Here is a 114,709-nt window from a genome sequence, read left to right on the forward strand (position 1 = left end):
CCCCGCCGCCTCGGGCATCTAGGCGGGAACCCAGCAGAGTCACCCCAAAAGGCGTCTTGCTTTTTACTCTCATAGGACAGCCTCCTTTTTGGTTCCTAAATTACCTCCCACCCAATCAGGAATACGGGCTCCGGGAGGGCGGGGGCGCTGTCCACTGGGTGTGGAGGGGTCCAGAGGCCAGATGCTGGAGAACCGCCTGCCTCCCCTCCCCGCAGGGGGTCCTGCAGGTCTGCCGCCTTCCCGGCCGCGGCCGCTGGAGGGCGCCCGCGTACCGCTCCTGCCGTCCGGCTGCCTCTCCCCGGGGAGGGCCCTCGGCGGCGCCGGAGGTTGATCTCCTGGTTCTCGCCAGGGCGGTAGGCGGAGGGCGGGAGCGGGAGGCCGCGCGATGTCTTTAGACCCGGTCCCCAGATCCGCCAGGCCACTTCCCGCCTGGAGGCTGCACCGCAGCTCGCCGGCTAGCGGCGAAAATGCAGCAAAGACTTAGCGGGCGAAGTCACCGCCATTCGTTCCTTCCAGGGCCGTGTGCCTAACTGCTTGGTACTCAGCTCCTCAGCTCCTCGCACGCAAACCTGGACGATCCCGGCCTTAGGAGGGGGCGGCTGTGTCACTTCCTCAAGACGTGATACTAGACGGCCAAAACCCGTCATCCCTCTCACCTGTCATGCCTCTTGGGTCCCTGCGGCCCATCCCCAACACCTCGGTGCCTCAAAGCTCTACCCTAGGGGCAGGTGGGGTCCTCAGCAGGTGACATGCGAGCAAGAGCCAAGAGAGTGACCCTCTCCCCGCCCCTCCCTGGCTCCCCTCCACCTGGCAGGAGCTCTGTCTGCAGAGCTGGGCCTGGAATCCAGGCTGCCTCCTCACAGTGGCCTGGCTGGGAAGGGGGCAGCATCCACACTGCTGCCCCCTGCCACGGGCCTCTTCATCGTCCAGTGAATGAGCCCAGGCTCATTCCTGGACACGGGATCCTCACCCGGCCCCTAGCCTTGCTGGTCGTTAACCCCAGCGCCCTTTCTCAGCTCCTGCTCTGTGGCTCCTGCATGCGGTCAGATGAAGGTCTCCCGCGGACCACTCTGTCCTCCGTGGCAGTTTACTGCTAAGACCCTGTCTGCTTTGGGGGGGGGGGGGTCCAGTCACAGTCACATGACATCAAGGGACAGCTGTGGTCTGACTGCTCAGGGTGACAGTGAGAGCACCACTGCAATAGCACGTGATGAGCAAGAGTCCTCCGGCAGCTGGGTGGGAGCCCCGCGCCCCCACCCCCAACAGCGCCAGGGTAAGGAGGGTGTTGAGGAGGTGGCTCCGCTGCCCTTACTGGAGTCAGGGGACTGGGTGCGGCTCGGGTAGGGGCATGCCCCAGCAGCTGTTCGGGCTACCAAGCGGTGGCCAGCTCTGGGTCAGCTAGGTCACAGAGCAGCCAGCCCCTAGATCATTCCGGGCCTGCCCGAGGGGGAGGCTTCCGCTCCAGGTGGGTGACTGGGGGCCCTAGCTATCACCTCCACAGTCTGTTTCCTCTTTCCTCTGCTGGCTCGCGGGGCCTCCTGGGGCAGTCTCCTCTCTAGGTGGGGCCTCCCAGCTTCCGGAGGCCTCCGTGGGAGAACAACAAAATGCCTCTGAAAGGAGCCCGTGGTGTTGTGAAGCTCTGGTGCCCCAAAAGTTTGTAGGGCAGGCAGCTGAGAAGCCCAGAGTGGCTGAGTCTTAGCGGGACCAACGGGTGTCCCTCAGCGCGGCGCTGCTCACCACCCGCTGAGCCTCCTCAGCAGCCCTGGCCTCTCTCCCCTCACTGTGGTCAGTGCAGCAGGCCCTTGCCCCCTAAACAGCAGGAAAGCGGTGTGTCCCACTCCCATCTGCCCCCCAAACTCTCACCAGGGAGACACCCCAAGGGACACGCGTGCTGTCCCCTTCTTCCTGTGCGCCATCCCAGCCACCCGGATGGGGCCTGTTTAATTGATTCAATTTGTCCGACAGTAAAAACACTCTGCAGATGTCAGTCTCCCAGCACCCCACCCCCAGGGAGGCAGCAGACACCTGCCAAGGCCCTGGGGCTGGGAGTCCTTCCAGGGGCCACTACAGCCAGGCTGCGGGGGAGGCCCCTGGCTCCCATGCTGCTTGGAGGGAGCTGCAGCCAAAGAGACATCTATGGCTGAGGGGCTGCTCCAACCGTGGCACAGAGGCATTCTGGATGCCGATCAGATCAGAGTCTGTCTTTCTCAAGGAATTATGGTTTGTACGGACTCCCAGTCCCAGGCAGATGACTCCAGCTTTGGTTGAGATGCTATTCCTGGGCCAGTGTTAGGGTTCCATCTTCTCCATCAGCTAGGCTTGGGGGCTTTTCCAGGTCAATGGGGGATGGGAGGCGGGGCTGAGGATTCCCTGGGGCCTGGCTGCCCCCTTCCTAGGCACCCCCCACCCCCATTGCTTGGTGGTCTCCTTGGTTGCCACCTGGTGGAAGAAAAGGAGTTGAGCCTCTGAGTTCACAGCTGGTTGGGGACCTCAGGTTCCTCCCCCCCCCATAGGAGCCCTGGGTCCACAGCCTGGGCAGTCCTGCAGCCTGTCTGCCTGTGGGGATGTGGGGGGGGGGGGGCACTGCCCCACTGGGAAATGCTTTCTGGCAGTTTCTAGGGGGTAAGGTGGGAGCCAGGAGGGAGACTCAGACCTGAACCCCTGAACCCCTAGCCCATCCCAGAGCCCATCTTTTCCTGTGTGGGCCTCTGGCTCCTAGAGACACCACTTCCCACCCCAGAGGGGGACCACTGGAAGAGTGAGAGAGCAGGGATGATTTAGGGAGAGTTTGCACAGCAGGCCAGGCCGAGGCAGGGGCTTCTCTCTGCCCCATCCCCCACCCAGCCCCAGCTGGAACAGGATTCCTCAACCGAGATTAGGAAAGGACTGTCATCCTGAATATGGTCTCGTGAATATGTTAGCCAAGTGCAGACACCCAGCCCCCTCCTCGGCGCTCCCCTACGTGCACCCTCTCAGGAAAAATCGGGACTTTCTAGCGTTCACTTGTTAGATTTTACAAGGATCCCAAGCTCATTTTTTACGGGCTCTTCTCCACAATTCCTAGGAGACAGAGAGAAAGCAAGGGTAAGGGAACCGAGCGACAGAGAACTGAAAGGGCTTGTCCAAGGTCAGACCCTGCACAGGCCGCGTGTCAGGCGGTAGATTCCTTCTCCCGCGTGTGAACAAGTTGGGGTCTGGGGGAAGTACGGGTCCCCCGAGCGGCCATTTTGGAGGGACGTCGGGTGGCGACCTGCGGCTCCCCACCAGCTCCCCGGCGGCCTGGGGCCCGGCTCCGGGTGGGGGTGCCAGGAGGCGGGGAGCGGGAGGTGGGGCGCGGAAGGTGGGGCGCGCAGCGCCGCGGAGGAAAGAACAAAAGGGAGCCCCGCCCCCTCCCCGGGCCTGCCCGCGGCTGCCAATCGTCGCGGCCCCTGCTGACGGCGCTCTCTGATTGGCTAAACGGCGACCAATCCGGAGCCAGAGCCGCGAGCCCGTGCGGCCCCACGTGGGGCGGTGCGCGCGGTGCTCGCGGGCCCCGGGGTGTGGGCGGGGCGTGTGGATCGGGGCCGCGCCTCCGGGATCAGACGGCGACAGCGACCAAGCCCGCGCTTCGCCCCTGGGGACCCCGCCCCAAGGCTCCCCGCGCCTCTCCTGCCTTCGCCGAGGCCCCCGAGCGCCTTGTGCACGCAAAGCGCCGTACCATCTTCTGGCTACTTTGCTGTGCGGGGCCGGGGTGGTGGCTGCCCTTGCTGCACACACGGGGGTGAAGTGACAGCCTCAAAGCCACCCAGCCTGTTAGGGATGAGGCCGCTGCTTGGCCGCGGGGTCTCCCTTTCCCTGGGAGCCTGGGCGGAGGGCTTCTTCCCCCGCCCAGCCCCCCACCTCTGTACCCCCAGGGGACCCGGGAAGGAAGGAGCCTGTCTCCGGGCCTAGCCCGGGAGGCTGAAGCAGGTGGGGTGGAGGGAAGGAAGACGTGGTATGCTGTGGGTGGTGGAGGGGCCGGGTGGGGTCGGTTCCTTCACTGATCGAGTCAGCTATTGATGCGTCCTACTATGTCCTGGGGGTACAAACGGCAGTGGCCCCAGCAGAGGCGAGGGGGCTAGCCTCCCCCTGGCTTCCGTTAATTACTCCAAGCTACTCCAAAAGGAACATACAAGAATGTTCTTTGATATGAGTCATTGACATGGTCTTACATTTTTATAGCACCCTCAGACAGGGTATTTGAGTGGAGAGTTGAATAAATGGAAATCCAATGAATTAAAGGACAGACCGTGCAGTACCCAGGGCCAGCAACAAAGGGAGCTGTTACCACTCCAGACCCAGAGGGCAACGGTAGTCACAGGAGAGGCTCAGCCAGCAGGAGCTGTGACCTTGGGGAGAGGGACACATCGACCTGGCAGGAAGGAGAATGGATATACTGACCTCGCTTTCCTCCTGGCTGCTTTTCTTGTCTGCAGGCTCCTCATTGGCTAAATCCGGCCCAAGCGGGGGCAAGGGAGTCCCCACTGATACTGTGCCTACCGGACAGCCTCTGGCTACCATGCAGGGCCGCTGGGGCAGTAAGGTGTCCAGTGCCTGTTCTGAGGCGCAAGTACACTCATCCCAGAAACGTTGCTGTTTTGTTTCATGGGCAGTGGCATACAATTAAGTGAAAGCCATGTGCGTCCCATGCAGAGGTGGCCTCCAAATGGGTGGGGCAGGGCTTAGCGGAGCCCTTCTCTCCTGCAGAACCATTTGGAGCCTCTCCTGCCAAGACAGCCTGCAAATGATGAGTGCAAGGCAAGGCTAGGCGGTGGGTGAACAGTGCTCCTGTCAGTGCCAGTGAGCAATGAAGTTCAGGCGTCTCCTCCTCCAGGAGCCTTCTGGATACTCCATGCTCGTTAAACAGTTGCCGTGGGGGACTATAAATCCAGTAGGGACTGGCCTTGTTCACTGTGCCCTCTTCATGGTGCCTGTGTCTCCTGGGTGCTCAGTACACTGGAGGATGAATGGACCATGCTCTTTGCCTGGGTGAGGCCAAAGACAGGTCTTCCCTCTGAAGTAGGGGCTTTTATTCACCCAGAGAAAGGGGGCCTTTCTCTGCCCAGCCAGGGCTCAGCCCCAGGGGACCCCAAGGAGTAGGGCAGTTCATGGTCCATTAGCACAGCCACACATAAGCTCGGGCTAAGGCAGCCTGAGCCAAGGACCTGGAGCGGTTCAGGCGGGAGAGGACCCCTGGCAGAACGGGGACAAGGGAAGGAGGTGGCACTTGAGATGGCTTTGAAGGGGAGGCAGGGGCAAGGAGGGAAATCGTGTGGCATCTGGGGAGCCTGATCTTTAATTCATACTGACGGAACCACCCACCTGCCCTCCGAGGCTGGGGCCTCGCTCAGCATAAGCCACGTGCTCCGTCCCACCACAGTGTCGTATTTTGTAGTCTGGGGGCACCACGGCTTATTCTCTTGGTCTGCTCTTAATGGACCTGTGGGCTCTCCCCAGAGTTGAGGAATAGTGCTGCTATGAACATTCTAGTGCGTGTCACCTGGGTTTGTGCCTGGCAGTGGGGTTGCTGGGGGGCAAATGTTCGGCTTGGGTACAGATGGACCCGTCCTCCAAGTGGCAGTGCTGACTTCCATTCCCACTGGCAGCGTGGGTGGGTCTGGTGGCCCTGTCCCTGCGCCAGCCCTTGGGATTATGTGTCTCTTACTCTGCCATTTGGGGGTGGGGGCAACACACACCACCTCTCGATCTTCCTGATGCCTCCACGGATAGGAGGCGAGGGGTATGATCCCCATTTACAGGACAGAAACTCTGGCCGACCTGCCAATGAGCCCTGGAGCTGCTTCTGGAATTCCAGCCTCAATTCTTCCAGAAAATGAAATGTGTCTGGTATGGATAGCTGGCCGGCCCTGGGGCACAGAGCTCCAGCGGGAGGTCAGGACTGGTGCAGAGCAAAGTGAGCTGGGAAGGAGATTCTGGGCTTTGGGGGAGGACGGGGGCGGGGGGAGGCTGTGGGAGCTGAGGAGGGGCGGTGGGGAGCGCAGTGGTGTCAGCAGGGTCGGTGCCCACCTGGTGGGGCTTTGCTGGGTGCACGTTTGTGCCCAGACCCCGAGCCGGGTGCAGGAACATAATGGTGAAGACACACAGGCAGGGGCCCTGCCCGCACGTTAATGGCAGTCCAGGGCAGCGGGCAATCAAGGAAATCCACAATAAATACATAATTACAGGCTGCGATGAGCGCTCTGTGCTGCGAGAGGCCTGACCCGGCCTGACATTAGGACCGAGAATGAAGTGGCCTCAGAGATCACGATGTCCCGGGGACTCTTAAAGGAGGTGTCCCAGCAGAATGGGGATGAGAGTCTGGGAGGAAGTGCAGAGGTGGACAGGGGCCCTCAGAGCCTGGGGGGGCACTAAACCACACCCAGGCTCAGGATTCGTCTCCACAGGAACTCCAAGATACAGTGACTTCAACAAGGGAGAAGTTTCTTTCTCTTTCATGTAAAGCCTCCGGGAAAGCTTCGGAGGCTCCAGGGTCATCAGGAACCTGGGCTCCTTCTGGCCCGTTGCTCTGTTATCCTCAAGCGCGGCTTCCTCCTCGTGGTGCAGTAGGGCTGCTGCAGCCCTCCCGTGTGCGGTGAGCAGCAGGGGGGAGGAGGGACGAAGGAGAGGCACAGCCCTGACCCTGAAGGACACGTCCCACTGCATGTGCTGCTGCTGTTCACCCTCACTGGCTAGAGTGTGGTCCCGGCGAGGCATCTAGCTGCAAGGGAAGCTAGGGAATGTGACCTTGACCCTGGACAGGCAGGGGCCCAGCTACACGTTGGGATTCTGTGACAAAGGGAAAGGGGAAAGCAGATATCAGGACCGCGCAGTCTCTGCTCCTCCCAGTAACTGGAAACCAGGAGACGCTGCTGAAGGCCAGAAGTGACCAGTGGATGGGAGCCCCATCCCTCTCTGCACAAAATGTGTCCCTCAGCGCCCAGCAGCGGGGGCTGCGGGGTCACAGTGCACCCTGGAGCCCCCACCCATGCCCTGTCCTGTGGGCACATCCTTTCATCTCATTTTCAGAGATGAGGAAGCTAGGTCTCAGGGGAGCAAAGGCCCCCAGCTGAGAAGCCAAGACAGGCAGGCCTGCTGAGAACTTTCCAGAACTTCTACCCATCTGGGGGGAGATTCAAGATCATGAGGTCCCCGTCACTCCCTTACCAAGATGCTCCCTCTCTCCCAATCCCTTGTGGACTGAGGCTGTCACTGCCTCCTCTTTAAGCAGGACACAGGAGTGGCCATAACCCCCCACCCCATGACCCGCCGTCTTCCCCGAGCACGGGGGGCAAGGCAGGGACAGTGATGGATGGCCAACCCTGGATGACCAGGGTGCCCTCAGCAGTGGACAGAAGCACAGGCAGAGAGGAGAAGGCCTGGGAGCTGCCCCTCTCAGTCCTGGCATGCTCCCCCGACCACCCTGCTCAGCTCTCTATTTGGGCCCCAGGGCAGCATCCTCCCGGGCCAGAACCCACTCTCAGATCTGAGTCATCGATGTAACTCCCTGCTGTATTCTGTCTTTACACTCACCTGAAAGTTTACAGAGGGGCACATGCTTGTAAAATAAAAGCAGACATTTCCAGGGTGCGTAAGGTCCGAAGTCAGGTCCTGTTCCCCAGGTGCGCTGACGTCTCCCCCACGGGGCCCAGAGTTGATCTGGGGTGGCAGTTGCCAGACCGTGTCTACACCCGTGTTTAAGTGCCGCATGCACACACACAGATGCAGAATGGGCCATGGACACGGTCAGGCGTACACTGCCCCCTGCTCCCCTCCCCCGCTGGATGCACAGCGCCGAGCGGGGTCTGCCAGTCCGGTCGGATAGCTGCTGATGGGCAGGGGGGCTTCCGGCTTTCTGTTGGCAGTCTTGGCCTTGCAGTACTTGTGCAGTGGCTCTGGGGGGTGGGTTCCCAGAAATTCACCGCCCTTTCTCCCTCATCAGGCCTCCACGGGCCCCTCCTGCCACGAGCGCGTGCTTGCAGGACCAGAGCCCAGGGGGAGGGTGTGCACTGGCAGGAGGAGCGACTGCGGGCGTCTGGCTGCTCTGGGAGAAAGGGGCGGCAGGCCAGACACCCGACCCTCAGGGCTGGCGCACCCAAGTCCCTCCAGTTACGACCGAGGGAATCCCAACGCCAAGGTGCTCAGCTGAAGGTGCCACCAGAACAGCCAGGGGCAGCCCTGGCCTCTGGGTCTCCGAACCCATCGCGGAGTTTCTCTTGTCGCCTGCCTTTGCTTCTCTCTGCATGTGGGCCAGGCCACCTGCCCCCCGTGGTTACCCAGTAGGAACACAGGGTTCTCACTGCTCGTCCAGAAAAGGGCCCCATCCCTGGGCCAGGGGTCAGGGCGCTGTGACCACCCAGGCCTGGGTTCTGAGCTCACCCCTGTGCCGGGGGCGGTTGGCAGGTCTACAGAACTGCGTGCATCTGGTGAGGGCAATTCCTGCAGGAAGCAGGGGCATCTGCTGCAGGAAGAAGTGACCAGTAAGCACACTCCGGCCCCCGGGGAAGTAACACGTTCTCCCTCCACTCACACTCACGACCCCAGGGGCCCTGCTTGGCAGAGTGCAGCTGTCTGAGGGTCGACCAAAACATTTCCTTCCCAAGAGAGGTTGACCTACGGCACGTGACCGTGGCAGTGGCAGGCGACTGGGACCACAGTCCCCCGGGGCGTGTCCACTCCCTGAGTTCTGGTGAGATTCTGCCCAGTGTCTGCAGCCTCGACTACATGCCAGAACTGCCCACCGCTAGCATGTCCAAGACCCCACAGCGGGAGGAAGGAAGAGGAAAGGAGGAGAGAATACAATGCGTCCAACCCCAGACAAGTCAAGGTGACCTCCTTTCTTCTCCCCATGGGTCACAAGCCACTATTGGTTTTCATGATCCCTCTGGGCTGACCTTCCATATTGCCCCTGCCTTTAGCCGGGGCCTCGGATGTGTGGGTTCTCCCTTCGTGGGCTCACCCAACCTTTATTGCTGAAGGGGTCGGAGCCCTTGTGCCTTTGCCCTCCTGGGATTGCAAAGGTCCCTCCCTTAACACATTAGCATGCCATGGAAGAACGTTCCTGAGGTCCCTAGTCCCACCCATGTCTTCCTGCCAACTGCAGGCCAGCCTGGTCACCCCACACCCTGTTTCCCCATTCACTCGGTGTGACCCCGGCTCCCATTTCCTGGGCTGGCCCTGTCCTCCCCTGGGTAACACACTGCAGACCAGCCCAGCTCTGAGTCAGGACAGAAAGCAGAGCCCAGGTTCGGTGGTACAACATAAGACACTGTGCCTGCTCCCCCAGCTCCTGGACATGTGTGGGGTGAACAAGAGATAGTCCTCATGTGGGTCTGTGGGCTGCACCCCCCAGCCCGAGCCCGGATGCCAGGGCAGGCATGGCATGGCGATGGTCATAGCCCTTTGCTCAGAAATGGGTTCCTTGTTTGCAGGGGCTGGGTGGGGTCTCCTGGGCAGGTCTAGGGGTTCAGAAGGCCCACGAGGACGTGCCGCGACAGAAGGGCCCAGAGTAATCAACCTGCTGCTGCACAGCTGCCGGGTCCCCTGAGACGCGGTATCACAGTTGGGGTTTGAGGTCCGTTGTTGTCCCTGACACTTGGGTATTTGTCGGTTGGCATCCAGGTCCGCCACCAGGAGGAAAGGTTCATGGTGGGGTCCTTGTGTGCACCCTTCCTGCCCATTATGTGCTCAGCATGAACGCATGAAGCAAGCCTGAGGCTGACTGGGGGAAGGGGAGCTGACGGGCAGCCCTGGGGTGGGTCACGCGCCTGCCGGACCAGGCAGGGCTCTTCGGCAGTGGACCTCTGATGACGTTCACATGGCAGGCAGATGTTCAGCCTCTGGGCACAGGCCATGATGTCTGTCCACTCTCTCCAAACTTCCTGAGTCATTTGCTCCTTCCAAGTCACTCATGCCTGGCCAGATGGCTGGACCCTACCCAGGACTCTGTGTAGACCCTGGCCTTGGACATCCAGGCCTCTGCTCAACATTCTGCCCCCACCCCCGGCAGGATTGTCCTGCGAGGCAGGGCTGTGATGGCACTGGGGTCCACTTGGGGCTGGGGCCGGCACCTCTCTACACCCCCACTGCTTCTCCCTTGGTCAGCAGATTCTGGGGCCTCGTGAGGCCATGAGTTTGCCGCAGGAGTGGCCTCCCGTGCCTTGGGGCCTGCTTGGCCTCCTCTGTGTGCACTCTTTCTGCTCCATGCTGGACACCTGCTGGTCAGGTGGGCCAGGGAGCACCCGGTTTGACAAACAGTTGGGTTTCAAGGCCAACCCAGTGTCCCACAGTAGCAAATAAACACAGGACATCGTGTAACCAAAACACAGGACATCGTGTAACCAAAAACTTTAGAGAAGGGGCGCCTGGCGGGCTCGGTCGCTAGAACCTCCGACTCTTGATCTCGAGTTCTGAGTTTGAGCTCCTCGCTGGGGGTAGAGTTTACTTAAAAAAGATTTAGATGAACCGAGTAACTTTTCGTGTAAGTACATCCCTGATACTGCACGGACCGTACTTACACCAAAAGTTATTTGCTGAGGGCAGCACCAAGCCAGGAGACCCAGGTTTCACTGGGGGTCCCCTGGGGGCGGCCTCCAGCGCAGGCACCCGGGTCCCGGCGGGTCACCTACGCGGGCGGTCGCTCGCCCCTCTCAGGCTTGCCTGAGAGCCCAGGGGCAGACCCTGATTGGCTCAGCTAGGGTCACGTGTCCACCCCCAAAGCCAATCACCTAGCCAGAGGGGATAAGACTCCCTGATTGGACCAGCCGGTGGCTGATGGCAGCCCGCGTGGCCCAGTGCGTGCAGGGCTAGTAGCAGGGCGCCTAGTGCCGGCTCCCGGGGTGCAGGGGAGGTTCTTCCCGCGGCCCGAGGGCCTTTCGGGCCTGCGGAATGGTGGCCTCGGGCAGCGTCGGAGGGCTTCGGGTGTGCGCAGGCCCGCGGGGCTGGGGCGGCGTCGTTTCCCTCCGCCTCCAGGGGCTTGTGCGGAGGCCTCGGGCAGAGGTGGTCCCTGTGCGCGCCGCTGCCTGGCGCGGGGCTCGTGTCTCGTTCCTGGGGCGCCCGCCACACCTGCTTCCAGCCCTTGTCCGGCGGGTGCCCGAAGAGGGGAGCCCCAGTGCCCCGGGTCCTCGCCCAGGAGCAGAGGGGGTGGCCGAAGGGCTCGGTGGTGAAAAATACAATTACCATGTCTGCAGTCTCCCGACACTCGGCCTGCTCGCTGCCGGCCCCCAAGTCTGTTTCTTATAAGTGAAAACAGATTTCCTGACAAGGGGCAAGATCTTAAACTTGTTCAAAGGCTCCCAAATAAAAAGGGTGGTTTTAACTTTCCCCTCTCAGCAAACCAAATTGTGAGGAGGCCCCTAAACCATTCCACCGCTGCGGGAAGGGTTCGGGTTTAGCCCACCCCCACCGCCATCTGGAGCGCTTCTTCTCACTGGAGCCCCAGCCCCCACCCCCAGGCTGGGCCAGAGCGGCTCTCCTCCAGGCCTCGGGGCCGGCCTGCCCCAGGGTCAAGGACCCAGGCCTAGGGGTGGTTTTCTGCGGCACCGTTTTCTAAGGTGACGCGGAGGACGGTGGTGCCCACCCGGCAACTCCTGTTTTCCTCTGAAAGCTGCTTCAGCTTGAATTTTGTTCTTTGGATTAAACCAGTTAAAGGAAGCAGCTGAGATGCCCCTAGAAGTGCTTTCTGCCAGGGGTAGGGTTTCCTGGGAGAGGAGCAAGACTGCTCCCTTCCTTCGGCTCCTTGACCCGGACTTGCTGGCCTGCAGCTGCTCTGTACTAATGCTCTGTACTAACTCAGCTTCTGTGCTGGCCTGCCTTCCTGCTGGGCTCTGAGCTCCTGGAAGGTGGGGACTTCCTGAATCCCCCTCAGCTCTGCATCCCAGTGCCTGGCAGAGGGTCCAGCACACAGTAGGTCTTCAGCACATACTTGTGGAAATGACAGACGGACTGTGGATGGCTGAGATGCAAACAAGTTGTGTTCCTGTTGGGAGCAGATTGCATCTGCAAGGACTAAGAAACCCCTTTTCTGATGTGTGGGTCGGCTGCTTCCACGATGTTTGCAGTATATGGGAGGCTTTGGCAGCTTCCCCCCCAGCCCTGGCTATCTGCAGCGGCTGCTTTCCTTCTCCATCGAGGGAGACAGGACTGGTGAAGGTTTTCTCTGAACCCCTGGGACGCCTAGGGTGCTGGGTCAGCCCTGGGCCTTTTCTCTCTGTGGACAGGTGCAGTCTGCCTTGGGAGCCCTGCAGAATCAGACAGGAAATGCCCACGGGAGGGAGCCGGGGACCCCCCCACCCCGACTGAAGTTGGGGCAGCATGTGATGGAGAGCACCTGAAAACTCAGTCTAGGCCACAAAGGCGGACGATGTCAGGGGAATGCAGAACCTAAGAAAACACAAATTTCCAGGTTTGCGGTGGCATCTGGTGGCTTTGTGGCGTGCGCGTTACTAGCCCTTCCCTGGGCCCCAGGCAGGGCGCTCGGTCAGCTCACCTCCAAGGCAGTAACGGGGCAAGTCTTTGCGCGCTATTCAGAGATGGCTGCGGCTTCCCACTTTGGTTGGGAGGGCTTCTCCCCTGCCGCCAGGACTTGATTGGGCTCAATGGAGTCGGATGTTGTCTGAGCTTCCCAACTGCTCCAAGTGCTGGAGAGCTTGGGCCGAAGACTCCATCCCTCAGGACCGCACCAAACACAGAGGGGGGCGTTTGCAGGCCAGCCTGTCCCCTTCTGGCCTGAACCATGCCCTCTCAGGACTCCCAAGCCTGTGGGCTGGGGATGGGAGGCTCTGCAGAGACGGGTGTCAAGACTGCAGAACAGTGGGTCAGAGATTGAACCAGCGCAGAGGGCCTGCCCCTCCCCCACAACCCAGTTACAGCCTAGATATCGCCCATGTCCTGCAGCGACCTCTGGCTGTCTTGGCCAGACTGGAGGTAAGGAGGGAGGTCCCAGGACGTCCATAGGGCCCACAATCACCCCATTCATCCGAATCCTGGGGGTCTGGTCCCTAGTAGATCTGAGGGAGACTCTTTCCCAGGGGCCCAGTCTACTCTTGGGGGTCCCATGTCCAGCTGGACACAGGAGCAGTGTGTCAGTGCTCCTGACAGGGCAAATCCCAGGAGCTGCGTAGTAGGGACGGGGCAGCCAGTATGGGGAGGAGAGGCGTTGACACCTCCCACCCCAGCTTCTGCCCAGAACCCTCCCCACTGGAGGCGTCTCTGCTCACCTGGCCTGGAAGTCTGTCTTGCTCTCGACTCTCTTCCTCGGGTCCTGTTGGTCTCAGAGCATTTGCCCCAGCAGCCCCCATGCTCCTGTCATCTTCAGGGCTAGTCAGGGAGCTGCACAGGGCATCCCAGGCTGGTGTGGAGAAGGGAGGCATGTCCCGTGGCTTTGGGACCCCTCTGGCCTCCTCCTTCACACAGGGGCGTCAGGTGGGTGCACACCTGACACGTAAGAGGTTCTGTGATCCTTTGTCAGAGAAGGGGGTGTAGCCCCTATGTGCCGCCCCCTCTCCCCGAAGCCCCTGTCAGTCTCTGGACCAAGCCCCTGGGGCGGCTGTGAGGACCCTTGGTGGAGTTGCTGGGGCACCTCCCTGGGCCTCGAGGGATCGCCAGGTCGGGGAGAGCAGGGCCCCTGAACTGGGCAAGGGGTAATCCAGCTCCACTGCGTCCAGCCTGGGGCCAGGCGTGTGTCCCCACACTCTTACCTGGGGCAGTGGTATGGGGCCCAGAGAAGGCCCCGCAAGTGTGCATGTGCGCGTGCGTGCGGCTCCAGAAATCCCATCTGCCACCTTTGGTGAACTTGACCTTAATCTCATCACATTCTTGGCGGCAAGAGTCAGGGACCCTGCTTTACAGTGGTGGACTCTGAGGCCTGGGGTGCAGCAAGGAAGAGCCAGGCTGCGCCCCACCTGCCGCCTTGCCCTGCCTGCCTCCCCCAGTCCTCTGGAGGCCTGTGTCACTCGGGCCTCTCGGTGCCCCCACCAGTGGTACTCAGGCCCCGAGGGGACACTGAGAGGATTCCTTCAGTGACCTCCGGGCCCGTCAGCCAGGAGCAGCCCTGTTTCTGTCGCTGTCCTGGGCTTAGCAGGTAGCCTGACTTTTAGAGGAGAAACAGCTTTGGAGGGGTGCTGGCAGTCACTGGGACCCCTGGGGAATGGGACGGGGTGGCGGCAAGGGGGTCTGGGGATGTGGAGTATGGAGGTCGGGACCCCTGGGGTCCTGGCAGGAGGCAAGGGAGCCTTTCAGGTCGCTCTCCTTGGTGACCTCTGTCCACTTGCTTAGCTGGCACCCAGGGCCCGAGGCAGGTCTCCTCGCAGCTGCAGACCCAGGAGGCCGTTAGGGGCCCTTCTGGTGGCCTCTGGCTGGCTGAGTGCCCAGGTGCCCCTTCGCTGGCCGGGCTGCGGAGCTGACCTCTCACCCGTCCCCGGCCTGGGTCTGAGACGGGCTCCCACCCAGCCCCAGGCCGGGGCATAAACAGTTAAAGCGCCCTGTCCCCTGATTGGTTTGTGGTATTAAAAACGAATGGCGATCAGCCGGGTTGTCATTTCTACCTGATAAAACTTCACTTGTACCGATCTCGCTCACCCAGCCCATCATTTATCTTGCTTCGTGTTTCCCATAATGGCTCGTTTGTCTTGATCAAAGTGTAATCCTGCACGTTTAACCCTTGGGGCTCCGCTCGTGTCCACGCCCTTCCCTTGCCTGGGCCCTGCTCGGGGGTGGAGGTTCTGGAAGGCGGGGCCACCCTGTCTGAGTGAAGGTGGGGAGAGGGAGGGGGCAGGGGGGCACCTGGGGGGAAGGGGATGGGAGCAGGTGCAGCTGCTGGGTCCTGCTTTGGCCCCCCCTTGCTGTGTCCCTGCAGTCACTCGCCTCCCGGCTCACCCCACCTGCCCACATTCCTGGGCCCATCCGCCCCCCCCCGCCCCCCCCCCCCGCGTCCTCCTCTCCGGCTTTCCCACCCTCAGCCGCCCTGGCTGCCTGGCCTGGCCCTGTGCTCCTGACCCCACCCTGCACCCTTAGAACCGCTCTCTGGGTGCCGCCCCTTCCCCAGGTGCCGGCTGAGCCCCTCTCACGTGGTCCAGGGGCTGCTGTGGGAGTGGTCTCAGTGGGCGTGTGGACCCTCTGGCTGGAGTCTTGGATGTGTCCTGTTGTCCTGCACACGGTGCAGACGCCACCCCAGTGGGGCCTCTGCCACGCTCTAGCTCCAGGCCCCTGTGCCTCCTGGCCACCAGCAGTGTTCCTCACCTCCTTTCTGCCTGCCGCGCCCTCTCCTTCCTGCAGGACAGCCCAGCTGTCGCCTCCTCTGGGAAGCCCTCGTGGGCTGTTCCTCGCGGTGTCCTTGATGTCCCTGTCAGTCTGGCTGCAGCGGGGAGCCCAGGGCTAGAGCTAGCATCCAGCGGAGTTCCACGGGGGACACTGTCTTGGCGGCAAGGCTGTTCTGACATCCTTTCCTGTCTGCCTCTCTCAGGGTGCCCAGCGTCTAGAAGGCCGTGGCTGCTGCCTGGTGTCCCCGCCGTGGCTGGCACCAGTGTCAGTGCAATGGAGGCTTCGCACCCATGACCTGACAGCAGGAGCTTTCCCACCTGGCGGCTGGGCTGTCGTTGCTGCCCTTTCTGTGCCTCGTCGCCCATCCCACCTGGCCCCACCCCACTCTCGCCCCAGAACTTCTGCTGTGACCGCTGGTGCCCACTGTGCCCTGCCCTGCCAGGCGGGTCTTGGCGTGGGCAGAAGGTGGCGTGGTTGCAAATCCCGGCTCAAGAACCCCAGAAGTCCGAGGCAGTGGCCCCAGGCCTTCGTCCCCGACCTGGTCCCCTTCTGAACGTGCAGAAGCTACTGAGGCTGGGGTCTCCGGAGCCTCTGGCCTTGCCCTGGTCCCTCCTCCCCTGCCCGTAAGGGTCCTTAAGCCAGAAACCTAGGAGAGCAGGCTCTCCTTCTCTCAGAGCTGGTGCTCAGCCTGGCTCCCAAGGCCTCCTCTGGGCCACTCTGTGCCTCTCCCTGCCACAGCCCTTGGATACGTGGGACCGTGGGCTGCCAAGGCTGGCACCCCACCAGTTCACCTGTATAACGTGGGGGCTGCTGATTCACAGACTGAGTCCAAGGGCAAAGCTTGTCTGCCTTCAGGCACAGCTGAATCCAGGTGCTCAGACTATTTAGTCCAGGCGCCCTGACTCTACACAGCCCCAGGCCTCCTGCTCAGGGCCCCCATTCTAATCATCCTCGCTTGTGGACTCAACATCGCTGAGGGAAGACGTTTTGCCTCTCCATCCTGTCTCCACACTCAGGGCCCTGTCCCCTCTGCTCTCTCCAGCCAAGCTGGTCCAGTGGAGGAGATGAGAAAGGGGAGTGAGGTGTCAGCAGGGCTGGCTGAGGGCTGCCCCAGGGTGGGTTGGTGTGTGTGTGGATGCATACTGTGCAAACGGCCCACAGCTCCCTACACACCCGCGGAGGTGGGGGTACGTGTCTATGTCACAGCCCCACTCTCCACGCTTACCTTGTCCCCGCACACCTGCCCTAATCTGAGTCCCCTTACTGGGGTCTGTAATCCCAGCTGGGACCTCCCTCCCCAGGGATCCTGGAGGTGGAGGAAAACAGAGTGCCTCCTCCCTGGCAAGGTGCAAGGGTTCCGGAAAAACCTCAGGTCTGCAGCTTCCCTGGGCACAGCTCTCTCCAGCTAGCTGCTTGTCGGGGTGGCTTCCCAGTCCCCGATGTACCCTGCTTCCTGATCCCCTCCAACCTTGGGGGTTCAGCTCTCCATTAACAGTCTGGAGCATTGTTTATTTATTGTCCCGACACACAGCTGTCAGCTGAGAAAATGTGTGTCGAATGAATAAGATTGCTGCTCTCCTTTGAGGAGGGTGTCTGCGGTCTGGTCTGCCCAGACCCCTCCCCTAGCTGGTCACGCACTTTGGGGACCACTCTCCCCCATTGTGCCTGTGCCTTGTAGGGGCTGACCCTCCCCTCCTCTCCTCCAGGAGCACCTGCCTGGCCACATGAACGTCTGGCTCACCTCCGGTGAGATGTGTACGGAAAGGGACCCTCACCTTGCGAGGTCTTGAAGGCCAAAGCCACCCCAAACCCATTCTGGTCCCACAGTCCTCTCACCCGTGTGAGGCCGTGCCCTGAGGGGCTCCCCTCGGGCTGACTTGGGGGGCAGACCTGGCCCAGACGTGGGCACGTCGGCTGAGACCCCCCCCCAAGACGGCATGGCCTCCGGGGAGTCACCGCTGACGTGCCCACGGACACCGAGGCGCAGTCAGGATTCCGGACCACCAAACACCTGTACAGCAGTTCATATATTTATTCTTAAGCAAGTTATCAATAAAAAATTTAATACTAAAATGCCTTTACATAGAGTTTGCTGTTCATAAAACCTTTGTGTTTTTTTTGTTTGTTTGTTTTTAGTGTTTACATTGAAAAAAAAATCCAACCATCCTCTTAGTTTACACATTTACAAGAGCCGAGCTCCGCCAGGTCTAACCACGGTTAGAGGGCGGGCCGCAACGCCCACACGCACAGGTAGAGGGACGGAGGGGAGAGTCAGCACAAGGGCCAAGAAAGGGGGCTTGTCCTTCGCTCAGTGCCTGGAATTGAAAAGAGCCTTAGGCTCTAACTTTTGCGGCTGGGCTGTCCCCGCTCAGCACCTTGGCACCGGGCACGTCTTCTCCACTCTGCTTGTCCAGCCACGAGCAGGCCCTCGGGTGCCGCCTCCCAGGTGACCGCCAGGAGTGAAATATTGCACTCGTGCCGAGACAAAGGGGAGAACGGGGCGGGAGAGGTAAGCTGGGGTGCAGCGGACCCCCTCCCTGCCCCTGTACTTCCCATGGAGCCAGGAGTGGGAGGTGGGGCCGGGGTGGTTTCCCAGCCGGAAAGGAAGGGGGCGAGGAGGGGCTGGGTTCGGGTGCCGGACACCCGCCGACATCCCACGTTTCCCGGGGACCTGGGCTGCAGGTCTGTGGTCACACAAAAACTCGTCCTAAGGAACAGTGACTAACTTGGGGGCTTTCCTGGGGCTCCCAGGGGGTGTGGTGGCACACGGGGACACATGGCCCTCCCTATGTTTCCGGGACAAGGGCCGCTGGGCCACGGGTCTGGCTTGCCCTGTTTCTCTTGCCACAGGAGAAGTGAGGGGGTGACAAGTACTCTGAGACTCCTGGGGGGGTGCCGAGGGTCTGGGCCACCCACCTGAGCTGGGTGCAGGGATGAACAGCCCCCCGAGGGTGTGGGTTCGGGCAGGCAGGAGGGACCCGTGCTGGCCCACACCCCAGGCACTAGCCTGCCAACCAGGCCGTCTGCCCTGCCAAGTGGCCACAGAAAAGGTCCCGAAACCCCCCTGTGAGTTGGTGGGGGCTGGTCCCTTCCCTGCTCTGAGTGGAGGCTGGGCAAACTGGCCATCACAACGGAAATCAAAAATAACTTGGGATATTCAGGAAATAAAATCAAAACATCATTTTTTCGTATTGATACTTTAAAATATTTGTTCATATTTGTTTTGTTTTAAACAGAGGTAAGATACATATATGGCTGCTGTCACAATCCCGGGCTGGGGGGACCAGCTGATCCTGGTTTTTATTTTAGCCTCTGGAACCGCTTCTCTCCCCACGGACCCTCATGTCCACACCGTCGACCCCCCCCCACTCCCCCACACCCCGCCACGCTTCTCCTAGTAGGTGGATCAAGAGGGAATAAACACCAGTGTGACTCCATCTCACACGGTCCCACGATCAGCACCGTGACCGAGGGTCCCGTCCACCCTCCTGTGACCGCCCCCACCCCAGCCGCTTCTGTTGCCACAGACGCCCCTGTCAGAACTCAGCTAGGCTGAGCAAAACAGTGCATTTTCAACGAAAACCCCCAGAACAAAGCCTACACGCACACGCACACACACGCACACACACGCACACACACGCATGCACATACACCCTCGTCACGCGTGTGGGGAAAAAATCCTTTTCCACTATTTTTTCCATAAAACTTCCCGCAGAAATACAATATTTACATAGAGGAATAAATAGACGACACACCTGATTTCTGCTTTCCCTGGTGGGAGACAGTCGGAGGTATAGGGAAAATATGGCTTGGATTCTAATCTCTCGGGAACTGCCGACGGGACGCGCAGCGCGGGTCGCCGGCAGAGCAGGACGACTTCCCGGGGAAAGGAATGCGAAGCCTGGGCCTTGCCTGGGTGGGTTTTGCATATTTGCTGACTCGCCGCTCGCTCCCCGCGGCAGGGGGGCGGCCTCGAACCCCGCCCCGCTCGGCCAGGCTCAGCACAGGATGGGCGCTCCGTCGGCCGCCACCAGGCGCCCCGTGGTGGGGTCATACGTGCCCGCCAGGTAGTAGAGGTCCCGCCGGTCCTGGCACTTCCGGCTCCGCGTCATCTGCTCGTACTGCTCCCGTCCCACGACCTGGCACTTGTGGGAGATGGTCTGCACATCGTTCTCGTCCTCATGGCACGACTGGTACAGCGCGTTCTGTCGGGGGAGGGGCAGGAGCTGGGCGGGGCCTTGGCAGGGAAGCCCCAGCCGTCTGGGACCCGCCTCTCGTTCTGGGAGGTTGGCATCAGCCTTGGAGCCCTGGCCCCGACCCTCTGGGTCCTGACAGAGCCAGAGAAATGCTCCTTTCTGCGCCCTCTGCAAACTGGGGTTCTTCCCGGGGAAGAGCAGACAGGGTGCTGGAGGCCTTCTCTGTGTGGGGTCTGCACGGGGGGGGGGGGGGGGGGGGGGGGGGGCAGGGAGGGGCGGCTGCGGATGGGGCCTGCTCGGCGCTGCGTTGCTACGTGCCCCCCCCAAGGTGAAACCACCCCCTCTTTCACAGGGAGCCATGGAGGCACAGCCAGGGAGGGACCCCAGTGACCTGTCTCCAGCGCCTCAGCCCTCAGGGCGGAGACCTCAAGGTGTGGGGGACGGGGAGGGGTGTTCACGGGTGGGACTACTCCTCTTGTTCTGGCTGCTGCCCCGGCCACCTCCGGTGTCCCACCCCCACCTGCCCCAGGCCCCCGACCTGTCACAGGCTCCCCCCCCCCCCCCCCCCCGCCCCAGGCCCCTCACGTGTTGCGGGTTCCCACCGCCCATGCTACCTCAGGTCTCACCTTCCCGTCGCTCTGCCGCTTCCCCAGCTTGGTCTCCTCCGGGTGGTAGAACCACTTGACCTTCACCACCATGTTGCTGCCCCAGGACTCCCACATGCTCTCAATGCGGCCGATGTAGGGCAGGTTGGGCCGCCCAGCCGACAGGAAGACGGCACAGTCCCCGATGCGCAGCGTCTCCTTGCCCCGGACGATGGCCTTGTAGAACAGCTTCCTGGCTTTCCCCTTCATGCCCCGCCTCTGCAGGGGAGACAGCCAGAGGCAGAGGGCAATGAGGGGGCCCGGGGCTCTTGGGCAGGCGGCAGCCGGGAGGTGCAGGAGAGGGAATGATAGAGAGGGACCGACGGCAGGACGCAGGAGGGACGGACGGCACTTCTCGTGCACAAGTGCGCGTGCACGGACGCCTTCGAGGGCTGCTCAGGGCGCTACAGTAGGGGAGGGGGGCCACACCTGCCCCCGCCCTGCACCCTGGGTCATGACCTCAACGTCAGGACTGACTGAGAAGGAACGCTGGACCTGAAGGTTTGGAAGGGAAGAAGCCACGAGGTGTCCACTGCCGTGTGGTTCCCGGGGGCAGAAAGCCACGAACAACTGCGCGTCCGCCCACAGAGCGCGGGCACAGACGGCCGTGTGCGCGCAGCGGGGCAGGCCCCTCGCAGCCCTCCCAAGGCCGGGGCGTTGCGCACGGACCTCCGCACGGGAAACCGGACCCCGGGTACACGCCCTGCGGCTCGCACGGCGGAGGCGGGGACTCGGAGGGGACAAGGCGGCTGTCTGCCCGGTCCCGTCTGGCGGGACCAGGCGGGAGCATTCCTTCTCCCCCAAGTCTACTTTTGTTTTTTTTAGTTGAAACGAACAGAAAAACCCCAAGCAGAGAGAGAGGGTGCACGCTGGCGTCCTGGGCGGCAGGGCTCCTCCCCGGACGCGGACGCAGACGCGGGCCCACCTACCTGCGTGGGGTTCCCCGACCACTTCCAGAGCTGCCGGGCGGGCAGGAAGGCCGAGATCTTTGGCCGGTTTTCCACGGAGGGCAGCCGCTGCCTCCGCGAAAGCTCTTTGGCTTTGGAGAAGCTCAGAGCCTCCTTGCGCTTGAGTTTGGACTTGGCGCCGCCGGGACCCGCGCCCGCGCCCCCGCCGGCCCCCGCAGCCCTGGCCAGGAAGCAGCGCTGCGCGTGCGAGTGCGGCCCACCCCCCTTGGAGCGCAGGGCCTCGGGCTGGGCCAGGAGGGCGGGCACGGGGTGCGTGAGGCAGGTCTGCAGCAGCAAGGCCGGGTCCTCCTCGTCGGAGCTGTAGGACGAGCCCTCGTCGTCCGAGGAGCAGAGGCTGGAGGTGGACAGGGAGCCCGAGGACGAGGAGGTGGACGAGCCCGAGGACGAGGAGGACACGGACAGGCGGGCGAGGAAGCGGGACGCCACGCCGGGGGCCAGCCCGGGCCCGTCCTCCTCATCGTCCGAGTAGGAGCTGTGACAGTCGCTGTCGCAAGGCAGCGGGAACTCGGCCTGGCCCGCGAACTTGCGCAGCGCCAGCCCCATGGGCAGAGCGTGCACGGGTGCCCGGCCCTTCCTGTCCTTGGCCACCAGGGCCGGGTGCGCGTAGCTGGGGCTGGGCAGGGGCCGCCCCAGCTTGGGCCCAGGGTCCTTGTCGCCCACGAGCAGCGCCTTGCAGTTCTTGTTCTTGGGGGAGGTCACGCCCTCGTGGTCCAGCTTGACCAGGAACTCGCCGCCCGCCCGCCGCCGCGCGCCCTTCTCGGCCTCCGCGCGCTCGGCCTTCTTGGCCCGCAGCAGCTTGTGGGCGCCCCCGGGCAGCCCCGGCCCGGCCCCGCCGACAAAGGGCGCATAGGCGCTGGCCAGGCTGCTGAAGGAGTCGGCGCGGAAGCCGTTGCCAAACACGGGCGCCGCCACGCTGTGCACGGGGAACAGCGCCTCGCGGGCCCGCAGCTTCTTGGTGCTGCCGTTGAGCTGGAAGAGGTTGTGCAGCGCGGCCGGCCCCTTGCCGCCCGCCGCCGCCTTCCGCTTCGTCTGGGCCATGGCCGACCAGCTCAGCAGCGGGCTGCCCCGGCGGCCCAGGAAGTGGTCTGAGGCCCCTGCAGGCGGCTTGGCACCTGACGCGAGGAGCTCGGCTTTGCCTGCGGGGAGGCCAGCTAGAGTCAGAGGTGCCGCCCCCCTCGGGGCCCCCCACCCCCCGAGGTGCTTCTCCGCAGGCCCGTGGGTACCAGCTTTGTCTTTGCTGGCAGGCTTCTTCCCGGGGGTCTTCGAGGCTTCAGGGCCCTCGTGCGCCTTGGGGGATAGGCTGGGGGCGGTGGCCTCGCTGGGTGGGGGGGCCTCGAAGGAAGCTTTCTTGGTCCTCCGGCAGCTGCTGGACACCAGCAGGGCGGGCGAGGGCTCCGTGCCTGCAGAGTGGACGCTTGGCCTTAGCACTGCAGCCCGGGGTGGCCCAGCCTGCCTCCAGCCCTCGGGGCAGCAAGGGGCCCCACCCTCCCCACCCGGCCCCGGGGCTCACACTGGATTTTGAAGTCCGGAGGCAGCAGCCTGATGTTGGAGACGGCGATGTGGCCAGTGTCCCCGTCATCAAACTCCACGACCACGGAGTCCAGATCCTCCTCTTCGTCACTGCAGGTGCCTGGGGATGAGGCCCACCTGAGCCCATGGCCCCCTCTCAGGGTCCATGCGGCCCTCCCCGGCGGCCAGGTGGCCGGGACAGGAGGATGACAGGATGGGCTCCTGGCACCTCACAAATGACACTGGGAGAATTCTGTCCCCTGATCACGCTCGACCTTGGAGCTGCCACAGCCGCCAGGAAACAGACGGCCTCCCCCTCGGCCTCCTGCAGCTCGGCTGGAACAACACCGCCCTCCGTCTCCCCCTCCCTGGGGCGCACACTCAGGGACTCAGGGCCCTGACCTCCCCCCAGCCTCACACCAACTCACCCACCTGACAGACCGGGGGGCTCCACAGCCCTGCTGGGGGGTGGTCAGGAGGATTCACCCCGGGGAGCTGGTGCCCACATTACCAGTTCACGATAGGGGCTCTGGGTCTCTTCCCTGGCGGGCCACGTGGACAGCCAGAGCCGCCCACGCTGTCCCCACCCCCTGCAACCCCTCGTCTTCTCCTGGTGCCCAGGGAGCTGGTCCCATTGCCGGCTCTATCTGCTCCCCTCTGGCCTGGGAACAGGGCTAGCAGAGGCCCTCCCATCCGCTGGCGGCCTCGACGGGGGTCTTCGGCGTGGCTCACCTCGGACCACGTTGCCCGGATACAGACAACGGGACTTCTGGCTCCAGTAGGCGCAGACCCTCGTGCCTGGCGGGAGGTAGCGGCTGGACTGCGGCCGGACGTCCAGAACCTGGGGGCCGGCGGGGGCGGGGGGCAGGCTGTGAGCGGGCGGCCGGGCCCCCCTCCCGGGGTGAGCGGGCCGCGCGGGGCCGTCCCCTCACCGCCTCCTGCAGCAGCTGCTCCAGCGAGTAGATCCTCTGCCGGTTGCCTCTCTCACCCTCGATGACGATGCTGTAGCTGCGGGCAAGGCGGAGCGTGAGGGGCCCGCCGCCCGCCGTCGTCCCTACCCCCCGCCGCCCGCCGTCCCCCCCCCCCCCCCCGCCGCCCACGCCCGGCCTCACATGTCGGGGGGCTGCAGGGTCCTGACGCTGCCCGCGTACAGCAGACTGTCCTCCTTGGGGATGAGCACGGGCAGCCCGTCCTGCAGGTCCTCCTTGTGGATGGTGCACGAGCGCGCTGAGGGCACAGGGTGTCAGCGCTTGCCCCGCCCCTGCCTGCCGCCGCCGCTACCTCCCGGGCGCCCAGGGCCACTCACCCAGCGCGGTGCTCTGCTCGGCGCTCAGAGGACCGCTGGCCGTGGCTGGCTCCTCCTCCGCTTCCTCCTCCTCTTCCTCCTCAAAGCTGCCGTTGTCGTCAAATGCAAAATCGTCCTCCACAGCAAAGCTCTCCAGCAGCCGACTCACGGCCCGGCCCTTGCCCTGGGGGGCCAGAGGGGTCAACTCCCTCCGGAGGTGGGGGTGGGAGAGGTCTGCACCCTGGCAGGGCCCCCGGGGGGTGGGGACGCTACCTGCTTCCCGACGGCCTTGCTTTTCACCTTGCCCACCTTCCTGCCCTTCCCCAGGATGGCCTTGGCGTTGCGTGGCGACAGGGCGATGGACAGCGCCCCGTTCTTCCGCTGTTGGGTGGGGGGACCGAGGTGAGGGTGGCACCAGCCTCCTGGCTCACAGCCAGCCCAGCGTGTGGTGCCGGCTGACCCCGAGTGTGAGTCCGAGTGTGAGCCCAGCGTGTAGTGCCGGCTGACCCCGAGTGTGACCCTGAGTGTGACCCCGAGTGTGAGCCCAGCGTGTAGTGCCGGCTGACCCCGAGTGTGACCCTGAGTGTGACCCCGAGTGTGAGCGCAGCGTGTGGTGCTCGCCGACCCCGAGTGTGAGTGCAGGGGTGTGGTGTGCACTGCCCCGCGGCAGGCCGTAGTGAGCAGGGAGGGAGAGTGGGGTGAGGGCTCCCTGGGCATCTGTGCCCACCCGCCGAGCCCAGCCCCGCTGGGTGCCCAGGAGCCTGCGGCGCCCGCTGGGCCTCACCCGCAGTCCCGGCTGGAGGACGGTGCTCTTGCGTGTGGCTCTTTTGAGACGCTCGCTGGCCAGCTTGCTGCCCTCCTCACGGCAGGTGAAGGCCCGGGCGGGGCTGAAGAGGGTGTCCCTGCTGGGGGTGGCCCCTGGGTCTGCTCGCAGGCTGCCTTTGGCCTTGCCCTTGGCTTTCTTTTTGCCTGGTGCGCCCGGGGGCCTGCGCCCTGGGGCCCGCTCCAGCTTGGTGCCCACCTTGGCCTTCACTGTGCGCCTCTTGACCTTGACCTCGCTCTCTGGGCTGGACAGGCGGCAGGCCCCTGTGGGGGGAAGGTGGCTGTCACAGGGGTCCCCAATGCTGGGACCCTCACCACCAGGCTGACCTCTGGCCCACCCTTGCCTCTGGTTACCTAGCAAGCCCTGCCTCTCCTTCTTCTTCTTGGCCTTCTGGTTGGCCTCCATCTTGACCACGGAAGAGGGTGAGGGCCCCAGCACGGCCACGCTGGCCCCAGTGTGCAGCGCCAGCCCGGGCTCCTTGGGGGGTGCCTCTGTCCCCAAGAACCTCTCGCAGTTCTCACTGTCATAGCCACTGCCTGGGGGACGCAGAGGGTCCAGATGACTGGGGGTTGGAGCAGCACCACGTTGGGGAGGGGCCGGGGTGCCGATCGTCAGTGCGCATGTAGCGATGTTGGGGGGCTATGAGGGGGGCCCTGTCACGGTCGCCCTTGGGGCTACTTTAGGGGGCAGGGACCCGGGCCAGGCATCCAGGTGACGAGGTTTGCTACAGGATGGGGAGGGGAAGGAGCCCTCTCTGACCTTCCTCTCCCTGCCTCTGTTTTCTTTTCTTACACCCCGGGCAGCAGGGTGCCCACCTTGCAGGCCTGGGGATCCCCCTCCCCAGGGCAGCCCCTTCCCCTTACTGCCCTCCTGCTTCCTGCTTCCTCTTCCCCTCCCTTTGTTCTTTCTCAGGCGAAAACTTGGTGGGGATGGGCAAGGCCTGGTGGGGAGGAAGCATCTATTTTCCCAGGCGCCTGTTTCTGGACGTGCGGGTTTGCTGGGGGCCAGATAACCTTTCAGGTCAGGCCGCCAGACGCTGCAGGAAAGCAGCCCCCAACGGGCAGAAGGGCTATTTTTAGCCCCCTTTCCAGGATGTGTCCAGGGGCCTCCTCCTTCCGCGTGGCCCCACAGAGAGCCACTGGGCTCAGCCTCGGGACAGGGGCTCCTTCCCCAGCAGCCACAGTGGGGCCAGCACCCTCCAGGAGCCCTGACCTGGCTCAGCCCATCGCCTTCTCCCCAGACCCCGAGGAACCACGGCTGAGGTCCAGGCTGTGGCGGTCACACCAACGACTTGCCTGCCTTCTGTGCCGTGGCCACCGCTGCCTGGGCCGGGAACTTGGGGGTCTCCCTGCCGCCGCCGCTGTCCTCGTGCCGGGCTGCCCCAGGCACCTTGGTGCTCTTGGCTCGGGACAGCTTCTTCCGGATGCGCCCCCCTGGGGCGGCCTCCTTGCGCCTGAAGGGGCCGAGGCCAGCAGGCAGCCCCTTGTTCTTGACCTTTGGCTTCAGCTGGGCCACCTGGTGGGCCATGGCGGATGCCAGCTCGCCCTGTCCACTGCTCTTCTTGCACCGAACCTTGTCCTGTGAACGGGCAGGAAGGAGCTGCCCTCGTCAGGGCCCCCACCCCCAGCCACGGCCCTGCCGCCGTCAGCCTGCCCTCTGCCAATGTCGGCTCACAGTGGCACTTCCTCGGGTCCTGTCCTCTGAAGGGGCCAAGGGGGCTCCTGGCCCTGCGACACGGGCTTGCCCATTGGCACCTACCCTTGTGCCTGTCCCCTCCCCCACTCCACAGCACCCCCAGACTGCCCACCCGACTCAGGCTCGGGGGAGGGAGAGCACGGGCCCAGGGGTCTGTTCTGGGAGGGACCGGCGAAGTGACAACACGCCCAGCCCCGCCTCTCACCTGTCCCTCCCAGGACCCTGCAGTGGGAGGCTGGGGCAGGATGTGCCCCGCGCTCGGAGGCAGGGTCCACTGGCGGTGAGAAAGCTTGCCCCGAGGGAGGCCACCACTATGCAAGGGGGTGCAGCCGGCACTGCCCACAGCACGGGCCCCCACTACTGAAGAGCCTTTCTGGAACCCAGAATACCACGCGTTCTTTTTCTCCCTGCTGGAGCATGCTGGGGTGGGGGTGCGTCCCAGCCCCAGCCACACCTGCGGGCTTGGGGGCCTCCCTCTGCCGCGAGCTACCCGGAGCTCACCGGGCCTTGGTTTCCTCATCTGGGCAGGGGGATCCCAGCTGGGGGCTGGCCCGGGGCAGGTGTGTGGCCTGCTGCTGCCTGCCCGACACCCTGAGCCCCCGAGCCCAGGGCGAGGCTGCTGTAGTGCTCACCGCAGAGGCTGGCTGCAGGCCCACATAGACGCCGGTCTCCAGTCGGTTCCGCTTCTTCGCGGGCTCGTCGCCACCCCGCAGCTCAGCACACAGCAGGGTCAGGCTGGACCGCACCGTCCTGGGGGCATAGGGGCGCAGGTGGGCACGGGCCAGATGCAAACAGACCTCAGCACCTGGGCCCCGTCCCCCCGAGGGCCTCTGTGGTGGCAGCCAAGGGACCCTGCCCCCTCGTGTGGGCTCTGCTGCTTTCCTGGACAAGGCTGTGTTCCTGTGCCAGGCTCCTCAGAGAACACACATGGCTGCTGGATGGCCCAGGGGGCCGAGCCTGTGCTGAGCACCCCTACCCTGCGCTCGGCACCTGCTTCCCAGCCAGGGCCTCTGCTCGCTGACCAGGGAGGGGCAGCCCAAAGCTCAGGAGCCAGGGCTATGTGGCCAGCTGGACCACTACGTGACTGAGCTGTGGCCTCAGTCTTCACACCTGGAGAACGGGGACGGTAACTACTGTGGCTCTCCGCAAGGCTGGGGTGGGGCCACGCGGGTCCCAGGCTGGCCCTCAGTGAGTGCAAGGCCAGCTGCCCCAGAGTTAGGAACAGAGAGGGTGCTAGAGAGGCTCCTGAGAGTGGGGTCCCCTCCCTCCAGCTCTGCTGCTGCCAGGAAGAGGACGGGGCACAGTGGCCAGAGAAACTCAGGTCCAGGCTCTGCCTCCCGGCCTCCAGGGACCCCCAACTGCTGGGCTCACACCCCTGTCCTTAATTCCAGGTCTGGAGGGAGGGGAACCCGCACTCCAAGGACCATGTCCCAGATGAGGTCTGGGATGCTGCTGACACCAAGTCTCAGTGTCCCCGTGCCCCACAGTTATGGGGCCGAGAGCTTGGCTGCTTGTGGGGCTGGGGGCTGGGCCTGTCACCTGCCCTGTCCCCCACTCACACAGGGTTAATGGAAATGAGTCACAGTTAGAGGCTGAGGGTCCTGGCTTTGGGGGGCCAAGAGAGGGGGCCAGGCAGGAAGCTGGCTATGCAGTGATGCCGCCCCCATCCCCCAAACTTCCACTTCCTGCCGGGTTCCCACTGCTGGCAAACACTGCAGGGCAAGGCCTCGCAAGGGGATGGAGCGAGGGTAGAAGTCCAAGATTCAGGCGGGAGCCCCGATCCTTGGGAAGGGAGGTCCTGGACTCCGTGCCCTTCCTTGTCCTGAGGCGGCTACCCACTAGCCAGGGTCCGGCTTCGTGGGTCAGCAGAGAAAGTGGCCGCAGTGGAAGGACCAGGACGAGGCTTCCAGGGCTGGGGGCTCTGTGCCACATGGGCCCGGGGAAGCGTGGGGCGGCCTCGCCAGGACTCCCTGACAGGCCACCGGCCAGACCCTGGCCTCAGTGGGCTCCGCCTTGGCCAGCAGCCCCGATGGCCTTGGCTGGTTTACAAAGGGGAACCCTGGGGGTCCCCTGCTGGGTGGCACCTGGGCGGGGGGAGGGGCGGCTGGGGGGGGCCTCTCCCAGTCACCACCCACAGGAGGGGCTAACTCCCCCTCCCTGTAACCTTTTCTGCATTTGCTAATGTTTTGTGACATAAAGCCCTGAGATTAATTTTTTGCCTCTGTCTTAATTGAAGAAACCATTTAGTGCCGATTTAACTATTATTACCAAATCATCAGGATTGATGCAGTGAGCACACGCGCTCGCCAATAGCGTTTGCAGGAGCTCGTTGGATTTATGCAAATGGCTCTGCCGGGAGAGGCAATTTGTAGCCGAGAAGGACAATTACGCCAGCCGGGAGCGCGCCAGTGAGGGCGCCGGGCGGTAATGGATAATCACACGACGCCGGGAGCGTGGGCCACGCCACAGCGTGACCGACGGTGTCAGACGGTGCGGATAAAGTGGCTGTTGGGAGGGCCGATTCCACGGCCAGGTGTGCGGACCTGGTGTAGCCATGCCCCCGGCCCGCAGTGGCTTCTGAGGAAACAGCGAGCCTCAAGCATCTGGGCAGGACGCCTGCAGTGGGCTCTGTCCCCTGGACGCTCGCCGTGACTAGAGCTCTGGGAGGGACGTGCAGGGTCTTCGAGAGAGCGGTGAGGGGGGCGCCGGGGGGCGGGGGCGCAGAGAGGGGCCTTGAGGGCATCCTGGGCCCACGCCAGCCCCAGGCCCGTCGTGGCGGCCACGCACCCAGGACTTACTTGACTTTCTTGCCGTCGCTCCTGGGAAGCTGGCCCCCAGGACGCAGAGGGGGCAGCAGGCTGGAGTACTTGCGCTTCCTCGGCCGGCCGGGCCCTCGCCGTGCGGGGCTGCGCGAGCTCTCCTCTCTCCTGGAGGCCGCAGAGGTGCGGTCAGAGGCCGGCGCCCACCCTGACCCCCCGGCGGGGTCCAGCAGAGGGCACTGGGCTCTCGGAGGGCTGCGCCTGGGGAGCTCGGCCCTCATGCGCGGGCTGGTTTCTCTGCTTGGGCGAACACCTCATCCTTCCTCCCCCTGCGTCCGGGGCCACCCCAGACCCTGGACCCCGGACCCCAACCTCCAGCCCAGCTTGGCACCCACGGGGGGCTCCCTGACCTGGAGGCAGAGGCCGTACCGCCTGCCCCGGCGCCTGAACCACGGGCGCCTTCCCCGGCCCTGGCGGGAGCACCGCCCACCCTGCCGCCGGCCCGGCCGTACTCGTGGTCATGCCTGCGCTGCAGGCGCGCCAGCTCCCGCTGCTTCTCCTTGTAGCGTCGCTGCAGCTCCGCCAGCCGCACGCGCATCTCCACCTCCTGCGTGTCCAGCCGGTCGATGGCGGCCTTCAGTGGGCAAACCTGGTGGGCGGGGGCACAGGAGCCCGTGAGCCCGGCCGGGGCCCCACGACAGGGGCGGCCAGCATGCGGGCTTCGAGGTCCCTAGGGGTTAGAGTGCCGGGGCGACCAGGGTCCCCCACTCACAGGCTTGGTCTTGGGGATCCAGGTGTCCTTGCGTTGTAGAATCTGCATGCGGGGGGTGAGCGTGGGAGCCCTGCAGGGGTCGGCAGCTGGGGGCTGGGCGCAGGAGGAGGGGCTGTCCGGGCCAGCAGCCTCCACCAGGGACCAGGCTGAGGCCAGCGTGGCCAGGCGCCGCAGGTTGAACGCCAGCACGTCCTCTTCCTCTGCAGGGGACACGAGGGTCGGTGTGTTGTGGGTGTCGGGCACATGCTGCCCCTCAGAGAGGCTCTTGATGTCGGCCCGCATCTCAGTGTGGCCCAGACCCTCCAGGCTGCCCAGCTCCCCAAAACATGAGGACCAAGGACCAAGGACCAGGATGAGGTGGCTGGGAACCGCCAGATGGGCACAGGGGCAGGCACCTAGCTCCCTGCCTCAGCTCTGGGGAGATGGGGGGACATCTCTCTTGGCTACGGGGGGCCAGGCCAGTTGGGACGGCACAGACCTCTGGGAAGCCCCCAAACCACTTAGGTGCTAAGGGATGTGGCTTGTTATGCTGCAGGCCAAATGCCCACGTAGGGTCAGAGCTGAGCTGGTGGTGGCAGAGACGGGGGTCAGACACACAGGGACACACTGGGCCCACAAGGAGCCATGGCCAGGGAAGGGCAGCCAGCCAGGGCCAGCCTGGACGGAAGCTGTCAGGTGGCAGCTGTGACTTTCAGATCATACAGCGCTGGCCTCTGAGAGGCCCGGGAGCAGCAGCACCCCAGTGGCAACGAGCACCCCAACACCCTGACTTGGCTCCTAATACCACCCTCCCAGGAAAGGAACCGGGCTCCTCGGGGAGATGGCTGGTTCGAGGGGGGGGAGGTGAGCCAGGAACACAGGACGTGTCAGACAGTGACGGGGACATGTCGGTGCCCACATGGGCCAGCTGAGGGCCACCATCAAATTAAACAGTGACGAGTGGCAGATTACAGCCAATCAGAGACAGTAAGACGCCACGAGTCACACCCATGTAAACAGAGGAGTGCACGTGAGGACGCATGAAGGGCGGGGAGAACACCCCGCTTTAAGCATGGCCTGTGAGAGATTCGCTGTGTGCCAGGGGGAAATGCCTGGCCACGGCCACAGCCACAGCCACGGCCGTGGCCACGGAGCCGCAGGGAGGGTGAGCCTCAGCAACGGAACAGAGAAGCAAGGTAGGTGCCGTGAGCGCAAACCTCTGGACGCCAGGTCTGAGCTGCAGCGGGAGGCCCTCAGCGCAGCGGGCTGCCATGTCAGAGACGCCCCGGGCGTGGGAGCTGGAGGGGGCCTGAGGGCGCTCCCCTCCCCCCAGCAGCCAGGGCAGGGTTATTCCGAAGCCCTATTCCAGCTAGAAGTTCCACACGGTGTCCTATCTAGTGGGATCACTGTGGCGGCCAAGAAGCGTCTCTGCCCCGCCAACCCCGACCCCCCTCCTCAGACTAGGCCTGCGGAGACCACAGTCCCACGGGTGAGCCTGGGAGGGGGGGGCGGTGGGCGTGGGGAGACGGGCTAGGGGGCTCTTTGCGGCTTCAAACGACACACTGTGTGGTTCTCTAGTCCGGGGGCTGTGGAGAGATGGTGACAGCCCCACCTGGTGCCTGGAGGGTGTCTCCAGCTCCTGTCCCTGGGAAGGTCTGGGCCGGGCTACCCAGACCAGCTGTGGCTCTGCAGACACACGCGAGGTTGGGGGCTCAGGCTTCCCGCCACAGTCCCATCAGACAGGCGGGGCCGGCAGGGCAGGGGTGAGGGTCAGCCAGTGGGGGAGGGGCATGGAGGTCAGCAGACTAGCTAAAGTGGGAACTAGGGGCAGGGTGGGATCTCGGCTCAGCCCATCAGCTGGTTTCAGGCTCACTCGGGAAGAAAGGGGCATCCACACTCCGGGAGGGATGGGGCCTGGACTTCCCAAACTCCAGGGTGCCTGGGAGGCTTGGGTGGCTCCTCCAGGAGCGGGATGTTCTGGGTGCCTCAGGGCCGGGCCCTGTGTGCAGGCCTCACCATCCACCGCCAGACAGACACAGGATCTGACTAGCAACCCCCTTTTCTGCCCCTGGGCTCGGCCTGGGGCTCAAGTCCCTGCATCTGTTATGAAGGTCTGGGGGCCAGGCCAAGGGTCCTGCTGCTGAGGCCTGCTGGGTGGGGCTGGAGGGGTTCTGAACACCCCACTAGTGAGGTGCCCATGAGCCAATGGCTTGGGGTTTGAGCCCCTGCCCCACCACAGCCCAGCTGCCAACCTGGTCCTCACCCCCACTGCCCAGGGGCCCCCTGGGGTCTTTCACCGAACGCCATGCCTGGCCTAGCGGGAGTTCATGGGGTCCCTTCTGGGGAGGAGGGGGCGGGAGGCTCTGCTGTCCCTTGGGCCCTGCTTCCTGGGACAGACTTGCCCACTTTCGCCCTCTGTGAATCTTCCTGCTCATCTGAGAACACGGCTGATCTCCTAATTCATTTCAAGCAAGGTGGTCCTGAGCTTATAGGGAACATTTCTGGATCCAAGAGAGTGTGCAGACCAGCCAATTAACTGGGACAGAGGGGTGGCTGGGGCCTGGGAGCAGCAGAAGGGGAGGGTGGGGACCTGGGGGTTCCAGGAAATGAGGGTGGGGGTCTGGGGGCTCCAGGAGGGGAGGGTGGGGGTTGGGGGCTCCAGGAGGGGAGGACAGAGTGGAGACCTGGCCATGGCATCTTGCTTGGTCCACACACCCTGGTGACTGGGGCGCCTGGCCTGGGCCGCAGCTGCAGCGCCCACACTGGGACACACGTGGTCTACACGTGAGCGTTCATTCAATGAATGGGCACCGGTCCAACAGGCATTCACATGCACAGACTGGGCGGCCACACGCAGCGCCCGGCATCCGCTCGGCATGCTCTGAACCAGCCACACTCACAGGGTGGCTCCGGGCAGCACCGGCCCTACCCGGGGGCCCCTGCCTCACCCTACAGCCCCCAGCCCTAAGCGAGGCCCTCCTCGGGGTCCAGCTGGGCGCCCATGTGCAGGGGCTCCCCAGCACACTGCCCTCGGCACAGTGCCGGGCCCGTCTAGGCGGATAGGAGAGTGACACGGAGGCCTCCGGGGAATAACTCCACGAGGACATTACCTCGGAACAGCGTAAAAGGCGCCGGTGATGGGCGGCAGCGAGCTTTACGCATCAGGGAACCAAGCGAGTGAGCCGAGAGACTTTGTTGGGCGCTTTCTATAAATATCACGAGCATAGCGCCTGGCTGGGGTGCTCCCCCTGGGGTTACTGTTTGGGCTTGGAGGGGGGTTTCCAGCCTGCCTGGGGTCCCCATGGGTTCCGGGCCAGCGCTCACTGTGGGGTGGCTCTAGGTCCATGCCTGCGCCCGGGGCTTTTCCGGGTGCGGGGAGCCCAGGAGCATCTCAACCGGCAGGTCAGCCCTGGGGCAGGAAGCACCAGCCCCCCAGCCCCCAGCCTGGTGAAACTGCGGGGGACATGTGGGTCCGAGGCCTGGGGACTGTCTCAGCCTCAAGCTACCTCCCCTGGGCCTGGGTGGGAGGAGGTCAGGGCTGCATGCCGACAGAGGGGAGCACAACCCTTCCTGCTTTCCCAGGTAGCCGCCTCACCCCCCGTCGGCCTGCGCACCCTTGTAGGACACCTGCTTGTAGGACGCCTGCTTGTAGGACACCTGCGAGGCCCCTGCAGGGCGCTGTGAGCATCACGACAACGGGAGGTGCTGCCCTAGAGGCCACTCCTCTGAAGCCAAGCGCCCTGCCCCCAGCCACCAGGGCCGGGGGTGGAAGGGCAGCTGTGGGGGCCGCACTGTGGGACTACGGCACCGAAGCCCACGGTCTGGCCAGCTGACCCTGGGCCCCAGAGGGCTCCCGGAGGGTGGGGCGGTACTCACCTGGCAAAGCTGGCCCCCTCCTCTGCTGCTGGATCTCCAGGTCGGCCAGCTCACTGAGCAGGGCAATGCCGTGAGTCCCTGAGCTACAGGGCGAAGGGCCTGTGCGTGGGGGTCCCGGGGCAGCGGCCAGCTGCGGGTCCGGCGGGCCGATGCCTGGCAGGTCCCCCAGGTCGATGGTGGCTGCCACCAGGGCGTCCAGGCCCAGGAGTGCTCCGGGCAGGCGGCTGTTCTTGAAAGTTGGCCCCTGGCCCTCTTCCTCCTCCGGCTTGTCCTCCTGAGCCTCAGCCCCCTCCTCCGACTCTGCTTCCTCCGGGGCCTGCTGCTTGCCTGGCCCGGCCTCATTGAGGACGCCCAGACTCCTCTGCTGCTGCGGGGCCTGGGGGCCGGCCCCTGATGAGGGCCCTGGCCCCACCTCCCCACCCCCGTCCACTGCGGCCCCCTCCTCTGCAGCCCCTCCCTGAGTAGAATGAGCCTGGCCAATGGCCTTGGGGCCCCCTCCCTCGAGGAGGGCCCCACATCGCAGTTCTCGAAGCCCCTCCAGTGGGCTGGGGTCTGTTGCCTTCCCCAGGGGTCCCCGCTCGGCAGGGTATGGGGTGGCGGCAAGGTCCTGGGTGGCCTCCCTGGCCCCTGAGGGCAACCCCGGCTCCTGTGGGCTCTGGGGGCTTCGGGGGGGCAGCTCCCCGGGCGGGAACGTCCTCGCTGGCTCAGGCTGGACCCTGGGGGCTGCAGTTTGCATAGTTTTGGGGTCCGAGAGGTCAGGAGAGTGCACGCTGCGGGACAGGGAGAAGCCCGAGCTGGCCATAGGACAGGCGTATCCAGGAGGCAGGTCTGCGAAAGAGCAGGTTTTGTCAGGAGGGGGCAGCTGTGGGTACGGGTGAACCTCTTCTAGATGGGGGAGGGTGGCCTCAGATCCCAGACTCACACCTGGGAGGGAGGGTCCCCGGCCCTCTGCCTTTGCCTTCGGAGCAGGTGAGACAGGAACGGGGAGCACGTTACACGACGGGGGGCCGAGACCCAAACTCCGGGCTGGGCCCAGCTCCTGCCACCGTCCCCGGCAGGCCAGGCACTTTGTCATTGGTGGCCGCCACTGCTGGGCAGTGAGCCCAACCCTCGTCCTGTCCTGTCTGCCAGGAAGTGGGGAGGAGATGGCGGGGGCCCTGAGTGCTTCCCCCATGGAAGGATTGTGGACGGGAAAGGAGAGAAAGAACAGAGGACATGCAACAGTGCCCTGGGCCCTGCCTGGGTAGGTGAGGGCACCCCTGCAGGTGCCCAACGAGGCGGCCCGCTCACTTCAGCTCTGCACACCCAGAAGTGGGAAAAGGCCTCAGAGTGGAAGGGGGCGGGCCAAGGTCAGCCCAGTGAGGCCCACTCTCACCTGGTTCCAACGTGCTAAGGTCGGCGCCAGACCGCCGGGCCTCCCCACTCTTGTCCTCGGAGCTGGGCAGCTTGGAGCCTGGCCCGGGGCTGCCCGAGGGGCAGACGGATAAAGTGCACGGGGCGCTGGGGCGTGGTGGCGTTGTGGGGCAGCCGGTGGGGGGCTTCGGGGTAGGCGAGTGGCAGCAAGGTGACAGCTTGGCAGGGCCTACGGTGGCCAGTGAAGGGGTGCCCTTGGCTGTGGGGGTTAAGGCAACTGGCTTGTGGGTGGACTTCAGGGTCTTCTCCTGGGCGGGCTCCTCCAGCTCCGGGTGATGGTCTTCGGGCTTCCGCTGTCAGGGTGAGGGAGAGGCTCAGGGCATCGTCCCGCGGGCGGGGATTCCAGGGCCAGGCCCGGCTGGAGCATGAGGGTCGGGAGGAGCAGTGCGCTGGGTGCCACGGGGGTGGGGGTGGGGTGGGGGTGGGGCAGGTACCTGGACGGGGGCTGCCCGCTGCTGCTGCTGCTTCTGCTGCAGGGCGTAGAGCTCTTGCTGCCGCAGGAGCTGCGACCGGGGGTACACGGGGAGCTGGCCTGGGTGCTGCACGTGGGAGGCGGGGCCCCGGCCCCCATACATGGGGGGCCACAGGGAGGCCTGGTCCATGACGTCAGCTGCGGGGAGGGCCAGAGGAGCCATCAGACCCAGCGAAACGGGACGCGGGCTGCGCCCCAGACACTTGAGTGACCCGTCTACCTCTCCCCTGCTTCCTGGGCAGCGGCCGGGGGCCTGCCTCGCTGCCCCACCCACCGCGGGCTGCTCCCTTCCTCAGACCCACTTCCCACACCCCACGTACCACAGCCTCTTACCAAGCGCATGGGGGGCGGTGTGGGGTGTGGGCTCTGAGGGCAGAATGACTAGCTGTGCGGGGCTGTCCTGGGAGAGGGGGAAGACGGAGGGCATGGAGCCGGGCACGGAGGTGGTGAAGCCTGGGGGCAAGTTCTGGTGCAGGGCGGGGTGCCCAAGGCCTGGGGACACAAGCACAGCAGTAAGGCAGCGTGGAGCGGGGAGCCCAGGCCGGCCAGGCCCCGTGCTCTTGGGCTGGTCAGCTCCAGGCCAGCCCTGCCCATCAAGCCCGGCCAGGACACGTGCCCTGCCCCATGCCCGCCGGCTGCCCCCCGACTGCCCTCGGAGCACTGACCGTAGGAATGTCCCCCCATCCACAGGGAGGGGCTGCGGGTGCGGGGCAGCCAGGGGGGGTGGGCAGGGTGCGGGTGGGAGGCCGGGTCCCCGCCCAGCTGGCCGCTCTGCAGGGAGGAGCCGCTGGCGATCATGAGATGAGGGGCCAGGTCTCCAGGGCAGCCACCTGCCGGGTGGACCCGGGAGAACTCTAGGCGGTCCTTGTTGTCCCTGTGGGTGACAGGGGTGAGGGTGGCTAAGGACAACCGCCAGCCACCCACCCAGCTCTTCCACCCCATCCTGTCGACGTCAGCCTTGGAGGGTCACGGGGACACCCCAGGATCAGGTGGGCCTCGGTACCGGGGGCCCCCGTCCCAGCTGTGGCCCTGACAGCGGAGGGAAGTCCCCAGAGCTCCCCCTGACACGACACGGGCAGAAGCCCCAGCAAAGCCCGGGGGCGGGGGGAGTGCACTACCCAGCCGGCGTCAGGCCACTATACCCAGGGCTGTGGCCTGGCTCCCGCCCCGGTGGCCAAAGCCCCCGCTCTTACTGCAGCCGCAGCTCCCGGCCGGCCAGCCCCAGGCGGTCCTCAGACAGGCGCACCCTTTCCTCCTCGGCCTCCAGGTCCAGTGTGTGCACAGAGCGGGGCGCACCGCCTGCTGCACGGGGAGGAGATGGTAGAAGGGTGGAGGGTCGGGGTGGCAGGGGAGCCAGCGGCTGAAGCAAGCAGGGACCCCGCTTCGAGCCATGGGGGCCAACGAACCGAGGGAGGGTCTCCTGCCTTGGCCTCAGGGGTTCTGCTGAAGGCAGGTGTGGGGAACTGGCGGCTTCGAGGGATGGGGCGGGCTGGTCAGCCCTTGGAGGGACGGGACTGCTGACGTGGGGAGGGGACGGCAGGAGCGCCCAGGGCCCATCCCTGGGAAGCTTCAGACGGGCCCATGAGGGCAGGTCAGCCACACTCCCCGCCTCCCTCCCTGCCAAGGGGCCTACCTTTGAAGGCTGGGGCTGCCCGTCCCTGCCGCCCGGCATTGGCGCTGTAGGCCGTCTCCGGCCGGCTCACCGAGTCCTTCTGCCGGGACAGGGCCACGGCGATGCCCACGGGCGGCTGCCTCACTTCCGCGTCACTATGCGGGGTGTCGTGCTCCCGGCTTCGGGCACAGTCGGGCCTCTCTGCCTCGCTGGGGGCCTGGGCTGGGCCCTTGGAGGCTGGGAACTTCATATCCTGCTGGGCACAGCTGGCCTTGAGGCCGCCCAGACCCACGAAGGGCGCCTTCTGGCCGACGACCAGGGCTTGGTTGCTGTACTTGAGTAAGTTCTTCATGGCCGAGACCTCGTCGGGCGGTGCGGGCAGGTCCTGGGGCAGGAGGGCGGCCTGCTGCAGGCTGCCGCTAAAGGGGTCCAGGTAGGTGCCAGGCTTGCGCTCCTCGCCAATGGCCATGGCAGTGCCCTGGCCGGACTGGACGCTCCACGGGGGCAGGTGGGGCCCGCCGTAGCCCAGAGAGGCCAGCTCCAGGGACTTGCGCTTGGCTTCAGCCCCGCCACCCCCTGGCTCTGCCTCGGGGGTCACCAAGTGCTGCTGATGCCGGATCCGGGCCACCTTCTGGGCCCCAGGGGGACCTGCGGGGGTCTCCTTGCTGGCGGTCTTATCTAAAGTGCAGCAGGCCTGGGTGACCTTCCCACCCAGCGGGTCCTGGTGGCCTGGCCGGGCACAGTCCTGTGAGTGGGCGGGCAGCTCGAAGTAGCCACTTTTGTCCAGACCGCCTTTGGGGAGCCCGGAGAAGGGGGTCTCGGGGCCTGTGCTGTTGAGATACTCCAGGCCCTTGAGCCGTGGGTTGAGTGCAGCCTCAAAGCCCCCAGGCCGCCGCTCGCCCTTGCCCTCGGCCTTCAGGTGGGCATAGGAGACCCCATAGGGCACGGCATGCTCGGGGGCCAAGGTGCCGTCGAGGTGTCGGTCTTTGCCCTCACCTGCCACGGCACAGGCCTCGGTGGCCTGGAAGGGGCGGCTCTTCTCAGCCAGGTGTCCCACGGAAGGCACGAAGGTGGGCCCGCTGGCCTTCAGGTCTCGGGGGACTTTGTCCTGCAGCGGGCAGAGCCCGTCCGGGCCCGCGTGCAGCTGCAGGCAGGGGAAGGAGCCGGCGGCCGTGCTGAGGGGCGGGGGTGGCCCGGTGGGCAGGCCGGACGGCACGGTATAGGCCACAGCATGATGCAGCATCTGCCGCCGCTCCAGGCACTCGCTGAAGGCCGGCCCGGGCTCCGCGGGGCCTGCCGCCTCCTTGGGGCAGCGTCCGGAGGCCGCGACGCCCACGCCCGGCCTCACCAGCATGCCACCCGCACAGCTGGCCAGTGCGGCCTTGCCCATCTCACCGTTCAGCACCTTGGTGTTAAGGAGGCAGGAGGCGAGGTGCTTGGGGCGGCCCTCGCAGGCCCCACGGGGCGTGACACCACTCTCCTTGCAGTGGCCGTCCGCCGGCATGGGCAGCACCAGCTTGTGGCGCTCCTTGCTGCCCTCCTCCTCGGCCGCCGGCCGCTCCTTGCCCTCCGCCGCCTTGCTGGCCTTCTCTCTGCCCAGGAGGAAGCGGTCGAAGTCCTTGGTGCCCTTCTGCAGGGGGCCGGCCTCGCCTCGGTCACGGCTGCAGGAGCCGATGGGGTGGCCGGGGGCGGCCCGGGCCACGCCGGGGAAGTTGTGGTTGGCAGGCAGGAGGGTGGGCTGGGGGGGCAGGTAGAAGTTATCTGCATGCCAAGAGAACCGAGGTCACTGGGTGAGCTGGGGCAGGGGCTGGAGAGGTCCGACTTCCCCAGGACACAGGCCTTAGGAGCCTCTCCACTGCCACCAGCTGGCAGTGACCCGCGGCTACCGTCTGGGAAGGTTTACAGTTGAAAAAGACATCGTGTCCAGTTCCCCATGCTCACCACGTGGAATCGTACACCCCGGAGCACGGGCACATTCACACTGTGCGACTGTCCGTCTAGGACTCTCGGGTCATTCTAAACCACAGTGCTGTGCCCCGTCAACGGAACTCCCGCCCCTGCGAAGGGCCCAGACCCTTGCCCCGCCCGGTGCCCAGGGATGAGTGGGGGGAGCGCAGGAACAGGTGGTAGTGAGCGCTGACCAGGCATCCCCCCCCCCCCATGCATCGCTGGGGGAGCGGGACCTGGGCCGGTCTTCACAAACAGCCGCAGAACCTTCAACGCCAGGGAGCTGCGGGCTGGCTAGGTGGACGGTGGCGCACATGGCCTGGGGCATGGCACGGCCACCACGCAGCAGGCGGTGCCCAGACACCCAGCCACACGGAGTGCTGCAGGAGCGCGCCTGCGGGCGGTGGGACCATGCACGGAGGACCGCTGAGGGCCAGCTCTGACCAGGCCCCGGTGAGAGCTCAGACCCCCAGGACAGCATGAGGCCCCATCTGAGGCTGGGCTGGTTGTGAAGGACCCGGGGAGGCCCCTGGCAACTCTGCATGGCCACTGTGGATGCCTCTGGCTGGGGCTCTGGCTCAGAGAAGGACGACGAGAAAGTGGCCCCAGCCGACAGTCCCTACTCCTAGCCTGCTACCGGCTTTCGACACCCTGCAGCTCGGGCCCATGTAGGCGGGTGGGGGGCGGGTGGAGCCCCGGCTCCCTGTGCTGGGCTACTGCTTGCTGTCCAGCCTGGGCCCTTGGCCCGGGGCAAGCCCTTCCCGCCCGGGGCCATGCTCTCTCTGGGGGTCCCCGGCCGGCTGTGGTGACGCCCACTGCTCCCAGAGCGAGGGCTGGGGTCCTGTCTCTGGGGACCGGGGGGCTACCCCCTACACCCAGCTGGGGTGGCAGACAGGCTGCGCGGAGGGCCTGGAGCCCAGAGGGGGCAGACGAGGGGGAACAAAGAACATTTGGAACTTGTAAAACTGTCCTCAGTCCAGAAGTTCCTTGTCAATTTCCTGCTAATTAAAACAAGGGGGAAGAGGGTAGCCTGGGTGAACCCTAATTAGCTTGATTTCCGAAACCCAAATGTTCCTGGATGCGACTCCACCACAGTGCTGAAAGCCGAGAGGCCACCAGCGCTCCGGGATGCCAGCGACCCGCTGCTGGAGGGGTTCTGGCTCTGGTTCAGCCCTGACGAACGCTGTCCAAACAGTTGCACTTGTGGGAGTTTGGGGGACCCAGCCCGTGGCCTGTGGGGGGCTGTCCTCGGGGGAGCAGGGCACCTGGCCCAAGCTGAAGGAAACGTGGGTTCCCTGGGAGCGTCCAGCATCTATCCATCCCCTGGGGATGGGGGTGGGGGGCTCTCTTGCCCCCCCCCCCCCACCGCAGGCCAGGTCTCATCTGCATTAATCCCAGCCGGCCAGTCCCGGGCTGGGTCAAGGCTGAGGCTTTTCCGACCTCAGCTGCCCTGCCAGGCCCAAAGTCACAAGACACACCAATGTCCTGGAGTGGGAGGCTAGTTGGGAGAAAGGGCTGGCGGGGGGGTAGGAGGACAGGAGGGTTAGCCATAGGCTCACCTCCCAGACTGCCTCGCTGCCGTCCCCTTCCTCCCCCGAGACCCCCTCTGATCTAACCACTACCTCTTGGAGCCCTGCCTGGTGTCCTGTCCATCTTCCAGACCCTGCTGGGTGTTTGGTGGGCCCCTCCTCTGCCTCCACGGAGACCCCCAGCCTCAGGGCTCCTTGGGCCCCCCCGAGCTGTGTCTGTCCTCACCCGGGGGCTCCCGTGGCACGGACCCCCACCACGTGTGTCCAGCCTCCTCCCGGATACCACTGGGAAAGCCCCTCTGTGTGGACGATGGCCCCCCTCCGAGCTGCACCCCTCCCGCAGCCTGGCCACAGACGGAGGTCATCTAGGGCCTCCTGGTCCTCGTGTCCCAATCCGTCTATACCACCTGTCATCTGAAACATGTAACCAACACAACAGTCTCCCTGCCCATCTCCTGGGCACCACCCAGACAGCCCTTTCTAAGGCCCAGATGAGATGGCACTCCACCCAAGAAAAACCTGCGAGACAGGGCCCGAAGGCCCCCCGGCCACTCCCCACAACCTGTCCTTTCTCCAGGCAGCCCCACCTCCCTCGGGCTCCTCGATGGGATCCATGCCCTGGAGGTCGGGCCTTTGCACGACAGTGTGTGCGTGCACACGGGAGAGCGTGCTCGCGCGGCCCCACCAGTCCTGTCTTCTCTTCAGCAAAGCCCCGACCTCAGTGTCCCCTCTCCAGGGACGCCTCTGGAGGCCCCCTTCTGCCAGTGGAGGGAGAGCCCCTCCTCTGTGTGCTGGGACACACTGCTGCCCCGACATGGCCTGCAGCCTCTGTGTGACCCGAGGGCCTGGTACACAGTGGGGGCCTGGGACTCGTGCTGCTCAGTGAGGCCACTGGTGCCGGCTCCTGGGGGCCTCCACACCCTGCCAGATGGCATCTTCTCCCTGGGCTGCCCAGGCAGGGGGAGGGGACAGGAAATAGGTGTGCGGGGCAAGGCTGGGTGCTGAGGGAGCTGAGCGCCACCCCTCGGGACCGCAGTTACTGGAGACGCTTCCACGGGAGCCAGAGAGGTCCCGGCAGCACGGCTGTGGCTTCAGAGTGCTCACCTGGCCCCAGCGCGTAACCTGCCTCTGGCCCTGCTCCTGGGACGTTCAGCCCTCCAGGAGCCTGAGAAGCAGGCTCACTCTCCTTCAGCCCCTGCACTGCTGTGGCTGAGACCCGGGGGAAGGTCTGCCCAGGCGTGCCGCCTTTACCCAGGGCCCCAGAAGCCCCCGGCCCCGCCCTGCCCCACCCTCCGGGATGCCCTGCGCCCCAGACCCCAGCACGGCCCCAAGCCAGCACTTGCCTTTTTGGGTTCCATAGAAACGATGTTGCCCGTAGAGAACATTGCTGTTTCCATGGTGATCCAAGTGGCTCATGGGTAGGAAGGTGGATGCCAGACTCCCCGAAAATCTGGGGTACCCTGGAGCTAGAGAAGCAAGGAGACTGGCTACAGAGTCACCTCCCAGGCCGAGGCCGCGGCCGCCCCGACCCTAGGGAGGTGAGAAGCGGTGGGCAGCCCGGGGGCGACGCCCCGCAGAGCCGGGTGCATAGTCCGCCGGTGGGAAATCAACCCATCAATACATCATATTAACTCTGACTTGACTAACACCATCCCTCTGGTGCGGCACAAATTGAATTGCTGATGGGCTGGGAGAGGAGGATGGGGGACGGAGGAGGGTGCCTGTGCTTCCTCCCCCAGCAGCCCTCGGCAGCACGGGAGCTCCGGGCAGGGCAGCAAAACGGCTCTGGAGAGGCAACCTGGGAGGACACACACGCTGGACACGGGCTCGACTCCCAGCCAGCACGGCCAGGGCCAGACACCCCCTTGGCCTGCTACGTCCAAGCTACTGGGCGGCTCCGGGGTCGGGCAGCCCATGCCCTGGGGCTGGCGCAGTTGGGGTGTGGCAGAGCCCTGTCTTGCTGGAGGCGGCCGGCCCCGCGGGCTGTCCACGGGCTGGGCTTCCTCTGTGCTCTGCGATCTACAGAGGGAGCTGGCCCCCAGCCCGGAGACCCTCCCTGGCACTTCTGAGTCATGCTAGCCAGGCCCTTCTCTGTCCCCCTGGGGCCTAAACTGTCCTCCAGGCCTGGCCCTGCCCAGCACAGGAAAACCAACCGCACCCTGCCCCCCCCCCACCCCCCCATCCCCACCAGCCGTGGACCTTGGGGGCTCCAGCCATCTGGGACACACACACTGGCCCAGAAGGGATGAAGACGGACAGAAGTTAGCATGGCCTGGGAGGCCCGTCCAGGCCCTGGGGCCCTGGCCAGGCACAGGTGTGTCTGCTGGACGCCCAGAGCCACCAGTCACCTTGAATGTGGTTCTTCACCACCAGTAATTCCTGACCTGGCCGAGCAGGGAGCGGTGGCAGTGTGGGCCCATCGCCGGGGCCGCCGAGTGGCCAGCTGGGCTGTGGCGGGCAGGACAGTCTTACTCTAAGACTTGTGCTTTGAGCCAATGCTCTGAACTTCTTCTCCATGGAAAATGTGCTCTGTAGGAGTTTCTCTTGGGGACCCCATGATTGTCCCAAGAGCGGCCGGCTCCTGGGAGTAGCTTCCCACCCTTCCGGGCAGCCTTGGCTGCCAAGAAGGAGCAGCCATCCAGGGGTTTCCCCAGGGAGCAGGGCCACAGGGACAGGGAGAGGGAGGAGCTGCCACGGGGCCCTGTAGACAGCCGTCCCGGAAGGGCAGGACAGGCCAGGTCCCCAGGCGAGTGCCTGTCGTAGGCATGCCGGGAGCCACACGCCTGGGGACCAGGGGCACCGGCACCCCCTCTGAGTGTGTCACAGTGGGGTCCATTCCATCTTGCTCATCAACTGTTTTCCAAACTCCATTTATGACCGAACCCTCTGCTGCCCCATTGGAACATTCCTTGTAACAGCTGGTGGCTGAGCACTCCAGAGTAACTTGTGGGAAACACCTTTCCAGAAGGGGCAGGGTCAGAACCACAGGACAGACCTCCAGGCCCCCATGTCCTCAGAGGGCCTGGGGCATTCACTCACTGCCTGAGGTGGGCCTGCCGGGATGCCGAGGCTGCCTGGGGGTCGGGGGGAGGGTGGAGGCCGGTGGGGCCTGGCTGTATCTCAGTGTGGGGGGGCAGCTGTGGGTGCACGGGGGGGGGCAGCCCGGAGCCCACTGTCATTATCAGGGGCCCTGGAGCCCCTCGCCAGGCCTGAGGCTAGGGGGGAGCTGTGCCAGCATGGGGCAGGCTGTCTCTCAGCTCAGAGGTTACGAATGGGGCTGCAGGAGCAGAGCTTGGAGTGGAACACGGCCAGCAGGGAATGGGGGTGCTCCCGGATCCCCAAAGAGCAGGCTCCCATTCCACACGGGGTGGCCTGCCACCCGATCCCAGCGGGCCCTGCGGCAGAGGCAGGCCACCCTCCAGACCCTAATGATGCCGTCTTATGTCCTCTGGCCCAGTGGGTCCGAGGTGAAGCTGTGGAGTCCCCTCCCCAAGGACCGTTCTATGCAGAATGTGTCCCAGGTCCCAGAGGCTCACAGCACCCCACTACACCGGCCCCATCTGCAGCCTCCAGGAGGCCCTAGAGGTCTCCCTGCTTCGGGCTCACACCCCTGGGCTCATCTGATGGCTCGGGAAAGGTGCCAACGGCCGCCCTGGCCTGTCCCCTTGAGCCCCTCCTGCTGAAGGCAGGGCTGGGTCCGGAGAGCCTGGCCAGCTGGCCTGGTCCGTGTGCCGAGATGCATCTGGAACTGCTGCTCCTGAGATTAAACTCAGCTCCTGGAGGCCTTGACAAACGCTGCGAGCGGGCCGGGGACAGGAGCAGCAGGGCAGGGGGCCAGGCCTGTGTGCGCTGTATGGGGGAGCGGTGAAACCACCACAGCTGTCCCCTTTTAACTGGCTGCTGTTAAATGTTTTACGGGCCTCGTTTTGGTAAACAGAAGTCTGTAAATTCCTCCTTCCCAGAACCCGTTTCCCGGGCGTGGACCCCCCCCCACCCCCCACCCCGTGACCCCCTCGGGAGGTCCAGGCCTGCAGCCCACCCGGCCTCTTGGGGAGCAGGCGCTCAGCTGGCAGGGTGGGGGCAGTGAGGGTACGGCCTGAGCTGGTGGCCGTCCAGGCCGGGGCGCAGGGGCCCCACTCCCACCTCCAGCCTCCCCCCGAGACCCCAGAGGGGATTTGGGCTGGGGGGAGGAAGTCGGGGGCCCACGGGGGGAAGAAGCAGCAGAAGGGGCATGGGCTGGGGCCTGGGGGGGCTGGAAGGGGATCTGGGGGGCCCCTAGCCCAGCCCTTTCCCCCAACATGATCATGCTCTCTGAACTGAGGAAAATAAACAAGGATTTTACAAACCGGAGCAGCTGTTCTGAGAGGGCATCAGCCAGGGCCGATGTGGCTGGGACCCCCGGCTGCTAGCCTTGAAGGGGCTGTGGCGGGGGGTGAAGGTGGGGCTGCGGTCATCAGGAGGGCTCGAGGCACAGGGATCGGAGTGGGGGGCTGGATATCCAGGAACCCAGGACCAGAGGTCCTCAACCCCACATTCCTGCAGGGGACAGTGTGGTCTGGGACCTCCTTCCCAGACCCTTGTATCCCTTGCAGTTGGGGCTACCGTGACCACCTTAAGGGACAGGTGGTGATTGCGTGTAAATCAACGGTCCATGGTGGGGGGCCAGGTCCCGGGCCCATCCCTGGGTTCCCACCGCCCTCGAGGCCCTGGAGGGCCTTGATGAGCTCTGAGGCAGGGCCCCGGGCCTCAGTGGGCGTCTCATGATGGACACTCTCCATCTGCCGTCGCTGCTGTGAGCTGCCAGGAGACTCAACCTAATCCCGTGACACAAGGGACAACAGGGGACAAAGGGTCAAGGCCATCACCCGGTGGCTGTAATGAAGCACAAACAGTCAGGTGCTGGGCAGGAGCAGCGCAAAACAGGTCCCTGGGCTGCTGGGGGCAATGACCCCACACCGCGACGCCTTCGCTGGCTCTCCGGGAAGGTCGCGGGAAGTTGGGGGGTGGGCAGAGGACAGCGGGCAGCTCGCCCCAGGTAGGGGCTGCTCTGAAGGCAGGTCTGAAGCACAGCAGAGATAGGAACAAAGGCAGGGACACTTCAGAGGGGACAAGGACAAGAAGACAGGGGTGCCATGGAGGGCGGGGGCTTCTCCCAACCCCAGTGAAGAGGTGGGTGCCTGGGAGGACCCAAGGCCCTCTGCAAGCCCCTGAGCCACGAGGAAGGAGGGGCGGCCCCGGCACCCCCGTGTCTGCCCTCCTCTCCCAGTGGAGCCGCTCGGCCCACCCCGCAGGACCTCCTCACGCCTGGGTCCCACTGCAGTCCTTCCCCACCCACCCCGGGCCAGACCCCAAACCTCTGCTCCACTAAGGCTGGGGGGCAGCAACCCCCCGACCCTGCCCTCCCAGGGGCCGCCTTCCTAGGGGGGCGCTGGGCACTGCTCTCGCCGTCTCTCAGGAGGCCAGGTCTGGGGGCAGGGGGTGTGGCCAGCCAAGCAGAGGACCGGGACTCTCTGGGGGAGGCTGGGGGTCCCCAGCGCAGGCCCACAGAGCTCAGTAGACTCCCGCCACCTTCCCTCCGCCAGGGTCCTGCCTTTCCGCAGCAGGCGCCCCTGTCCCCAGGCCACCTTGGCAAACAGCACTGCTATCTCCCTGCATGGGTCACCCTCCCCTATCCTGAGGCTCCAATCCCTGGACGAGCCTTGAGCTGGGGCGGCGGGCCGCCAGGAGGGTCCCAGCGTCAAACCCGGAAGGCAGCTCCCCACAACATGACCACTGGGGGCGGGCTCTGAGGAACCAGACTGCCCGTCTGGCCAATCAGAGCCCTGTCTCCTCTGGGTCAGGCCCACTCTTGGGGGGGTTCAGCAAGGGTCAGCCCCTCCAGATGCAGCCCCAGCAGACCTCGCACCCCTGCCTGCCTGCCGGCCCTCATGGATCCCACCCTGGCCCTGCCACACTCCTGTCAGTCAGGATGCTGCCACACATGGCCGGCTAGGGGTCCTGGCCCCACGCCTGACCCTAACTGGATGCTGGCTCTCTCCCACGTGACACCCCTTCCAGGATGTCAAGTGTGGGCTTCAAGTGTGGCACACAAGTCTACTAAATGACAGTGACCACCCAGAATGCTAGGTTCAGAAGGATTCTGAGGCTGTACCCACATGCCGCTGGAGTGCTGTGATTGACTAGTTTTTAATGTCTGCCCTGGGAAGGGGAGGAGCGTTGGCAGCTAGCTGGCAGGACATGGGCCATCCCTGCTTTAGTATCTGAAGAGAATAAGCTTGCAACAGCCCCTCCCCATGTCCTCCCTGCTTCCGTCCAGAGGCCCCCTCACACTTGGTGGTCAGACCCGTGGGGGTCCACGCTGGGCTTTCAGAGTGAGACTCCCTCTCTGGGATGGAGTGGGCTTCGCAAGCTCAGCGCTCGGGGAGAGCCCACGCCTCAGCCTCCCACAGCTGGGGGTCGGGGCCCCGGTGTGGGCTCTTGGTGGTTTCGGTCTCATCCTATCTGTCCAAGTCCCGGTTTGGCAGCTCCATGCATACACACTGCCCCCCACTGCACAAGGTGCGGGGCCTGGCAGCCCTGGTCTCCTCCCAGGCCCAGAGGAGTGCTAAGAGCAGGGGAAGGGGACGGGCTCCTGCAGGCATCTCTGGAACAAAAGCAGTGGGCAGCCTGCCTGGGATCCGGGCAGGTCATGGACCGTCCCGGGCTCCTGGCACACGCTCTGCACGGAGGAGCAAGGCTCAGGGTGCCCAGAGCACAGAGGCAGAGCTCCTCAGAGCGAGGTGGGGCAAACCGGCGTGACCCCCAAAACCTTCACTGACATCCCACAGTACAACTCTGACTGCTAGGAAGCCATCCAGGGGCGGCCACCTGCCCTCCAGAGGGCTCCAAGCCCCATGGTTAGGGTGGCCTGGCCACACGCAGGCCAACGTGCCTGGGGCCACGAGAACACCCCAACCCAGCCCCACATACGGCTGGGCCGCAGACAGGCCATCTTCCCCGAGCGGTGACACAGGGACCTCTCCCCAGCGTGGAGAGTGCTGTCCTCACACGCACTCCCTCTGCAAATGTCAGCCCAGGAAGGGGCCAAGGCTGCTGGCCCAGTGGTGGACAGCTGCCACAGGGCACAAGCCAGGACAGAGTGGTCGCCGGCGAATGCCCAGGGAGGCCTCCGCCTGGCACGGGCTGGCCAGGAGGCCATGCTTTGACTGTATCACGCTGGGTCAGAAGGGCTCTTCTGGTCAGGGCGGTGTGCAGCCGGGGCGACGGAGGCCCAGACGTGCCGTGGGCTCCCAGCCTCTTGGGCACCACTCTTGAGCAGTGACGATGACCTTTGCAAGGGGCAAGGGCCTTGGGCCTGGTCCCGCACGGTCCTGACTCCCCCTGCCCCCCACAACTGCCTGGGCACGGGGCCGCAGGCACCCTGGCTTGGGTCCCCATAGGAGCTGGAAAAGGGGGAACCTACTCCCGACACGAGGAAGGCAAAGGGAGACAGGGTTCGGGGACACCCGGGGCCTCCGAGAGAAAGGGAGCAGTGGACAGCCTCCCAGTCAGGCTCTCCGGACTCGAAGCCCACCACACACTTTCCCAAGCCTGTTTCCTCCCCTATAAAACGGGGAGCCGCCCACATACCAAGTGTTGCCCAGAGAAGTAAACAAGCCAGAGCCATCCCTGGGCCAGGGTCAGCACAAAATGTCATTATCCCAAGCACCACAGCTGTGCTCCTGGCCTGACCTAGAGCCAGGGACTGGCCCTGGCCTCCCGACCTCAGGGCCACCTGTGGCCTCAGGACCGGGAGCAGCACCGGGCAGGCTGGGCCAGCAGAGTGGCCCCTGCCCGGGACTAGCCTCCCAGGGATCAGGTTGGGACCTGTGCTCCCAGCAACCAATTACACAAGTCAGGAGCCCCCTGGAGGAAGCCCAGGTCAGGCCTGCAGCTGGGGGGTGGACTGCAGGCTGGGACCCTGATGGGGACATGGACCAGGGCAGGGTACAGCCAGGGATGGGGGGCATCGGCAGGGGTCAGGGAAGGCTGGCCACACAAAAGCCCCAAGGAGGCTCTGGAGGGGGTCCGAGGTCCACAAGAGACGGGCCTCCCTGATTTCCGTGTTGGGACCCAGGGAACTTGGGCGCCTTCCCACACTCTGTCCTCAGATCGCAGAGCAGTCAGCTGTCCCCACGAGCCACCTCCTTCCTTCCAGCATGGGCAGGGGTCAGGGAGGCAGGGCGAGGGGGCCGCAGATGTGGGCGCCTCCTTCCCCGCTCAGGAGAGGGGCGCTAAGAGTCATCAGTGGTTCTGGGGGGGCGGAGTCCCAGGAGATTTGAGCCATCAGGGAAACTGAGGCCAGGAGAAGAAGGAGCTGACAGGGCTTGGGGAGAGGGGCCGGGGTCCAGGGCGGAGACACGCCTCAGACAGCTCCTCCAGATGGTTCTGGAATACAGAGCTCCAGGAGGCAGGATGACCTCTGGGGTCACGCGGAGATGATGGAAGCTGGGTGACACCTTGGTCCCTCACACAGCCGTGCTCCGGGCTCCCACTCCCTCCCCAGCGTTCCCATGAGGCTGAGGCCTGAGGTCCTGGAGGGGCAGCTGGCAGGATGTGGGGAACTGGGGGCTGGGCGCAGCAGGGAGCGCCCACTGGAGGCCGGCCCAGCCCCAGAGGGAGGCCCGCGGGGCCCACAGCCGGGGATGGCACGTGGGCCTGCTGCCTCCCAAGGCTCCCCCTCCAGGTGGCACAAGAGACCATGAGTAGCCCGGGCTATGGTGTGCAGCAGCTAAGGGGCCCCACCCCTCCCCAGCTGAGCCCCCAGGAACAGAATCCCCTTTCACCGGCCCTGTGGGTGGTCCCAGCCCGGCAGCTGGGGGTGGGGTGGGGAGAGAGGGGCCAGGCTCCATGACAATGGGACCAGCTGTGCTGTGAGCCCCCCCCCCCCCCCCCCCCCGCTCCAACCCACCCAGGGCAGGCGACCCACCCAGGGCAGGCGGGCTGGACACTGGCTCACCCCTGCCCTGGGCCAGTTCCGCCACCCACTCCCACCTAAGCCTCAGAGGGGAACGTCCAGCTTCCGGCAGGACCCTTCATTTGGGCGAGCCTAGGAGGCCCGGAGGCTCTGCCCCAGGCCAGATGTTCCAGGGCGGCTCCTCTAGCGCCAGGGTGCCTCCCCTGCACCCCAGCTGCTCCGCCAGGGTTGCAGGAAGCCTGGGCCCTTGCTCTGGGGGCTGCCCCCAGCTGGCGAGCTAGGTCCGCTAACAGAGAGGTGGGGAGTCCTGTCTGGAGTTGGCGGGGTGGGGTCACCTGAGTCTCTCCCCTGACCTGGCCCCCACCTGCTGCCCTGTCCTGGCCTCCTGACCCTTTAGGGGCCCAGCCCTGGGCCAACCCCAGGTCAGGGAGGGGTTGGTGCACAGGCTTTGTGGGGCACCTGCCACCCTGCCCATCCTGGGGGCGGTGGAAGAAAGCAGGACGAGGGTGAGAGCCAGACCTCTAAGCAGCCCGCCCAGGCAGCCCACCATGCCTGCCGGCCCCCACTCTCCGGCCGTGTCGCGTGCCCCCCGCCCGCCTCACCCCCCTTCTCTCCGAACACACACGGCAGAGAAACAGGCCCCGGCACGCGGGGAGCCAGCTGGCACCCAGTCAAACTAGCAGCCAGGCACGCTGCCAGGGCAGCCAGCCAGCAAGCGCTGCCACTCGCTCCGGCCCCACCCGCCTGCCGGCCTTTACGCTCCAAGCTTGCAGCGAGGCAGCCGGCACCACGTGGCCTGTCGGGGGAGCGAGGCTGCAGCAGGCAGACAGGCAGAGGGCGGAGGGCAGGGGAACCCCCGCAGGAAGGAGATCCCGAGGCGGGGCAGCTCAACGGAAGGCAGAGAAAAGGGAGACGGCGAGGGGGTAAACTGAGGCACAGGCCTGGAAGGTATATGTGGTTGCATGGACCCCAGGACACCCACACACCAGCTACCCTCAGGTAGGACCTGGCAGGTTGGGGCGGGGGGCGGGGGGTGTGCTCTCCCCTTCAGAGCTGCTGCCCCTTCCGAGGCCCATCTCGGCCTTGGACAGGCTCTGCTCCCTACACGCCCTGTGCTCCAGAGGCGGGATGGGTGGTTAAGAGGCCACATCCTCTCTTCCGTCGTCCTCTGTCCACCTGCCCTTGCCCACTGAGCCCCTCGCCGTGGCAGGCATGCTCTCCCCCAGCAGGCTGCGGGCACGTGGAGCCCCAGGCGGTGCAGGCAGTGTTTGGGGGCTGGGTGGAGGGACAGGCCTCAGCGCTGGCCTGAGAGGGACAAATGTCCTCAGTGTGGCCTAGCCCTGACCCTCTTCCCACTCAGGCCACAGAGAAGCCTCTGGAGCACTCTGGCCAGGGTGGAGGCAGGCCCGCACAGGCTAGGGTGCCCCCCCCAGCCAGGTGGACTCTCCTGGGGCTGCAGCTCGGGGTGGCCGGGTGCCCCAAAGGCTACCAGCCGCTCGGCTGGTGCAGCCGTTGGCTCAGGGGAAGTGAGTGGCGGGAGGCCGTTGAGGGTGCTGTCTGCAGCCTGCCTCCCACCCCACCCTCCCCACAGCCCGCAGGGGGCAGGACAGGGACACCTTCTCCCCGAGCCCCAGGGCAGGTGGCACTGCCCACAAACCGCCCTCCATGCTGGCGAGGTCCCCAAGGGGGGGACAGAGGGGAAGGGGATACATGCCTCCTGAAGCAGAGCTGCCACCCCGACCACGGGCCATCCTTGCATGGAGGGGAAACTGAGTCAGCCAGCCCGGGTGCGCCCGTGCGCCTGGGGCTGGGGCTGGGGCTGGGCCCGGGTGGGGCCGTGGCCGTTATTCCGTTACTTTATTTTGAGGTGGTCCCCCCCTGGCTGTTGCAGGCCTCCTGCAGCCTGCTACCCCACACTCGGCCCCTCCCTCCCACAGACATCCTTCCCAGATGCTCCTGCCAGGGCTGGGAGCCTGCCTGGCCGACACAGAAGGCGGAAGGGCTGGAGGGGCCGGGGGGAGAGGTGCGGAGAGTCTGGGGCCCACCCACAGCCGCTTCGAAGCTCGAGCCAGGGCCCAGCCCCCTCTGCACCGGCTCTCCCCGGGGAGGCCCCTCAGTGTGCAGGGGCAGGGAGCCCGTGGGGTGGAGGTCAGTGTGGGCCAGCGATCCTGCTCTGCCTGCCCGAGGCCTCGGGCCGCCCTGGCCTCCCCACCAGGAACGAGGGCCGCTCCTTATCGCCTGCCCAACACGGGCCCTCCACACAGCGCTCAAGGCCCAGATTATTTTAACAACTGTCCCTCACTTGTCACCTGTCCTGTTTGGAAAACAGCCCCTTTCTTGTTGCACAAAGAGGTTTCTCTGGCTCTCCAGCAGCGCCGGGCGCTAATCTCCCTGCCTGGAACACGCGGCAGGCGCAGTGTGTGGGTGCGCGCTCGGCAAACTGCGGTGCCTGCCGCCCAGCAGTCACTGAGTTACGGCGGTGCCCGTGCCAGGAGCGGAGAGCCCTCTGCGCCCGCTGCCAACAGCAATTACCTCTCTGCGTGCCAGCCAGCGCTGCCGGGCTTAACCCTTCCCAAGCCGCCGGGATACCAGCAAGCGTGGGCCTAGGGCTGCTACCCACGTCGCCGCACCAGGGGGCTGAACAGACCGCAGAGAGCTGGGGACACTGCGGGGAGCTCCAGAGTCCCAGAGGGGCCTCCGGGGGCCTTCCTGCCAGCCACACAGCCTGTGCGTGCAGGGCTGCGTTCCATAGGAGGCCAGGGGCCTGGGAGGGACTCTGCTCATGTTGACAGCTCTCTCCTCCCCACCCCTCCCTCCCGGCGGGCACATCTGGAGCCCACACCTCCCCGAGTCTGGGGAGGTGGGTGCAGCCCCAGGCAGAGGGTGCAGCCCGGCCCCGGCCTGCCCAGCTGTGCTCCACATTTCCTCGGCTCCCCCAGAGCCCCCTCAGCCCCACCTCCTTCCCTCCCTCTCTGCCCATCTGTGCTGCATGTCTGGCTGGGACCACGGCCTGGTGCCCCCCCACCCTGTTTCCAACCAATTACCACCTCCGCCATGGGGGCTTCCTCCGCAGGCCACAGCAGGGGAGCCCCTCTTCTTGCCCCCGCCCCGGACTTACCTTCATGGGAGTGGGAGAACCAGATCTGGGAGGTGGCGGGGTGGGAGGCGCGGTAGGCCTGCTCCGAGGGGGCTGGGGCGGGGCCGCTGGGGTGCGTGGGGGCCGCCGAGCCCAGGCTGCCGGTGAGAAAGCTGCCCATGAAAGAGGAGGCCGGAGAGTTCCCCATCAGGCGGCTGCCGGCTGTGGACACGGGGGTGGGGGGTGGGGGGGCAAGAGTGAGTCTGGGCAGGGCAACCCCACCAGGGAGCCCTGCCCGGTGCTGACTCTCGAGCCCCCAACTCCCGGGGCTTCTGTCTTCAAATAGCTGAGGGGCCTCCGGCAGGAGAACCCGCCCGCCCTGCCCAACAGGCGCGCTCGGGGTCCGGCGCCCTCCCGTGACCGTTTGCACTTCTGCCCCCCGCCCCTCAGCAGCCAGATGCCAAGCACTGTGTCTGTGGGGAACAAGCTGGTCTGCGGGGGGGGCCTTCTCCTCTGAGGCAGAGCCCCTCTCTCCCAGGCCCCGGTCCCTCTGCCGGGGCAGACCTGCCAGACTGCTTTGCCCACACCTCCCAGAGAGCTCCAGCGTCAGCAGAGGCCCCAGCCCTGCGGGCCCCGCAGCCTCTGCCCACCCCCCTGGGCAGCACCGGGTGGGGGATGGGCCTCTCCCCACAGTGGGGTCCCCAACCTTCTCCCCCAGGTCCAACCGACGGACTCCTCTGCCCAGTCCCAGGTGAGCGAGACCGAAACGAAGGCCGCAGAGGGAAGGATGAGAGAAGCCTGAGGAGGAAGTGAGGACCCGCTTTTCACAGCCGCCGGGGTCTCTCGGGCTCGGTCCCCGATTGGGCGGACAGGCGGGCGCACACAGCCATCTGCCTCCCAGACCCTCTGCGCTTCCCCCGGTAGCCGGCCTCGCGGCCCTCCAGGTCCACCGGCACCCTCGCCACTGCCTCCTCTCTCCCCAAATCCAGTGGCCACGGCCAGGCTGAGCGAGCCTCCCTGGATTTCCATGCCAACCGGGCATCTGCGCTCACAGACCGCTCTCCGAGGAGCAGCCCCCCCGGGCCTGGGGGTGGTTTGGGGCTGCACTTCGAGGGCCCCGCTCTGCCAGCACCTTGTCACCTGTTCCACGGGCAGTGAGCCTGGCTGGGGACCATCCCAGGGGATGGGGAGCGGGGACCTGGGGGCTCACCACCCGGTCGGGCTGAGTGTAGGGGCCCGGTGGGTTTTGCAGGGGCCCTGGGGGTCCCCAGAGGCTGCAGGCCCTGCCCAAGGTGAGTCAGGGCAGCTGTTTCCCAGCCCGGGGGGGGGGGGCAGGGGGAATTTGTGAATTTGTGATTCCTCATCCAGCCTGGCGTGGCCCTGGGAGCTTCCCAGACATGGGGTGACTCAGCACAGAGGAGGCAGGGCCCAGAGCAGGGGAGAGGGAGGGGCTGCCCCGGTGGGGACCCTGTCGGCCTCCAGCCCCGCCAGTGAGTGAATGGGACATTACGGAGGAAAGGGGCCATTCCTGGCGTAGGCCACAGACGCAGGGCTGTGAGCGCTGGCGGGAGCACTGGGCTACACGCTGACCTCTGTGGTGGGTGTCAGGCTGCACGGAGACCCTGACAGGACCCAGGGGCAGGGGATGAAGGTGCCCAGGAGCCAGGGACTTCCCGGACCGCAGGGCTGGGACTGCCATGGGCCGCGGCCAGACCACAGGCGTCCAGCCAGGGGAGGGGACTCTGGGCTGGGAAGGGAAGTGTGGGCCTCCAGGGGCCGCGGGTGGAGGGGCAGGAGTGGGAGGGTGGCCTCCGCTGGGCTCCAGGGACCCTGGGGGGGCCATGCCTGGGGGATGAGCAGGCCTTTTCCTGCCTCGCCCAGGCCGGCCGAGCTCCCAGGGCTTCCCACCCCCGCACCCTCCCAGGGAAGTCCCTCCCACTCTGCTCCTCCCGGGACGGTGGGAAGCAACCCAGTCCAAGAGTAGGGTCTGGATAAAGGATTTCTCCAGGAGTTCGGCCTGAGAAGCCCGCACCTTGCTCTCTCCCACACCGCGGGGGTGAGGCGGCAGGCCAGGCCCCAGGCTGGGCGGGAAATGCAACTCCAAGTCCTACAGGGCCCTCTGGCCCTCTGGTGCAGAGAATCTGAGGCTTGGCGGGGGTCCCTCACAGGGTGGCCCACCCCTGGGTGCTCCCGCAGAGGTGGCAGGCAAGCTCTGAAGACCCACCACCACGGCCCCAAGGGTCACCCACCTGGGGCAGGGACAGATGGGGAGCAGGCCTGAGGCCCGGGGGGCAGTCCGAAGCTGAAATCCGGGTCGGGGAGGTCCCAGGACCTCATGGCCCTCTCCCGGGAGACTGATCCCAGCCTTGGGTGGGGACTCTCATGGGTGCCCTGTTCTGATGCCATCCCAGAAAGGGGTCCCACTGCACAGGGGTGTGGGGGGACAGCACCTCAGCTCAGCCAGCCCCTGGTCCTGGCTCCACAGAGCAGGGGACGCACCAATGACAGGCAGTGCTTCCCGCTGTGCCAGAGCCCCTGAGCCTGCGGCCGACCTTGCCCCACACAGCCTGTCTCCTGACCCAGGAGACCTTCTTGGGGACCCTCAGAGAGCTGGTTTCTCAGAGTCCAAGGAAGGGACCCATGCCCCAGAGCGTGGGGAATGAAGGGGGTAGGACAGCGTGCCAGCCCGGCCCCTCCCCCACCCTCTGGCCTTCTGGGCCACCCCTGCTGCTCTGTGTCCAGGTCTCCAGGCCATCTACCTGGGGGCCTTCCCTCCGCTTTTTCCCTTTCACGTGGGAACAGAAGAGCCTCGTCACGCAAATACGATGTCTGCATCTCCACTGTAAAATACACACGAGGAAGGAAGCGGGGTCACTGGAGACCCCAGGCCCAAAGAGCCACCGCAGTGCCCCAGACACACGTGCCTCGTCCTGACGCAGCGCCACAGGTGACATTCACCACCCCCGCTGCACACAGACACCACCCCATGCCCTGAGCCCCCCGAGAGACTCCCTGCTAAAACCCCAGTCTGCAGCGCCAGGTCCCGCCAGGGGCTCCCACACCCCCTGACCCGCAGGCCAGTCCCCCCGGCCCGGAGCCTGTGCCCCAGGGCTCCACAATCCTTGCTCAGAAGGGTTCAGTCTCTTCCCTGCCACCCTGGCCTGGCAGCTTGGACGCAGTTGAAGGTCCTGCAGGCCTCGCCAGGTGGGCTGCGGTGCTCGGTGGCAGGGAGTGGGCTGATGGCCCCCGGAGCCTCCCCTACCGGAGCTGGCTCTCACTGTCACCTCCACCTCCAAGGAGTCTGGAGATGGCAACGTGCCTGGCCAGCAGGGGCATGGGCAGACCTGGCTGCCGCCTCCCCAGCCCCTCCCGCCAACCAGTAGCCAGCCCCAGACAGAGCGTGAGCAGAGGCGGCCTGGGCCCTGGCCAGGGCTGGAGCCTCGTGGCCAAGTCTGGCCGGGAACTGGGCTGAAGGCTTCTTTCCTCTTGGCAGGGTCTTTGCCCATGGACTGCTGCTGCAGGCACCGGCCCGGGAAGGGACAGAGGGAGCCCAGAGCAGCAGGGGAGGCCAGAGAGGTGCTCGGTGAGGACAGCCCTGCCCCCGGCTGGGAGCCCCAATCTTGGAGTCATCCGCACTGGCCCCTCTCAGACCAGAGGCTCTACAAACCTCACAGTAACTGCTTTCACGCAGTCCCGAACGGCATTGCTCGTCTGGGCTCTGTGGTCCCAAGTACCTCGGCTGGGGTTTGAATGAGGCCCGTCCACTCTGAGGCTGCCCCAGCCCTCCAGCGTGCACGGCCCAGGTGGCCGCTCCCCCGGGATTCTCGATCAGTTCTCATCACAGAGACGGCACATGTGCAGGATGACCTCAGAGAGGGGCCTGGACGCGGGGTGACGTGTCTGCGGGGCCAGACGCAGGCTGCTCTGTACCGCACATTCCGCACAGCCCCCGGTGCCTGGCCGGCCCAAGCTGGGGTTTGCACCCCCAGACACAGGGCTCCAGCACCGCCCGAGCTCTGCCTCATACCCCACGGAGGCCTGGCCTGGGCGCCGGGCTGGCTGAGAAAACCGCTCCAGAGGCCAGCGTGCCCGGGAGGGCTGGTTGACACCGCCGCCCCCCCCCCCCCCCAGGGCCTGGCTCCTCAGGCACAGCCCCGACCCCGAGCCCCATCTGACCCCAGGCCCCAAGGCCCAGAAAACCCGGACTGGGAAACAGGCCGTCCCTGGCCCCTGGCTGTGGTGGCCGCTTCCCTCACAGCTGCCCCACTGGATGGGAGCTGGGCTGGAATGCCCTGAGCACCCCGAGAATCTCAAGTGAGCGCCCAGCCCACCATTTGCTCACAGGCGTCTGTGTAGAGACGCAAGCGGGAGGCGGGCAGCACCGAGCTGCGTCGGCTCTGGCACAGGTGGCCCCACATGGCCAGGCAAAACGGAGGACAGCTGGGTCTTCCGCCACTGACCTGTTTGCCAGGCCTCCCTGCCATGGCCAAGAGCACAGGTGGGGCTGGGGGAGCCGCCAGTTTAGGGGCCACTGAGACCGACCGGCAGCAACATGGGTGGCCCTGGGCCATGCACCTGAGTTTGGGGTGCCAGTACACCCCAGGCCTGGGGGCCCGGGAGGTCGGGTGCCCACAGGGCCCCTGCACCACCCTCTCCACCCAGACCCCACCTCTGCACTAGGCTGTCCTACGTGGGGTCCCCAGGAAGCCTGTCTCCTCCCTGTGACCCAGGCTGAGGGCGGAGGGGGCAGAAGGTGCGGAAAGATGGGCAGACAGAAGGGCCTCGGAGAGCTGGGCAGATGAGCATCTGCTTTGCCTTGAGTGAGCCACAGGGACAGCAGCCTCCCTTTCTGGAAACCGAGATGTGTTGTGAAGAAAAGGTCACGAGAAGTGAGGCCTCCCTGTGGCTTCTCGGAGCCTAGCTGACCCGGAACTCCCAGGGCTCCCACCCTCCTGCTCATACCTGCTTGGGCTCCCCACCTCCCTCAGGCCCTGCAGGGCTCACCTGGACACTGGGGACACCCGACTCCCTTGGGGCCATCCTGGGTCTCCCCCAGCACACCAGGGGCAGCTGAGACACTGGAGGGACGGGAGGTCTGCCCCCGAGTGTCCCTCCTGTGCTGAACCTGGCCTCGAGGGAGCTGTTGAGAAGAGGAGGCAGGAGGAATGCGTAGCCACTGCATGGACCTGATCACACCCCTCTCGCTCAGGACAGGGAGCAAGGAAGGAGAGTGTCCTGCTGGGGTCCAGCCTTGGTCCTGATGGACGATGATGGAGAGGCCTTGGCCCAGGCTGCTGGAGAGCAGGTGGGGGAGGGGGACAAGGATGGGGAGACCGGGCCCTGGAGGGAGGGGCTGCTCTGGGACTGCCACAACAGGGACCTCAGAGGCCGTGCTACGCTGCTGCCCACAGGGCCCGCTCTGGGTGTGCTCGAGTCTGGAGGCTCGATTCCCAGATCCACCCGGGAACGGTCCCAGCTGGGCTGGACTCCACCGTTGGCCTGGGCACGAGATGCTCGCACACACACATGTGCAAGGGGCACAGAGGCGGCAGAGTGGTGGTGCGTGGGCACGTGTGGTGTGTCTGAGCGTGGCTTCGTGGCTAACTGTGGACACGTGGCTCTGAGCATGCACTGCGTGGCCGACCTGGTTCTCGTGGGAGGGGCCTCAAAGACCTGCTTCCCAGAGTCAGACTCCCACCAAACTGGTCCCCTTGCTGGCCCAGACCCTGGAAGAGGCTCCTGGCCTTCGGTTCTGTCTGCCCTCGGGGTGACATGGGAGCGGGCAGCAGGCTGCCTGGGTCCTGCCCGCCTCCTCCTCCAGCCTGGGAGGTGGGGGCGCATCCAGGCTCACTAGTGGTGGAAGGGAATCTTAGCCTCTAGTCTGCACCAAACCATAGCTCCAACACTCCCAACCCCTGAACCCCATGCTGCTCGGGAGTAGGCCCCCTCCCCAGGCCAGCTGCTCAGCCCCCAGCCACCTGCACCTGAAAGTAGCTCCAGGAGTCGTGTGCATGCCGGGGGACAGCTGGAAGGCCACGTGGCCAGTCCCGCCTCCCCACACGCAGCCCCCCTCCGCTGCAGCGGAGAAGCGGCTCAGACTGGCACAAAGCCCTCTCTGATAGGGGACACCCCCTGCAGGGCCAGCCTTGCTGGGCAGCCTCTCCAGGACCCCCGCATCGTCCAGACCTGGGGTAGCCCCCTCTGGCTGCAAGCTGGCAGCCCCAAGTCGTTGGCCTGTCCAGCACCATTCACTCACTCGGTCTCGCCAGACGCAGGCCCTGCCCTGCCTCAAGCTAGCTGTCCACCACCGCGGCCCTAGGAGTCCCTGAGCGCTCCTCCCAACGATCCCGGCTGCAGTCCACAACTCCGAGATGGTGGCTGGACAAGACAAGGAGCCTGACACAGGCACGGGGAGAGAGGAGGGACAGAGAAAGGGAGGAGGCAGGAATGTGAAGCCGTGGGGGGCCTCCTGGCCAGCCCAGCCCTAGGAGGTGGGGGCAGCCGAGGGTGAGGGGCACCCACCCAGAAACATGAGCGTGTCACGTGGGAAGCCCCTCTCCAATGGCCCAGGAGAACCTTCCAGAAGCCCGGGTTGGCCCAAAGGCAGCGGTTCTCAGGCCATAATAGGAAAATTCTGTGGTCGCTGAGCCACCCAGCCGACAAACGTGGAGGCAAGATGACAGGGGAGGCCCAACCACCAACAGCCCAGAACTAATAAAAGAAAAGGAAAATCGGATATAAGTCTGGTTCTTATTAAAAGGGTAAATTTAGTCCTTTGGCTGGGCCAAGGGGCGGCCCTCGGACTCGAGGCTGGTGGTGACTCAGAGGGCCCCTCGGCTGGGGGGTCTGGGCAGCAGTGGCTGAGGGCCGCCCCCTCTTTGCTCTCTCCTGCTCTTCACGCAGCCTTCCTTCCCTCACACTCCGCCGGCGGGCACCCAGCACCTCCCCCTCCAGGACACTCCTGAGGGCAGGCAGGTGGCCGAGGGGGTGGAGGTGAGGCGTGGGGAGGTGGGCAGGGCCGGTCACGCCACCCCCGAACGCCCCAGCTGCAAGGGCGGCCTTGGCTGAAGCACGGCGCTCCCCTCCCACCATCTTGGAAGAAGCAGCCGCACGGGGGTGGACTCCGTGGGCTAGACGCTGCTCTTCTGCCCCTTGCGCCCCGGGCCCAGGCCCCCGGCCCCTCGAGCTTCCCCTGGGCATGCCCCATCTTAGCTGCGGGCAGACAGAGGGCCAGGCAGGTCTGCTACGGGGTTTGGTCTGATGGGGTCACGCCAGCACAGGATGGACCCCGATGGAAGGCTCCATGCCTGTGGGTGCTGAGTTTGCCCTGCTGGCCAGCCCTCCCCCATCCGCCAAGAGGACCAGCCGTAGCGTCCTGCACAGTCTGACACTAGACAACCCCATGAAGACGACGTCATTGTCTGCATCGGGCAGACGCCCGAACGTTGGCACAGCGGGAGAAACTACGGGGTGGGAGGCAGGTGCTGGATGAAGGCCACCTGAGGTCAGGCTCACTACCATCTTGTGCAGCCCCCCATCCCGGGGGTCCATCCATCCATCCATCCATCCATCCATCCATCCATCCAATTATCCCTCCCTTACTGGTAGTCACAACCCCCAGACCAAGGTACACAATTAGTCCCTGTCCTGCCACCCCTCACCCCTACCTGGAGCCCACCCTCGTACGCTGGCCTGCGTGCCGGCCGTGGAGCAGAGGGCATGTGGGCTGCAGCTGCCGGGGCCCCAGCCTCTTCACCCCACCACCCAAGCGTGCTGGCACAGAGGCGCTTCCCTCGGCGCCCGGAGCCAGACGAAAGCCTCCCCGAGTCCGGCCTCTTGCTCCCGCGGGTTCATAAACCTCTCACCCCGCCTGGAGGCCGCAGGGTCAGGGTGGGGCACTTAGAGGCACCACGTCTTCCCAGGGGGAGGACGGCTGGCAAGATCCTTCAGAGGACACCCCGCATCCCGCCCCTGGTCCAGCCACAAGGCCCAGAGGTTGGACTGGCTTGGGTGGGCGTGGAGGGATCCGAAGACCCATCCCAAAGACCCCTCACGATGCTACAGGATGAGCCAGGCACCCCGCGGGACAGGCACTGGTGTGTGTCGGTGAGCTCTGTGGTGGCGGGGCAGTGGGCAGGGACAGCTGTGCACCCTTGGGTCATGACCTCCGGCCGTGGGATCAGCTACCATGTTGGGCTGGGAGAGCTCCCCCTGGCCACTGCAAGCACTCAGGCCAGCTTCTGCTCCCTTGTGCCTGAGAAGGACCAGGGACCAAGGGCCTGACTCCCAGAACAGGGCTGGCTCCAGCTGCAGTGTCCTGGCGTGGGGTCAGGAGGGGGACCCGAGATCGCCACGGATCACTGCGTGGACCAGCCTCTGGTCTCCAGAGACCAGTACCCACTTTCTTAAGAAGTTCTGTGGGTTTCTGCTGCCGGGGCCAACTTTCTGTCCTTGTTTCCCCGACAACTCCTGCTGGTACGGTTCGATCCAGCCACACTGGGGCTCATACTCCAGGGCTGCCCCTTCCGGGAGAACACGTCCCTTCCCCACTCCTTTATCTCTCAAGGCTCAGTTTGCACCCAGCCTCCTCTATGAAACCCAGCCAGACCCTGCACAGGGCCCTCCATTCACCACCCAGCCATGCCTCCAAGCCACTAAACACCCATCTGGCCCCCACAGAAGAGGCCCAGGGTCCGGGGTGGGCCCCGGGTGAGTCCAGGGTCCCAGCAATTCAACCCAATAGAGAACAAAGCAACAGCGATGGGTTGACCTGGGTGCCCCAGAGAGCAGGGGCTGTGGGCAAAGTGTGGTGGCCAGAGGGACACCAAGATGAGGCCACCTGACCCCGACTCCCCTCGGAAGCTGGTCCTGCCTCAGGCCTGGTCAGAATGCAGCCACCGGTGGGCCCTGGCAAGGGGCCGGCTCAGGAGGGGGCCTCTCAGCTGCAGGGCTTTGCTCCTGGCCGGGGTGGTAGGCTTCCCTGAAGGAGGGCAGTCCAGCAGGAAGGGCAGAGAGTCAGGGAGCACCCCCGTGCAGGAGAGCCTGGGGACCCAGACAGAAGTCAGGATGCGCACATGAGAGCCAGCAAATGCTCTGTGGGATGTGGGAGATGACGGCGGGGGGGTGGGGGGAGAGATCGAGGAAAGGAAGGGGTCTAATTAACGAAAAATGCTGTTTATTCCTCAGCGAGATTGCATCGCTGTGCGGGGGTGGGGGGTGGGAGTGGGCAGGGAAGGGGGGCCCTGGGGCAGCCTGCCAAGCCTAAGCCCTCGGCCGCGCGGAGGCCTGTAGGTGTCCTGCCGAAAGAGCCGAGGTGACTCGCCCAAGAGCCTTGAGTGAGACCAAATCCCCAGGGGGCCCGGGGAGGAAGCCTGGATCTGGGCCTGCCCAGCACCCAACACTCCTAATGGCCGGGCCCGGGCCTCTCCTGGCAGAGACTTCCAGGGAGCCCGAACTTCTGACGGGACACCCCTCTGCCTTCCCCACGGCCTCTCAGTCCCCGGGGCCAGAAGCAGGAAAAGGCCTGGCTCCCCCCGGGGCTGCCACTGGCTCCTGGCGGGAGGCACAGACCCGTCTGGGCCCACGGTGCTCGGCCCACAGTGCTCGCAGGGCAGCAGGCACGCGTGGGCGCGGGATGGAGCGTGCCCTGTGGGCTGTCTGCAGCTCTGTAGCTCTTCTAACAGTGCGGCTAGCATGACAAACCGCCCCACTCCCTTAGCAGTACAGAGGGAAGGTATTCTCTCTAGAAATAGCAAGCCTAAGGAGAAGGGAAACCTCGCTTCTCAGAGGTGAAACTGTGGTGTTCCTGGAAATCTTGAGATGCGAGAAGAGCAGCTCTGGGCGTGGAGGGACCACAGCTCACAGACCTGAGACCCCAGGACAGAGGAGCAGCCCTGAGGTGGGAGGGGTGGCCCCCAGAATGGGGCCAGATTGAAGGCCAGCCCAGGGGAGCCCATGGGGGATCCGGCCTGGGGCAGCTCCACAGGAATTTCCACCGGAGGGAAAACTCAGCAGTGTCTAGCCCTATGCTCCCCGGCTCCCCAAGGGCTGGGGCCTGCAAGGGGCCAGAGCTGGAGGCACTGGGGCCTGCGCTCCCACGTTGCTCGCCATGTGACCACAGGGCAAGCAAGTGGTCTCCCTGAGCTCTGCCACCTGGACCCCGTCTGCCCCAGGGGACTTGTCCCTGAGCCTAAGGGCTGATCCCCTCACCCCAATTCACAGCCTGGGCTCCGAGCAAGCGTTGTGTGCAGAAAAGACTGCTGCCGAAGGAGGGAGGGGCCTCTATGCCGGGCTATCTGGACAGGGTACGTCAGGCGCAGCCTCGGGGGGTCGAGAGGCCACAAAGGCTCCATGACCTTGGGCTACCTGTCCAGTGGCCGGCAAGTCTGTCCAGGGTCTGCCCTGGACCTGCGCTGATTCCAGGGGGGCCGGGGCGGGGTGGGGGGGACCGGGTGAGCCCAGGGCCCCTGCTGACATCCCCAGGGCAGGCGCCTGGTTCAGGAAGAGCAGGAAAAGTGCTGCCCAGACCTCACAGTGCCGCATCCCTGCCACCCAAGCCTCAGCCTGAGCCCTGGGCTCCGCCGCCCAGTGAAGCTGTAACCCGGCTCATTCATTAGACGAACAATGGCTGAGAATGCCCGCCAAGTGCGGGGTCGCCACCCCCTCACCGCGGCCCAGCCTGGACTCGGACGAAACCACAGGCCAGGCACCCTGGCCTCCAACAATGGCCCTTGGATCTCTCAGTGACCTGCACTGTCCTCGAGGCTGTTTTGGGGCCAAGTTGCTGGCCTGCTGGTGGCACATCTTGAAGCGGACATCTCACAGGTGGTCCGAGGATGCCGCGCTCCCGCAGACAGTGCCCGGCCCGCAGGGGAACAGGCCCACGTTTGTCTGGGGCCCTCCACGGAGCAGGCAGCAGGCTTTCGGGGGGGATAAGCCAGGGTGGGGTCGCCGTGAGGAAGTGATGACAGGGTTGTGGAGCAAGGAGGGGACTGAGCAGGACAAGAGGGGACAGAGGCTGAGAGGGAGGGAGTTCTCCAGTGGCTTGGCCAGGCCCCATGCAGGGAGCCCGGGAGTGTGGGTGGGGGGGAGGGCACAACCCCCAGGGCCTCCAGCGGGCCAGCTGCTGGAGGAGAGTAGTGGGCATGCCAGGGCAGTTACAGCCTCAAGAGGGGTCCAGATTGAGTGGGGCTCCCAATGACCCCTGACCCCTGACCCCTGGTATTCATGCCTTTATGTAATTGCCTCCCCTTGATTGTGGGCGGGATTAGACTCACTTCTACAGAACGGTAATCCCAGTCAGCCACCAGTAAGGAACCGAGGCAGCCATGTGGGGGAGCTTGGAAGGGGGGGTCCCTCCACAACCAAGCCTTGAGATGCCTGCAGCCCTGGCCAACACCTTGACTCAGATTCCTGACCCAAAGACAGTAGGAGATAATAATGTTTGCTGCTTTAAGCTGGCAAGTTTGGGACAATTTGTAACTAATACATGGAGAAACCATGGAATGTCGGTGGGGAGGGGTTTTGCTGCATTGACAGTGGAGCCCAGAGCAAAGAAGGAACCTTCAGGAAGGATGGGGGAGGGGAGTCAGCAACTCAGCACAGATCTGCTTCTGCAGAAAAGCCAGAAACCCAGGTTTATGTGGGAAGTCCCCCCAGCCCCACCCTGGCCAGATGGCAGCCTCCTGACCCCGGCGACAGAGACACACAGGTGCACCCCCGGCCCCCGCGCCCCAGAGCCAGCTTCCCTTCTAGCCCAGCCCAAGGTCACCTCAGCCCTTGCCCACCGCAGGCACCAGCAGCTGCGGAGGTCCCCGTGTGGGGTCTCGTCTTGGCCCCCTTCCCTTGCGTCTGGCATTCCAAGGACCGTCTGCCCATCTCCCACTCAAGGGCCCTTTGAACTTCATCATTCTGGACTTCCACTCAGTATTTGTCATCAAGTCTACAACAGGTTATGAAGGACGGGGTAGCCTCATACACGTCTTCCCAACTTTTCTCAATCTTATCTGTATTCACACACATTAAGGACTTTTTAAGAGCTGGCCTAAAGATGCATTACAACTTAATTTAGATTTAATTCTAATGTTAATTTAAAATAAATTAAAAGCTTATTTTTAGGAGACCCAAAGGGATGCAAAAAGTCTCAAAAAGGGGACTGGCTTCAGGCAAAGTGCCCACGAGTGACCTGCTGGCCGGGGTGGCTGGGGCACACAGCTGAGTGGGCAGGACGGCTGCCCCACTGGGCAGACCCGGGAAGTCCTGCGGGCACCAGAGTCCAGCTCCCCCCCCTCCCGTGCACACTGGCCAGGGACAAAGCCGTCTGCTGTCACCCTCCTACAGGGTGCCACTGCTGAGGCCAGAAGGTGGGTGGGAGCCCCAGTTCCGCCCTCACCATATTCACGTCCCGCCCAGGTCCCGAACCCACCGCCTGCGGGCCGCCAGGGCCCCAGGGAGAGCTGGGGAGCAGGCGTGGGGGGTGCCCTGCGAGTGCAAGACAGCTTCTGGAGCACACGCGCAAAGGCTGCGGGGGTGCAGGGACGGGGACCTGAGCAGGACCGGCACGGGAGGGTTTGTGGAGAAGGACCTCAGTGAGATGTGCAGGCTGGGGTGGAGGCAGAGGGGGTGTGAAGTCCCAGAAACCACCAGAAGCTCCAGGCTCCCCCTGAGGCAGGTGGGTGGTGGAGAAGGGGAGTCTGGGATGCCCCCAGAGGACACACACCTCCCACCCACCGCCACCTGGGGCCACCACACAGCCAGGCTGGGGCGGCCAGCAGCCCCGCGGGGCCTCCCAGCAGATGTGCACGGGTCAGGTCAGCAGACAGGCTCGGCTTTGGGGCTGCCCATAGAGAGCCAGAGGAAGGAGGGATGAAGGGAAGGAAGGAAAGGAGGAAGGAGAGAGGGAGGCCAGCGCTGACCTCAAAGCTTCCGGGCCTCTGGTGCTCAGTGAAGATCTGAGCGGCAGAGGACAGAGCCAGCCCGCTGTGGGTGGGTGACCCTCCCCCTTCCGCAAGACTTCCTCCCTGGGGGTCTCCCCAGCTCCTCTGTCCTCGCTGAGCCTCACTCTCATTGGCCCAAATCCACCACAGATCTGGGCACAGGTGTCTGTCTGGGGTCAGCGTTTGGGGGTACAGACAAGGGGAAGCAGAAAGGAAGCTGGCCGGGGAGTCCCGCTCAGGCCCTGCAGGGCACATCCACGGTGGGGGAGGGCTGGGGGGCCGAGGATGAGGCGGGTGGGCCGGGACAGATGCACAGGGAGAGGAGAGACCCCAGGCCCACTCATGGCTCAGGGCCGGAGTCCTGGGACCTGTCCCGCCAGCATCCCTTCACGCTCACACAGAGAAATGAGAGGTAAGAGAGATGCTCAGAGAAGCATCACCCCCCCACCCCCCACTGACCCGCCCAGGGACCTGCCCCAGGTCATCTGCCCGAGGGCCCCTGGGGCCATCCTGCCTCTGGCCTTGGTCCGCTCCCTGTGGTCTCCAGAGAGAGGTGCTCAGCAGCCCCACTCCATCTGTAGGGCTTCCGGACTCTCAGGCCGCCCTGCCCAGACCCAGGGTCTCCACCTCCATCCCCATGATGTCAAACCTGGTGAGAAGCCCCAGACACATCTGCCGAGCCCCCAGGCCTACGGCCCCCAGAAGCAAAAGCCAGTAGGAGGAAGATGGCAGGACCCCAGGGCCAGGCTTCAGAAGGCAGAAACCGTTCTCTACCTCTGTGGCCAGACTAAGGCCTCAAGACCACAGGACCTCTAGACAGACACCATGGGGAAGGGCTGGGGGGACTGTGGCCCGTGAAGAAGGGCCCCCAGGAGGTGCCCCCCGTGCCTCCTTGCCTGTCCCCTGGGAAGCAGCCCTCCTGCGAGACACAGGCACCAGTCAGTTTCTCTCCAGGCCTCTGGGCACATCCTGGGGCTGGGACATGTACAGGTGTGTGTGTCCAGCCAGCTCTAATGGGCTCCTAAGGGACAGAGCAGGGGCTACCCGCTGTCAGAAGGCCTAGATAAGGCCAGTCCCGTCATGCACACCTCCCAGGCCAGGCATCGAGCCAGAGAACCAGGAGCCAGCTCCCAGGGCCCGAGGTCCAGAGGGCAAAGTGGCACAGTGTGAAGGGCCTGCCTGCCCGGGATGGAGATGCCGCGGAGGGCAAGGGGGGAGACCCACAGCGCCTGGCCTCTCCCTGCTCCCGTGTCTCTCCGGTGCCCTCACTTTCCTTTGGCTGGTGGCCCCCACCACCCCCTAATGTCACCGCTTGCACCGCCGTCCACAACCACCAGAGAGGAGAGGGGCAGCCGTCCCCAGCTTCCCTCCTCACCGGCCAGCGCCCTAGGACTCAGTGAAGCCTCTGGCTTCTGCCCCCAGCCCCTGCCACCAGGTGTGACACTAACAGGGGGACAGCTCTCTCTGCCAATCTGTTTAGCGCTGACATCTTTGAAATGTAGCGCACATGGCTTGGGAGCCTCTGCCAATGACAGAAGATGCTTCTGGAAGGTGAGGAGATGCTGGCCTGGCCCCTGGGAGGTGTCCACACAGGCTGGGGACACGCAGAGGGCACTGCCAGCATGCATGTCCCCAGGTCATGCTCAGGTTTTTCGTGAAGAGACCCAGGGTCAACGTGGACCCTGGCGCGTCTCCCACCCCTCTCTTCCTAAGTCGGTTCTCCCAGAGACGGTCCTTATCTTCCCTTTTCTCCAATGAAGGAGTGAAATTGCAGAAAAACCAAACAAGGCTCTCCTCATACCCACAGGCTCATGCATGCCACCCGAGCGTGGCACACACACCCCCTCGGGACCCCCACCATCCTGGGTGGCCCAGCTCTGGCAGGAATGAAGGGATGGAGGACGCCCCAGACTCAGGACCCTGCAGCCCCTAGGGGAAGGGCACCAACCCCACCAGCACTGGGCCGGGGAGCTGGGCCGGGGCTGCTGTGTGGCCTGGGGGCACAGGGCACCCAGGAGGTCAGGGCCGGGAAGCCACACAGCACATGGGACAGAAGATGGGGTGGAGGCCCAGGGAGGCCCTCCTGGGAAGGCGAGGTGGAGTCCGAGCAGAACGTGGGGGCACATTCAGGGCTGGGGGGGCCTGGGTAGAGCTCCTCGGCAGAATCCCTGGGGGGCTCTGAGAGTCCGTGAGGCCAGGACCGGTGGGATCAGCTGCAGATCGGAGCCAGAACGTGAGAAGGTGCAGCCTGTGGGTGGCTGGGTGCCGATGCGGAGTCCTGGGAACTGTGGGAACTCCGTATGGGGAGCTCTTCCTGCAGGGGGGCCTGGGGTCTCCAGGGGTCCACAGTTCGAGAGGACACAAAGGAGCTAAAGCAAGGCGCACAGCTCATCAGGGCCAAGCCCTGCAAGTGAGGGCCCCAAGGGGGCTCCACCCTGGCATGGGCCCCCAGAGCTGCAGGACAGAGCAGGTGGCAGGAAGTGGAGACACACCAGTGGGCGCTTTCAGGCCACCGGACAGCGGGCTCTCCCAGGGGCGCTGGACCGGGATTCCTTGAAGCCTGCTTGGGGGTGAGCGTGAAGACCTGCCCGCGAGCACAGGCCAGCAGGACGCGACCTGCGTGCATGCACGGGGGCACACGTGAGCTCAGCCAGTTGATGTGCTGGCCGCGCCCGTCGGGGTCTGCAGGGGGGGCCTCCGCCTCTGCCCACGGGGGGACGGGGGTGTGCCAGGAGGCAGGGCCCGTCCGTGCCTGCGGGGGAGCCTGTCACACGGGCTGCCGGGTGGATGCAGGACGGCAGCGCAGGCCCACCCCACTCCCACCACCGCGTCCCCAGTGGGCCTTCTTCTCACCCTGCACGGCTGTGCTCCAGCACGTGTCTCTGCGATGGAAGGGCCACCCAGTGCCTGCCCCTGGAGTGGCCTACGGAAGTCCCAAGGAGGAAAGCCCCTGGCTTCCCCAAGGGCCAGGCCGAGGGGCCCAGCCAAGACCTGCCTTCCCGGGACCATGGCACGGGCAGTTCCGTCCTGATGTAATTCACCTCAGGACTCTGTCTTGGCGGGGTGCCCCAAGAAGGCACTGCTCCCAGGCCGCCCTTGGGGACCCCAGCCAGCTGCTTAGAGGCGTCTGTGGACAGCACACCGGTCCTCTCCCCTCCTCCCCCATTTCTGGAAATTTCCAGTGGAAAACCAAGTTCCTGCCCTGGGGAGGGGGAGGGGCTGCTTCATCTTTCCTTCCGGTTCCAGACACACAGTGGGTCCCCCCCACAGCCTCAAAAGCATTTGCATGTAAAGACACTGGACTCTTTGTTGGGGGGCTGGGGAGGGTGACAGGGGGAGGGAACCCAACCCACCTGTTCGTTCCCTCCTCCTCCTCCCCCCACCCCAGGTCAGAATGAAAAAAACCACTTCCTGGCTGATACCATCTGGAACCTAATCGCCCAGACAGCTGCCACGGCCCTCGATTGCCAGCCCCTGGCTCCCAGCTCGGGCGCTGGACGCCTCCCCGCTCGGGCGCTGGACGCCTCCCCGCCAGGCCCGCGCGGCCCCGCGGCCATCGCAGCGCCCCCCAGCTCCTCCAGCACGGCCCAGGTCCCCCGTGGCCTGTCCCCCGGCGGCAGCCGCTCGCAGGGCCACGGGAGGCAGTGATATTATATATGGAAACAAACAGGGGCGGCCCACTGTCAAACAGACCTGCGTGATCTAAACGGTATATTATCCCATAAAAACGTCAGCGGGCAGAGTGTCAGAACCGAGGTGGAGTGCAGCCCCACGCGTGCGGCTCTCGAGGGCCCACCTTCTCGGCGGGGCTGGGGGAGGGGGGGGCCGCAGAACAGTTTCTAGACGCCACGTCCAGGCTTTGATTTTGTTGCGATCCCCAGTCTTTGGTGTGAGAAAGGAGGCCCCAGAGGTAAATGGGGACCGGGGACCCGGGAGCTGTTCCCTGGTGGACGAGTGGGGGTGGGGGGACATCAGAGTGAGTCGCCTATTTGCCCAACAGGGTGCGAGCTGGGCACCCTGACACCCCGAGGCCACACGTGGAGAAGGTAATGTGATGCCGCAGGAGGACCTGGCGGGGGGGGGGGGCTGTCTCCACGGGGCACCCGGAGAGGCCACCCCTCCAGGAGGCTGCCGGCGGCCGCCGCTTTGAGAACCTTCTCTGGACAGGTGATGATGAGCCAGGCTGTCCTTCGGAGGGGCCTAGGGCGTCTGTCCCTGGGGGATGGTTTCTTCTCAGAAGCTGCCAGAAGTCTCTCCCAGGCTGCATGCAGATCAAGCTGGCTCAGGCAAGGACTGACGTGAGGCTGGGAGAAGGCACCACGCCAAAGCTGTGAAGGGTCTTCTCGTGGGACTCCCTGACAGAGACCAGCCAGGGGGCCAGGCAGGGCCCTGGCATCCCTGCCACACTGGCCCTCGAGGAGGAGACCAGGGCCCCTCTGAGAAGGCCATGCTGAAGGAAGGCCTGAACTGTGGGCTGAAATCAGGGGGAAGGGGGCTGCTGGTGGGACTCCCCAGGGACTCTGGTCACACCAATCAAGGCAGCTGCCACACAGGATCCAGGGGTGCAGGGCAGCTCCCCACTGCTGGGGCCCAGAGGCCTGTCCCAGGAGGCAAGCAAGGGGGGCTCCAAGGGGGTGGTGACCAAGGCCCCTCTCTGCCCACCTGGAAAGCACTCATTCCCAGCACCCCCGGCTGCAATTCTCTCGGTGCTTAGGAATCCCTCCCACCCCCTGGAGCTGGTCCAGGGGTATCCTGGGAAGTGTAGTCTTTCAGGAGTTAGGAGGGCCTGCAGGGATTTCCGGGGGCGGTCCACTAAGGAACAACCGAGGAAGACACCAAAGGGGATTACCCTGACCCTAATCCCTGGATGGAAACCTAACATTCCTGGAAGTGGCTGAATGTAGACATCTGCTGCCTGGAGACACCAGCCAACGCTGCAGTTCCTTCCTCGGGTCTTCCCGCAGTGGCTTCTCTAGCCAGCCGACGGAGCTCTTATTTTGGTGGGGAGACCTGGGAACTCCCTAGAGAGGAAAGACCTCCACCGAAGTGTTCCCCCCCCCCACCTTCTCTGACCACTGACCGCAGACACCAGGAGAGAGAAGCGCCGGCCAGGGGACGGGGTGCTACCTGCCCAGCTCTCGCCGAGGCTGCCGCACATCCCGCACACTCCGGCACATTATTTATGCTCGCAGCCCGCTCTGATGACACATGGCAGTTGGCAGCGAACATCCTATCAACTTGCTGGAGTGTATCTTGATTGTTAAAACACACTCTTAAAGGTGTACGATCATTTATCAAATTAAAATAGGCGCACCTAGCCTGTCTCTTTTCTGCCTCCCCTGACCGCCCCCCCCCAGCACCCTGCAGCCTCCCTCCTCCTTCAGCCTCCCGGGCATCCTGCCCTTGCACCCAGGCCCTCCTCCTGAGCAGGCACTGTCCTGAGCCTCCAGGGATCCCAGGCCCGGGGGCCCCCTCCCCACCCTGCCCCAGGCCAGGGCAAACCCACTAATCGCCAAGAAGTGACAAACGCCAGAAGCCCGGCCAATTAAATTTAAACTCATGCAAAGCTCAGTGGCCAGTAAATTATTATTTTTATTAGCTTGAACCAAGTTCCCGTAAGAGAGAAAGTCAACTTGCTCCCATGAATGGCTCTTGTATAATTTATTTAACTCTGTGCTCTTTGCCAAAGCCTGGAATATTTTTAGCTCGTTCTGTTGTTGGATTTGGCTTTTTTATGTGTGTTTCTGAGGGGTATTTTTAGCCTCATCCGTGTTATTCTAACAGACTCCTATGCGTTCGGTCCTGCCTGTGCGGGCTGTTGAACCCAGTCTCGAGGCAGAGGAGGGAGATTTCTAAGAATAACCGGGGAGCGTTTGGGGGTGCGTGTGTTTTCCAGGGGAGATGTGCTATCTGTACGAGGCCACTCCCTGCCTCGCTGGCTAATTTGTTTTATTACTCACGTGACCTGAATATTCCTATAGGAATATCCTTATAGGCGATAATCAGACATGGGCAGCACAAGCCCCACTGAGAAAAAACCCACATTCCAAAAATGGCTTCGGAGGGGCGGGCAGGGCGGCTGTGGCCGGGCTGGTCTACGCGGCCGCCGGATTCCCGGGGCTCTGCAGCAGGGCGGCCGCTTTGATGTCTGGTTTTGTCACTTCTAGAGCGGGATGGGTAGAATCTTCAGAAAGTAACTCTTTTCACACCTACTTAATGCTGTAACTGTTGCAGAAACACCGCGGTGTCATTGACTTAATGAGGTATTTACGAAAATGTATTTTTTTCTTTACAAAAAAATATCACATGATGAGGGAGGGGGAACCTTTGATGGGGTCTTTTCACACTAGGAAATTATCTTTTCTCCTCCAGTGTGTTTTGCTTTCCTTCTTTTCGAGGCTGGCGATCAGAGGCGCATGCAGCAGGGAAGAAGTTTGCTGTACTCCCAACAGAAGGGACCAGCCGCCCTGTTTATTCCCAGTGCCCGGGGCCCGCGGCACCTGGCTTCCAGGCCGGGCCACTTACGCCCCAAAAGAGACAAGAGAAGAGGCAGAGAGGAGAAGCCAACCCACAGCCAGGCTGCGGAAACCAGCTCCTCTGCCTGCCTTGGGTAGAGGCCCGGTGGTTCTCGAAGGCTCGGCCTGAGGGGGGATGGACAGAGAAGGATGGAGGACAGGAGCTGACCGGCCGGAAGAGGGGGTGGGGACCGGCTTCTCCCAGGCCGGGCCGCCTCTTTTTTAAACGCGCCCGGGAGAGGCGCGGTCCCCAACCGCTCCAGGCAGTAGTGCTGATGAAAAATCTTGGGTTGATGCGTTGTTGATTTTCCTTTTTTTTCCCCCTAGATTTCACAGCTTTGCCTCCGGACCATCTGTATTAGAGACAAAATCTAACACTGCACTAAAAATAATGATTCCAAACATTTTAATTGCACCTTGTGGTGACAAGGTTACTGGAACAGCGCTTTACCATAAAACCCTACAGCCCGGTGATAAAGCTACCCGCACTTTCATTTTTAGAAAAACAATGGAAGAAACCCTGGAGCCCAACGTCCCATCAGGGTCCTCAAGCTGACATCTTGAAAGCACTGGGTGGGGCGGCACAGGCGGGCGGGCGGGTGGGGGCAGGGAGCCCCTTGGCTCAGCCCCGGTGGGTGGGTGGCCGAGCCGGGGATGAGGAGTCCCGGGAAGCCGGGGACTCCATCCCTGGTGGCTGGACCCCACTCCCCGGTAGACCTGGACGCAGAGGAAGGAGCTTCGGAGCGATTTTTCTTTCAGCGGGGCGGTCGGAACAGGGAGGGGCGGCTGGGTTGCTGGCAGCCTTGGCCTGGCCTGCGGATCGGAGGCCATCCGCGGAAATGGGAAGAAAGTCCGCCAAACTAGCCATTTGGAAATCCGCACACAAATGGGGAAAAAATGTTTTTAACTTAATTATACTTTTTTTTCTCTCTAAACTAGATCATATATAGATACAGACCAAAGCAAAGTGATCTGGGGTATAATTCCTTTAAAAAAATTGATGTAGCTAAATTTTAAAAACCAACACAATATTCTGGCTTTCAGCAATCTCAAAAGGCTTTCAGCGGCAGACGCTTCTAGCTGAATGCCCGTTCGGCCAGCCTTTCCGGGCATTAATGGGTCGGACACCTCCAAGCACAATAGGTCTCTCTGGTCCCCCAGGGGGTGGAAATGGCCTCCAGGAACAGGGAACACGTGGCCCTTCAGCCCCCCTCTGAGGGTGCCCTGGGGACCTCCAGCGCCCTCTAGAGCACCCTGCGTATGGGGAGGAGGGCTGGGTCTAGGTCAAGGACACAGACCAGGCCAGCGCCCACCCAGTACCTCCAATCCCACCATGGCCTCTGCTCCAAGAACCACGTGGTCAAACTTGGAATGAGCAAGACAATGGTCCGGGCCACCCCGACCACATTCCCACCTGACTTGGTGGTGCCTGCATCTGGCAAAAACAGCAGGAAAGGGACATGGCGGCTGACCAAGACCTGGTTAAGCTGTGGGTGGATGAGTTGGGACAGGGGAGGCAGCGGAGCCCTGAATGACAGGGAATCCCACCTGGCTGGGCCTCCCCATTGTAGGATAGCCCTGGGGAAGCTTCAGCGTCAGGGGCCCTTCCGGACCCTTGTTTCTGCACTGCTACTACCTGCCAGGCTAGCGCACAGCGTGTGTGTGTGTGTGTGGGGGGGTGCAGCTGCTCCCTCCCCATCCCCCAGCCTGCAGGCTCGGCCTTCCCACCCTCTGCAGGGGCTGCAAGCCCGCAGCCAGAAGAAGGGGCTGGTAGGGGGGCTGCACTGTCCCTGCAGCCAGCAAGAGCCCGGAGCCTGGAGCAGCAGCCCCCCAGTGTAGGCTGAGTTGGGTGGGCAGCGTCTTCAAGGCAGGGGCAGGAGAGACACTGAACTTCAGGGACAGCAAGGACAGATATTTTTAAATCACCAATTTCCCAAGCAAGTACGTTTCCTCTTTCGAGTTATAAATCTAGACAGGAGAAAAGAAAAGGGCAGAAAGAGGGAACAGCAAGGAGGAGCTAAGGAAGGGCAGCCTTGCTGAGGCACCTCGCCCAGGGCTGAGTCCAAGAGAGCCGGGGAGCCCAGCCCCTCCACTCCTGCGTCCATCTAACTTTCTGAACCTCTCCGTGTTGTAAATGCTAAAAGCCCATTAGTAATTAAGCAATTTTGCATATTTTTTCTTTTTAGGAAATTTATGTTTTTCTTTCTGACTGCCCTCCCTTCTGACATTTTTCCTTCTAGCCCGAGTCTTCCATCCGTTTTAATCCACACACTAATTGTAATCCCATTAAAGCAGATATAATTTTATTAGTATTCACAGTTCATCAAGCTAGCAATAATAACTGTTACTGCCAAATTAACAAACAAACCAAAAAAAGCAGCAAACAGCATTTCTGATGTTTAGAACAAACTGTAAACAAAAGCAAGCCAGCCTTCAAGGTTGACCAGCAGGCCCCCATACCAAGCCCCAAACCTTATTACTGCAAACTCTGCGGGCTAAGGCCAGTGACCTCCAGGGTCTCCTCGAAGTAGCTACCCCTTGGCTCCCCACTACCTGGCTCTGCTTCTCCTCTGACCTTGCTCAACAGTAATATCAGAACCGCCCCAGAGGGGTTAGGGTTGCTCGGGAGGCCTGGGTCAGCCCTGCCAAGGACCAACCCTCTCCAGAAGCGGATCCGAGAGGACAGGAACGCGGGGCGGCCCCGTTCTCTCCTCTTGGAGCAAAGTCGCCGCGCACTCGCCTGCACCGAAATTCCGAGGCGGCCCCGCGCCGCCCGCAGCCAAGTCGGCGCCCCGCGCTGCCCTCCCCCAGGGCCGCGGGCCGCGGGCCGGGGCCGCGCTCTGGCCACGCTTTGTCCGGCTTTAGCAGGATACCAGAGGCACTTGTTAAAGCACATGCAGCCCCTGCAAACCCATTCTCACCCTGACACTTCAAGGCTTTATATAGAAACAGGATTTGCTCGTCTTACACCAGCAGTCCCTATTAACGCTCACCCCGCGCACACACCGCCCTAATCCGCCAGGCCACGGCGCCCCCCGCCCCCAGTCACAACAGCCGTTTTGTTCCCGCAGAAAGTGCCTCGTTGTCCCAGCCCCGGAATGTCTTAAGGATGTGAATGCAGAATGCAGAAATGAGGTTTCCGGGGAATTTAGTTTTTCTGCAGGAAGGAGTGGGGGAGGGGGGCAGGAGGGGAAAGCCTTTATTTTTAGCCGGCTCTGGGGCTGCCCTCCGAGACCCCGGGGACCCCGGGGAAGGCCGCTCTAAAGCGCGATGATCCGGCTCGGGGCCCCGCCACCGGTGCCCCGGCGGGGAAATGAAACCGAAGGCTGCTCCGCAAACGCTCCAAGGAGAGGAGGGGCGCGCGCCCATTCCCCCTGGACCGTGCCCACCTCTCGGCCGGGCCTCCTCTCCCGCGCCCGCCCCGGCCGGCACTGACCTGTGTGCGAAGCCATGGGCAGCGGCGACGGGAAGTACTTTCCGGGCTGGAAGTGAGCCGGGGGCTGAGCGGCGGGCCCGGTGGGGGCAAGGCGCGCGGCGGCGGCGGCGCTGCGGTGGCCCAGGCTCCCGCGCTCCGACAGCAGATGCGGCGGCGGCGCGAAGTCGCGGCCATCCATGCCGGGCCCCGGCCCCGGCCCCGGCCCGCCGCCGCCTCCGGGGAGCAGCGCGGCCGGGGCCCGGGGGCGGCTCGGCGCGCGCGGGCGGCGCGCGGGCGGCGCGGAGGAGGCGGCGTCCGGGGTCACCGGCGGGGTAGCGGGCCGGTCAGCACGCCGGCGGACTGGGCTTCTCGGCTGGCGGCCGCGCGCCGAGCCGGCGGCCGCCGTGTGGGTCCATAGTCTGCGGAGGCAAGCAGAAGAGACTCGGTGACTCGGGGGCTCGGCTCGCCTGGGGGGGTCCTCGCCCCGCCCGCCGGCCGGACCCGCGGCCGGGCCCGGGGGCCCGGCCCGGGGCACTCTGCGCGTCTCCCGCCGCTCGCGCGCGCGCCGGGCCACCCGGACCGCCCGGTCCCCGCGCGCACACGCACCGTCCCGGCCGCGCTCGGCCCCGAGGAGCCTGTGGGAACCCCGCTGCAGCGCTCGCCGCTTCCCCTTAGCGTCCCCGCGGGTCCCTGCGGCGAGGGCGCCGCGGCAAAAGGCTGCTGGCTCCTCTGGGTGATAAAAACCCAAATCTGCGAAGCCATCACGCACACACACACACAGACACACACACTCACACGCACACCCTCTCCCCTCCCCCGCTGCCCAGAGGTGTCTCGGAGGAAAAGGCCTGAGGGCCACGCTCGCCTTCTTCCTCTCCCCCACATTCCGAGGTCCGGCTTTTACTACATTCCGCTTAACCGAATAACCATGCTAATTAAGCGAGTAATTTTATTGATTGTAACTCAAGAGGTTTTTTTTTTTTTTATAACCTTCCTTTTCTCCACTTCTCCCATCCCCCCCCATGCGTCTTTCGGCCCATTCTTTAGAACCCGCCGCCCCCCATCCCCAACGGGACAAGGCCCCCACCCCCAGCACCGAGCCGGGACCCCGGGCCAGCTCCCCAGAATCCCAGGAGTCTGCGTCCGCCGCCGGTGTCACCTGGGCGGCCACGCCGCAGTGCTCGGCCTGTCGTCCCCGAGCCGGGAGCTTCCCGGCGAGGCTGGAACAATTACCCCGCCCCCCAATCAAATTCGCCCAGGATCTTCCTCTGCGGACTGGGGACTTTTGGGCGGGGGGGGGGGCGGGGGATGCTTTGAGAGTCAGAAATTGTTCTCTTTTAGCGCCCCAAATCGGCCACAGAATTTCTCCCTGCAGCGCCCGCCCCGGGTCGCCGAGCCAAGTCTGTCTCCCAGCGGCCGCGCAGCCGGGCACGCGGGTTCTGCGGCGGCGGGCTCGGCACCCCGGCCGCAGAGAGTCGTCCGGGCCCCGCGCCACCCTCGCCCCAGCTCAGGTCCCAGCAGACCCCGGGACTTAGTCATGGTTTTCCACCTCCCGGGAGAGCCACTTAAAAACACCCCCACCTCCCTTCTTTCCACCCCCACCCAACTAGGGGAGTGCACTTCCAGGCTGAGCGTGGAGCCACCAAGCAGGCGACAGAAACTGCAAGACCGTGCGCCTGCATGGACCTCTTTCACTTTGCATATTTCCCCTCATTTCCTAAATCTGCATTGTTGTAATGTTTGATCACCTCCAACAAAAGGAGATGGGGAGGATCAGAATTTTTGATTGTGAACCCTGCAGAAAACCTGATTCCTTTTTTTTAGCCGTCCCACCGTGACAACAGAGCGACTAAGATGTTTTCCATTGCGTGAATACCATTTTAAATTGCTATATTTAATGCTACGGGTTCTACAACGTCTTATTTGCAGACTATTTTGTGTTTGATTTAATCTATAACCGAAAACATAATGTATTAAAGTGAATACATATTTGCTCAGCTGATAAGCTTTTTTAATATTTATTCGGAGAACTTTTGCATTGTAAATAAATGGGACCTAGACAGAGTTCTCTTTGTCTCTCAACTTCATACAAAGGGGTTTGGGGGTTCCCTCGCCTCTAGGGATCGCCAGCTCTCTCCCCCGGTCTAACAAATAACTCGGCTCGCGGCCGCTCGGGCCTGCAAAGCAAGCGCCAAGCCGCCGGGGCCCGGGCAGCGCCGGCGAGGGGGCTGCCCGCGCCGGGGTCAGGGGAGGAGCTGCCTGGGCCGGGGGCATTGGGGAGGGACAAAGAGAGGGAAGGAGGGGAGGGAGGTCTGGAACCTGCGGCTTCAAAGGCGCCGAGGACCATGAGCTGCGCTCGCGGGGGTGCGAGGCTTCCCGGCGGCCTCCGGGGAGTCGTGTGTGCTATGCTTTTGTTTTGCGGGGTTTCTTTTTTCCTGTAAGAGATTTCGGAACTGTCGAGAAAGCGCGAGCTGCTCGCGATTCTCGGGACGCGGGCTCGGCTGCCAGCAGCAATTTTCATCTTCCACCCCCCGCGGGCGGATCGCCGGCTCACCATCCCGCCAGACTTTTTACGCAGACTGGGGGTGAATTACTGTCGCCCGTCTGTGCAACTGCGATTCTCACAGGGTTGGAGGGACTTTTCTTTGTGTTCTTTGCTCCGGAAGAGAGGCCTCGTAGCACCTCCAAGTCCGCCGGCGAGCGGCTCCTGGGGCCTGCGGAACCCAGGCGGAGGAAGGCGCGGGGCGGGGACGCGCGGCCGCAGCGGCCTGGGCCCTAAGCCGCGGAGCCGTCGCCCGCCAGTCCCTGGGCTCCAAGCCCCCTCCCCCCAGTTCCGGGAGAGCCCGCGGCAGAGGACCGCGCCGTGGCACAGGCCTGGCGGGTCTAGGGGAGGAAATGGAGCGAAAGCGGCAGAGGGCCGGGGGGCCTCGCGCCGGACGGAGAAATGATGACAAGGACATTTTGGAAAGAACCGAACTTCGGAACGCTGGGCTCCTCCCCGGGCTAGCGGGGCTCGGTCCCCAGAGCCACCGTCCCCATTTTGCGTGGCTCGCGCGCTCCTGAATCTGGAGCTCCTTTAGGTTTGCTTTGGTTTTAGCTAAAGGACTAAAAAAACGCACCGCCGCTTCGGCCGCCCTAGGATTACGAGCACCCCTTTCTGTCTGCCTCCTCTGGCGCCGTCTCCCAACGCGTGGGCGCCGTGGGGCCTGCAGACTGGGCTGGAGCCAGGGGCGCACCGCGGCGCGGACTGCTGGGGCGCCGCGGCAGAACCCGCTCCCTGCGAAACGGCCGCGCCCGCCCCCGCGGGAGAGGACCGAGGGCCGGGGCCGCACCGTAACCAGCGCCCCCAGGGCGCACTCGCCCACAGATCCCTCCTGGCTGGCCGTGGTCAGAGCCCCGCGCGCTGCCCGGAACGCGCGCGGCGAAAACGCCCCGCTGCGCTGGCCTCGCTGCCCCCCTTCTTCATCCTCAGCACCCCCCACCCCCCAGGAAAAGAATTTCTGAAATGTTCTGCAATGAATTAGGCTCTGGAAAGCGAAACCCGAAGAACTCGCATTACCCCTCCCCACCCCGGCCCCTCGCCCGCACCCAGCCGGCGGCCGGAAAGCCCCTCTGGTCAGCGGCCCTGGCCGCCTAAGCCACCCCGAGCCGGCCCGTTCCCAGGGCCGCCGAAAGACCGGGCGGAGCCGACCCGGGGCTGCTCGGGGGAGGGAGCGAGGTGGGGGGCAAACAATCGGGGTTCGTTCGTGGTGCCGCCAGAGCCCGGCTCGCGTTGCCGGCATCCCGGTCCTCGCCGACTGTCCGCCCGGAGCCACCCGCGCGGTTCGCGCTGGACGCAGCCTGGCGGTCCCTGTCCTGTCGCGATTATTTATTTTTAATGCTGAGTGTCGATCGAGACAACAAGCGCTCAGAGCAAAGCAAGGACGCGTTACGGGGGGAATTTTAAACCGATCGATAAGATTTTTCAGAGGAAAAAATCGCTCTCATATATAGTCCATCTTTAAGAAAAAAAGCCTACTCGACATTATAACGGAATTTTTAAAAGGGAAGATATATATTTCTTAACATCACAATCCTGAATTTCTCTTGCTAAAAAGAAAAAAATGTAAATCCCCAAAGCCAAAATAAAAAATAAAATAATAATAAAAATACAAAAACAAAAAAATGAAAGCAATTTCAGTTACTTACTGGAGGTTGTTTCCTGGATACAATTGAATGCAATACAATTAAATCAGTAAATGTGACTTTGTTTTGTATTCCTATTGGTATTTTCAATGTGCTGACTGTTGCACTGTAAATGCACCGCTTCCACAACAACGACTCTAGCGAGCCCATCCAGAGCGGCTCTCAAACCTGCAGCCCGGCGCGGCGAGCCACGGGCCCTGCATACTAATAAGCTCGTGCCACTCAGCCCCGAGCAGCGGGCGCGCTGATTGGCCGCGCAGCCCTTCACGGCCGGGAGCTCGTGCCACTCATTCGGCGTAAACAGGCCTCCCAATAGGCTGGCGCCGGGCCAGAGAGCTGCCAATCAGGGAGCAGCAGGGCTACTACTGAGCCCAATGGCGCCTAATTCAAGCCAGGCGACTGCGCAGCTCCTCTGCGCAGATCATTGCTGCTGAATGGGAATGTGGTGGCGCAGGGCGGGAGAGGGAGCAAGGAGAGTGGGAGCGCGTGTCCGCGCATAGAGGGCGGCTTTTTCTTTTTCTTTTCTTTCTTTCTTTCTTTCTTTCTTTCCTTTTTATTTATTTATTTTTTAAATTTAATCCAGCAGGTCTAACGTTTGGCTTCTGGTGCACAGAGGCAGGAAGAAGAAACAGTAACACCGGTGAAGGCAGATGTTGTTGGTTTGTTTTTTTTTAATACCTGGGATCTGTCTGGCAGGTGGCTGAACGCTGCGCAAGTAGGCCCGAACTCCAGGCATAGAGGCCTCCTCGGGTTGCCGGCCCGTCCACCACTCCGAGACCTTTGCCTGCTCAGACCCAGCTCAGGAATGCCCGCACGCCCGACGCCTGGGCAGCGCGAGTCCCAGAATCACCTGCCGGGTTGTCTCCTTTCCCTGCCTGCGGATCAGACCTCAGGGAGAGGGTCCTGCATCTCTGGCTATCTATCTGCCAACTCTCATTTTTATCTCCCTTGGCCATACTTTGCAACGGAGCACCGATCAAAATGAAAATCGGGGAATTTATGGCTAAGAAAAAGATTGCTCTTTTCTTCATGTGCAACTAGATTTTTAAAATATGTTCACCTTGATAGGCACAATGAGAAAACCCTGCACAGTATTTCTCAATGCCACTCTTCTGCATATCCGCTAAATTCTCTCCTCAATTAAAAAGAGCCACTGAGCGATTATCTTCATCATTATCAGATGCAAAGCACTTTTAAAAATATTCTCCAAATAAATATTTCTGTTGGAGTTTGGTTTCCCAACAAAACGCTATTTATTCTCGCGGAGTCAAGGTGATGTCTCAGTAGTGATGGGTACATTATTTTTACTCCTCTTTCTCATTATGAATCTCTGCCTCCCCCTCTGGGGGACAAAAAAAAAGGATATTTAAACTAGATGCTAACAAACTCATGCACACGCATTAGAAATTCTCCGCCGGCTCATTCCAATAGGGACACGAAGGGGTTAAGCCCGAGGCCTTCTGTTGTCTCCTTCCTTTTCCCGCCCCCCCGCCCGTTCCCGCGGGACGGCCAGGATTGGCTGGCACGCAGCCAGCAAGCTGTCAATCACCGAGTGTAAACAAGGCGCTGATTGGCTGTTGTCCAGTCCGCACAGGGCCTCCTGAAAAAAGCAATTACTGGCTCCGCGGTTTCAAGGCGCCCAAGGCCGCTTGATGAAAGGAGATAAGCTGGGGACAGTTTCCAGGACCCCCACGGGCCGACCCCGGCAGCCCGGGAGCCGAGGTGCGCCGCAGAGCCCGCGGATCAAAGGAATCCGGAGAGAAAGGGGAAGCAGGCGCACGGCCCGGGCCGGCCTTCCCCCGCGGGCATCTCTGACCTGGGGTGGGGGGCTTGGGAGGCGGGCGGGGGCTCTGGGATTGGGCGCCGGCTTCGGGCGGTGAGGCCGGAGGGGCAGCTCCGGAGAGCCCGGGGCTGGCAGGGAAGCACCGGAACGCTGCGATGGCGGGACAGGGCTCGCCGTCCCGAGGTGAGTCTCCGGCAAGGCCCCGACGCGGCGGCGGGGACAAAACCCCCGCGGCCCGAGCCCCTGGCCAGCCCCGAGGCCGACGCCTTCGGAAACGACCCCGGGCGGCGCGCGGCGACCGCGGGAGGAGAGGCGGCTTGCATAAATCCATAAAGCGCCTGGAGATCCGATTAGCGCGCGGCTATTCATTAGGCCGTGGGCGATTGAATTAGGTCCCCGTTGCGGATCCGGGGGGGCAGGGGGGGCTGCTTGGGCTTGGCGCGGCCATCGGGGCGGGGGATGGTTGACGCGGACCACCGGGCTCGGGCCGCGGCTTCCGGAGGATGGAGTCTCAGTGCCAGCTCCAGAGTGCGTTGGGGGGCCGGGGTTCCTCCGGGTCCCGCCCCCGCGGGTATGTGCGGAGGCCCACCGCTTCCCACGCACGTCCAGGAAAGCAGGCCCGGCTCCGGAGAAATCAATCTCACCCAGGGGTGGGTGAGCGGGGACGGCAGCCGGCCTGCGCTCCGGGACCGCTTGCAGGGCCAGGAGGGGCCAGAGCTCGGGCTGGGAGCGGCCTGCGGCTCGGTCCCGGAGCGCGCCGGGCTCACACAGCGCCCCGGGCTCAGGTGACCTGGTGCGCGGTGGCTTCCCGGTCCGTGCCCCTTGGGGCCCCCACCAGCTTCCCGACCTCCGGCAAAGCGCCCCTCGCTGACAGCACATTGCCTACTCTGGCTCGGAATCGGAGTTCCCCATTGCTGACATTCTCCAGTAAGCTTGTTTTCTGGCCCAGGAACCTTTTTTTTTTTTTAATGTAATATTAAGTATTAAAGCTCCATTCGAAATTAAATATATACGTAAGCAAAATACATATAAGAAAAAGACTCCATCCAAGAGAGAGACCACCTTGGTGACCGGCGGAACCCTGGAATTTCTCCGAGCTCCCCGAGTGTGCGCCGCTACGGCCCGGGTGCCCAGGAGCCGGGAGGGGACTCCCGGCCTCTCACCGCCTGGTGGAGGAGATGCAAGGGCTTCCAGGTTCCAGGATCCCCCAGCGTGTGCGCGGAAGTGTGCCGGCTGGGAAATCCCCAAACCCTGTTCCCACCCCCACGGGCGGAAGATTGTCTGAAAGCCCTGGAGCTCGGTGGATGGACCCCACCCCGTCCACGACGGAGACTAGCTGACCGCTGAGGGAAGGGACCCGCAGAGAACCGCACGGGTCTGGGACCACCCTGCCCTCCACAGGTCGCAGATCGCCTTCCCTGATTCCTTGCAGCTCACCGTCACCAGATTGCTAATCCAGGGGTAGGGACTGGCTTTCGAAACCTCTGCAGGGCTGGGCCCTGCCCCTGGTGACTTTCACGGGAAGGGCTTGCGGGCCCTGGGTGTGCCTGGGCCTCACTGCTCCCTGCCCACCTAGGCTCCCACCCCCACGCCCTCCCTCTTCCCCCATCACCACTTAAAACAAATCTGGTGGGCTTCCTCCCCCCCGCAATGCTGTTTCAAAACAGTTCTTACAGCAAATAACTGCAGATGGGCCTGCGGGAGGCGGCGGGGTCTGGCAGCCCCCCAGCTCGGGCACCCGCTGCCGGGCAGCTCCAGAAGTACCACCACCATAAGGTCCCCCTGTTCCCCCTTGAGGCTGGGGCTGGGCATGTTTGGCTGGGAGCGCTATGAGCTCCGAGAAAACCTCTGGTTTCCTTTTCACTCTCCCAGCTGTCCGGAGCTAACAAATGTTTTTAATTTTAGAGAAACATGGTGTAAGGGTTCTGTAGACGCCCTTCTACCAGGGCAGGAGAGAAAACGAGGGGGCGGTCAGAGGAGAAAAGAGGGGGTCCCAACGGGGAGCTGGAGTGTCCGGGGCCCTGCAGTTGCCCTCAGGTTCACAGGGGAACGGGCTCCCACACCCCAGCAGCCCGCGTGCCGGCCCCAGCCAGGAACGCTGCCAGAGCCGTCCTTGAGCCCCCAGCGCGCTCGCTCCCTACAGGAACCTCCCCTTCCACATGGCTCTCCTGGCAAACACCACTCCTGGCTTGCCCTCTGGCCTGGGAGGAAGAGAAACAGATGCCCGAGAAGCCAGCTGTTCTCGGACACCTGGGCACGCACCCTCACAGAGCACGCTCACATCCACAGTGCGCGCACACCACCCGTGTGCCGCCTCACGCGCGCGCGCACAGACGTCACACTCAGGCACACACTCGAGTGCAGGACACTCCCGTGTGCACAAGCGCATGCACACACATCACACACCAGCACATGTGCAGCATGCATGTGTGTCAGCATTCGGGGAGCCTGCCTTCTCCCACACAGCCTAGGGGCCCTGCCACCCCAGAGCCTGTCCCCAGCCCTGGAGCCCCGTCTGTAGTGCTCCCCGCGAGTGGCAACTGATCTAGGTCTCCCGGCTCCCAAAAGACCCCGGTTCTGTTCTGTCTGAAATCACGAAATAATCATTTTTTAACACAAGGGGGTGGGGGTGTCGGGTGAGTTACATAAAATTGTGAATTAGCCCCCTGCTCCAAATAAACGCCTGCCTGGGCCAGGGGACAGCAGAGCTGCTGCTCGGTAATTGTGGGCCGGGCGTCTCTCCATTGTTCCCTGGGCCATTAGTCAAAGGGCAAATTAGGAACAATTTCTTGACAAAAATGGACTCAAATCTACACCCCCCTCCCAGGTGTAGGGGGCCAGGTCCAGAGGGCAGGCAGACCTGCCTGAAGGGGGGCCTGCATCCACAGGTTTGCACTTGCCCAGCGTCTATCGGGAGGGGGAGGAGGGGTGAGCTGAGCCGGCACCCTCTACCCTTGCTTCACAGGAGAGTGCTGCATAGCCACTCTTTCCAAGGACAGTACAAAGATTAGGAGTTTGCATCGCCCTGCCCAAGTAAGAGGGGTAACAAAACAAAACAAAACCAGACACATTGCCAGAAGTGCCCTAGCTGGACCCCAGCACCACTGAAGCTGGGACCCCCACCCCATCTCCCTGAAGGAGGTCTTCTGCCACCAGATTGGGGGGGGGGGTGATTCTTTTCATCAGGGCCTCTGGCTGGTGCACCGGAGGGAGCAGAGGTGGGGCGGGGGGAGGTCAGTGTGGGCCAGCCCCAGTCCAGACCCCAGAAGCCCTGCCCCCCACGTGGCTCCCTCACCAGGGCAGCCTGGACCCCTGTCTTCCCAGGTGCTCTCAGCCCTGGCTGTGGCTGGGGTTGGGAAGCCCCCTTGGACCCCCAGAGGTCCTCCCCAAGGTGCTGCAATAGGGACTTTGTGCCTAGACTGGGGAGTGGTCTTCTCTTTGCCTTCCTCGTTGGCGGCTTGAGCTTTGTTAGGGCAGTCCTAGTGTGGAGGGGAGAGGAAGGTGAAGATCCCCTGGACCCCTCCCCCCAGAGAAGAGGGCTGCCCACCAACCCCCCTAAAACAGTGCCTCCAGTCACAGAGGACCAGGTGACTGGGGAGAGGCAGCAGACGGAGGAAGAAGAGTTGACCCAGGAGCCAGACCAGGCTGGGAGGGTCCTTGCCACACCTCCCCCAGGAGGTCCCCCTCCAGCATCTCCAGGCCCTGTGCCCTGGGCTGAATGCCTCTCAGGTCCCAGCTCTGGCCTGCGCAAGAGGCCCACATGCCGAGGCCAGAGCCCTGCTCACTCAGAAACCTCCGGCCCCCCAGGCACAGCTGGTCCCTGCAGGCCACAGACAGGCTCCGAGACAGACTTGGGGATGTGGCTGGAAGTTTCAAAAGGCAGCAAGAGCTGCTGGGGAGGCAGACTTTGAAGTTGGACGAACAGCTTTCCCGGGCCCCTCCCTCCTGGGGGGTTAATTCTGTGGCTCGTTGGTCCAACCAGGTCAGGAGGCTGCCCAGCCCCCTCAGCTCAGGGAAGGTGCTTGTTAAACCCAGAGTTGTAATTTGTGGCTAAATATAAGCCAGTGTGTTCACACGTTAAGTATCACTCAGGGTGCTGGTTGTGCGGGGTTATCAACGGGAGACCCATCTGGGTTAAATTGAAGTGATTTTCATAAAAGGGCAGGAGCGTCCCAATGCCCCGCTTCCCCTCCCAGACGTTGGATTACTGGCAGTGAGACTGTTAGTACTGCTAAAGAGGATGAAGGGGGTGGGGAGATGCCTGGGACCCCCCAGGCGTGAGGAGGACCTGAGAAGAGGGAGCCCCCCATTGCTTCCTCACTGCCCACTTCCCTCCCCCCACCTCCAGCCTCCAGGACGCTTTCTCTCGAATAAGGCTAGAAGGCAAGGGGCCCTGCGGGAAGTCTGGGAAGGGGTCAATAGCACGTGCTGGGCTGCCCTCCCCCAGAGGCCACCTGTTCCTTCCCTACTGATAATCACCCTCTAAAGCCAAAACTGGGGGCAGAGTGCATTTCAGGGGTCTCCTTGCAGGAAGCTGACCCAAACTGGGCCCTCCTCTTCCTGCCTGTGTGGAAAGACCCCAGCCCCAGCCCATGGGAATGGAGGTGGGCGGCCTGGTGGCTGGAACTGCCCTGCGAGGGGACAGAAACTCTGCTGGACCTCACGAGGGGCCAGCTACATGGTGCTTCCAGGCACACACCCCCGCAGAGACTGGCTGCACACCCTCTCTGGGAAGGACACCTGCCTCCTCCCAGACCAGCCGGAAGGAGGGCCAAGTAAGCAGTTGCTGCGGGCCGCTCCTTCACGGCTGTTCCACGGGCGTGTATGTTTGCGTGTGCTTACACATGTTGCTGTCAGGGGATGTCTGGACAGGGTCTCTGGGGCTGGACTTCCCGGGCCTGATCTCACACTGGTGGGAGGGCCCTGAGAGAAGGGGTGCAGGCTGGGTGTCAGGGTTTCCTCTGATAAAATCCAGCTGGCCCAGGCAGAGCCACAACAGACAGGCAAGGCCAGGAGCAAAACCTAAAGGATGTGTCTAGGACCAGGCTGGCCACAGCTCTTCAGACCCCACCTCTAACACATGACCAACAAAGTTCTCAGGCAGCAGGAGAGCACAGACACCCCAGATGTAGGGGAAAATCGCACCTGCCCCTACCCACCCCAGCCTCCAGAGTGGGCAAGAACCTTGAAGCAAACTCCTCTCCTGGATTTGTTCACATTCCCAAAGGTGGAAGCCCCCGCCTCCCCACCCCTGCTAACTCCCCTTCCTACCTGTGTCCCAGCAGAGGGCTCCGGATGGTAAGGGGCTGCCTATTCAGACTGGCTTCTGACACACAAAACCAGAGGCCTGGACGGTTCAATTTAGCAACCCTCCTGTTCCCTTCCTGCTGCAAAGTTGTTGCTGGCCATGCTCCCCATTCACATCCCAGACCCCACCCGTGGGCCCACCCCACACCCCACACCCCACACCCTGCTCTTGCCCCTGTGGCTGAGCCACACCCTCACCCTGTCCTGCGGTCCCTAGGACTTTTATCCCAGTCTGATGGCCAAGGCTGGAGGCTCCCTCCCTGGGCTGCCTTTGGGAAAAAACCAGGGCTGGGAAGACACCAGATATGCCTGTCCTCCTCCTTATTGCTGGGGGGTTGAGCCCTCGGCTGGTTTACCTGCAGCACAGATGAACCAAAAATAAATTATTCCCATCAAAGTTCCCGTAGAGCAGCTGGGCCTGTGGCAAAGTTCTTTCTCCTCCCATTCCTCCTAGGCAAGCAAAGGGGCTGGCCCAGGCACCGCCACAGGACCACCGCTCTGGCCTGATCTGAGCACGCCCACCGCCTCTTTTGTTAACAGGACAGTAGATCCATTCAATTAAAAATCATTCAATAGATCTGTTGTCTTTTTAAATTTTTGTTTGTTTTTGACCTGCAGAAATATATTCATGGTGCATCACTACCGGCTGCAGATGGCAACTGGGGGTGGGGACAAGCGGGGAAAGTGTCCCGAAGGGAGAATCCCCAGAAAACTTCCCCTTCCAAGCCAGGATGGGCAGAGGGGCCCGACCTGCAGCCAGCGCGGAGGCCGGCGCGGTGCCCTCAGCCCCGGAGAGCCGCTGCCGCCGGGGCCTTCCCGAGCGCAAGAGCGCGCTGCTCGGGGGCGCGGGCCTCCGGCGGGCGCTGGGCCGCGCGGACGGGATCCGTCTCCACGTGCGCACTCCCGGCCCCGGGGAACCGCAGACGCAAATCCGGGAGTTTTCTTTCCACCAGAATGCATTTTCTTGGGTTTGCACTTGTACTTTTTAATAGCGGGCATTTTTGAGGCAAAAAGACCCCACCCGAGGCGCGTGGGAGAAGAGCAGAGCCCCGACATCCGAGCTAGAAACAAAAGCCCTCCGGAAAGGGCCGCAGGGCGGGCGGCGGGCGCGGGACGGAACGGCCCGCGTCGGGAGAAGCGGCACCTACCGCTCGGCGGCTCCGGGTCCCGCTCCGGGTCGCGCTCGGGGAGCGGCTGCGGCGCCGGGCTCCACCGTCCCGACCTGCTCTCGGACCCGCCCGGTCCCCAGAGCCGGGAGGCGGCTGGAGGCGCCATAATCGCAAATTTATGGCCCGGGTGACGCGCTTCCCTCTCCCACAATGGGGCCCGGTGACACTAAACGGAAAATTGATGAGAGAGGAGCGAAATCGAATCTCGACCCTCCACGCCGGCTCTACTTTTCGAGGCGGGGGCTGCTGGACCGGACGCGGGGAGGATCGCCGCGAGGTGGTGCGCTCCGAGGCCCCGCGCCGGCTGCTTCTTCCGGAGCTCCGCCCGGTCCGCGGGCTGGGGCGGGGGGACGGAGACCCCGGCCCCCCTACCCCTCCCCCCATATCCCCGGCCCGCCGACTCTCCGCCGCATTTCGCACCCCACTCCCACCCGCTCCGATGGGCCCCCCGCTCGCTCCCCAACTCCGAGGCCCCCCATCCGGCGAGGAGCTCCCCGCCCCCACCGCGCAGAGCCTAGCCCCCACCCGAGCAAGTGGGAGAAGAGCGAGTGACCACGCGGGGCGCGTCTGGGGTGGCTGCAGGGCTGGCCGCGAGCGCCCGCTCTCCTCCGCCCGCGGCGTGGCTCCCCCGGGGCGCGCCCGGCGCCTCCTGGCACCGACCCCGCCGTGCCGCGTTCTTAAAGGCGCCGCCCGCCCCGCCGGCCTTTGTCCGTGCGGCAGAGAAGGTCACGCCGGAGGGCGCGGGGCCAGCGGCGCGGGCCCCCCCATCCCCTCCGCCACCCCAGGGGCAAAATTCCGCAGCGGACTCCCCCTGCCCTGCTGGTGGCCTGGAGGAGGCCCACCCAGTAGCCCCTGGGCCAGGGGCCTCCTGAGACCTCCGTGCTTGGCCCAGATGCATTGTCGTGCTGGGGTACACAGTTGGGGCCAAGGGCCTGGCTTTCAACAACTGAGGGTGGGGGGTGGTCTCTGGGAGAGAGAATGAATGAGGGACCCCAGTGGGGGCTGCTTGCAGAAAGGAAGGGCCAAGTGCTCAAGAGAAAACACACCCCCACCAGCCAAGCTGGCAACCTGGAAACCTAGCTGAGCTGGGCTCTGGCCAATTAGGGGCAGTCCGGGAGACCGGCACAGTCCTGGTTGGGGTCCCAGACCATGATCCAGAGGGCAAAACTCTGGCCAATTCCACTGGTCCACCTCTCTAGCCTAGATGACTACATGAACATCTGGGTGCCAGATGGTGTCCTAGACACTCATTTAATCCTCTGGACAGCCTGCGATACAAATGGCATGGTGATCATGCCCATTGTACAGATGAGCAAATTGAGACTGGGACAGTCAGTGACTGGCCGGCCTGTGTTCTTACCCAGGTGCTGGGCAGCTGGGTCCCAGGTTCTGCAAAACCAGGACAGGGATCGACTGGCTTGTGGGTCCCGGATAGCTCCAAGACTCATGGACAGGGCAGAGTGTGTCTGACTTCTCCAAGCGCTTATGCTTGTAGACGGAGAGCAGAAAAAGGTGGGCCTTATGACCCCGCACTGTGGGCCACAGCACCCACAAGAAGGATGCCACCGGGGCCCCATTCTCCCTGGAAAGTCCCCTCTGCGGGCTCTGCCAGCCAGCCCTGTTTTTCTGAGTCACTGGGATGAAGGCACAGCGAGGCAGGTCACCATCTCTACAGCTGGGAAGAACTGCTAATATATGGGAAGAATCTGGAAGCCAGATTCCAAAAGGTCACATTGGACTGAAACCAATAAGATTATGTTTAACAGGCTGGATATGAACCTCCACTTTTAGGTTCCAAAATCAGTTGTAGCCCTGCAGGCAGTTTGCAGCTGTCTGTATCTTCCAGGCAGAACTGGCTTCCCCGTTACAGCCCAGCAGCTGAGCCTGTGCCCTTGGGGGCCCTCCCGGGGTGTCAGCTCACTGGGGGAGGGGACGCAGCTGGGCACAGGAGAGAATGGGGTCCTTGTGCTGCTATCGTCAACCCCAGGGCTGGATGAACACAGCTTTGTGTGCACCCACGCTCCCGTGGTCGCCACGGGACCGGGGATCAGCGCCTGGGGCTGGGGGCGCTTCAGAACAAGAGTGGCTCTGCTTTTTGGCCTCAGTTAACCCTTGAGTGGGTGCTGCACGCATAATTTTTCCCTGGCTCTGTGCTTGGGGGCTGGGGGCAGGCAGGAGAAGGGTAAAAATCCGTGTCAGGACACAAGTTTCAAAACAGCGTTGTGAAACGGAATGTTTTCTAGATTTAAATGGCTGCAGCTATGGGGGGAAGATGAGGGGGTGGGCCTTGGTGGGGGGCGGGGGGGATCCAGGTGGAGGTCGCTCTCAGAGGTACTCAGCCTTCCCCCACAGAATCCCCTTCCTTCCTGTACCAGGCACATTTGGGAATAGAAGCCCAACCCAATGGGACCCCACTCCTGCTCTGACTCTGGGATGCACCTCGCTTCTGGGGAGCTCTTGGTCATGCGGAGCAGGTCCCACACTGGGCATCCATCAGCCCTGACGACGGGGACACCCAGCTTCTGAGGGGAGAAGAGCCCAGACATCCTTGGCTGGAAGCAAAAGGACCTTGCAGTGACTTCAGAGCAAGCTGGGGTGGGGGTCAGTCAGAAAAGGCTTCCTGGAAGCAGGAAGGGCAGACAGAGCTCGGGAGGGGCAGAAGAGGGAGATTTGCAAGCTTCAAATTGGGAGTCTGGCCTTGAATTGCCATAGTGGGTCTGAGCTGGGAAGTGGGGTCCTCCCTGTGAGTATGCATTGTTCTCTCTTAGTAAGCAGCAGGGATGGCAAAGGGGCAGCGAGGAGCACAGAGGGCCCCAGAGAACCCCAGGGCTGCAGCATCCCCAGCCCGGCCCCGTGCCTGTCTCCTGGGCAAGCAGCCTCAGGGCCCAAAGGAAGTGCACCCAGGAGGGGCAGGGTGATTCTCTTCTTTATAGTTTCCTCTCTCTCAGATTTCTCTTTTGAAATGGATTCTTTTTGTAATCAAAGAAAACTGAAGCAATAAACATCACCCCCAAACACATCTCCAGGCCCAGAGATCCCTATCCCCCCAGCCACACTGTTGGGGAGCCCTGGGTACCCTACTCCCTCTCCTGGCTGCCCTGGCTCAGTGCTCACGGTCCTCCCCAGGAGCCTCAGCCCCGTCCCTGTCCCACAGACTCCGTGATGGTTTGTAGGCCCCGGGGTGCCTCAGTTTGCCCTACACCCCGTTCCCCAGGCCCTGTGGAGACCACCAGCTGGACTCAGGGCGGATGCCACATGCTCTGGCTCTGGTCCCTCGGTCCACAGTGTCCAGTCTGGCCCACCAGCCCCCAGAAGGCCTTGCGTCTTCCGCAAAGCTGGGCACTTGTCTCCTGAACACCCACAGTAAAGTGAGCCCTGGGCGGTCAGGCCCCTGCTCATGAGAGCCCACAGCCCCGAACATTCCACACCATGGCTGAGGGTGCCAGCTGCCCAGCGATGGTAGGCCATATGGGGGACCCAGTCCTCTGGGGCTGAGGCCAGCCTCCTTCACGATGTCGAGGGCCCTGGGAAAAGCTCACCCAGGGGTCAGGGTCCTCCGCTGGCCGGCACACCCTTGTGTGGGGCCCCGTGGGAGGAGCCTCCTGCTGTCTCAGGTGTGGGCAAGGGTGAGCTCTCCTCCTTCTGGATCCCCAGTCGGATCCCTGTGCCCCCTGCACCCCTGCCAATGCCCCAGCCCCGTTCTGCCTGCACAGGGCTCCCAGCTGAGGCAGGCAGAGGGGCTGGAATCCCCTCACCGAGGCTGCCCTGCAGTGGGCTGCCCTGTTTTCACCACAGTGATCGCTCTGGGGGCTGCTGGGGGCTCTGCCCTGCCCCCACCCCAGGATCAAGGGCCATGGGCACAGGGGTGGGGGTGCTAGAGGGTTTCCAGCAGAGGCTGCTGGGTGAGAGGCTGGCCCCACGGAATTGCTGGCTTAGCACGCACTGGGGTGAGGGGCTGCTGGGAGTCCTGGGGGTGGACAGAGCAGGCCTAGGGCCCTCAGAACCCTGGGGAGGAGGCAGGAGAGATTCCTCAGCACAGAGTCAAAAAAATGAATCTGTGGGGACCCGGGGTGGGGGGAGGGGGGCCAAGGTGGGAAAGGAGCAATGGCAGTAGCCCCCAGCTAGGCCTTGGGGCACAGCAGCCACCAGCCACCCTCGCTGACCGCGAGGGAGAACGGCGAGCACTGAGCCTCCGTCACCAGGTAACCCCTCACCACTGGCCAAGGCCGCACAGGCAGGAGGGAGAGCAGCCAGTATTTGCACCCAGGCCATTGACCTCAGTCTGAGCTCTAGCTGCTGGCCCACCCAGCCCTGAAAATGCAGAGAAAGGCAGGATTTGGGTTCTGACGGGCAACCTCACAGAGGCCACTGCTGGCTCAGGACAGCCAGACTCGACCCAGACGTCTGCACGGTGGTTCAGCGGGTGGGGCAGCTGCTCCTGGACGCGTCTGAGCCCAGCGCGTGCGTCCCCCCATGGCCACGAAGCACACAGCTCCCCTCGACCGCAAATGCTGGGAGCGTGGGGCAGAGGGCGCTCTTCGCGTTCCGCCTGGTTGGGCGCAGGTGCTCGGTGTTTCCTCGCCTGGAAAGGCCCCTGGGGGCACGGAGGCGGCCAGGCTGGGCTGTGGGGTCTGTGGGGAAAGGGCTGAGCCAGAGGCCAGGGCGCCTGGGACAGAACAAGGGTGAGGCCCAGCCCCAAGGTTGTGGGGACAAGTGGGGGGCCGGGCGCAACCTGTTTCTTCCTCCTGTGGGGTTGTACATCGTTCGTGAACCCAGGATACAAAGTGCAAAGGTTTGAGTGGCCTATCAGTGGCAGAATGGCTCCCTAGCCTCATGTGCCCCGTCTATTCTGGGCCACAAGAGGAGAGAGGCCACACTGGGCCTCAGCCAGTCGCATGGAAAGGAGGTGGGCCCCCTAAACCCTTCGTGTCTCTGGCAGCCTGGGCCACACGCAGCCCCACTGTGCACGGGCACCTGTGCCCCTCCCCCATCATACACCGTGCGCGGCCACACCCAGGGCCCATACCATGCCCGACACCCACAGCCCCCCCTTGTGAACTGGACCCCAGAAATGGAGCCTCTGGGGGGACTTCCGAAGTCCCCTTTCCTCCTGTTTCTAAGGGGCGGCCTAGCACCCACAGGGCCCAAGTCCCCTGGGCTTGGGGCGAGACCCCTCCCTTCCTGCAAGCTCCTGGCCCAGCTGCACCTGCTTGGCTCACCCCACGTCAGGCAGGCAAGGGCCTCCTTGGTCTCAGGAGACCCCGGCACAAACCCAGGTCGCCGTGTACTGCTGGGGTCACCTCACCTCCCTGAGCCCAATGTGCCTCCCACAGTCACGGGGAAGACCCTCTCTCAGTGGGGAAGGGACGGGTAGGATGGATGGCGGGGTGGTCCCAGGTGACACAGAGAAGCCTGGAGGCAAGTGTTCATGCGAAGTGGTGGCCCGCGTCCCCACTGCCAGCGTTCTCCTCGGCCTAAACCGCTGTTGGGGGGCCTTCCCCCCATGGGCCTGTTCTCAGCCGGTGTTTGGGTTGAGGAGTTTGGTGACTTGTCCACAGCTCTCAGACCCCACACCCCACTTTTGCAACCACATGGCCAGGGTAACTGTGTCCCCAACACTCTGATATTTTGGGAACCCTACTGGAGTGGCTGGATGGTGGCCCCAAAAGATGACCCCACCCAGATCCCGCGGGTGTGAATGGTTCAGAAAAAGAGTCTTCTCTGCAGATGTAACTGGGGGAAAGATCTTGAGGGGATGTCATTCTGCGCTAGGTCGGGCCCTTAAACCAAGGCAAGTGTCCTTTTAAGAGAGAGGCAGAGGGAGATTTGGAGCAGCCACGTGATGACGGAGGTCAGGACCTCGTAGGGCAGGCGAGGCCCCGGGAGCCTTGGGAGGGAGCACGGCCACCGGAAGTGGGAAGAGAAGCAGGCGAGGCCCCAGGAGCCTTGGGAGGGAGCAGGGCCCCGCCCACGAGGATTTTGCGCCTCTGGCCTCCAGAGCCCAGAGAATACATTTCTGCTACGTTAAGCACCTGATCTTTGGTCATTTGTGTGACAGCCCCAGGATGCCAGCCCCCACGCTGGCCCTGCCGTGGGCAGCTCCTCCACCCCGGGGGGGGGGAAGGTGAGGATGTGAGCTCGACCCGGGAGCCGCAGGTCCTCCTCCGCACTCTCTGGACAGGGCTGAGCCGGGGGGCGCCTGCGCTGCTGGGGAGTGGCCACCAGCCCCGCAGGGGACAGGGGACGGTGAGGACCCCAAGACCCGCTCTGACAGGTGGGGAGGGAGGTCTGGGTCATGGCGATGCCTGGTTGAATTTGGAGGTCGCCAGTTTGGAATCCGGGGCAGTCAGACTGGGTTTAGGCCGCAGTTGATCTCCTCTCCGGAGAAGGGCCGTCCCTCTGCGATAGGACTTCCAGAGCTGCGCCGTCCCACCGTGCGACTGGGAGCCACGCGCACAGAACTGAAGCCTCTCTGGTCACCACAGGCCTCCATCTCCCCGTGCCTGACACTGCTTTCCAGTTACCGTGCTCACGCAGGAGCACAGAAGAGCACGCACGTTCCTACGTGCTGGCGAGGGCGGGCACACGTGTAAATGCTGGCTCGACCCCACCCCGGGCCCTCACCGGGGAGCGAGCCCTCCCCAGGAGCCAATGGAGCAGGGCCGAGCCTGCCCTTCCGTGAAGACAGAGTGTGGCCCACCCCCATGGGGCGCCCCCGGGCCGGCCAGTTTTATCCCCCCACCCCGTAGGGCGTGGATTTGCCTGCTTCTGCTTTCATCTTTCGGGTCCAGCGTCCTTCAGTCCAGGTCGCTCCTGTGAGACTCCTCCGTGCGGTTGCATGTGTCAATAGTCCTTTTTGTAGCCCCGTGACATTGCATCACGGAAAGAAACCACAATTTGTCTATCCATTCTCCTATTGACGGGCATTTGGGTTCTTTCCAGTTTGGGGCTTGCTGAGCGACGTGCCCCACCGAGGGATGTGTCTACCAAATACTGTGAACGGGCCGTTATTTAGGAAACGATGTAATTAGTGATCTGGAGATGCGACTACCCGGATTACAGTGGGCTGTTAGCCCAATGACAAATGTCCTCATTTGAGTGGGGCAGGGTGCGTGGAGGGAGGACACAGAAGAGAGGCCACGTGGTCACAGAAGCGGAGACCGGAGTGATGGGACCACAAGCCACGGGTGCCAAGGATTGTCACAGCCACCAGAAGCCAGGAGGGAGTCACAGACAGAGGGACCGGCCCTGCCCGTAGCTTGACTTGACCCCTGTGGCCTCCCGAACTGGGACAGGGCATTTGTGTTGTTTTAAACCGGCCAGTTTGTGGTCCTCTGTTAGAGTAGCCACGGGACGCTAGTACAGGCCTCCAGGGAACAGAGAGATTCCCTATAAGGAACTGGCCACGTGATAGTGAGGCTGACAAGTCCGCAGACCTGGAGCTGGCCACCGGAAACCCGCGAAGTCTGATGTTTCAGTGTGAGTCTTGGGATGGGCAAAAAGGGGTGTCCCAGCTCCAGCAGCTGGACAGGAGGAAATTCCCTCTTCTTTTCTGGAGGGACTCCCTCTTTGTTCTCCTCAGGCCTCTAGCCCTCTGGATGGGCCTACCTGCAGCCGGGAGGGCGCACAGCAGCCTCAGAGGCTAGCGTCGTCTGGAATCGTCCTCACAGACACACTAGAATAACATTTAACCAGCTGCCTGTGCAGCCCACGGCCCCGTATAACCGACATAAAATTAATCATCACAGGTAGATGCCTAAGAGTGGAATGACGGGTCTGGCTCAGGGGTAGGGATCGGCAGAAATCTCCAGACGGGCCTTCACCGCACGGGGAGCAGGCGCTCCAGACATCCCACAGCCTCGTTGGCAGCTGCCGCTGCTGGGGTTTTTCCGTCTAGCTTTCCCGGTGGCCGTGAGGGGCTCTGTCATTGTGCTTTACGTGGTCTTTGCTCTGATGATTCAGGAAGCTGAGCTATTTTTTGTCTGCATATTGGCCGCGTGGAAATCCTAGAGGCCTGTGGAGTACCTGTTCAAGTGTTTCACCCAATTCAAAAATGGCTTGTCTGTCTTGCTTTTAATGGTTCTGTGGATGTGCTTTATCTATTCTGCACAGGAGGGTTGGTTGGACATCTAGCTATCTATCATGGTGTACAGGTGGGGGGCGCCTGGCTGGCTCAGTCCGTACAGCATGCAACTCTGGTTCTCTGGGTGTGAGTTCGAGTCCCATGTTGGGTGTAGAGATTACTTAAAAACAACATCTTTTTTTTTCTCTTAGGAAGGATACACAGATGTAAGTGGATATTGTCTCCCTGTTTGTGGTTTGCCTTTTCACTCTCTAAATGGCATCTTGATGAGCCAATGTTCTTAAATTTAATGGAGTCCTGTCTTTCATGGAGAGTGTCTTTGTGTCCTATTAAGAAATCTCTGCCAGTGACAATGTCTTGAAGAGCTTCTCTTATTTTTATTCTGGATGCTTTTTTTGGTTTTACTTTTCACATTGTGGTCTGTGATCCATTTTTAATTAATTTTTGTATACAGTGTGATGTAGGGATCAAGGGTCATTTTTCCCCATCCAATCCAACTGACATGGCGCCTTGACTGAGAAGCCCAAAATAAGGCCATCTTTTCTCCCTGCACTGCAGTGGCCTTTGTTATAAACCAGTTGATTTGAAGATGGGTTGGTGGGAGTCCTCATTCTGACCCTCTCTCCTGTTCCATTGGTCTGTTGGAGTATTTTTGTGCCAATCATCAGAGGCTTTGCTCACTGCTCAGTGAGTGCACCCGCTGGCTGGAGCAGAGGAGGCCACAAGGCTGGCCGGAGAGCTTGTCTGGAACTTCTGGGCCTCGAAGTGTCTGGCCAGCTTGCTTCTCTCCACCTCAGACTGTAGCCTTTTCCTCTCCCCCACTGAGTACAGCCACCCCCACAGCAGTCTCAGCAGAGCCCAGAATTCCCAGGCCAGCAGGCGGTCCACGGCCCTGAGACCCAGCCGCAGCTCCCAGACAGTGTACTGAGGCTGAGCACGTCTTCTGGAGGTTGCTGTGGATGGGAGTGGGGGCAGCTCTCAGGGAAGGGGCATGCCAAGGTCAAGCCCACCTGCCATGCGATAGTCCTCACTCCCAATCCGCACACCATCACTCTGGACCAGGTGTAGGCCCACTGTGTGCACCCAGAGAGCTGGAACCTTGAGGAGCTGACCACTGGAGCTTATGCTGCAGTGGGGGTGGGGTGGGAGCAAGAGCATGCACCAAATAGTCAACTCTATGACGTGCTCAAAGGCAATGCACAGAGCCCAGGAGGCTGGAGGGCTGTTGCAATTTTAGACAGGGCCCTAGAGACAACATTTGAGCAAAGCAATAAAGGAAATGAACCAAGTCATGCAGGTATGTGGCAGGGGAGGTGCAAAGGCCCTGAGGCTTCTAGGAATGAAAGGAGGCCAGTTGACCATTAGTGGGGGTAGGGGGGAGAAGAGATGAGGCCGGGGCTGGGGAACCGGTGGGTGGATCCCAGAGGTCTTTGCAGGTGCTGGAAAGACTGGCATGAAAGGCCAGTGGAAAGCTTTGAGTGGGGAAAGGTTGGCTGTGGCAGCTGGAGGCCACCTGGGGGGGGGGTGCTCGGCCAAGCACAGGGGAGGAGGCTGCAGGTCAGGGAATGGCACTCAGCCTGGGGAGGGCCAGAGTTGGATTTTGCATGAATTTTGAAACTAGGAGCTATGGGGATTTGCCATGCCTACGAGGGGCAGAGTCAAGCATGACTGCGGTCTGGGCCTGAGCCTGGAGGGATGGGCGCCCTTGGCCAAGAAAGAGTGCTGAGGCCAGCAGACTTCAGGGAAGCTCGGGGGCTCCTGTGCACTCTGCTCGGCATAAGGGAGGCCATCAGGCAGCCGGATGGGTCTGGGGTGCGTGAGAGCCACACACCGGTTTGCAGAGTCGACGGCAGAGTCCAGGTGTAGCTCAGATGGAAAGCAGAGGTGTGGATGAGGTCAGTGCAAGGGTGAGAAGAGATAGCTGGGGGGAAAGGGCAGAGAAGCAAGAGGGCCACCAGGCCAGGGAGTGTCCTGGAAGCCTGGAAAAGGAAGGTCTTACCAAGCAGGTGTCATCTCCTGGCTCAGCCAAGAGAAGGGCCAAGCACCAACCCTTGCATCTTTGGCAGTGGCCATGGGCACCTGGACACGCCCCTGCTTCACTCCCCTCCCCCTCTCAGGCTACCTGCCAGCACACAAGACTGAACCCCACCCCACCCCAGTGTGGACCGCAGGGTCGCCTCCCTGAACTGGCCTGCTGGCCCCAACCTCTCAACTCTGCAGGGAGGCCCCAGCCCCAAGGACCACCCCCTCCGTGCCCCGTGAGCCCGGCCCTGTCCCCAGGGTGCCGGGCACCTCCTTGGTTACAGCCAGCCCTCCTGGCAGGGGAGGACTCCCTGAGGCCCTGGTCGGACCCACGCTGGGGAGAGAAGGGCCCTGCCTCCCATCCCAGTGACCCCAGCAGAGCACCTGTTCCCGCCTCACCTCGCCCCCACCCCTGGGATGGCCCTGAGTCCTGACAGGTGATGTCCTGGGTCAACCCCTCCAGTCCCAGCTGCAGGAGGGCCAAGGGGGAACCACGGGGAAGCCAGGCACAGCCCCATGTCCTGAAGGCCCCCCTCTATTGGCCCCTCACTGCTCCCAGGTATCACCGTCGCCCTGTCTGAGGCTGCCCTGGATGGCCTGGTGGAGGGAGGGCACTGTCTCCGGGTCCCGGGGCCCTGGCTTCTCAGCCCAGCCCAGCGGGCTGTGACATGCAGCCGTCAGTCTCCTGTCCACACTTTGGGCCTGGTCCTGCTTCCAAAGGAGGGTGTGCCTGAAGCCTTGGTCGGGTGTGGGCCCCCGGCCTTCCTTGCTCTCCCGGCCACTTCAGCCAGGCCCTACACCTTTGCAAGTCAGGGGTACCACTGTGGGCCTGGCCACCTCCAGAGCTAGGGGAGCACAGAGGGCAGGACAGGCCACCTGATTGTTCCTCCCGAGGCCAAATCTTGGGTGAAGTCTGGTGGCCGGACCAAATCAATCCTCACGGGCAGCCCCAGGGCCCCCAGTGGAGGGGGGCCTGCATCCACCTCCAGGTGAGGAACAGAGGTCACTTGCCAAGGCCCCAGGGCTGCAGACAGAGCCCAGGGCGGCCTGACCCCAAACACTGCATCCGGCTGGCTCCTAGGCTGTGTGTGGGCAGAGAGCCATCCTGGGAGGGGCAGCTGGGACAGGCAGTCAGAGCCGCACCACCCACCCCCTTGGCCTCACTTGGGCTCTACAGCACCTGGCTCTGGTCTCAAATACACCTCAATGCTATTACTGTGGCTTTTCTTGCATGTCCCCAGCCGGGGTGTCCCGGGCCCGACGAAGGGGCCCTGGGAAGGCAGCCCAGCTGTACGGGCTTGGGTGCTGAGGGCTGTGGCCTGGCCCAGGTCCCTTTCAGGGCCATGCACCTGACTTCGTAGAGGAGGGGCCGGGCTCCAGGTCTGGGGTCCCTCCTGGTTCTGAATTACATCCCATTTTCATCCTGGACTTAGGCTGGGCCCTAAATCCAATGATAGGCATCCTCGTAATAAGAAAAAGGTGGAGACATTTCAGACTCAGACGCACAGGGAGGGAGAAGTCCAGTGAGGGGGAGACAGAGACTGGGGGGATGCCCGGGGCACCCGTGGCTGGAAGAGGCGAGGAAGCATTTCCCAGGAGCCTTTGGGGGTGCTCAGCCCCACTGACACCTTGATGCAGGACTTCTGGCCTCCACAGCTGTAAGAGCAGGAATTCCTGTTGCTCTCAGGCTCCCAGTTAGTAGCAAAGTGTCACGGAGTTCCGAGGAAATCACATAATACTTAAAACAGAAGTCCAAGCAGCAGAAACGGTAGAGACGACCGAGTGAAGGGATGCTCCAGGGGCCAGGCGCCCTCCCTGCGGCCATGGGTACACGGCAGGGCGGCCCCGCCACCCTGGCCGTCCTCGGCCAGCCCCACACCCCTGCGCCTCCCCACTTAGCTCCGGAGCTTGGCCGGCCCTGCTCCAGTAGGGCTCCTGGCCGCCCGGCCGTTTTCCAAGGACTGTTCTCGTGACTCTCCAGGAGGGCTGTCCCGGGCCCACCCTCCTGGGCAAACACCAAGGGTGTCTGTCCTCCTGTCCCCAGCTGGTCCACTTCACAGGAAGGGGTGAGGAAGGGGGGCTCTGGAGCGCAGGGGGCCACGGGCCGGGTGCAGCAGGGGAGCTAGTCGGCCCTGGGGAGGCTGCGGGACGCGAGGCCATGTGGCGGGAGGCCGGCCGCGCACCACCTCCCCCGGCGGGTGATGGACGTGCAATTAACCTGCCTGTGGTTATGTTGGCAACTGGGCTGGAACAGGAAGTTCGCGTTATAAACCAGGGCCTTTCAAGTTATGACAAATTCATCAAATGAACCTGTGAGCACACAGGGCAGCGCGCCTCCCTGCGCGTCGGGAGATAAGCTCCCTCCAGCTCCGAGGCCGCAGGCGCCTTCCAGCCCTTTCCAGGCCCTTCCCTGGGCTCCAGACAGAACTGTGCACAGGGCAGGGCCGATACTAGCAGGTGTGTGAGCTTGCTTCGGGCCTCAGTTTCCCCCTCTGAGAGCGGCCAGCAAGGTTTGATTTGCCTCTGGAATTGCAGATGCCAGACTCGGCCTGGTGCTGCCAGCGCCCGAACAGGGTCCCCGCCCACCCCTGCATGAGTGAGCAAGTTCCAGAACCCTGTTCTCTGTGGGGCCTGACTGGGCTCAGTGGCGCCTCTGGGGATCACCCCCTGCCTGACCTCTGCACATGCCCCTGGTCCCCAAAGGCCTGGGCAGCTGAAACCTTCATGCTCAGGGCTTGTGCTCGTAGGGGCAGGCCGTCTTTTAGGTTTTAGGCCCAGGATGGGTTCAAAATGGCCCTGACAGCACAGCAGATCCCAGACAGTGGTGGGAGGGGGACGCAGCACCGATGGGGATGGGGGCCTCTTGGGTGCAGCCCTCTTAGCTCACAGCTAGGATTCCGAGCCAGGGTGTTTCCAGCTCTTGCACAAGGCCACTGGTGCAGACCCCCTGGGCCAGCATGGTCTCACCGCTGCCCTGGCCCACCGAGGCCCACCCTGCCTTGTCCAGACTTGAGACCCGAAGCCACCACAGCACTGAGGCTGGAAGAATGAAGACAGGTTCCCTTTGGGGGCTTGGGGCTCAATGCTGGCTGCAGGGCAGAAGGTCTCCCAGCCAACACTTCCTGGCGACAGGTGGAATCAGCGGACATCGTCCAGCGCAGGGTTCCCACGTCCTGCCCACAACCACCTGCCCCTTATCTTCGGTGAGGGCCTTTTGGCATGAACTTGTTTTTTAATAGAAATAGACGTCGGGGTGTGTGGTGTGTGGGGTGTGTTTCTGAGCTCCGTCTGCCCAAAGGGCCCAGAAACTGAAGTCCTAGCAGCAGTGAGCACACCTGGTCCCCAGACCTTGGTTTCCAAATTCCATTCTCTTCTAAAAGGAACGCGGGCTCTTTGGAGAAATGGCGGGTTCCAGAGCTGGGGCGGGGAAGGCTCCAGATGTGCCTGGAATGGCTTGTGGGGCCACAGAGGAAGGAGGGGTTCAGAGGAAGAAGGTAAGGCGTGGGAGTCAGGAAGAGGCTTGAAGGGGTTCCCACTGGCCAAGCCTGGGACCAACAGAGCAACAGAATAAAGATTGTCATGGATTGCTCTCTTTATTTATGGTAGAGACAGTTCGTGATGTAAACGAATGAACGAGTACAGAAACGGGGCAGCAAGCAGACCCTGAATGCGGGGGGATACTGCGATTAGCGAGCGTGAGCTTGGCAGCCCGCACACCCATCACTGATTCAGGGCGGAATCCACAGCGAAGTCTCTGCTGCTCGTCGGAGGGAGGCTGCCGACACCAGGATGTTGACAGACTCAGCATATCTCCTCACAAAGTTTTTACTAATTATTGCTTATTAATTTTGTGAGTTCAGAATATGAATTAATTAACCTTATGGTGGAGAAACCTGGCAAGCATGATCTTAACCGGGTGGCAAACATTAATACCACCTGTCCTGGGGCGAACAGACGTCGTGTGCTTCCCAGTGTGACGCACCAGGAAGAAGACACCATCTCTAGGGTATTCCACCAAAAGCACAGAAGCGGGATCCAATCAGGAGGAAACATCACACAGACCCAAACGGAGGGAAATTTTACCAAGTCAGTGGCCTGTACACTTCAAAAATATCGCGGTCACGAAACATAAAGACCAATTCTGAAGTTCAAGTGGTTTTTTTTTTTTTTAAAGATTTTATTTATTTATTTGAGAGAGAGAGAGCACACAAGCAGGGGGAGGGGCAGAGGGAGAGGGAGAAGCAGGCTCTCCACCACGCAGGGAGTCCGACGTGGGGCTGGATTCCAGGACCCTAGGATCATGACCTGAGCCGGAGGCAGACACTTAACCGACGGAGCCACCCAGGTGCCCCTGAAGATAAAGTTTTATTTATCACATTTTTAAAGTGATCTGTACCCCCAACATGGGGCTCGAACTCATGACCCGGAGATCAAGAGTCCCACGCTCCACCGAAGGAGAGAGCCAGGCATCCCTATGTATCACATGTAAAAAATTTTTGTTGAAACGTAGTTGACACACAATATCGTATTAGTTTCAGGTGCAGGACGTAGTGATGCCACATTGTATACGTCACGGAATGGTCCGCACACGAAGCGGCCACAGTATCCACAGCTCGTTCCTCCCGTGTTCGTCACATCCCTGTGCCTTATGTTCTCGTAGCTGCGAGGTCATCCCTCTCCGTCCCCTCCACCCATTTTGTCCACACCCCTTCTGGTAACCACCAGTTTGTGCTCGGTGCCTGTGAGTCTGTTTCTGTTTTGTTTTGTTTCGTGTGTTTGTTTTGTTTTTTAGATTTCCGCCTTGTAAGTGAAATCATATGGTATTTGTCTTTCTCTGACTTATTTCACTCAGCATAATGCCCTCTAGCTCCATCCACATCGTTGCAAACGGCAAGATTTCATTCTTTTTTGTGGCTGAGTAATATTGCATTGTGTGTGCGTGTGCGTGTGCGTGTGTGTGTGCACTTGTGCTCACTGCTTCTTTATCCATTCATCTATCCGTGGATCTTTGGGTTGTTTCCCTGTCTTGGCTATTGTAAATAATGCTGCGACAGAGAGAGGAATGCATGGGTCTTTTCAAATTCGTGTTTTTGTTTTCTTTGGACGAATACCTAGACGTGGCCTTGCTGGATTGTACGGCACTTCTATTTTTTAGTTTTTTCAGGACTCTCCATACTGTCCTCCATGGTGGCTGCACCAGTGCGCATCCCCACCAACAGTGCATGAGCGTCCTTTCCTCCGCACCTTTGTTAACACTTATGCATCTTGTCTATTTGAGTCTGGTCATTCCGACAGGGGTGAGGTGAGGTCTTATTGTGGTTTCGATGTGCATTTCCCTGAGGATGAGTGAAGAGCATCTTTTCATGTGCCTGTTGGCCACCTGGGTGTCTTCTTTGGCACAGTGTCCATTCAGGTCTTTTGCCCATTTTTTAATTGAATTATTTGGGTTTTGGAGCACCTGGGGGGCTCAGTCGGTGAAGCGTCTGCCTTCGGCTCAGGTCATGATCTCAGGGTCCTGGGATCGAGTCCCGTATCGGGCTCCCTGCTCAGCGGGGAGTCTGCTTCTCCCTCTCCCTCTCTGCTCTCTCTCTCTCTCCCTCTTTCTCTCTCTCAAATACATGAATAAAATCTTAAAAAAATGCTAACTTGAATTATTTGGGTTCTTTTCATATTGAGTTACGTGAGTTCTTTATTCATTTTGGACGTTGACTCCTGGTCAGGTATGTCATTTACAAACAGCCTCTCTTGCTCAGTAAGTTACCTTTTCATTTTGTTAATGGTTTCCTTTGCTGGGCAGGGTTTTTTTTTTTATTTTTAGGTAATCTCTACACTCAACCTGGGACTCGAACTCATGACCCTGAGAGCAAGAGTCACATGTTCCACCGACTGAGTCAGCCGGGCGCCCCAGTGTGCAGAGCTTTTTATTTTCGTGTAGTCCCACTTGCTTGTTTTTGCTTTCCTTGTCCTTGCCTGAGGAGACAGATCCAAAAAATACCGCTAAGGCCGATGTCAGAGTAATTACTAGGTTTTCTTCTAGGAGGCTTGTGGTTTCAACTCTTCCATTTAAGTCTTGAATCCATTTTGAGTTTATTTTTAGGTATGGTGTAAGAAAGTGGTCCAGGGTATCACTTTTTTTAAAAAATATTTTTAAACATTTTCTTAAATTTTTGCTTTTTATTTTCTTTAAGTAAACTCTATGCCCAGCATGGGCCTCGAACTCCCGACCCCTGGATCAAGAGTCACACGCTCCACCGACGGAGCCAGCAGGGCACCCCCCGTGTAGCACTTTTTAAATTAGATTTTGAAAAAGTGACCCTTTTGTCCTGTGACCTTCTGGGTTGCCTTATCGGCTGACAGCAACTTCCAGAGTCCCAGGGCATGTGCGGCCTTAGGGAAGGGGCTGGCGAGCTGGGGAACCCCGCTGTCTGCTAGCTGTGCCGCACTGAGCAAGCTCCTGCATTTTTCTGGCCTCAGTTTACCATCTGCTAGACATGCTTTGCTTGTCCTGCCTTCCTCCCTGAATTCCAAAGCACCGACCCTGCCCATCGGACCAAACTGTGGCACACGAGCTTTCCCAAACCGACCGCGTGACGAAGCCGCAAAGAAACACTCGAGTTCCAGATCAAAGGAGACGGAGGAAACAGGACAACAGACCCACGTGTGGCCCGGGCGGGTTCTGGAACTCTCTAAGACTTGTTGGGGGCAATTCGTGAAAACTCCCGGGGTTTGTGGTTGAAGAGTAGTGTCGTGTCAATAGTAACGCCCCGATTCTGACTGTCAGGCCACCGCCGTGTGGGAGCCGGTCTCCGTTTGAGGAAACACGCGCTCAGCACGAAGGGGCAACGGGCATCGTGTCTGCACGCTGCTCTCATGGTTCAAAAACCTGCAAAACGCTAGAACAAGACGTTAATACTCGAGTCATCTGGGTGAACAGTAGGACTTGACTAGTCCAACAACTTTTCTGTACATTCACAATTGTTCCAGAGGACGAAGCTGAAGAAAGCAGCCCAGCCGTCGGCCCCGCGGGCTGGAAGCACGAACCACGGCCTGGCCGAGGGCTGGCGCCCCGGGACACGCGGTTCCCGGCTCAGCGGCGGAAAGGCGAACAGCCGGATGGGAAAGTGAGCAAAGGCGGGAACAGACCTCTCCCCGCAGGGCCGTGCAGGTGGCAAGTAAGCCGGGAGAAAACGTTCAACGCCATCGCTTGTCGGGGAAACGCGCTACAGCCACTGCGAGACACCAACACGTGCCTCTCGGGAGGACGCCCAGGGTGGCAGAAGCTGCGGCCGTGAGCGCCAGGTCCCGCGGCCTCTCCAGGAAGCGCCGGCCGTGTCTGTTAGGCCTGAACCTGCAACTGCCTCTGACTGTGGGGCCCCCACACTGGGGACACTGCTCAGCGGCGATCGGGGAGCCCCGGGAAGGACGTCGAGCGAAGAAAGCCAGGCCCTGAGGTCACCTACTGTGTGACCCCACTTACGTGCCACTCGCGAAACGACGAAACTACAGAAGCGGAGGCCAGGCGGGCGGTTGCGGGGGGTGAGGCCGGGAAGCCTGAAGAAGGCGGCGCGATGGGCGCTGGTGGTGACCGGGCTGCTCTGTGTATTGGCCGCGCCCAGGCCGATGTCCGGGTTGTGATGCTGCAGATCTTTTTGCACGGTGTTACCACGGGAGGAAACTGGGCGAACGGTAGGTGGGATCTCCCCGTGTTATTTCTGACAGCTGCACACAAATCCATCATTATTTCAAAATACACGTAATAACAACGCATCCTAGCTGGTATCGTGTGTGTATCTAATGTGATTTTGTACCATTGCTTAAGATGAATCATGGTATACTATTTATCATATACATTTGCATATGCAAATAAAATTTTAAGTGTTTAGGAAGAAATGCTGTCCTGGGTCTCCTCCACAGCCTCTAAATTGGAATCCCCGATGGCCGGTGGGCAGGTCCCCACGTTGGTTCTGACGTGCACTCGGACAGAGAACCACCAGCTCTCTGGAGACAAACGTCTTCTCAAGCCCACAACCTCGGCTAAGCCACAACCCTTGTCCAGTCCACTCCTAGGATTTGTGGAGGTGCTGTGAGCAGCCCTTGGGCGAGTGCTGGGGGACAGGAAACAAGGGGGAACCCTGCCTGAGTGCAGCTCACAGGCTGCGAGGGGACAGAGGTGAGGCTGTCGCAGTGGCACCAGCAAGGCCAGGGAGCAAATGCCCCGGCTCCCATCTCTTGCCTCTCACACCTGTCGGGGACCCCTTGTTTATGCTCCCCCGCCAGGCCCAGGGCCACCCTTCCAGCACAAACCCGCCCGCTCTGGCTGGGGCTGGGCGTGGTGATCCTGACCGCTCACACTCATAGTTTGGAAAAACCCAGAGAAAATCGCCCTGATGTCTTTGAAACTGAGTTTCCCCTGGGGACCCTGCGTCAGAGTCGCCGAGGGAGCCTATTCTGTGTGCTTCCCAGGCCCCACCCTGAATCAGGAGACCAAGTTTCCTGGCCGGCAATGTGCATTTGGGGCAGGCTCTCGTGGGGCTCCTTCTGCATACGGACAGGACTCGGCAGTGAGGTTCTCCCGCCTGGGATTTCCACTCGGGCAGAGGGACAGAAGCTTATCCGACATTTCCTTCTTGCAGTAGTCTGAAAACAAAAATGCTCACAAATTATTTGATATTCCTTCCATCAGTGGGTAGATCTGGGTCCCCGCAGCCCTGTCCATCAGGGCCTTGGTCAGAAAAGACCTGCAGCTTCTGCCCGATTCTGTCCCTTCAGAGGCCGAGCTGAGCTGCCAGCAGAGGCACGGCAGGCTGCCGGGGCGTGAGGCAGCCCAAACCACAGGGAGAGGCCACAGGAGAGACCCACAGCTGGTATGGACCGCCAGAAATAGGAACGCAGGTGTTTCCCGATGATTCCAGGCCCCAGGCCGTTCAAGTCACCCCCAACCATCTTCCCAGCCGAAACCTCAGAGCTCGTGGGGCAGAGACCAGGACATGCTGTCCTGCTCCAAATTCCAGCTCGCGGAACGTGGGAGCAGAATGAAGTGGCGGGTTTTGCCACGGAGTCTGGGGATTGTCGTGCAACATGAGTGACTGGAGCAGGGCGGATACATCCCACGGAGAAGCCGAAGCAGACCGCCCAGGGCATTCCTGCCCCATGGATTCCAGGAGCACCCCTGCTTCTGTCCTGGGGGGCACCTGGATGTGCAGCCCTTCCCTCCAATCTGTGAGCCAACCTATACCCTTTCCAGTTAGCTGCGAGGACCCTAACTGATGCAGGGATGCTGACCCGGAGGTGGTGTGGACATCATGGAGGAGGTGGCCAGGGGTCTGGGAGGCAGGGAGGAGGCTGGAGCGTGAACCTGGCCGTTCTCAGCCCACAGCGCGGTCCTCCAGAGAAAGCGTGCAGAGAGCCCAGGGAAGAGGGTGCACGGGGCAGGTGGAGAAACAGGGAGAAGAAACAGAAGAAGGGGAGGCAGGACAGCAATCTCAAGGAAGAAAAGGCCCAGAGGTGGTGTCGAGGGAGGTGCCCAGGGAGGGAAGGGCTGGCAAGCTGTCCGGAGCCTCTGGAGGCCGCTGCCCGAGTGAGGAAGGGTGGGAGCAAGGCCCACGGCGGTGGATTCGAGATGGTGCCGGCACTCTGCTCGAGGGCCGTGCACCAGGCCCCAGGCTGAGAGGCACCGGAGCCCAGAGTGAGCATTTGGCAACGTCCAGGGCAGGCTGGCAGGGTTCTCGAGGTCTGTGGAATCCAGCAACACAAAATTAGGACCCGCACTGTGGATGTCTTTGGGGTTTTTATTTCGTTTTTCTAGTCATTCGTTTTATTCTATTTTACAGAGGCACTGGTTCCAATGGACTGGGGAAACACCAAAACAAGACAGGAGCCTTGGCGTGGACTACTCTTTCTGGATGTTTTGCCGAGGAGAGAGGGCGTGGGATAGGGCGCAGGCTAAGGGGAAGTCCCTCTACGAGGCGGGGTTCGGGGTTCGGGGCAGCTTTGTTGTTGATGACGCTGTTCTCTCTCAGGTGAGAGAAACTTGAGAGCGTTTATACACAGAGAGAAAAGCCGGTGGGGAAAGAAGGGTGACAGGACACAGCAGAGATGTCACCGTCGGAGTGAGGGCTCCTCTGCAGCTGCAGGAAGACCCCTCGGGAGGGCAGACACACACACACACACACACACACACACACACACACACGGAATAGGGCGGGACCAAAAATACAAAGGCAGAGCTGGGGGTTGGTTAGTTTGTTTGACTATGACAACGTGTGGTAAACCTCAGCACCAGCACAATAAAAAAAAAGAAATCCAGATTATTTTCTAGGAAAAAAAAAAAGCGCCTAAAATTGACTCAAGAAGAAGTAGAAATAACCACCGGAACTTGGCAAGATGATCAAGAATCTATCCATAAAAATGTCACCAGGCCCAGATGGTCTTAAGGCGGGTTTGGCCGTATTTTCACGGACAGGTAAGTCGCAGAGATGGAGACGCTTCCAAAGCGTAGAAGATAGGACTCTTCCTGACTCTTCCACGAACCCAGAGTGGAAAAACCAACAGAACCTGTTTCAACATCCCGTGTTCTTTTATGAACACAAATGCAAAACCTGTAACTAAGATGTGGGCTTTTCTTTGTTGCTTTTCATAAACTTCTCCAACTGCGAGCTGAACGTGTTCCCTCCCGGTCGTTCTTGCCTCCCAGTAATGTGCATTTTCGATTATTCCTTGGGGGTAGCTCACAGGTTTATGGTATTCTCATCGCTTCTTCATTTAGAAATAGTTCACGGTTGCTGTGCTGATGTCCTCCTTTAGCCAAGAGTTATTCAGATGTCCTTCGACGTCCAAGTGGTTAATTTTTATGTAGCCTTTTTCCTCTTAATTTCCAAATGATCTCACTGTAGTCAAGGAATGTGCACTGCGTGATTCCTGCTCTGTTAACCTATTAGGGTTGTTTTCAATTAGGTGGCTTCACAGCCAGTGTGGAGCTCAGACTCACAACCCTGAGATCAAGGGTTGAGTGTTCTGCCAACTGCCTCAGCCAGGTGCCTCAATCTATTAGAATTCTTTTAAAAATTTTATTTATTTATTTATGCATTTATTTATTTATTTTAGAGAGGGGGAGGGGCAGACAGAGAGAGAGAGAGAATATTAAGCAGGCTCCATGGCCAGCATGGAGCCTGGTGCCGGGCTCGATCTCATGACCCTGACATCATCACCTGAGCCAGCCGGGTGCCCCCATCTGTTAGATTTCTTTTGTGGCCCACATAAATGGACAACTTTGTGACTGGTCCGTATGTGTGAAATAATAGGGCCTCTGTTCGTGCATCACAAAGGTCTATTCCAGAGATCTGTCGGATCGCATTTGTTAATTGTGCTATTTAAAGCTGTCGCATGCTTCATTGTTTCTTGTCTGCTGGGTTTCTCAATTTCTGAGACTGGTGTGCTAAGATCTATGGGAAGATTTACGTACACTATAATTTTTTTTAAAGATTTTATTTTTGAGTAATCTCTACAGCCAGTATGGGGCCCAAACCCACAACCTTGAGATCAAGAATCGTGTGTTCCTCCAACTGAGCCAGCCAGCCGTCCCTGTGAATTTTTGCTCTCTGTGTTTTGAAGATACATTGGTTGGTTTGTAGCAGTTCACTCTTGGCGGGGCAGACTCTGTCTCCCTTGAAGACAGGGTGTCCACGTGACCTAGTCCTGACCAAGGAGATGTGGGCAGAAACCTCTGAGGACTTCTCCACCTAAAAATAAAGGGAAGCTTTGTGGAAATAAAGCTTTACTCCTTGGCCCTTCCCTTTCCTCAATTTTGGAAACAGGATGTAACTGGAGGCACAGCAGCCATCTTGCAACCATGAGGACACAAGCCACACGCTGCCCAAAGACAATCTGTGCCTCTGACAACTTCCTCAGGTAGCTCTCTGTTCATCTTGGACTTCCAACTGCTGCACTTCCTGCCGCATGAGACGACAATGTGCAGGTCACTAGTTGTTACGTTTTCCGTTTTTTGCAACTGAACAGCCACGGAATAGCTGATGTCGTTGGCACGGCTCTCTGGCGGCTGGACGTGAGATGCAGTGGGGCTGAGGGGGTCTCTCGACATGCCTTTGGCCTTGGACCCCATCTCTCTTACTATTACTCTACATATGTTCCTTTTTGTTACCATCTGAGTTAGCGTGCTTTCTCGAATCCTCTCAAGTTTTCTTTCTTTTTGTTGTGGTAAAATATACATACAAAATTCATCATTTTACCCATTTTTTAAAAAAAGATTTTACTTATTTGTCAGAGACAGCCAGCGAGAGAGGGAACACAAGCAGGGGGAGTGGGAGAGGAAGAAGCAGGCTCCCAGCAGAGGAGCCTGATGTGGGGCTCGATCCCAGAATGCCGGGATCCCGCTCTGAGCCGAAGGCAGACGCTCAACGACTGTGCCACCCAGGCGCCCCTATTTTACCCACTTTTATACAGGATTCAGTGACCTGAAGACCATTCACCACGTTGTGCAAACATCAGCTCTAGTACAGCGTTTTCACCCTGTGAACGGAAGCGCAAGATACACGTACAGACACACCCCGCGTTAAACGTGCCGTCCTACTGGGCACCTGGGTGGCACAGTCGGTTGAGTGACCAACTCTCGGTTTTGACTTAGGTCACGATCTCAGGGTCTTGAGATCAAGACCCGCAAGAGCTCTGCGCTGCTCCGAGTCTGCTTAAGACTCTCTCCCTCTACCCCCACCCCCTGCACTTTCTCTCCCTCTCTCTGAAATAAACCTTTAAAAACATGAACGTGCAGCCCTACACATTCCCACAGGGCGGCCAGCGCACAGATGGAGAAGCCGCTGTCACCTTTGGCTTTCCTTCGTTTTCTCCGCGTGTGCGGTGCTTTCTTCCGGGTGGGGCGCGGGTAGCAGAAACCGCGTCTCAGACTGGCAGCAAGAGTACGGAAGCTTAACGTTTCACACGACAGAGGGGGGCAAGCACCGCAGTTGACAACGGAGGTCCAACAGTGTCTCCCAGACCTGGGCTCCTGGGCTCTGACGCGGAGACGTGGGGAGGGGCCGGTTCCGCCCCCGGGCTGGGCGAGGTGACTGGTGACGGCAGGCTTCCCACCCAAACCCAACAGGATCCAGGGCAAGAGCAGAGCATCTCCTGCGGGAGCGCGTACAGAAATGCTGAGCTTGCCCCGGAGTCCTGGAGCGCGTGGCCCACCCCGCCCGGACCGGGCTCCAGCGGCACATGGGCCGGGGCTCTTCCTGGCACCGGGGGGTCTGTGGATCCCTTCTCAGAATAAGGTTTTTAAATACAGAAAACACATAGGACTATAAAAGAAGCCGATTATGTTCAAATACAAGCATCAGAGCCTGTATGATCTTTGTGTGCTTTGTTCACACGTATCAGAAAAATCAACACGTGATATTTGAGCGTCCTCATCAGCACATTCCACAGCTACCAAAACGTGGAAGTATTGACGGACAGAAACGGTATCTCAAGATGCCCGCACGAAATGCCAAGCTGCAGCTGGAAACGAGAGAAAAGAAGGGTGATGACGCTGTCCCAGCCAGCCGCGTGGGCCCTGGGACTCCCTCCAGGAACCTCCCGCCTGGGCTCTTCCCACGGGCCCAGGTGGGGTGTTGGGGTCAGCCTTCCCGACAGCCTGGGTCTGGATTTGGACTTTTATGTATCCCAAGCGTCTCTGCCTTTGAATGCACGACTCTAACTTCTTTGCATTTACCGTGATCGCCAGTGTACTGAAACCCAGGCCTGTGATCTAGCGACAGCTTTCCATCTGGAGGCTTCCTGCCCCCCCACCCCGCTCCCGCCCGCATTTCCTGTTTCTGTTAGATTCAAAAGTTGTCTTTGTTCCAACTTTTTCTTCTAATGGTTTGGAAGGTTTATATCATATTTTTATTCACCTAGTGGTTACTCAAAATTTTTAGCATGCATATTTGAACTTACCTTTCCCTACCTATGTCGAGAATTAATCAGTATCCAGATTGTCCCCACGAATAAGACACACTTTCCAGCCTTATTTCCCTCCTCCTCTCCCCACCCTGCTCAGGATGAGATCATCTGGATTTTCCTCCCAGACTGTTGAAGTATTTTCCAGCACGAATTCCCTGATAAAAATAGTTTCACTGACTCCTGTAGGCCATGTCTTCCTCTTGGATCCATTTTTCGTTTTGCGAGAGCATATAATCTAGTAATTATGTCAGATAGTATTTGTTGGAAATAAACTCTCCGAACACTTGGCATGACCCAAAAAAGTGTTTGTTTTTCCTCCCAGCTGAATGGCTGTTAGGCCTGGCGGAGAATCATAGGCTCAAATAATTTTCCCTCCACACTGTGAAGGTACCCCTGGATTGTTTGGAATCCAAAGTTGCTGATGTCTGACATCAGGCTTATCCTTTTCTTTCTTTTTTTGGAACTAACATGTTCTTTTTTTTCCCCCACTGGGAGCTTTTATTTGTTCACTCTGTCTGTGTTCCAAAGTGTTGTCATGTGTCTTCTTTAGGCCGGGGCGTTTTCCTGGACTCTTTGTTGAAGTACATAGCTTCCCTTCTGGGCTCTGTCCTTCGGAATTCCTTCTAAATAACGGATGTAGGAGACTGTGGAATTAATTTTCATGCTTCTTAAATTTTCTTCCTACATTATAACTTTTTACCTTTTATTCTGTGTTCTACAGAATTCTCCAGCTCACTAGTTCATGGCTCAGCAGTTTCTATTCTACTCCTTGGCCTACCTATTTTTTTTTCTTTTTTTAAAGTAATCTTGGGGCGCCTGGGTGGCGCAGTCATTAAGCGTCTGCCTTCAGCTCAGGACGTGATCCCGGGGTCCTGGGATCGAGCCCCACGTCAGGCTCCTCCACTGGGAGCCTGCTTCTTCCTCTCCCACTCCCCCTGCTTGTGTTCCCTCTCTCGCTGGCTGTCTCTCTCTGTCAAATAAATAAATAAAATCTTTAAAAAAAATAAAGTAATCTCTATGCCAAACGTGGGGCTCGAACTCACCACTCTGAGATCAGAAGTCACTCACTCCACTGACTGAGCTGGCCAGGTGTCCCCAAGTATTTTCTTAAGTATTTTTTATTTCGATGCCTAAATTTTTTATGTCCCAAGATAGCTGACGTCTGGAAGGTATTTTTTTTAAACTCATTTTTACGTTTTTCACAACAAACATGTTTTTTTTTCCCTCTGAACATATAAATAATATACTTTTGTAAAAATTTGTATGATACATGAAATTATTAAAAAAAGAAAACAAAAATCATCTGAGAGTTCATTTCCCCAGATGCTGTTTTTAGAGGATACAGTCTCTTTTCTCTCTGATGGTATGACTGCTGCTGTTTGAAACATTCTATGTGTTCTGGAAACTGGCTTCTTCGTGGGCTAACACAGCTGAGCTCATGTAACACATAGACCCCGAACGTAACTGCTCACATTAGAAGCTTCTGTTTCTCTCACAGCCCAGGGCAAGTGTTCCAGAGAGGGTAGGAGGTCCTGTCTGCAACAGGTGGCTTCCTCGGTCGCCCTGACTGTCCCCGCTCTGGCCGCGGGAAGGGGGATCATGGAAAAAGGCTCCGGAGACAGCTCTGAGCTAGTCTGAAGCTGACGCACGTTGCTTCTCCCACCTGCTGTTGGACAGAATGAGTTACCTGGCCACACCCATTGCAAGGAAACCAGAGAAAGGTAGTGCAGCTGGGGACTCGGGGTGGACAGCTAAGACATCTGCTGTCTGGCCTCCAGAGGTCCATGAGCACCCAGCCCTCCTCCCACGGAGAAAAGCACGTCACATCCAGGGAGATGGCCCAGCCCAAAGCCTCAGTCTCTCTCGCACACGTGCAGCCTCCCACTGGGTGCACCAGACAGCCAGGCTGTCCAGCGACCTGTCTGGCCCCCTCCCATCTGATCCTCCATCCGACCTTCGTTGCGACCCCCCCCCCCCCCCGCGCTGCCTTTGGCTGAGCTGTCTTCACTGAAGCCCCTTGGGCAACAGTGGTCCCTTGTCCCACTGTTTGAGGTGTGAGCCCTGGGCTCTTCCGACCTGCGGGTCCCAGGCTCCCTGGGCCCCGCTGCCAGCCGGCCCGGCTTCCTGATAGCGCCACGGTGAAGCAGGAGGGACCTGCCAGCACGCACTGGCGCTCGGGCCCTTGTTGATCACGGCCCCGGTTTTCCCGAATGTGTTGCCACGACAATACGAGGGAAGTGTGTTATTATTGCCAGCTCGCCATATCCGTTTCCCTGTCACCCACGAGCTGACCACAAAGCCAGCTGCACATGTCTTCAGGCTTCGTCACACCAGCTCGCTGGGAACCCGGTTCTGTATTAGGGTGGGCGTATCAGTCGCTGTTGTCACAGCAACAGTCCCGCCACAGTCCCGGGCAGAGCTGATACACTCGCAGCCCTGAGGGTCGCCGCGGGCTGGGTACAGGCCCGTCCCTTGGGCGAGGCCTCCCGTTAGCACACAGCGGTCTGCCCTCCACTCTTCCAGGGGCAGCCCTCCGATGAGCGAGGCTGACGCTGCTC

General features: G+C 62.2%; 1 protein-coding gene and 1 long non-coding RNA gene across 3 annotated transcripts; one reads left to right on the plus strand and one right to left on the minus strand.

Moving 5' to 3' along the window:
• Window positions 1-17,281: 17,281 nt before the first annotated feature.
• BAHCC1 (BAH domain and coiled-coil containing 1) lies at window positions 17,282-80,014 on the minus strand. 2 transcript variants are annotated; one of them, XM_087854004.1, is made up of 28 exons: window positions 79,838-80,014; window positions 75,671-76,068; window positions 52,827-53,006; window positions 42,096-42,218; window positions 37,298-39,037; window positions 36,858-36,963; window positions 36,330-36,538; window positions 35,998-36,156; window positions 35,627-35,802; window positions 35,155-35,485; window positions 33,780-34,607; window positions 29,925-30,124; window positions 29,665-29,801; window positions 29,192-29,320; window positions 27,026-27,143; window positions 25,990-26,276; window positions 25,052-25,230; window positions 24,660-24,961; window positions 24,149-24,256; window positions 23,897-24,059; window positions 23,703-23,817; window positions 23,523-23,598; window positions 23,323-23,431; window positions 22,592-22,711; window positions 22,305-22,481; window positions 21,043-22,217; window positions 20,096-20,332; window positions 17,282-19,478 (listed from the first exon to the last, which is right to left on the minus strand). In XM_087854004.1, the coding sequence occupies exons 2-28, from the start codon at window positions 75,846-75,848 to the stop codon at window positions 19,272-19,274; spliced, it is 7,869 nt and encodes a 2,622-aa protein (XP_087710130.1). In that variant the 5' UTR covers window positions 75,849-76,068; window positions 79,838-80,014; the 3' UTR covers window positions 17,282-19,271. The 2 variants fall into 2 exon arrangements, with proteins under 2 accessions (XP_087710130.1, XP_087710129.1); XM_087854003.1 differs by having other exon boundaries at window positions 36,858-36,966.
• Window positions 50,581-53,918, plus strand: LOC148107915 (uncharacterized). The gene is made up of 3 exons (XR_015721224.1): window positions 50,581-50,707; window positions 53,503-53,593; window positions 53,774-53,918. It is a non-coding gene; the product is annotated as an uncharacterized LOC148107915 (long non-coding RNA).
• Window positions 80,015-114,709: the final 34,695 nt, after the last annotated feature.

The sequence above is a fragment of the Ursus americanus genome, chromosome 23 (assembly GCF_024610735.1).
Source record: "Ursus americanus isolate L20-20 chromosome 23, mUrsAme1.1.p, whole genome shotgun sequence".
NCBI lineage: Eukaryota > Metazoa > Chordata > Mammalia > Carnivora > Ursidae > Ursus > Ursus americanus.

Excerpts from the sequence above, each read along its gene's own strand:
- BAHCC1 (XM_087854003.1), bottom strand. The coding sequence starts at position 75,848 with ATGGATGGCCGCGACTTCGCGCCGCCGCCGCATCTGCTGTCGGAGCGC. Across the intron at positions 42,219-52,826 it reads GTTCTCCCACTCCCATGAAG|CTCCAGGGTACCCCAGATTT; the intron begins GTAAGTCCGGGG and ends TTGCTTCTCTAG. Across the intron at positions 19,479-20,095 it reads AGCGGCAGAGCGACGGGAAG|AACGCGCTGTACCAGTCGTG; the intron begins GTGAGACCTGAG and ends CTCCCCCGACAG.